Here is a 144,179-nt window from a genome sequence, read left to right as displayed (position 1 = left end):
AAGACCCCAGGTCTATGGTTTCTTTCAATCCTGGGGGAAGACGTGGGCTTTGGTTCACTTCGCAAATGGATCATTGGATATATAATCTGACTTGCTCGTTTAGTTCTGCAACGAAAATAAGGAAATAGAACAAGTACTATGATATCAGAAGCATGAGATGAAAGACAATGTACGGTAAATCACAGTCTATGGGTAAATACGTGCTCAGTTTGCGAGATAGGTGTTGCGGAGGTTAAGTTTCATTGCAAAGGACTGCCTCTCAGTGGTGTAGATTTTTTTTTGGGGGGGGGGAAGCCAGTTGGTGAAACATTACTGAAGTAGCCTGAGGTCTATGGGGAATTCTGTCTCTTGGTACACATGATAACACATCGCTTAAAAGTATGAAAATGTGAGGTTTGTAATTTAAAATATGCACACACACGCGGCGTCAACATGGGGGGGGGGGTGATTGTACGGAACACGCATCTTCCTCCATTTTAATTCCTATTAAATATTTAAAAATACTAGGAATCATGACGAACGGCCAGACAATTGATACGAAAATCTAATGGGGATGCGTGTATCCCAGACCCGTTTTATCTGGTTTGGTTCAATGTCATTTTATGAAGTGTTGTGTGCCCGAAGTAGACAAAAACACCTGTTGCTAATTTATGCATACTTTTAAGCGTCCCCTCCAGGCCTCTCCATATGACAGGGGATTCCCCGAGATGGTGTCTCACACTCTGTTCGGACCAATCAGATTATGAGTATCATGGTGGGTCATTAGCATATGTAATTGATTGGGTCTTTTTGTCCTGCGATTCAGATTGTAACGAGCTGAAAATAAATACTTTGCCGTAAGAATGTACGATTTGAACTTACTTTTTCGCAAACCCCAAGTATACAGTCCATCTATGTAAATGTAAAATATTGTATTGTGATTTAATTGTATAAAATATTACAATATTAACATTATTTATTATGGATCCTGGCAATTAACTTCTGGGACTGCATGTGTTGTCTTCTTCGTGCCATGACGCAAAATCCCTGAATGTCATGAAATTACATTTTTCACTTTTACGGATTTATTAGATGTTGAATATTCCAGATTGTTTGAGATATTAAATTGTAACTATGTCATACGTGACTTTTTTTTCGTAACAATGATCCCATAATATACTTGTTATTAATATTGCCCGATTAATTAACAATAATAAATAAATAGCCTAATAGGCCTAGACAGTAAAACCAACAACACATCAAATTAATGGATCGATCGTATCATGAAAATGATATAACATGTTGACATGTGATTGAATGAAATGATAAATCAGATGATATTTGACCATCAGGGAAAAAGATAGACATGTATCACAAAGTCATACTCGGATGATATTCACTTAGTTTTACAGATACCCGAGAACTTCGAGTTCCATTGCATCACGCAAAGCGTTTGCAAACTGTCGCGATGTCGGCCTGTTTTCCATGGGAGATCACTGGCCGGGGATAACGGTGATCATCGGGTCGGATGGCCCCGGGGATGGCCCGTCGCGGACGGTTCATTTTTTCCCCGGGAGCTGCATTCAGAATAAAAGGCCAAACATGCAAGGGGCCGGCTAAAGCAGTCACACTGGCTCTTATTATATTTTAAACTAACTTTGGCATTAAAACCCAATTAAAACTATATTTTAATGATGCATAGGCCTATCATTATTTTAAGTAACCGCTGAAGAAAACCGTAAATGAAATAGTGAAATTTACGAGACTGAACTTGCGTATGCCTATCACTATTTACCCATAAAGCCTAGAGAATTTCTACTTCCACTTAAAACATATAAAAATAAGCCAAAATTTTAACTTAATGTTCTGATAGGCTAAATGAATTAGCACTGCGTTTAGCCAACCTGTACCGCATGACATAACCTTATATTGAAAAGGAATTGCCCGGCGATGTCACTCAGATGATCAACATAATAAATACTGTGGGTGTAAATCATGATCAAAAACTCAATAATTCTCAAGTGTTTATTGACAAAGCACTTGACACTTGGTAATTTCATCAGCGATACATTATCATCAAGCGTGTTATACCGTGAGAGCGCGTGTTGTACCGTCAGATCGCGGTAGCTTTGAGTCATATACCAAACACCCAAGAAAACTCGGGACAGCTGATTTAGACCACTTAGGGGCCGTCCATAATTTTCGCCATTTTCACTTACGTACAAAGCGTACGTAACTTTTTACCCCCTCCCTCCCTCGAGTTACGTACAAATAAAATGGCGAAGGATTTCCATGACTACTAATAGCGAAATTGAGATGTTGGCTTGGGGTTGTGGTTAGAGTTTAGGTTAGGGTATTATTACGGTGTTCCAGGAGGACAGTTAGTTCTGGATTTAATAACACGATTAATATTTTTACAGATAAGTTGAGAAATGCTAAAAAAAACCGTCCTTTTTAAACCATATATTCATGAAAACGAAAGCCATCAATAAATTAAAACATAGCTTAAAATGCAGCCTGAATCTAAACTAAATGACTAATGCACTCTAAAATCTGCTGAACATCCTATACTCTCTTTTCCACTTAGAACTCCCGGGATCAACAGGGGGACATCCCTTTGACATGTTTGGTGTATGTTCTTGCAATTAAACTATGGGTTCCATGATAGGGTATGAAATAAATTGAGCATAATGTTAAATAGGACCACTGCTTCTGTATATTAGACTCAACATTAAAGCGAAAATCATTGTTTGCATGCATGTTAAAGAAATTGTTAAAACGAATTGAACAATTTTAGGTCAATTGGTTATATAAAATATTGGAAAATACCATAATAATTTTCACTTTCATTTTTTTATTGCTCAAACAAATCGCCATTTTTCTTACGTAGGCCTACACATGCCCAGGATTTTTACCCCCTCCCTCCCTCTTACGTACGCTTTGTACGTAAGTAAAAATGGCGAAAATTATGGACGGCCCCTTAAAGTCAACACGCGTGTTGTAATACGGATTTTCAACACGCAAATAACATGGCAAAAAATGCGTGGCACGCGGTCACTTACACGCGTCAGGTACTGGTGATATTGGCCCCTACAAGACAAACAAACATAAATGAAGGGAACTGAGAAAACAAAACAACAATAAATATATTTTGGATTTGTATTCATTACAAAATAAGGGGTGGTGCAACAATTATGTGTACCCGGGGTGGTGAATTCTCAAAATATGCTACCAAAATTGCCCCCCCCCCTTTGGCCTGCCAAAAAATCTTTGTCGCGTTTGCCCCCTATAATGCACCACCCCGGGGGTACACATAATAATTATTGCACCGCCCCTATAACAAACAAAATAATAATAATTAATAAATGATAGACCCTGGCCTTGATAGAACCTAGAATTAAAAAAAAAAAAAAAATACAGTAAACAAGAAATAAAAAATATGATATGAAAATTTGTTATGGTATTCTAAATTAAACATATAGTGGTATATGGATGGGTCAGTATATGGGTTTGGTATATCAATGGGTGGTATTTTTGTCTTTTCAACTGGTATAGGCCTAGTCATGGGTGTCTATTCTATGTTGGTATATGCATCGGTAGTAAAAATCAGGTTTGAAGTGGTATAGCATTAGCCATGGGTCCTAGAAGTTTCATAATTTTGTAGTTTCATAATTTTGTAAATTTCTGGTCCTAGGCCTATATATATTTTTTTTAAATGTCAAGACATCAAGGCATTAATAGCTGTTATCATTACGATAAAGCCAATGGGTTGGCACCTAGATAGCTATTAACCTTCTTTTTGAAGCTGGTCCGTTTCTCAATTCCAGGAATGTGCAGGCTGTAGATGGAATGAAAGAACCCTCAAAACATGTACAGTGTATTAAATCAACACAGCTCAAAGCTTTCTTCCATACAATGTGTGAATGTGATCTCTTAATTGGATTTACTAGTAGGCCCATTATCACTCACCCACAACTAGTGCCCCAACACTTGTTAATAGAGTGATACTTTATATTTATAGCCTCCTAAGTGTCTGTTATTACCAATGTCATGGTTGTTAACAATTTCAGTGTGATTACCAACATGTTGATTCTTTTCAGTAGATTTTCAGTGTGATTAGCCCTAGGTTAAACTTTTCTGTGATGTTTCAGTGCATTTTCAGTGTTCAAAGTTACCCTAGACAAATCTGGACCATTCTCCTCTTGCCAATTTCTGTATTGAATATTCATTACCCTCATTTGCATGGTGCATAAACAAGGATTCGTTTTCAGTGTGATTTTTCACACTGAAATTTTTTTCAGCATATTTTCAGTGGTGGTGAAAATTTCAGTGTGATTTTCATTGTCAAGATTTCATAGTGATAACAGGCTTAAATTTTTATTCTTTTATATTTTTAAGATAATAAAAGCCCAAAATTTTGACCCACCTGCTGAGAATTGAAGTAAATTCTGCAATATATGTAAATGCAACGTCAGGAAATTGTGCACTTTTTGCATGCTTTCCGAACGATCGCTGGCCTGGGGAAGTCCCGATTGATTTGTTTACAACCAAGCACATGCCGCTAACGTGCGGTTAATGTTTATTTAATTATTTATCACAACCTGACAATATTCAATTTTTAATATTTTAAGTCTATTTTCTCATAAATAATCTAGGTTTCCTTTATTAGTATTATTGTTACGATGAATAAAAGCAATTTTAAAGACAAAATCCAAATGATAACCCCTTTTTCGTATTATTTGTGGTAGCGCGTGTTTTAGTTTTTGTAGCATCAACAACACGTTAATTAATTTAAAAAAAGAAATGCGGAAGTGAAAGTACGAACGAAAATTGCTCAAGATTGACAGACTTTGCTCATGTTTTTGCACCTGTTTTTGACCACGTTTCGGACCAAAACTGACACAGAAATGAGAAAAATTATCATAGCTTAACGGAGATGGAATATCACGCGAAAATGCACTTTTATTTTTTTTAACAATCAACATTTGATGAGGTGTAGACCCGGTACGTGTGTATCGTCATAATCGTGAATTTCAGATGGACGCACAAAAATCTGTCTGAAAACGCATTTTCGCTTTTTGACTTGAATTTTAAGCGCTTTATAAAAAAACCGGCCGCGATTTTGCCGTTTTAAATCGCGCTAAACTCCGTGCCTACTCAAGACAAGTGGTTCAGTATAGGAAATGAGGTACATCCTAGCGGTACCTTATTTCTTATCATAAATAACGAACCGCTTGTCTTGGGTCACTGAAATTCCAGGGATAGTAATTGGATTCCTTGCCCCTATAATATACATAATTTTTGCGGCAGGTTCGTTTTGCATACCTGCATACTGCATATTTCTAGAGTTCCTTAGTGGCGAGTTGTAAGCATCAAATGTTGCATGATCGTAAACGAAATATAAACACATGATATAAACACTTTTGTTTGACCATTGGGCAGACATCTCAAAATTTGCGAGAGATGCTAATAAGATTGGATGACTGTACAATGCTCTGTGTCATGAGTGTGAATTAATTTTCTGGGTGTCTGTATATCAATTTGGAAAAACAATCAGTCTAAAATGATTCAGTCAGCATCACCTTAACATAAACTATTTCATTTCACACATGGCTGTCCTTGGCTCCTTGGCAAATATTCTCCAACACAAAACACACATTGTTTAAATGTCAATTTAATGAGTGTAGCTTAGTGACATCATATCCCATAATGCCTATCTTTGGATGGTCTATGCTTATACCAAGGGGTGACACTAAATTCACGGTTGTTCTATTAGCAACGCAAAATCTATGAAAAATTCAGCTGGTTTACTAGCTAGAAAGTGAGGCCAGTTATCGATCAGTTATAGCTCGTTATGAATAATTCATGTTCGACCCCTTGGATCATGTTAATTGAGTTTGGCAAATAACAACGTTGTTAGTTTTTTGCGAACTTTGCCTGTTCAAGGAGAGTATAGAGCGCCACCAATACATCTGGGCACAAAACAGGCGAAAACGATCCAGTTTAATGAAATGGCGGACGGGTATTCCCATCAGGCACTGTCAGTGATATGTTTTTCAAAGAAAGTCTACTAATTTGATATGAAATGACATTTTGCAATAGCAAAGTCAAAATTAGGACTTGCTGTCAATAATATGAAGGAAATATGTGACAGAGGCAAGGTGGGAAATACAAGTAGTATTTAAGTTATAATAACCTTTGATACCCGACCTGACCTTCCATCATGGCGCCTTATTCGTCTTTATGTATTTCTATTATGCTCTATAAAATACCAATCTGCACTGAGCAGACAATGTTACTTGGCTCCCAGCATGAATTATTGATTTTATACGGAATTAAAGAAATCCACAGTGTATGTGCATGATGTGCAAGCATACTCCAAATATTTACGGTAAATCTGAATAGTGGTCACATGTTGACATATCATGTGTTCGGGAAATCACGTGGCAACATTTTAAGATTTCAGGCTTGTTTACTAGTTAATTGCCATTTGTACTCTTTATTATTTATCTTTGTTAATTAACATATATTTTAAATGCTGATAAATCGTGGTTGGCTACCCATGATAACTGTTAAATTCAATGTTTTATGAATATAATTCTACCACGCAGAGGGGGTCACGTAGCAGAATTTCACATCACCTGACTTAGCTACATTTCGAAGCTCTGCTCTTCAAATTCATGTAAATTTCAAAGTTTATACATTTGATATATTTAATATGATACTAATTTTTTGTTATAACCAACTGGTACACGAAATATACTAGCTTATTACCTATACAGAAAGGTGATTATCAGCCTTCACTCAGCAAATTGACATGCCCGGCATATGCAGCCATTCTCCGTCTGGATAACATGACTGTCGCCCTCAATACGTATGGGCACAAATTTAAATAACAATACGCTATTTACATATCAATGCGGCCTCATGCTAATTAAAGCTTCCCCATCAAGGAGTTCATCTATGCTTATACCCTGTACTCAGGTATTATAGTTGGAAGGTCTCACTGAATGATGGGAATATTATGAACTCCAGATTTTTGAGCTTGGCTTGACACCATATATAGACCAGGGAGCGGCAATAAAACAGGCCAATATTTATAGAAATAGTTTATGTTCAAAAGATAGGAGTAATATTAATCCTGAACCCTAACATTTGGTGAAGGGGTAAAGGGGGGGGGGGGTATAATTAACCAGAGAAAAGCCGGGGAGAAAAGTTAGTATCTTAGGCCTAAAATTGTGCCATGCAATTCATAAAAGTAAACATTTGATAAAGGTGATCTCATATGGCTGCCTCTTTTTTCAAATCTAAAGGGACTCATCAGAAAAGTATACTTCCTGTTTTATTACATAGGTTGAGAACAAACGATAGCCTACAATAAATTGCTTGTTTATTCATTTTTAATACAAAAACAAAATGGTACTAAAAAACCATACACATGTGTTAAATCTTTGTATACATGTATAGGCACAGATAGGTATAGGAAAGTGTTTGTATAACCGGGGAGGGGCCAGTAGTTGAATTTAAAAATAAGAAAAATCTTCCCCATTTGTACATGTGCCCAATGTATCAATATTTTCCATCATCTTTGTCAATTTTTTTTAAATTTTAAGTATGGAATGTTAATTTTAACTGATATTTTTAAATACTTGTTCTTAAATGTGAAAGAAAAGCATTGATATGATTTAAAAACTTGGCCAAAATGACTACTGGGCTTATAACCGAGTGCACCCTTGTTCCCTGAATGGTTTAAAAAATAGGGGGTGGGCTTATAGCCGAAGGTGGGCTTATACCCGAGTGGTTACGGTAAGTAGGCCTATGCCTGGACCAGAGCTAAAAAGGTGCCTGGTTAATATAAGCCTTGCTCGTAATCATTGTTTGTACACAGTTCTATTGTCGTACATATTTTAATTAAGAGGCAGTCTCCCTTATTATGTACGGATTTGCGATAAAAAAAAAAATAGAATTGTCTCTAAAAAATAATTTTGGTACATATTAGCACCAACAACTCACATGTAAAATATGAGCGTGCACAGCGCCCTCATTCATCTTGAAAAAATTCTTGAAATTTCAGCCTCTCTGAGCCTTACTTGCAAATGGTAAACTTTGGAGGTGCATAACATTGTGCGCCATCATCATCCCAACCTGCATTTTGCATTTTTTTAAAGTACCAAATGGTTACATTACAAAAACCAAGAAAAAAAATTGGAATCTTGATGGCGCACAAAATCAGCAAATCCAATGATTTGATGAAAAGCGCCCTCGTGCAAACTTCAAAGCATCATAAAGGGCTGCGCCATCAAGATCCCAAGTCCGAACAAGTTTGAAATTAAAGACCTCCATGGCAAGTTTTATTTTTCAGCAAAAATTTTTTGGGATTTCATTGGCGCACCGAGTTAACAGAGGTCAAAGGTCAAAATTTCCTATTTTCGCACATATTTGCACGCCTGTATTATTGCGCGCCAGCGTCACCTGACTCTCCGAATAGCATTTCATCAAAGAAGAGTTAATTCTCTGCAAGAACTGAAAAAAATTAGCTTGGGATCTCTTGATCTTCATATTTTTCTGATTTTTTGAAAATGGACTTAGCCTCATTTTGGAGGTCAATTTGACCTCTTTTTCCCACTCGCTGCACAATGTGGGCTTTTTACTGCATCACAAAAAGATGCGCCAACAAGATCCCAATTTTATTTTTCATCGTCTAGCTTCTTTGGCGACCAGTAGACAAAAAACAAGCAACAGCTAATTGGGATCATGTGGGCGCACTAATATAAAAGAGGTCAAAGGTCAAGCTTTGTGCCAAAGTGATGCATATTTGCCTATGTGCAGCACGAAAGTGGAACTTTGACCCATAATAAAAATGTGCGCCAACAAGATCCCATCTTACTTTTTGGATGATTCCAAAAAGGGGCTTATGTATAACTGATAACAAGTAAAAAAAAAGTGGGATCATGTGGGCGCACTAATTCAATAGAGGTCAAAGTTAATACTTTGTGCCGAATTGGCATTACTTTGCCTATGTGCAGCACAAAAGTAGAACTTTGACCCGCAATAAAGATGTGCGCCAACAAGATCCCATCTTACTTTTTGGATGATTGGATATATGGGGCTTATGTATAACTGTTAACTAGTGATAAAAAAGTCGGATCGTGTGGGCGCACTAATTCAATAGAGGTTAAAGTTCATACTTCATACAAAATTAACCGATTTTTAGCCTAAAGTTGCCGAATTCAGCAACCTTTCACTCAAATTTTGCAAAATATGACAAAGTATTTTGACAAAAAATTTTTTTACTCTCACCAACTACCATGATGGAATCAGCACCATTTGAAATGCACTCACACAAGTTTCTATGAGACATGTCTGGTGATCCCCATTGAAAAAAAATTCGGCACAAAGTATGAACTTTGACCTCTATTGAATTAGTGCGCCCACATGATCCCACTTTTTTTTTACTTGTTATTAGTTATACATAAGCCCCTTTATCCAATCATCCAACAAGTAAGATGGGATCTTGTTGCCGCAATTTTTATTCTTGGGTCAAAGTTCCACTTTTGCACTTTTGTGCTGCACATAGGCAAAATAATGCCAATTCGGCACAAAGTATGAACTTTGACCTCTATTGAATTAGTGCGCCCACATGATCCCACTTTTTTTTACTTGTTATCAGTTATACATAAGCCCCTTTATCCAATCATCCAAAAAGTAAGATGGGATCTTGTTGACGCATTACATTTTTATTATGGGTCAAAGTTCCACTTTCGTGCTGCACATAGGCAAATATGCATCACTTTGGAACAAAGCTTGACCTTTGACCTCTTTTATATTAGTGCGCCCACGTGATCCCAATTAGCTGTTGCTTGTGTTTTATCTACTGGTCGCCAAAGAAGCTAGACGATGACAAATAAAATTGGGATCTTGTTGGCGCATCTTTTTGTGATGTAGTAAAAAGCCCACATTGTGCTGCGCGTCATTGTTCGAGTAGGAAAGAGGTCAAATTGACCTCCAAAATGAGGCTAAGTCCATTTTCAAAAAATCAGAAAAATATGAAGATCAAGAGATCCCAAGCTAATTTTTTTCAGTTCTTGCAGAGGATTACCTCTTCTTTGATGAAATGCTATTCGGAGAGTCAGGTGACGTTGGCGCGCGATAATACAGGCATGCAAATATGTGCGAAAATAGGACATTTTGACCTTTGACCTCTGTTAACTCGGTGCGCCAATGAAATCCCAAAAATTTTGCTGAAAAATGAAACTTGCCATGGAGGTCTTTAATTTCAAACTTGTTCGGACTTGGGATCTTGATGGCGCAGCCCGTTATGATGCTTTAAAGTTTGCACGAGGGCGCTTTTCATCAAATCATTGGATTTGCTGATTTTGTGCGCCATCAAGATCCCAATTTTTTTTCTTGGTTTTTGTAATGTAACCATTTGGTACTTGGTCGTGTGTCATATGGTGGGACACATTTGCGTTACAAGCACTAATTTTGATCATTTGTCTTCCTTTTCACTTAAAATTGATTATATCTAAAACTATACATCTCACACTAGCCAAACTATACATTTTTGGAAAGCTTATGTTCCAAGGAATCCAACTATGCAAAATTGAAGTTGGTATACAGGGTGTGTAAGAAAATATATAGGGTGATATCATGAAAAAATTTAATTTTGCTAGAAAATTTGTAATTTATTGCATTTGCTACTGATATGGAATACCTCAAATGAAATCTTAATTTTGTGACAGGCCACACTATGAGCTTTAATAAAATGTATACTTTTGCTATGTTATGACTGACCAAAGTGGTGATACAGGGTGCGAAAATATACGTAACTTCATGCACCAAATGTTGATTACATTTTCGAAAATATTTTCTTTAGAGTGTATCCTACATTTATTTTAACTGCATATTTAGATTCCTGGGGTAAAAATCTTTCCAAAAATGTATACTTTTCCTATCTTAGGGTGTATAGTTCTCAAGATACAACAATTGAAAGCCAAAACGCATGTTGTGACTGAAAATGTTGGCATTTGTGTGTAAGTGAATAGGAAAAAATTGCGGTTCTTGTGACTTGCGGTTCTCAGTGAATACTTGTAAACACAATTAGATAAAATTAATACCTGAATATGAATAATGAATGAACAAGCTTTCATTTGGGGTATGATTTGCATGTGGTCGCATGTCATAAGTTGGGTATGCAAAAAGGGTGGAGGGATTACACTTTTCTGAAAATTGTGATACAAATTTGATTGGCTTTCCGTAACCCCATATCCTACAGCAGTGGTTTATACCTCATTTTAAGCCTAATTTTATACTCTTTCAATCTACTGAAGCATATAATTATACATTATTCAGTAAAAAAATCACATCAGTTGAAATGAAAAATGCCAGGGGTGGAGGAGCAGGCGGATGTGGAGCAGGCGGATGCGGGAGTGTGCAATAGGACCTATGTGAAAATTCACATGTCAGCACTGGTTACTTTTTCAAATCTAGTGAGGGTATGATGCATTGACAGCTTTGAATGTTGAATTTGTACAACTAAAACAATTACTGACAACTTAAGGTGGTACTACACCCCCTGATAAATTTTGTGACTAATTTTGCATTTTTCTCAAAAAGTAACAACAAAATTACTACATTTTGTGTACACATTGGTAACAAAAGTTATGTATATTATTAGGGCAAGGAATCCAATATACTTCACCAAAATTTTAGTGATTCAAGACAAAGGGTTCATTATATCAGTTAAGAAATAAGGTACATTCTAGCCCGGTGGGTTCAGTCTTCACTGACAATGTGTACACATGATGGTTCCAATTAGGGATACTTTTCAGGAAATGTCCGCGGAATTTTCGAGGACAAAATTGTTCGGGATTGTCCAAATTAGGGGTGTTTTGGAGCAAAATTGTCCTTGAAATGAAAAATAGGGTGTATTTTCGTCCGCGTTTTACCGCCACAGTTTTTGTTTTTTGTACTTTTTCTGTCCGTTTTTTAGTAGTTCCACACAAAAATTGATAGGGTATTTTTTTTTTTTATATTGTCCTCATTTCTCCGTGAAATAGGGGGGGGAATTCAAAAGCGTCCTTGAAATGGTAAAAATAGGGGTATTTATTTCGGAAAAATGTCCTTGATTCCTCATGATAAGGGGGTGAAATGAAAATCGTCCTCAAAATGATAAAAATAGGGGAGGTATTTGGGGCAAATTTTCCTTGATTTAAGTGCAAAATAGGGGTAAAATTGCTGCAAATGTCCTCGATTCCCCGTGAAATAGGGGTCCTTTTCAAATCCTGGAACGGTCATATGTCCTAGCTACCTTTAAATACAAACTGAACCCACCGGGCATTCTAGCGGTACCTCTTATCATAAATAAAGTATACAGTTTGTCTTGAGTCACTGAAATTCCAGTGCAGTAACTTGATTCATAATACCCCTATAATTTACATCACTTTTGTTACCAATGTGTTATTATTTTTTGAGAAAAATGCAAAAAATAGTCACAAATTTATCAAGGGGTGTAGTACCACCTTAAATGGTTATATGTTCCTTTTTTTCATTTTTAATGAAATCCTAGTTGAATTTCAGTATTTTTAGCAACATGCTAATGTACATTTCTCTTCTTGATAATAATTTCCTTAATAATAGAATAACCGTCTTGCTAATTACTCGTAAAAAGGTCATTGACCTTCACAATGTAATTAACATACATACAATTATTTTAAATAGTTCATTTGAAGCATTAATGTATTGAGACCATATCCTCCAAATCTGATGACATTCTTGCATGAAATAAAAATTTTACAGTCATTTTTGTAATTGAGGTCCGATTTGAGAAAAATGCATTTGAAAATTGAGATTTACATAGACGCCTGTGTATTAATTAATTAGTAATTAAGCATTATCTTAAAAATTAAGCATGTGATAAGGTTAAAAATGGTGTTAATTATTAGAGGTTTTCAATATATACAACATATCAAAAAATAAATTTTTTGTCATTTTTGACCATGTAATGGAAATTGTACCCAACTTATGACATGCGACCATGTATATCACACAATTTGACAGTGATAAAATTTAAAATTCAAATAGATGTCGTGTCTTCAAAGCATTTGCCATAGAGATTGTGTATACTCCTCTACCACTTATCCTCTACCACTTATCCACCAGGTTTATCATCGTTACCATTTTAATTTTTTTCACTAATTAATCAAATTTGAATTCCAAATTGTGAAACATATTTGTAAATTAGAATAATCAAGCTGTATAATGAGCCCAAACTTGATGCAATTGGACCAAGAATAGCTTTGTGACAACAAGTTAAATCAGAGAGAGGAGAGAAAAATGTAACGCCACCAGGTATTTTGGGGTTCCACCATAAGACACATGACCACTTTAAAAAAATGCAAAATGCAGGTTGGGATGATGATGGCGCACAATGTTATGCACCTCCAAAGTTTACCATTTGCAAGTAAGGCTCAGAGAGGCTGAAATTTCAAGAATTTTTTTAAGCTGAACGAGGGCGCTGTGCACGCTCAAATTTTACATGCGAGTTGTTGGTGCTAATATGTACCAAAATTATTTTTTAGAGACAATCAGGGTTCGATTTAGAAAATAAAATTTACATGCACAACTCTGATTTTTTCCTCAAAATGGGCTGAATAACACAAAATTTTGCATGCACAGGCAAAATTCTACATGCACAGAGCCAAAGTTACATGCATTTGTGCATGTAAAACCCCTAAATCGAACACTGGAGACAATTCTATTTTTTTTTTTGTATCACAACCCCCCTTATTCATGTACATAATAAGGGAGACTGGCTCTTAACCAATCTGAACTGTGGCACTCTCAATAATCGAGGCTTTCGCATGTCCGTACGTTGGGGCATTGTTCTCACAGCAACCTGTGCCTCTACTCGCTTTATTTTGAACTGTGACTTTTAGAAGTGAAACCAACCTCAACGACAACCAGAAGCAAACATAATAAGTCCCACTCTCTTGTCAGCCTACTCGTGCCAACAAGACCGCCTGAAATGATACCAGCGAATTACAACACTTGCCAAACAATAGAATAGAACATCAACATTGATGTTGATTGTAACCTCCGAACTGTAGGCCTATCTATTGTTATGCAATTAATGCTTATTGCGTTGTGGGAAGGAATTTCGGCACAAATTGATTTCCGGTAGAGAAACCCTAAATCCGCGTATTGACGAACAATATTATTATCATATTTTGCCGAATTCCTTTTACAAATTAAGCATAGTGCTAGCCCTCCAGCAAGGTCCTGCACACGCTTTACGTCGCGCGCATATACGCGGTTGTAATGCATAAAAGGGCAATCCTGACTTTTAGACCACCTGCGCTATATAGGGCTCAAATATTACTATTTCATCAAGGTTTAATATTCTAACAAGCTTAAGGAGTCAAGCTTTAAACTATTAAGCAAAAATATCCAACAAGCTACAAACGATTTTTACCCATTTTTTAACAAGTTAAAACCAATTTTCAAAAAGAAGCTTAAAACATCCATTTTTTCATCGTAAAAATCATCTAAAAATCTTTAAAAATACAGTGACCTACAAATGTACCTAATATTACTAATCTATGTTTCGGATGATATCCAAGAAGCTAAAATATTGTGAAAGAGGGCAGGGCTTTGAGTAATGAGGGAAATTACGGGGTAAAATACATCACGTTTTTCGAGAAATTCGCCATCTTGTATAAATGCAGAATTGCGTCAGTCAGTAAAATGACGTCCAACGCGCTTGAAAATGCATGATACGCTAGCGACTAGCGTAAATTACCGTCAAAACGAGCGTACATCAAACGCTTGTGCTACCCGAAAACTTCGGAGCTGGCATTACCGGTTTTGTTACCAGTTCTTACGTCAAAAATAGCTATAAAAACGAGAATTTTGGAACAAAATAAAGCTTGTTTGATGGAATTTAAGGTATGTTTGTACAGTTGAAAACATGTTTTTACCTTGTTGCGAAAGTTTAATATATACGATAAATTTGCAATTTGTACCTTATTATAGCTCGGGTGGTCTAAAAGTCAGGATCGCCCATAAAAGGAACAGATATAATTAACATAAAGCATGAATGCAGACTGTACATGACATCATCATGCATGCATGATCATGCATGATGTGTAGAAAATACAATGTGCAAAAAACAATTCCCATTCAGTCAATTACAATTTACAAACGTACGAGAAAATTAAATCGCATGCATCAGTGACAGTGTGCATCAGAGATGCCAATGGGTTATGAAAAAAAAATCTGAAATTTGCGAACGTAGGGAGCGAAGCGACTGAAGTCTCGCCCCCACGGCCGGGGTCCAGGGGCCAGCTTAAGGGCCCTGGTGGGGTCCAGGGGTAAAGCCCTGTGGGGAAGGAGGGGCTGAAGCCCCAAAGCCAGAGGGTTTCTACACATTTTACACTGCAGGAGACACCATTTCTGAGGGTAAAATTACATTCAAATGGATTAAAAAATAAGGTTCTTTTGAGAAAACAAGCCTAGATAGCAGTATTGAAGACTATCTATTATACATGTAATATTCTTCAAGGCTTGTTTTCTCAAAATTATACCATAAAATATGCAAATTAGGTACCTAAGCCCAGGCAATTTTAGCAGAATTAGCACCCCAAAAGGCCATTTTTAACATAAAAACCAGTTTTAGACTTTTTTGAAAAAATGCTTCCTTCATCCCAAAAAAGTGGTTTTAAATGTTCAGTTTCCTATACTTTTGTACATGAGAGACATTTTCCAAAGTATTTTTTTGCCTAATAACATGGCCTACATGGCTGAAATGGATATGGTCATGTTTTTTGAGGTGGGACCCAATTGTGTCACATCTTGCAATTTGTCAAAAATCAACTCCTTTTTTGTATTTCTGATTATATTTCAAAAAGTTTTCACCCAAACTAGTAAAAGTATACATTTTTAGAAAGCATATACTATCATGATTGCTAATCTGTAAAGTTTGAGTGGGTATACAGGGTGTACCAAAAAATATACAGGGTGATTCCATTGAAAAATACTGAAAAAATTAAATTTCTTTACAACTCCAATATTTCTACATAGTATATTAAATTGGAAAATGAACTTGATATTTGGAATGTACACAGTTAGTCCTTTCATTAAATATATAGTTTGCACTATATTTGTTAAGCCCATTGTGTTATACAGGGTGTGAAAAAAAGTTGTAAATTAAATTTGTTAATTTATGTAAAATTTCCCTAAGTGCCATTAAATTTGGAAAATATATTCAAAATAGTTTACAGAATTGCTATAATATCAAATTTAAATATCCAATTCCTATATGGGGGGGGGGGGGGGGTATAGGGTGTTCCAAAAATCAATATACAGTGAATAATTAGTAACAAAGGTACATGTACATGTATGCATATACATGCACAATTAGCCTACATCAATAAACTATGTAACAATAACCAGAGATCAATATGTCATCAGATTAAATCCTTTGACTGTAATAATCTCCTTTGAGAAGATTTATTTTATATTTCAAAGATAAAACAATATTGAAATTTATTTCATATGCATGTATGCATGCAAAAAAGCCCATTGTATTGTATGACCCACATTCCACTGCATTAATTAAAAGCTTGTTAAATCCTTAATTACTAAGTATATTAAGATTAACTAGGTAATTATAGTTATAGAAAGTTAAAAAAATAAGATTAACATTATGCAAATGCATTTTTACTTCTACTAGGCAACAAAGTGCATAAATTTTATTAATGAACATCAACTTCCCATTGGAATTACACAGAGCTCCTCCGCTTCCGGCTCCTCCACTTCCGGCACCACCCCTGACTAATTAACTTAATTAAGCTGTTGTAATTAATTAATACATTTGTTTAATTGTGTTTGTTATTAATTCATTAGATTAATAATTTATCTTCAAAATAAGACCAAAACCATTTGTTCATGATGAATTTTAGCAAAAATATAGGAATAAGTAGACAAAATGATTTAGCAAAATGTGACAGCACCACCTTTTTTAGGGTCCCAGTATAAAAAACATGACCATATATATAATGCGTAATATAAAAGCGATGATTCATCAAATTTTGACCCCCTGTTTTTTTGTTAAATTTTCAAAAATATTTTTGGTTAAAAAAAAGTTATATGCTTCTAAATTACTTGTTATTTAATGTTGGAAACCATAGAAATACTGCTACTTCAAAAACAAAAAAATGCCAATTTTATTTTACAAAGTCGGATAAAGTTGTACATTTTAATTACTTTTACTTCTACTGAATATACTAATGTATATTAATTCAATGTGTTCCTGACTGTTCAATAGAAGCAAAAGTAATCAAAATGTACAACTTTATCCAACTTTGTAAAATAAAATTGGCAATTTTTGTTGTTGAAATAGCAGTATTTCCATGGTTTCCAACCTTGAATAACAAGTAATTTAGGGCCTATAACTTGCTTTTTTGGCCAAAAATATGTTTTGAAAATTTAAAAAAAAAAAAAAAAAAAAAAAATTGTTTTTTTTTTTTTTTTTAGAAAATCTGATTTTTTTTGGAAATATACAAAAAATCGGAATTCGATTTAAATCTGAAGATTGGCATCTCTGGTGCATGGTCACAGTCATGCTATGCCAAATGCGTATTGGTGCAACTGCGCTTTATCAATGTATGTGTCCCTGAGACGACTTTAACAGGCCTTGTCTTTTGTTGAGGCAAGTGAGAGCGATCACTAGTCTAAAATAATTAGCTGAAGTGAAGAGAGCTTTTTATCACCAGCTCGCCTAAATTTGTTTGGTGTAATATAATACAAGTGATTAAAATTCAGTTCACCTCATCCTCACAAGGTTTGAGGAGAGTGATTTGTCACTCCCCAGCAATTCTGAAAAGACAAGGCCTGCTTTAACCATAAAAACAATCACATTCTCAATTTGGTAAAAAAAACATGAGGTGCAAAATTATGCAGCCATGGCAGCTTGTCTTACCCAAAGCTTCCTCTTAATCTTTGCTATATTACGAAAACGTCACAAGATTCTAGAGTCACTGGAACTACCGTATATAATATGAATTTCATTTGATACAGAAAAGCAAAATTTTCTTCACAGGATTGGATGATATTTTAACGAAAATTGTACCACACAAACGTCAAAAAACGCAAAAATCAAAACAACCGCGACCGGAACTACTTTTCATTCACAAGTTACGTTACTATTCATAATATCGAAGGTAATGAATATTCATTAAAATACGTCATCACCCACGTCTCCTTGAGTTGACAGTTGGTGCTGATTAATTAAGGCAGAGCTCTGTGTACTCTAAACATTGTTTCTTTCGCAAAATCATTGAGTTTTTTTTACTTATGTTTGTTCTTTGTTATGTTTTTTATAAATACAAGGAATGAAAATCCAGATTTGTAAACTCCAACTGCAATATTTTAAGGATTTTATGTCACTATTCTACTCGTGTTTGAAATTGAAAAGGAAAGAAAATGTTGTACCAGCAGGTTACTCGCGAGCAACAACGCATGGCGTTGCGTATCGCGCAATTTGTTAACGCACAAATACGCTACGCATACGCGACGCTTAGCTGCATGCGCGGCGCATCTTATGGAAACACCACGGAAGCACAAAAACCTAGTGGTCAAATGGCTCCGTTTTAGCTGATAAAATGTGGGGTTTTTTTCAAGTTCTTTCCCCCGATTTAAATATCAAGTTATGAATGGATTTCGCTCAAACTTCTCAAGGGGCCGTGGATTTACCCGATGTTTATGTAATGTAAGGTAGAAAAATAAAAACTGCCGCATTCTCCTGCGAGATTCGATGAAAGTGCAAAATGTGACCACTTTAAACTTCAACGGCCATTATTTCAATGTTCATTTTCTCGGTAAAATGACGGTTAACGCGGTTTAGGTACACGATAACTCAATAAATACAGCATCTATAATAGGTAAGCAAATATGATCTTCGTAAAAAGCATGATCGACTCAAGAAACGGTTTTCTCATTTTTTATATTTTGGTCTATTTCCGATTTTAGGCATCATTTTGTGCAAATAGGCGTTTGTGAATTTTAAAAGTTCAATTTGATGCCTTATATGGTCAATATCTCAAAAATAAGCCCAATATCAAAACAACAAAAAACCCGTTTTTGGAATGGAGCCTCAAGATTGAGCTAAAAACAAAATAAAATATTTTGGAAAGAGTGTTTTTTTGTTATGATGTACAAATATTGCCAAAAACTCACTTTTTTGTCATTTTCTTCTGTTGTTTTTACCCCAAATCTGTATTTATATTAAGATTTATTGATGTCTTGTCTTCATAAAAATGTATACTTTTATATGTCTTGCGCGAATAATTACAAAGTTATTGCACTTTTACTACATGCATGTCTGAGAGTACACAGCCTCCTTAATACGCAGCCAGCTTTTTTGGTGGTGGTGGGGGAGGAAAACTAAGATTTCGGGGGCACAGACGAAAACAATTACAGTTGCATCATACAATACATAGAGACTGTCTTCAAGCTTCAAAAAAGGATTTATTGGGACGATGTAGGATTATAGCGCGCAGAACTTGGTATTTTACACTATTCGCCCAGGATGGAAATGGCTTTATCTTTACAATGTGCGCTAGCTCGCAATTGTATTTTATACTATTTTGGCCCATGATCGTGCTGAATTTTGGTAGAAAAGGGGCTCCTTGCACCTTTTCTTTTCTTTGCCCTCCTGATTTTTGGCTTTCATTTTTTGTCAGAGGGGCACTTTTTTTCTTTCATTTTCTGTCAGGGGGGCATACAAATTTCTTTGAAACTAAATCTGTCTAAATGGAGGAGAAACTTACTGATGAACAGAATACAAGACATTCCATACCTATGAATAAAATCATGATTTAGCCCGTAACACTGTTAGACGACACTGGAACAATAGGCCTATTAGTTTAAATACCAAAAATTCACTTAGTCTGATAAGCTTAAAAAATAAGTACAAGTCTGAGTTATTATCTCGTTATAAATAATCTCGTTAGTTTGTGTAATGTTTCATGTAATCTCAAAATTATTATTATTATTATTATTATGTAGGCCTATATTAGGTAATCTTAAACCATAGCCAACATTGTCTGTCTCACGTGTCCTGTCCAGGCTTTGTCTGCACATAATTATGTCCTATACGTCTTTTGATTGTGTTTCGTCCTGAATGTTAACTTAATATTGTAAAGATTGTAATAATGGTCGAGCTCTGCTCTGTTTGGTCTCCTACCGTATGATTTTGCTTTACATTGTAAAAATTATTTAAAGGTGACATAAACTGAACTGAACCAAATCATCGCGTATTTCAATAGGCCTACATTTGATTAATGGGTCATGTCATTTTTTATTTGTAGTTTTGAAAAAACTTAATAAGATTTTAACATATTTAGGCCTGCACGGGAATTTCTTTGAAAAATTACCGGTATTCATATGAAAGTATATGAATTTATTGAGATGGATGTTTTGATCAAAAAGGTCAATCAAAATATATAGTGATCTAAGCCTATAAAAAATGGTTGGTTTTTGACCTCTTGAAATTCATTAGAATGATAATGTTATTGGTCATTTTGGGCAAAAATTGACCCTTTTTCATTATTTTCAGCAATTTCTTGCATTGCAAAATTTTGTATTACATTTCATATTAGGCTTCTATAATTCAAAGAGAAGACAGTTCCATGACAACGCCATCTACACCAATTTTACACCCAAATGAGTATCAGTGAACAGTGACTAATACCAGTATCAGCAGTAGATAGCTACTTCGTCAATACCAGTATCAGACGTAGACAGCTACTTCATCAATACCAGTATCAGCAGTAGACAGCTACCGGTACTTCATCAATACCAGTATCAGCAGTAGATGACTACTTAATCAGCAGTAGATAGCTACTTCATCAATACCAGTATCAGCAGTAGATAGCTACTTCATCAATACCAATATCAGGAATAGATAGGTACTTCATCAATACCATGCAATGCAGTATCACCAGCAGATAGTTACTTCATCACCAGTATCAGCAGTAGATAGCTACTTCATTTGAATACCAATATCAGTAGTAGATAGCTACTACATCAATTCCAATATCAGCAGTAGATAGCTACTTCATCAATACCAATATCAGTAATATATAGGTACTTCATCAATACCATGCAATGCAGTATCACCAGCAGATAGTTACTTCATCACCAGTATCAGCAGTAGATAGCTACTTCATTTGAATACCAATATCAGTAGTAGATAGCTACTACATCAATTCCAATATCAGCAGTAGATAGCTACTTCATCAATACCAATATCAGTAATAGATAGGTACTTCATCAATACCATGCAATGCAGTATCACCAGCAGATAGTTACTTCATCACCAGTATCAGCAGTAGATAGCTACTTCATTTGAATACCAATATCAGTAGTAGATAGCTACTACATCAATTCCAATATCAGCAGTAGATAGCTACTTCATCAATACCAATATCAGTAATAGATAGGTACTTCATCAATACCATGCAATGCAGTATCACCAGCAGATAGTTACTTCATCACCAGTATCAGTAGTAGATAGCTACTACATCAATTCCAGTATCAGCAGTAGATAGCTACTTCATCAATACCAATAACAGTAGTAGACAGCTACTTCATGAATACCAGTATCAGTAGTATATAGCTACTACATCAATACCAGTATCAGCAGTAGATAGCTACTTCATCAATACCAGTATCAGCAGTAGACAGCTACTTCATCAATACCAGTATCAGCAGTAGTACTTCATCAATACCGGTATCAGTAGTAAATGACTACTTCATCACCAGTAGATAGGATAGCTATACTATACATCAATACCAATATCAGTAGTAGAGAGGTACTTCGTTAATACCAGTATCAGCAGTAGATAGTTACTTCGTCAATACCAGTATCAGCAGTAGATAGCTACTTTATCAATACCAGTATCAGTAGTAGATAGCTACTACATCAATACCAGTATCAGCAGTAGATAGCTACTTCATCAATACCAATATCAGAAGTAGGTAGCTATTTCACCAATACCAGCATCAGCAGTAGATAGCAACTTCATCAATACCGGTATCAGCAGTTACGCCTAAAATATTGTTTGATTGGTGTAACATAAAAAAAAAAAAATGGATAGGTCAGCCGGCAATTTTTTTTTTTAAATTTTTTTTACACATTTGAAGCTGTATGATAAAGGTTTTGGAACTTTAAAATTTTTTTGTTTTCACCAATACAAGTATCAGCAGTAAATAGCTACTTCATCAATACCGGTATCAGCAGTAGATGGCTACTTCATCAATACCAGTATCAGTAGTAGATAGCTACATCATCAATAACAGTATCAGTAGTAGATAGCTACTTCATCAATACCAGTATCAGCAGTAGATAGCTACTTCATCAATACCAGTACACCGCTGCTTCATCAATACCCGTATCAGCCGTAGATAGCTACTTCATCAGTACCAGTATCAGCAGTAGATGGCTACTTCATCAATACCAGTATCAGCAGTAGATAGCTACTTCATCAATGCCGTTATCAGTAGTGGATAGCTACTGTATCAATACCATTATCAGTAGAGGATAGCTACTTCATCAATACCAGTATCGTAGTAGATAGCTACTTCATCAATCCAGTATCAGCAGTAGATAGCTACTTCATCAATACCAGTATCAGCAGTAGATAACTTCTTCATCAATACCAGTATCGTAGTAGATAGCTACTTCATCAATCCAGTATCAGCAGTAGATAGCTACTTCGTCAATCCCCAGTATCAGCAGTAGATAGCTACCGTAAAATGGGGGTAACTTTGGGCACTTTTCAGAGGTTTTAAACCAATGCTTCCAAACAAAACCAATTATATTTCTAATTAACTCTTTTTTTTTTTTGACATTAGGGTTCCCTTCTACACCTTGAAGTTGAAAAAGATTTTTAAATAATTTTGTAAGGGTGTCCTAGGGGTTATCAGTAGTAGATAGCTACTTCATCAATACCAATATCAGTAGTAGATAGCTACTTCATCAATAACAGTATCAGCAGTAGATAGCTACTTCATCAATACCAATATCAGAAGTATGTAGCTATTTCACCAATACCAGCATCAGCAGTAGATAGCAACTTCATCAATACCGGTATCAGCAGTTAGGCCTAAAATATTGTTTGATTGGCGTAACATAAAAAATATAAAAAAATTTGGATAGGTCAGCCGGCATTTTTTTTTTTTTTTTTAATTTTTTTTTTACACATTTGAAGCTGTATGATAAAGGTTTTGGAACTTCAAAAATTTTTTTGTTTGTTTTCACCAATACAAGTATCAGCAGTAAATAGCTACTTCATCAATACCAATAGCTATTTCATCAATACCGGTATCAGCAGTAGATGGCTACTTCATCAATACCAGTATCAGTAGTAGATAGCTACTTCATCAATACCAATATCAGTAGTAGATAGCTACTTCATCAATAACAATATCAGCAGTAGATAGCTACTTCATCAATACCAATATCAGAAGTAGGTAGCTATTTCACCAATACCAGCATCAGCAGTAGATAGCAACTTCATCAATACCGGTATCAGCAGTTACGCCTAAAATATTGTTTGATTGGCGTAACATAAAAAAAAAAATGGATAGGTCAGCCGGCATTTTTTTTTTTTTTTAAATTTTTTTTTTTACACATTTGAAGCTGTATGATAAAGGTTTTGGAACTTAAAAAAATTTTTTGTTTTCACCAATACAAGTATCAGCAGTAAATAGCTACTTCATCAATACCGGTATCAGCAGTAGATGGCTACTTCATCAATATCAGTATCAGTAGTAGATAGCTACTTCATCAATACCAATATCAGTAGTAGATAGCTACATCATCAATAACAGTATCAGTAGTAGATAGCTACTTCAGCAATACCAGTATCAGCAGTAGATAGCTACCTCATCAATACCAGTACACCGCTGCTTCATCAATACCCGTATCAGCAGTAGATAGCTACTTCATCAGTACCAGTATCAGCAGTAGATGGCTACTTCATCAATACCCAGTATCAGCAGTAGATAGCTACTTCATCAATGCCGTTATCAGTAGTGGATAGCTACTGTATCAATACCATTATCAGTAGAGGATAGCTACTTCATCAATACCAGTATCGTAGTAGATAGCTACTTCATCAATCCAGTATCAGCAGTAGATAGCTACTTCATCAATACCAGTATCAGCAGTAGATAACTTCTTCATCAATACCAGTATCAGTAGTAGATAGCTACTTCATCAATACCAATATCAGCAGTAGATAGCTACTTCATCAATACCATTATCAGTAGTGGATAGCTACTTCATCAATACCAGTATCGTAGTAGATAGCTACTTCATCAATCCAGTATCAGCAGTAGATAGCTACTTCGTCAATCCCCAGTATCAGCAGTAGATAGCTACCGTAAAATGGGGTAACTTTGGGCACTTTTCAGAGGTTTTAAACCAATGCTTCCAAACAAAACCAATTATATTTCTAATTAACTCTTTTTTTTATGACATTAGGGTTCCCTTCTACACCTTGAAGTTGAAAAAGATTTTTTAATAATTTTGTAAGGGTGTCCTAGGGGTTAAAAATAGCCTGACCAAAGTTACCCCGCATTTGGGGCAACTTTGGTCAGAGTATTACATTGTGGGTAAGTTGTTGTTTTTTGTGACATTAGACCCCTTGCAAAATTTATCAAGCACACATCCTTGCTCACAAATGCTCATTTTTGGTCAAGAATCCCGTTTTTTTCGTAAATTTCGAGGAAATCGGACATGAGCGATTATTATTTCTTCCAAATATATTTCTTAACAAATTGACACCAAATATGACTAAAAACAATATTGCTGTACGAAAATATGATCATTTAAAAAAATATATTTGACCGACCAAAGTTACCTCGCTGACCGAAGTTACCCCATTTTACGGTACTTCATCAGTACCAGTATCAGGTGTAGATAGCTACTTCATCAATACCAGTATCAGCAGTAGAAAGCTACTTCATCAATACCAGTATCAGCAGTAGATAGCTACCGTAAAATGGGGTAACTTCGGTCAGCGGGGTAATATTGGTCGGTCAAATATATTTTTTTAAATATTCATATTTTCGTACAGCAATATTGTTTTTAGTCATATTTGGTGTCAATTTGTTAAGAAAAATATTTGGAAGAAATAATAGCGGCTTATGTCAAATTTCCTCTAAATTTACGAAAAAATCGTGATTTTTGACCAAAAATTAGCATTTTTTAAACATTTTTTCAGAAAAATAAAAATCGATATTTGTGAGCAAGAATGTGTGCTTGATTAATTTTGCAAGGGGTCAAATGTCACAAAAAACAACAACTTGCCCATATACAGCGAAGATCATTTAAAAAAAAAAATTTCTTCATGGAATGTCAGGCCTACTCTGACCAAAGTTGCCCCAAATGCGGGGTAACTTTGGTCAGGCTATTTTTAACCCCTAGGGCACCCTTACAAAATTATTAAAAAATCTTTTTCAACTTCAGAGGGAACCCTAATGTCATAAAAAAAGAGATAATTCGAAACATTTTGTGTTTTGGAACTATGCAATGGTTAAAATGCAATCGGACGCTGCATTTTTAAATAAAATACGTCATGTAATTAAATATTCATAAGTTATTATGAGTATAGTATTATAATCGATGCAGTTCACATATTCATACGTTTTTCCTCCGCGACTAAGTCTTTAAAAAAAACCACATAATTTACTTTTATATTATCGACAAAAAAAGCGCGTTTAAACACTATGTATTTTTAAAACGCTGTTAAACGTGTAAAATATTTATAATTATGATAATTACAGCCGAAAGAAACTAACAATTTACTGCACTATTTTCTCTTTCGGAGATGTTTCCTCATTAAATGCAGTGAATGTCGGTACACGAAATACACGGCAGATGACGTATGGAGGTAAGTAAGCTTAAAACCAGAGCCGCAAAATTAAGTTCTGTTAAAACCATGTTGTAACATTTCCTTAAAAAACAGATTAGTATTTTTCTTTTCCATCAAATATTAATTTTTACCATTTGTGTACAGTCCCCTTTTAATTTTGAGCCGAACAAACTGAGCATGTGAGGTAGGCCTGCCTGCGATAGCAACGACGGTACTTCAACTTAAACCTAGGGCCGGGGCCCGGGCGGGGGCTGGCATGTTCTTCGGAAGGGGGGGTCCAAAAATACAGGGGGGTCATAGAATTTTCAGACCAAAAATAGGGGGTTATGATTGTTTTAACACTTAAATTAGGGGGTTATAGGCTGGTGACTCCAAACTTTTGTGTGCTGCGCGCGCAATCTTTGACTTTACAATCAAAATGTTTGCACAATCTAACTGTCTATAATATGGGTATGCAAAATGTTACCCGCTCCGCGCACCTTCTTAAATACACTTACGATAAAAATTTTAGCGCGCTCCACGCACTTTCTTCTCTATTGAGTTTTGGCGCGCTCCGCGCCTTAGTTCCAGCAATGAATAATTTGTCTCGAGTCTGTGTAGGTGGGGGGGGCGGTTAAAAAAATGATCGACCCGGGAGGGGGGGGGCCATAAAAAAATTTTGCCCAAAATAGGGGGGTCAGAAAAAATTAACTCCGGTCACTGACAATGACATATTTGGGACCCCCCTCTTCCGAAGAAAATGCCAGCCCCCTAAATATAGCTGCCCTGGGCATGGGCCATGGCATGTAAATAAGGATAATTTACTGGGTTGGCAATTTAATTTATTTTTGCCCTCAAATTAGGTAAAATAATTTACTGGGTGGGCAGCGGTATAATTAATGGCATCCAGGATTCCCCAGGAAGGAAGGAAGGAAGGCGTTTGGATTTTGGGAAACGGACCTGTTTTTGCGTATAATTTGGCTTTGATGTAAAAAGTGGACTTATATACTCTTCCCTAAATGCATCTTATGCCGATTAGCATAGATGTAGCAACGTCCAAGCAAAATTGTATACCGTATTATATTTCACTTGGGACATTTTAAAAATCTTATACTGTATCACTCCAAGAATACCAGCAGTAGGGGCCTACGATAATATTAGATGGGAAGGGTAGGCCTACCCGCGGTAATATTTTTTTTGGTATAGTTAGTGAAATAATGTTTTGACTTTTACCAAAGATCCTGCTTTTTACTGTGTAACTTCTTGTCACAGGCACACATCACTCACAGATTAAAGAAATGTTAATTTGATTATACGGAATATACCTGTTTTGGATGAGTGGCATTTTCTAAAATGTATTGAAATTATTTGATAAGAAATTATGAAAATCTGTTTTAAACATGAACAAAACTATATTTCTAAAATATAAAGTATTGCCAAACCCGTATTACTAGTAATTTCAATGTTCACAAGTAAATCCCAGTAACCACTAACCAGTAATGTCACTTTTCCTTCTCATGCCTGAATTCCTTCTTTTGTAAAGTCCAAATGTCCGCACTAAGTTTTAATTATCTTCAGCCCATTTTGGGACTTTTTATCCAAATGTGTAGGCCTACATTATTTCAGGTGTTTTTCACGGAGCCATGGTTTTGAATGACATCTCTGTGGTATATGTTGGTATTCCCAGGTATTTTCCATCCAAGTCGGTAAATGAATTTACTAGAATTTGGCAATATATGGCCAGCCCTGAATTATATTGACCTATTTCCCAACTATAATTAAAATGTTTATTTTGCCAATTCTTATATAAAATTAAATAACATACCGTAGACCCCAATGTTGCACAAATAAAGACCCACGTAGAATCACAGTCGAAAAGGTGTAAAAAGTAATGAACAAAAAAGTATTCTTTCAACATTTACCGCTGAGTGCACCAAATCCCGCGTAACTTCGGGGGCTGGCATTTTCTTCGGAAGGGGGGGGGGTCACAAATATACTGGGGGGTCATAGAATTTTCAGACCAAAAATAGGGGGTTATAATTTTTTAACACCCAAAATAGGGGGGTTATAGAATTATTTAGGGCTGGTTGGTGACTGAAAATTTTCGCGCGCTGCGCACGCATTCTTTAACTTCACAGTCGAAATGTGCGTACAATCTATGCAAAATTTTTACACGCTCCGCGCGCCTTCTTTACACTTACAATAAAAATTTTACCGCGCTCCACACACTTTCTTCACTTTTTAAGTTTTGACGCGCCGCGCCTTAGTTCCGCAATGAATAATTTTTCTTGAGTCTGTGTAGTTGGAAGGGGGGGGGTCATAAAATTTTTTCGACCGCGATAGGGGGGGTCGTAAAAAATTTTTGCCCGCGATAGGGGGGGTCATAAAAAAATTGACTCCGGTCACCGACATATTTGTGACCCCCCCCTTCCGAAGAAAATGCCAGCCCCTTACTATAGTTTAGTCCGGGGGGGTACCCAAGTTTGGTTTTGGTAGGGACGTGCCGCTGAGATTTTGGAAGTAGACCCATAAATTATATACCAATTTTTGGGCTATTTCATTATAAATGACACGTTCACAAAAATGGCTTTTATCATATCTGGTTGATATAATTAGGGTGATAATGCAGTGTTATTAACTTAATTCTAAGTATGCCACAAACTACAAGCTACATGAGCATTTTTACAGAATTCTGTCTATTTTTTGTATAAAAAATTGCCAAAAGGTACATTTTAACCCAATTTTGGAGTCCCATTTCATTTTGCCCATGTATTCTGAATTAATTCTTTGAAAAATTAGGTACATTCTATGGCAATGTGCTTGTTGCAATGAAAATATGATATGTGTGGAACATCATGCAAGTTGAATGGTGAAAATTGGTGCAAAATGTTAAAATTCAGAGATTCTTGCAAAATTGGCATTTTGCGTTAAATAAAAAAATGAGTGTCCTCTCCAATTCATGCCTCCATTTTTGTTAACATTAAAGAGGAAATATAAACCCTTACCCTACCTGTATAATCTGTGTTATATTACCAATTGATGGGACAGGGCACTGATTGAGGAATTCATTTATTTTACATACAGTAGACCACTTGTTCTTGATACCACAGTTCGCGTTAAAATTTGTCCTCTCCAGAACTGAAGTTAATTACTAATTGTTGAAATAAGAAGGGTTATATCATAGAATGTGAAATTTGTAGAGGAAGAGTGGTCTTCCTTCTACCAAGGTGGCACATGATTTGGTATTTGTTGCATTTTTGCAAGCCTGTATCCACGGTTCTGTTTGCAATTTAACAAATGTCCTCTCCAGCACAATTATGTCATTTCCATGAATTGGTAAACAAACTAAAAAATAAAAATTTCAAAGAGCCAAACCTACAGGAAATTTTTGCATTTTATTGCAAATTATGCTTACAAACCACTTTAGTGTTCAAATTATTGTCCAGTTGTTGAGAACACATATGATATTATTCTGCATTGAACTTGGTTAGCTAAAAATTGCAATATTCCTAATTTAACCAGAATATTAACCCTGTTTGAAGTGGATTTTAAATGCTGGGGATCTTTTATGCAATAATATTGATAGTTTCTTGTTAATGCAGCTATTTCTAAAGTTAAAGTATGCTTTATTATGTGTTAAAAATGTGTCCTATCCAGAACAAATGACACAGGAGGGTCTTTTATTTTAGGTTTTCCATGACTAGTACAACAGATTGACGCAGAATACTAACTTATGCATCAGTGTAGCTATTGGGCAGGACAAAATGACTATTTCATGAATTTTTCATGTGAAGATAAAGTTTATCCTTAAAAATATGTAGTAATTTTGCACCATTTATCTGGATTAGTATCAATTTACTAATTGTTTTATATTGAAACTGGCATATTTAAGACACTGAAGTGTAAAGGAACATACAACAATTATTACAGACTAAATATGAATAAGTATGAACCCAATGTTGGTTACATATACTCTTTCAAAGTTGTGTATTAAATTGTTTAAAAAAATGTCTCCTCCAGACGGCAGCTATGTTTTACACAGCAAAAATTCAATTTAATTTTTTTAATGGTTCCTGAGGGTTTGACGCTCTAATATTTTGAGAATTATTGACACACCATCTGAAATTTGAAATGATAATGAATTTGCATGAAATAAATGAGTTTGAATTTTGACCGCTTTTGGGACTCAATGTTGTCATTTATAATGAAATAGCCCTTTTAAAGAAATCTGGACCCATTGATGTACCAAAAGTCAAAATTTTCGGCCAAATTTACCCAAAATTGTCTTAGTTTTTACGAATTTTCCCAAAATTTTGGGAAAATTTTGAAAATTTTAGCTAGATGAAGGAAAAATTGGGCTGTTTTCCGAAAAAATTGAGAAAATTTGAAAAAATGACCCATTCATATACCAAAATAGGCTTTGAAAAAGGGGTCATTTATATACCAGAAGGCTGAAAATGCTACCCATGTTTGCGGCACGTCCCCGTATGGTCATTTGTACTGAGTACCCCCCCGGGAGTTTAGTACCATAGCTTACTTCTTTAGTACCGTAACTACTCCGCAACTGCCGCGTATCTTAAACTAGTATTTTTCGGACTTGTTCTGAAGCGCAACTGGCGAGTAACTACTTCTTTAGTATCTTCGTTAATGGAGCAGTAAATCCCAATCAGCACCTTTAATATCACGTTTTTAACCACGCGGCCAATTGTTATTCAATACCCCGGTGCTAAATACCCCGGTACAAACAAAATACCCTATTAGTGTATTTAGCATGCTTTGTACATGTAGTAGGCCTATAGGTTTATAATGATAATTATGATATATATTTTGTCACACCATGACAGAAGGGGTAACCCGCTGGGGGTGTCAGCCGTGTAGTTTTTGTAAAAATCCTTTCGGTTAAAAGTAGTTTACATGTTCAGTCGCGTATCAGGGTCAGTTGTAGGAGGGGGAAAAGACAAAAACAAAATTTGGTGGGCATCATAAATTTTTAGGGGGTTGGTTTTAGGGTGTTGACATTTTTTTGTGAGATTGGAATTGTCTTTTTGGGGGAGCAACCCCCCCCCCCAGACCACCTTGGTACTCAGTTCAAATGACCAGTGTTGTTAATTTACCGGTAAATTAAAAATGGTGGTAAATTACCGGTAAAAAATGGTAAAATAAGTAAATTAAGTAAATTATAAAAGCGCTTTAAAATGACAAATAAAAATTAAATTCTTTTCAAATTAAGAGCTACATAGATACTTGTACACAGTCCTGTTTTGTAGAATTCACCTCTCCAGATGAAAATCAGCTTCATAAACAAAGCTGAAGTTAAAAGAAGTGAATCAAAAGTCATGTTAGTATTTACGCACATTTTAGAAAGTGTTTTCATGTTTTCTCTCATAAACAGAGACACACACAGAGCCTGTCTATTCCAGAAAAATACAGCACTAATTTTTTGGAATTAAACAAAATATTAATTATCTTGTTTTGATGAATGAAACATAGCTAAATCCTAATCCTTTACTTTGTTCTAACTCCCAATAAGAGTCAAAATTTTACTAGATAATTTGGTCAATTGTTGGAAATAAGGGCCAATGTGTTTTTAGGGTGTTTTTTGTGACAACCAAGCCCAAAGACTAAATTCAAGTTATGCATTCTAATTTTTGGAAGACAGGTTTTCTAATCTTCTTCATAACCAATCATCAAAAATGACTTAAAATATTCAAATTATGAACTATTTCTTAGCCTTTACTCAAGATTTTGAATGCTTAGACTTGTGCCAAGTCTTAGAATTTTGTGGCTACAATTGCAAGAAAACATGCATTTTTTTGCCCATTTCCCATCAAATTGGCCAAATATTTAAATTGCCAGTTAGAACTAACTAAAAGATTAGGATTAAACTGTTTCATTTCGCAAAACAAGATAACATTTTTTAATTCCAAAACATTATATTAGTTCTGTATATTTTCTGGGATAGCTAGGAGGGAGTAGATATATATTATAGCATTTGAGAAAACTACATTCAGTTTTTATGCAATCACATACTTATTTTCATTTTCATGGTAGACACACTTAGGCCGTATCTCATGATTGATGGTAATGAACCTGACAATTCATATTAGGATCTGAAAAATCTAAGATTTTCAAGGATGCTTACTATACCATTCATCATCACCATTAAAGAGTGTTAAAACTTAATGTAGAATGAACAATGATGTTTTACAGCATATACTCAAAATACACAGGGAACATTTTGGTAAATGCAGAGACAAATAGCATTTATTTTCTGAATGATATGAATCAAAAGGGTAGTTCACTCACATTTGTGACAAAAAATCTGGGAAATTTTACCAGAGTTTTCTACAGTTCGTTAATGCATTACTTCCATATGGTTAATGTTTATAAGTTTCATTTAGAAAGCTCACAAGATAGGCAAGCCATGATCAAAGGAGTCAGGACTGAATGGAAATTTAATATTGGTATGGGTTGGGGGTGCTGCTTTCATAATTTCATTAGCCTGGTTTAATATAAGATTTAAAAATTTAGTGAAATTTTGAGGTGTTATTGTTTTATTTCTTGAGTTATATGAGTGTTAAATTTACTTGCAAGTTGCAATGCAAGTCACAAGAACATGCTGGTCGGCTGAATGCACAATCACTGAAACTGCGACTTAAGTATTATATAGCAGATAGTAAAGTATGGGTAATTATGTATTGTAGGTAGCTACAAAATCATTATTCCAAGCTAAGTTGTGCAAATATGGCAAATAAAATTGTCATCTAATGTAAAACAAACAAACAAAAACAATATTATAAAATATTAGAAGTTTTAATAAAAATAAATCCTTTTATTTTATATTTTACTTATTTTACCATATTTTACCACGGTAAATTAAGATGGCGGTAAATTACCGGTAATTTACCATGTAAATTAACCGGTAATTTACCGACTCACAACACTGCAAATGACCATACGTCATAATAAGCCGCAAATATGGGTGTCACTGTGGGGCCTCTTGTATAATAATGGTCCCCATTCATGTACAATTTTAGGTTTGTATTTTTCTAAAACATCACAAAAAGCGCTTTGTATTTTTAATGATATTTGACTACAATGTCGCAAAATTGTTTTCAATTTGGGCCAAATATCTGACAATCATGGGCATATTCTATTCAAACATTAACCGGATGGTTTCAAGTCTATTAAAACGCGCCTCATTCAAGAATCCAAATTCATGAGCTAAATATGAATTATTTCTGGTTTTGTGTGGAAATTGCTCAAAATAATATTAATTTTTGGCTTCTATACCATTGTGTACTGTGTGATATTTATTCCTACTCCAAAGTTGTAAAGTAAGTGAATAAATTGGCATGTGTTAGAAAAGATACATCACTTTTATTATTCAAAATCACTTTTAAAATGATTTCAGGAGATGCACGATGGTACTAGTTTTACGATAATTATTATATGGTGCCAAATTTTTTGTGGGCAAAATAATTTACTGGGTGGGCACTTTTGGGCAATGGGCAAGTGAAATTTACTGGGTGGGCAAAATATTTTACTGGGTGGGCATTTGCCCACCTAGTTAACATGTTATTTACCTCCCTGCCATGCAGCCAAAAGTGCTCTATCATCATATGTCATGATTTAACTGTTTCGTAGGACAGATGTTTCAAATGGACAAATCATATCAAATCGGTTATTTGGAGGGGATTGTGAAAAATCTAAACATTTTGCCTTTGGAACTGAGGAATATCCCGAGGACCAAATCAAAATGTTTAGATTTTTCACAATGCCCGGCATATTACGGATGCAAAGTTATTAACCGCATTCATAACCGTCACTTTGATCTCTTCACTGTACAAAACAGCACAAAATTTTGCTCAAAAGTCTTTTTACATCTTCCCTTTCAAAAAATCGATCAGGCTAAAACAGGAAAACCAATAAGAAATGTGCGTATCACAATCTGTGCAAATATGGTAGCGCGCAATCCAAATACTGCAGCCAGCATGCACGTGCAGTTTGTTTGACGCACAACACGGCGGTCGCGGAGATTACTAATATTTGCTTTCGAACATTTTGCGATCAATTAATATGAGATATTAATGACCTCAATTTGCGTTCGTGTTTTCACAAAAAACTAAATGTGATTGGATCGCATGCATCGCGTTTATTAATGAGGTTATGAATATCATTTATAAAGACAATGCAAACACTTTCTTCAAGCTAAGGGTGGGGCTTTGGGGAAATAACAAAAATATTAGGGGGCCTTGGACTCCCCGATTTTATAATGTGTTGACAAACACTTTGTAAAATCAATTTTACACAGAAATGAATGGTAAAAAAAATAATGTTCATACAAATAATTAGGACCTCCCTCACCAATTTTTGAAAAAGTGTGGATGATAATACATGTATGTTATTTTCTTACTTGGCCTTACAATATTTGTTTACATGCAGGTCCCTGAATAGAAAAAACAACCAAGTGTGCTGCAACCTGTGAACTGAAGTCAAGATAGGAGTTTGGAATAAACAGTTCAACACTTCAGATACTTGGCAGTCAACATGCATTCTGATGAAACAGGTTCTCATAGTGGATCAACGATCTCAAGGAAAGATGCAGATCTAGACAGAGCTGCAGATGATATTCATCTCCTATTTCAGGTAGGCCTATGCCAATCAAGTAAAGAGTGCATGCAAAAATCTCGCAGAATAAATTTGCGGGAATCATTGATTCCTGCAAATCAACTTCTGTGTAAAGTACAACAGTTTGCGAGAATCAACTAGGATTCACACAAATCTGTTAAATACAAGAATCGTTGGGAGAATCGATTCTTGCCGAAATTCTGACCTTCAAAATAGGTGGGGGAGGGGGGAAGGCACTATTCTGCAGTCATAGAAGGTGCACCATGAAATTATTGTCAATTCTAATAAAAGTAAGCTCTCCCAAAGTGTGAAAAGTTGTTGTTGGCATTGTTGTTTTTTGTTTTGTTTTTTTGATGGGGTGCCCTTTCAAATGGAAATATATTATGGCCGTTTGTAGGCAACCATTAAAAAAATTTTTGCAAAGGGCAGGGCCGGGGGGTGATGATTTTTTATTGCTGCCCTCTGCCAGTGGTTATGCCACTTTGCACTGCAGTTCTACTTTTCTCTATTTTCATCTTCCCTAGAGTTACAATGATCTTGTGAAACAAAACAGTCACAAGGAAACCACAATTACAGATCTGACAAAGCAGCTCCAAAGAAGCCAAGAACAAGAAAGAGAAGCACAACATTGTAAGTATACCACTTTTAATGTTCCTCACCTACAGACCTGTAAACAGGATCAAATATGACTACAAACTGAGTAAAATTTCACCATTTGTGACACGATGTGGTCCATGGAGGCCAAAGGAAGCATTTCTGAAAATTGAGTTGCTATAATCATTAACATTATTAGGGTATCATAATTATACTGAAAACACCAAAGGTCTGAATCACTAAAGTTATGAAGTTTTGTGATGTCTATTTTCTTATGTATTTGATTTTTTTTACTTTATATTTTTGCCTTTTATCACAATTTCAAATTTGTCGCCTTTGGCGATGGACCAGATTGTGTCACATTTTATTTCAACAGGTCTCTCATTTCCTTTGTTTTCTTGTAATATAGTACTTTTTATTCTTTAAAAAAACAAACAAAAACAAAACAAAAGCAACAAAACAAGCAAGGTAAATACTTCATTTGCCAGCATGTAGCTATGTTCTTGGTCTTGGTTCCCTATTCTGGGGAAATGAGGCATGGTACGATCTGCACCAAAAATGGGACACTATGCTGCTGATTTGAAGACCCACATTTTGTAATTATTCTGTTGAACACTTGTAGTTCAAGCCACCACATAACAGCTTGGGACTTTTGTCATAAGATCATGAAAAGAATACTTATTTTGTCTTCCTTATCATGTTTATTATTAGCAACAGCAAACCTGGTGAGAAATTATTATATCCTTAAAAGAAACAAAATATTAAATTTAAAAGCAACATTTTACTTAAAAGATAAAATTATGCATATTTCAGCCCACATTTTGATTTTGCTGTCAATGAGTGTGATTTGAAGAACTGAAGGTCTATTTCTTGTCATGTCAATGATATTTCAATTCTCAAATATTGTTTATAAATATAATGTTGTTTATTATTTACAACAGAACATCTCTAACAAAGTAAAACAGACTATACATTTGCCTTCTTTCATTCCCAATTAGGGTTAATTGGAAGAACATTGTCTAATCATAATGTAAACTTGCAGCCTTCATGGATGGTCATGAAGATTTTTCTATTAATCTCTTTCAGCCATACAGCAACTCCATGACATGCGAGACAGGCTCCAATCAATGTTGAGTAAGCGTTGTGACTTGGAGGGTAAGTTGACTATGCATGTACCCAGCAAACACAAAAACATTTTCGGCATCATTCGCAAAGGTTGTCAGGTTAATATAAGGGTATATAAAACATTTTCATAACATTCAAAAACATTTTTTGATAACCTAAGTACGGTACTGCAAATATTTTAACGCAATGTTATTTAAATGTTGACAAAATATTTAGCAAAAAATGTTGGCAAAAAATAAGTTTACAATTATTTTGAAAACATTTAAAAATATTGTTGTAGTGTGTTTTCATACAAAACGTTTTAAAACGTTTTTATGACATTTATATAACGCGATATTTAATGTTATTACAACGTTTTTAACTAAACCAAAACCCAAAATATAACTTGTTTAAAATGTTTTTAAAACATTGCTATGTTTGCTGGGTAGTAGTTAAAATGTGATGGATCTACTATCATCTACATAGGGTATACCGTATTTCGTCAAATAGTTGCCCCCCCCCTCAAATAAACGCCCCCCCCACCACTTTTTTCAACCAAGATGTTTCAAAAATGCCGATATTTCCATGCTATCTTGTGTAGTAAGCTTACTAAGTTGCGCACATGGTCGATAATAGCGTCAATAATTGGCGAAAATCTGGATCAGAAACCCGGAAGTGAGCCAGAAGTCAGTGTTTCTAGTTCATAGTTAGTCATTTTAGCGTGTGTTTTAGTTTACCTAATGATTTTACGGGAATTATCGTTCTAAAATTGACCTTGAATAAATGCCCCCCCCCTTGGGAAAATGTAACGCCCCCGGGGGCGTTTATTTGACGAAATACGGTATGCCCTTCATCCTCACTGCCTCAATTTTGTAACAAAGAGGGATGGGAAGAAAGTTAGCGATTAAGTTTAAGACAGAGTGTATCTCGCTTGGATTTATGATTGTCTATTCATAAACCTATTTGTAGGTTTAATATTTACAGAGGTCAAACTTTTTTTTTTACGTGGTCATGGGCATAACTGTGCTATGGTATGCAATTTTCTATGCTATCTGCACTTCTTTAAATTTACAATATGATTTAGGCATATTGTCATTATGGTCCATATTATGTGACAGTTTGTCAATTTTACTTATTATGGCAGGCTCAGAAGATTACTCTTCATCATGATTATACAAATTAAATTTTATATTGCATGAACAGTGACAGCACTAGATTGGTACACATGGGCAGGGCATTTATCCCTTCCCAAATGGGGGTGGGGGTCGAATTTTGAGGTTGAATTCCGAATTTTTATACAAACTGATGGCTGATTAGTAATTATGGTATTTTTTTCTTATTTAGATGAAAACAAATTATTACAAAGTGCATTGGGTGAAAAGGAAAAAGCTCTGGAAGATGAAAGACAGGTATGTACAAGAACTTTTAGCTCTTTTTGCATTCCCAAATGTGTCAAGTTATATCAGATAAAAGAAAGAAATTAAATACAGGGATTTATAACTTGTGGCTTATCAACTATGTGAATCTCCTGGTACTATCAAACAACAATCACTAATGTCATTGTGGGGAATCAACATCTGATTGGCATTGGTGAGAGGTGAGTGCATCAACCACTACACCAACCCCTCCCAATACGAGAGTTAACCCTCAGAATTTTGAGGTGGTGGGTCTATGGGAGCTGACGGCATACCGGTACCAGAAAACGCCGGGGGTCTTTTTGAGCTGCGAAAGGTCAAAATCAAGTGTCTTCGTAATAGCTAATGATTGAAAATTGCCTGGAAAAACAGGAATGTGAGGAGTGAGCAATTTAGGGGTCTATTAAAGCTGAAATTATCAAAATCAAGGGGTTTTCAGCACTCTGTTTTGGGTAAAATTCAGGGGGTTTGGGAGTTGCACTCTCCAAACACAGTGGTCTTTCCGGAGGAGTATACTCGTATGATCATTTGTGTTAAGTGCCCCCGGGTCTATTTCATTCTAATTTTTAACAGAAATATGAAACACAACTGGAAGAAGCACAGAAGAAATTAGAAATGGTGGAGGGAGAGCATGCTGATGAAATAGGAAAGTTGCAAAGCCAGGCTGAAACACAAAGTGAGTCAGACCACCGGAGGCGAGTAACCATCAGATGCTTAGAAATGGTCAAGTTCAAGTTCAATTTTATTACATTCAGGCCTTTGGCCCATAGTATTACACAATATTTTGCAGTAATGCTGATGAAATTGCAAACCTGCAAAGTCAGGCTGAATCTCAAAGTGAGTCAGACCACTGGAGGCGACTCCAGATGAGTAACCATAAGATGGTTAAAAATGTTCAAGTTCAATTTTATTGAATACATTCAGGCCTTTGGCCCATAGTATTACCCAGTATTTTGTACATTAAAACATCACAAACAACACAATACAAGTTATTTTAAGATATAATGAGAAAACTGGCATTGTAAAGTATCATTACCATTAAGTTTCAACCATACTATTTCTTAGAATGAATGCATGAAAAACAAATTCAGCTAAGCCTGACAAAGTGTTTGAGTCTTCCGTAAAAGAATAAAACTTTTGACGAGTTAGATGAGTCAAAACACATACTGACAGGAATCCTGAATGTAAGCTGGTAAAAAAATTGCAGATGAGGACAAAATGAAATTTGTTTTCGATATCCCATGTTTTGCAAAGGACGTAAGTGCGACATTCTCTATATCTATGTTTGTATCTCTATACATATTTTAAGGGGGTACTACACCCCTGCCCAATTTTGCGCCTATTTTTGAATTTTTCTCAAAAATTATAGTGCAGTGGTGACAAGTAAGATATGTATATTATAGGGGCAAGGACTACAACTACTGCACTGGAAATGTTATTTCAACACAGACAACAGTTGTGGAGTTATAGTCAAAAATGAGGGAAAACCAATATTTGATCAATAAATTGATAAAAACTACTTGCCTTGAGTTCCTGAATTTTCAGTGCAGCAGTTGTAGTCCTTGCCCCTATAACATACATATCTTACTTGTCACCAGTGCGCTATAATTTTTGAGAAAAATGAAAAATAGCCACAAAATTGGCCAGGGGTGTAGTACACCCTTAAATGACCAGTTACCTGTGAAGAAGGGTGTATTTACTAGTCTTTTACTGTCATTAAGATTAAGATCCTGTGAGTCCCTTGGACTCTGCCCACTTAGTCTCCTTTTACAAAATTCTGGACTTCCACTGATGACAAATATCATGGAAGTTCTCACAATTTTAGTCAAATTTGTGTGTAAATTATTGTGTTGCAGGAAACAAAGAGGTCAAACTGCTTGAAAGAACATTGCATGATAAAGCTATGGAAGTAAAGCAATTGCAGAAACAGTTAGCTGATGCAGAAAGAGACAGACATACAGAAATTGTTAAACTCAGATTGGAGGTAAGCAAGACAAAAGTATCATGGTCTGCCAGTGGTGTAGCCAAGGGGGAGGCCTCCTGTGAGAAGTCTTGCTCTATGCCGGGCGCCCTGATATTTTAGATTTTAATGCCTTTTTTGTACTTTTTAGCCTATTTTCGTCAAATTTTTTCCCTGTTGAAAGTATGCCACTGCTGAGAGGTGGTCAGGAAAGTGATGACTTGAAAACTATCCCCCTTTTTCCCTGTGCAGTGAATAAAAATGTGTATGCTCAGTTTATGTGAATAATTTTCTCTAGATCAGTGGTTTTCAAACCTGAGTCTCCTCTAACAACATCGATCTTAAAGAGCATGTGCAAAAATTGCTTTTCTGTAAAAGCAAAAATGTTGTGTAAATTCCAGATTTCTGTACATTTGAGGGGACAACAAAATGTACCGTATTCATAATACAAATTTCAGCATACATTTAAATTTTGTGTGATTGCTAATATCAAATAGCTTCCTCTGGGCCTTAACAATGCCCAATCTAAGAGTTTAGAAGACTGCTTCCATCTAAGGGGCTGTGCAATAATTATGAGCCACAAGGGTGTAAAATTTCTAAACGTGTGCCAAAAAATACTTGCGCCCCCTCTTGGCATTCCAAAAATTGTTTGCCCCCTCTCAGCCTACCAAAAAATCTTTACACATGCCAAGTGGTGTAATAAGTGGTCTTGATATATATTGCGAGCACAGCGAATAGGAATATTTGCATATTTAAGCATTCCGTACTGTTTTGCTAAGCCTTTTTAGAGTGTTTTACTTAAAGAGCTCATAACTATTGCACAGCCCCTACTGGGATGAAGTCTCTTGACAAGACTGGGTCGTCCAGAAGAACCGCCAGATAACATCTTGATATTGGCATGATGGCATTTTTGAATCATGATGTTGCTGTAGTAAACAATCCCTTTACCAATGCTTGACAATATTACACATTCTTTTGACAGTATGATGCAAAGTTGATGAAGTTGCAGAAAGAAAATCACACTAAAGCCCAGATGCAGCAACAAAGCATGTCTTCTACTGCTACTAGCAGCGCAATGCTAAGACAGGTAAGTGAAAGGGGTACTGTGGTGCTCATGGTGTAGTAGTGATGTCCTATAAAAATATGCTCTGTGGGAAATGGCAAAGTATAGACTTTAGTTCCTACTGGACCTCCAGGCCAGTGAGATGGCAAATCTACTGACCCATCAATAAATTTACTGGTCCCAGCTTTTTCTGATTGGCACCCTATAGGGATAACACAGGCTGACACACTGCCATTCGGATAGAGCATGAAAGAGCTTGGGAAGTATTACTATCGCCGTAAAAAGCAGCCGTATATTTCCAACTTGCTTGCAACGCAAGAATAAGAATAAATAGACGAAAAATGAAAAATAAAAATTACCAATTATGTCAATCACTGATTATATCTTGTCTCAAAAAGGGTCATCAGGTAGAAAATTTGCCAAATTTACAATAAAAATTTGTTGAAATAAGAGAAATTGAAAGTTTCGACATTATTTTATGGCATTTTGATGATCATCTGCAATCATGATCATCATTGGCTGGACTAATCTAAAAAAGGGTGTTGTTGCCATCAGGTATATTAGCTTATATTCAACTTTAATGGCACATTACCTGTCACTTCCAGTCAGAATGCCCCTCTGGGTGAGTGAGTGGCTCTTCAATGAACATTTCTGATTTTCACACTTGCAAAGTATGTGATTTGACTGAGTGATATCACATTTTCAAGTAGCATTTAACACCAAATTTCCTAGTTGCAGTCAAATGCAAGTCCTGTTCATACTTATCATGGAGTGAAGCTCCCATGTCATTTGATATTTATATGGAAAGAAAGAAACCAAAGTGCCTTTTGGCTGTAATGAATGTTAAAAATGTTGCCAAAGGTTACAAGTGTGTTTACCGAACATTTAATCATTTGTTTCTTATTGTAGAAAATGTTAAATCAAAAGGCTGCCTCTACACAAGAAGTCAACATCCTCAAGCGGACCATTGCTGATCTTCAAAGGGAATTACGTGCCACACAGCATCATGAAAATACCGGGAACAAGAAAAGAAGATATTGAGGAAATTTACTCATCAACTTGGTCAAGAAAATCCTCCAGTTGGCCCAACATGAGTTCAGACCTGACACCATCCAAGCTGGGAACTTGCTTGGTTCTAGAAGGCACTTTTTGGAAAGACAATCACTTCACTGGATATAGCTGATTATGGACAAAATTAAGCTTTGTTAAGTGTGGTCAGTGAAATGAACAACAGTTTTAGGCACTCCCAAAATAATACAATGAATAAAGAGGGCTCGGTGGTTACGGCCTGGGACTCATAATCTGAGAGCTTGCTCGACGTGCGTGGGTTCGACACGCCGTCCCACCACCGTGTTGCGCCCTTGGGCAAGGCGCTTTGCCTCGCTTGCCTCACCCCACCCAGGTGCAATGGGAAGCTGTTAGGGGTAGTCACAGTCGTTGTACTGATGGACCCTGCGCCACTTATAGGCTGCAAACGTGGTTCCGACATATTCTAATGACGGCGGAATAAATGTAAAGCGCTTAGAGGCTGTTTACGGCATAAAGCGCTATAATAATGTCTACATTTTATTATTTAATAACTGTCTAGGGGCATAACAGGACCAACAAGCCAAGGGAGGCAAAATTTAAAAATTGTTCCGCTGACCCGCTGCTAAAATGACTTTATCAGGAAAAAAGTGTGCATAAAGCATGCATAAACTAGCAATTTCAATGCTAAATTGAGTCAAAATTAGGGCGATTGTGTGCTAAAACCGGGCCAAAGGAAGAGGCACATTCGGGGGCACATTACAACTTTTGCTCAATTTTGTCCCGGTATTGCCAGCTGGATGAGGGGGCAACTTGCTACCACCGGTCGGTACGCATCAAAGATCTATATTTATGGCAATGCCTACCATCGATTTTTGAATGGTCACATCTTACACCAGTATCGAAATTAAATACAGATCAGAAAATAATGTCTTGATTTCAAGTTCCATTATAATACAATCACTTTTTAACCAAAAGTGAGATTCAAATAACTTTCAGAGAAATCTGTGCTTCGATATTATACCTGCAAATTTTGATAGTGTTCTTTTATCTTTCCATACACAACTCAATTGTAGAGTTTCATTTATTGAATCCAAAGTAAAACTAAGTTGGCAAAATTCTCTAAGATGAAAATTACACAATCTGCCCTGCAAGTCCATGAGAGTTATTAATGTGAAGACCCCCCGTCCCAGAACTGCATGTTGGGCATCATAGAAACCTGCCAGATCACTTCAACTCAAGATCATGTAAATATGCTGAACATTATAATTTATTCACAATACTGAAATAAACTTGGATTGATTGATTGATTGAGCTCATATTTATTGGTAGTGCTACAAGTTTAAAAATATAGGGCGAGACATAGTCAAGCCTTTTAAAATGGATAGCAAGACCAATAAATATTGGGCATAATGCATCCAATTTTATCATTATTATGTTATGGATCCAATATTTTCACACACTTGGATTCACCAAAACATAATGGCTGACATGTATGTATTCATGAGTTTTTGAATTGTATGTTAAACTGTATTTAAGTGTTACTTGTAATAAATAATTTATGTGTAATATATAGTTATATACTACAAATTCAGCTTACACTGCTTGTTGATTCACAAAATGTTGTTTTTATAGGGACAATGCCTTTATTACATGTCTTGCATACGGGTGTCAGTAATTGGTTTCCATTGTAATAGCGCATTTGCAAACAGGGATGGGCTTAATACTTCTGCCGACTATCGACAGTGTGGGCGCCAATGGCAACTGCTAGTGCTTGATTATTCAAATCCAAAATGGTTCCACCTCTTAAACTAACTTTGGACTTCATGTGAGAAAACCCTAGTGCACACAAGTCCATGTAACTTACACCACACAGATAAGCATGGTGCCTCATTGACATCACTAACTACACTGGGTCAAAAAAGACTACAAATATTTTTAACACAAAAAACTTGTGCACAACTTTTATTTGGGTACAATGTACAGTATATAATTCTTCAATTGACACGAAAAGCAAATTGGTCACATGGGGGTATCATAACAAATACAGCACCTACTACAGTGTATTGCCACATATCACTCTTGTCATAGAATACACTCCCAAGCTACACATAATTATATGGTTTTTGATCATTATCATTTACCTACAGAAATAGGTTTGCACTATCCATAAATTCACACACATATTATATACATACCAGTATCATAAGAATGGTGGGCTTACATTTTGTTGTTGGTCTACTTCTCCGGCAGAGTGCAACATTATCGTAAGTGCAGTAGAATGCAATAGCTGCCATTTGCAACATTTCAATAAATGTACTTATTTAACCCTAACACTGGACCCTGCTTTTTGGGATCGGAAGTCAAAGAAGATCCGAAAAGTCAAGGAGAAGAAGAATTTTTTGACTTGGCACCCCCAGGATTCGAACCTTTGACCCCCCACATGCCAACCACACGATCATGGACCGGTAGCTACACGGGTTATTGCTGCCCGGCCAGCAATTCCGTGCGCATATAACACTTAGGGTGATTGCGTCATCGCAGACCCTGGGATTCATGCATGCGCAGAATTTTTCATCGCAAGATTTTTGGGTGTTAGGGTTAAACCAATAACACTATTAAAACACCCAACTACATGTAAAGGTGATATCTTGGGGTTAGCTTAGTGGCCATCAGGAAAGGGTACAGAACATCCACACTTTATAATGAGCATGATGAAGGGATTGTGCTGCAAACAATATGATTGTGTTTTACAAAAGGCAGCTATTACATTCTACTGCACTTACGATAGTGTTGCACTCTGTCGACGATTTGTCTTTTGGACAAATTTATACAGGTACTACAGTAATTTGCTTCATTAAATAACATTTTTCATAAATTATTCTTCTTTCCATTAAAGGGCTATCATTAAAATGGGCTATAATTCCTGTTAAAAATCCATACATCTACTATGGAAGACACAACCTTTCTCTTTCTCACAGGGAGTGTGTATTTCAAATGGGGTTACCTGAAAGGATAACTCCATTTGAAATCTACACCCTCTGTGTGGGAGCTTAAGACCATGTCTTCCACAGGGGGTGTATGGATTATAACTGGTATAGCCAACTGGCTAGAAACCAATCGCTCGGTGCTCAGCAATGGAGTGTAAATTCGGCTTCATTCTGAATTTCACATCAGTAGTTAAAAATTCAAAATTGATGTTTTACACATGGGATAAAAGTAAAGTTTGTTCGGCTTATATAAGGCGGATAACACTGTGTATTGATATAGAATGGCGTGCACGCTGTTGGGCGCAATGCTTACGCTACGGTGTGCGTTGCGTAATGCTTGACTAGTGCACGCTTATGTAAATTTATGCGCGCGTGAGTTGGGACTTTATTGACGCGCTCAGTAACAAAAGCCGAATAATTTCCAACTTATATAAACCGAACAAACTTTAGCTGTTGACAATAAAAAATATGCTCTTTTGATGAAACATTATCATCCAATTCCGGAAAATCCAGATTCCGGATCCAGAAAAAAACCTGGATATTGGTAAAAAAAAAACCCGGAAAATTAGGCCTATAGAAGACCTGTACATCCTCTATCATGCAATCCATGAGTGATGGCGCTTTATAATGCTGGTGTATCAAATACATGGTTTTTTTTATCTAGTATTAAAGACCTGTACATCCTCTACAATATTGTACATGTACATTGTATTATATATGTAATCATACATTGAGCATCCAATTTTTAATACATACATTGTAGATCTGCACCATCCAGTTGAAATCCATACACCCCTATTATGGAAGACATCTTCCACACAGAAAGTGTGAATTTCAAATGGAGTTATCTAAATGGGTTGGGTGACTCCATTTGAAATGTACACAACAGTGTGGGAGATTAAGGTCATGTCTTCCATACTGGGGTGTATGGTTTTCAACTGAAATGGCCCAAATTGAAAGGGTGGATTAAAAATATATTTGGCTAAAATGATAATTTGTATTGACACAATATATTCACATATTCATAAGTTAACAATAGTTTTAATGCCACCTTTTTATCTCAACAACTAAATATCAAATCATTCTAACTTCAAGGCCTCTGTATATTTAAATAAAATAAGTATAATCTATCTTCAATTTCACAAAAATGGGTATGGAAATACATGTAAAAATATCATTTCAAAAGCACTATATTTATCCCGAGGTTGGCAACTATATTATGCACCAGCGAACATAGCAATATGGCATCAGCCATTTCATGTCAATTTTCATCTAATAAGCAAGGCTCTTCAATCTGGGACAAGGCTCAAAGAATAAAGGGCGGTGGGGGTGAATCACCTCCCCTCCCCATAAAATAGCCCTGTAAAATGGGCGACACTCACTGGACAGGGTGATTTTTCTAAAGAAACTTGGTCCAGGCAGGTAAATAATACTCGAGATCTTTTCAACTGTGTGGGCAACCTAGATGAAAAGAATTTAACTTGTTATTTACCTCCCTGACTTGGTCAAATAACCCACATAAAAATATAAATTCTTTAAGTCCAAATTTTGATTCTGCAGAAATATCAAACAATACATAAACAAAATGTGCAAAATCTGTCTAAAATGATCTTGATATATATCAAAACTTCCTTGTACAGGAAAATGGGAAAATTGGCTTTTCCAGTTAAAATCCATACACCCTATGGAAGATGTGACCTTAATCTCCCACACAGGGAGTGTGATTTTCAAATGGGGTTACCTGAATGGGTGACTATATTTGAAATCTACACTCCCTGTGTGGAAGATTAAGGTCATGTTTTCCATTGGGGGGTGTATGGATTTTAACTGGAATAACCCAATAAAGAGTTCACAAGTTCAAAACTTTTTATTACAAATCAATAAGTTTCCTAATGACATAAAAATATTATTCAACCAAATGATAGCATATTTTGTTACACACACCTGGTCCAATAGTTGACAATTTCACATATCGGCGTGTTCGGTCACAATGGCTAATTAAGTTAGGCCATTTTGACATTGTAAAACCAAATAGGCTACCAATAAGTTTTGTATATTGTTTAAAATGTTGTCAATAACTTTGAACTTGTGAACCCTTTATAAGACACATCGTTGCTGGGCAGGAAAATCCTCCAATGTAAATTTCCACTGAACACTACTTATTTCCACTGAACACTACTCATTTGGCAAAACAGAGTACAACATTTCAAATTTGAAGACATTTTTATTTTGCATGGCAATTCAAACTGAGTGAACTAATAAAAAATAACAGTAACACAGTTTTTGTGTCTGCTGCAAAATGACAATACCTTCAAATTTGACATTTTGTACTGTTCCCTGGTGTGCCAAATGAGTAACAGTGAAAATGTACATTCACAGTTTTTCCAACCCAGTGACGACATGCACAATCTGATCCAACTAAGTAAAACGGAGGCAAGTATTGAAAATTGAGTTATTATAAATATCAACTTGCACAGTAATCAAGTGTACTACTGCTGAATGCTGACATCATAAACTAATAAATATATACAGACTGATCACCAACAGGTAAAATCCATATGCGTTGTACAAAAAAGAGTACTGTGTGTCTTCGTGTAAGACCACAAAAATATGTGCTATATGCATAGAAGTTTTGTTTAGCGCACTTCATGGATTGATTGGCCCTCAGGTTTAACAGGTAATGCTAGGACTTTAACTGTTAGTGAATAGTCTATATTAGTTTATGGCTGACACATGTGTATTTTATCTATTTCTTGCTCCATATTTTTGCCTGTAAATTAATTTCACAATTACCATCTTTGGTCTGGTTGGATCAGATAAATTTATCACATAAATTCCGAGATTATTTTCCCATTCAATATGTTTCCGGTTTTTATACATAATTAACAAAACAATGTGTAAGTGCTAACTAAAATATTAAAATATAAAATTTGTGAACAGTAAAATTATACAAGAAACATTGACACAACAACCGAGTACAAATGTAGATCATACATAAGTTACATATTACACAAGCAATCAACACAAGAAAGATATCAAATAGTTTTCTATTTCAAATATATCTTGCAGCCCAGTCACAAGTCCTATGGATGCATTCTCTTTAAGGAACAGCTCCAATGACTAATAAGTATTTTCTCAGGGGGACAGTCTGGCCCTTCTTCCACCCCTGTTTACACCCCCTGTTCTGATGCGATGAAGGTGCTTTGAATTATCACACTTATAGTTTCAGTTATTCTATTCATGTGTACATCCATATCAAAATGATGCACTTTTCGGCTGCTACATGTGTCTCTTTTTACATAATAGCTAGGAATAAAATACCAGACTCACCTCAAGTGAAGGTCACTTCAAATCAACCCCAAGTCACATGGTTTAGGCCCAGGGGGGCCACTCATATATAAAAGTTGTAAGCATGTGTGTGAATGCACTTCAGAAAAGCACCCTTAACAAGGACAACCATTGTGTCTTCAAAATGACCCTTAACAAGGATAATGGTTTGTTAACCATACCCTTAACAAGGACACAAGTTACAAGTGGATTAAATCCAACCCTTAGCAAGGATGCATGATCAATTTTGAAGAAAAAAGTAAAAGACATCAACTTTCAGGTTTCTTATTTCCTTTATTATTATACTCTAATTGGATACTTCCTAACTGGATTTGGTAGGCTTAGGCCTACTCAGTTATCATTATTCAACATAATTATCGCCTGCATTATTAGGGCAGTATATTTTATTATGAAGATTGTAGGGGTAGGAATGTGATTAGATTTAACTACCCTTTTAGCATGGACACATGGTGTCAAAAATGACACCCTTATTTGCTATAATCAATGATTTTGAGACCCTTAACACGGGCCCGTGTTGCAGTAGAAAAAACCACCCATATTCCGCGTTTTTGTTCACACGCATGCTTACAACTTTTTATATGAGTGGCCCCCCTGGGGGTTTAGGAATACATCTAGAACATTCCTTAAGTGTATCGTTTTGATATGGGATGTACACATTTATGGATGAAGAGGGTGTATTCACACTACATGAGCTGCTGATCAAAATTAATTTTCAACCAATCAAACTTGGTTCACTTAATGGCATCACATGATTTCTTGTGCTGATAGTTAGAGAATAAAGGTATTGGTTTTAGCCACTGGAGTGCATCTATCGTCTCATATAACACGGGTGACATCATTATTTTAAGTAAAACAACGAGGCGAAGCCGAGTTGTTTTACGCCAAAAATAATGATGTCGCCCGTGTTATATGAGACGATAGATGCACGACAGCGGCTAAACACAATACCTTTATTCTCATTCTTAAACACTTCAATTCAAATAGAAATATCATAAGTATTACAAATTTTAATCAAATTAAATCCTACATTTGGGAAGGAACTACCTAGGGCTTAAAATCGATCAGTCCCATTGTTGCTATGCGTCTCCGATTGGTTCAAACAGCGAGTACGTGTATCGCGTTGATGCATAGCGCTGACCCGTGTGATATCGTGTCATATCACACGGGTAAGAACCAATAAGATTGCAGGAACGTTCTCAAGAGTTTAAGAATCTACCGTAAACGTTCGCCTAATGGCGCTATGGGCTCCCATGACATAACTGGAATTTTAGACACAAATTAAAAGTGCCCACCCATAAAAATCCCACAAGTAAATACGGGCACATACCCTTAATTCTTGTTGGGATTTTTAGAGGAGGGAGCTCTCTATTTGTACATGAAATTTACCCCAAGGTAAAGGAGCCCAGGTGCGCCATTCGCGAACGTTTACGGTAGTTCATAGCCCCTTTTGGAAATTCATATCAACTCATCTCACATACAGCGTTTTTCTATTGGAGTAAAAAGCCAGCTTTTATCCAGTTTTGGGATGAAAATTTACCAGTAGAAAATGCTGTCTTCCGGTATTTGGACGCGAATGCCGGCTAAATTTTCTCCGCTATTTCGCCGGCATTTATCCTTCTAAAACTAGGATTTTTTCGGCTTTTAGGCTTTCGTCAATAGAAAGCCTCCTTATTCCTGTTCCCCACAGAGGAGTACTAAAGCTTTGAAAGGTTTAATCGCGATGTGGGGGATGACAACCGGCAAATATGCAAATGACATCAGTGGCATCGGGTATTTACCCGATATTTATCGCAGTAGAAAATCACAGTGAGCAGGAATATTCCGGTTTAATATCTAACCGGAATGATTCTTTATTATACTGTATGTTAATAGAAAAAAGCTGAATGATTGCAAGTTCAGAACGAGAACCGCTCCCATACGAAACTGTGATGCCCGAGAAAAAAGGGTCTACTGACTTCGGATAATACAATGACCTATGGAGTCTTTACTGCATGGCTACGATGCTACGATGCTGATATTTGCTTCATGAACATTCATCTCAGATTGGAGATGAAAGGGGTTGAGTGTTAAGATATGGTCATAATCCAAGTCAAAAGACACCTATTTTTTCAGGGCAGAATGGTCCGACACTGGGGATGTGTTGTGATTTATAGAATGGCATAGCTGGTGTAAATTGTTGATCAAAAAGGGAATGCAAAGCAGTCTAATGTGCTGTATATACTTTACTTAATTGCAACTGTAACCAAAAACCTATAAAACATGCATCAAAAAGGGAATGCAATGCAGTCTAATGAGCTGCATGCTTTACTTAATTGCAACTGTAACCAATTAAAAAAAAACTTATAAAACATGCATAAACTTACACTGGAATAAAAACAATATTGTCTGACAAATTCTTTTACAATCATAAAGCACTGGTTTTTTGCACACAACATGTAAATATGCATAATGGTCACTCTCAAAAACAATATCAGCGAGAAACAGCGACATACATAAACAATTTCACAACTTAACATTTTTGCTCCTTAATATTTTGCTCCTATGATTTCAAACATAATACTTCAAAAACACTGTGAAAATGTGACACAGCAGTACATGCATTTTTAACAGGACCCAAGCCTTGCCATTTGAGGTGAGCGATCGCTCTCGCTGGCTACCATATTTGGATTGCACGCTACCATATTTGCACAGATTGTGATATGCACTTTTGTTATTGGTTGTCCTCAGTGTTTTAGCCTGTTGGATTGTTGGAAAGGGAAAATGTAAAAATTGGTTACTTTTACATCTTTGTAAATTTTGTGTTATTTTGTAAGTGAAGAGATCAAAGTGATGGTAATGAATGAGGTTTATAACTTTGCATCGATAGTATGTCGGGCATTGTGAAAAAGTCTAAACATTTTGCTTTGGACCTCGGAATATCCCTCAGTCTCAGGGCTAACGCCCCTCGGGATATTCCTCGGTTCCAAAGGCAAAATGTTTAGATTTTTCACAATGCCCTCCAAATAACCGATGTGCAGTTATTAACTTCTAAATAATCCTAGACTGATAATTCATATATGTGACACGATCAAGGGAAATGAGTCGGATGTCGCTAATATTGATTTTGAGATATTGGCAAAGAAAGTGTTAAATTTCTTTTGTTTTATTTTTGTTTTCAACGGTTGATAAATTGATGTAACTTTGTAAAGAAAAGTTGTATCAACATAGGGTTTTCAGTTTCTGAAAGCTCTAAATGTCCTCTATAGAGAAATATGTCAAACTCATTTTCGACCAGGGTCGACATGCGACTCGTTCCCCTTGTCATGTCACATATATTCACCCATTTTGTGTCACATATATTCACCCATTTTGTGACAACTAGTGCATCAGCCAAAATTAAGAAAAGTGCACTAAGGGTATAATTCACTCCCAGATTCATTTACTTTTGGTCTTAAAATTGCAACAGAAACCCATGACACATATATCTAAAAGACCATGGCAATTTTTTCACAGTAAAAAATGTGCATTCGCAGATCAAAGTGTAAGTTACAGTCAACAGCAAACCCACACTTGTTTCAAAATTTCACACATTCCAAGAAAATTATGCGAAGTAAGTAACTTTTTATGAAGTTTAGTAGAAACACATCAACTGGCTGGTGATGTTTAGCATTAAACCCATGGGCACTACCCGCCAAATTATCGGGCTCTAAGAACTATTTTGATTGGTCACAAAGAGGTCCATATCATGCATTGAGCCAATCAGAGATATGGTAAGAAAAGTCAGTTGAGCTGAAGGGGATTAAGCTTATAAGTATTAAGAGATCCAAAAAGCTTTATTTTGATTGGTTACTTGGATGATTATACCATGTAATTGACCAATTATAGGCACTGTAAGAAAGGCAGTATTGCCCATGGGGTTAAACATCACTCACGATCAAATACACTTGCTAAAATATATCCAATTTTGCAAAATTTATATAAATACTGGCAATAATATACCATACCTCACATATATATTCGGGTCAGTGCAGTTTGTGACCCACCCGAAATAAGTCGGGTGGGTAGAGTCGATATGTCAGGACGTGGGATCACAAATTGCACCAACCCCACATAACCACCGATTTTCCAATGGGTTCCTCATTCTCCTTTCACCCGATTTCTCACTGTATCGCCATTTTCCTCTTTGACCGGTTTGTGCAATTGTATCGTCTTTATAGCCCCTCTGAGAATTTTCCTGAACCACCATACGTTGAGTACATCTAACACGACGCTGCCCCCGACCCACACAAGAAGATACAACCAGTTTAACTGAAGCGTGGATCTGTTGGCCAGTACATAGTATACTTCGCGGTAGTATGGAGGTATGACAGCTATTCGCGTCACGAAGAAAACGATGGTTAGTAGGACGCCATTTATAACATAGCCTAATGTTGATTTCTTGCCTAGTACGTCTAAGAAATACCTGTAGAAAGATGCAAAGAATTCGAAAAATGTAATTGTGCGAATTCAGAAGAATACAAAAAGTACATCATATCGTTGCGATTTAAGCATACTGATGAACACCAGATTTCTATAAACCGTCCCTACCGTATCTCCTTGAATAGTCGTCCCCTTCAATTAAACGACCCCACCACTTTTTTCAACCAAGATGTTTCAAAAATGCTGATATTATCTTGTGTATTAAGCTTACCAAGGTGCACACATTGTCGCTAATGGCATCGGTAATTGGCGAAATTCTAGTTGTAAACCTGGAAGTGAACTGGATGTCATCGTTCCTAAGCTCATAGTTTCAGCATCAGTTTAAAGCTTTCCTAATGATTTGAACGGGAGTTATCGTTCTAAAAATGACCTCTAATAAATGCCCCCTTTTGGAAAATGCAACACCCTTGGGGGCGGCTATTCAAGAAAATGCGGTATGCGGAAAAAAGTGACAGACTTTGCAACAGGATTCTTGTTGCATAGAGACTGCACAGTTGTGTCCAAATTGACCTTGTTTTGACCAAGTTTGTTGTTTTTCGAGTTTCAGCCCGTGATTTGTCACACCAGTGCAGTACACATGGGCGCCGCTAGAGAGTCGTGTAGGTTATCCAGTCATCCCTACAAAGCATAACACAAGTACATGAGCAGTGTAGACGACTGATGGAGTTTGCTGATTGACCACCATACTTTTGACTGGTACCCATTTTTTTCTTCACAATAGACCAATGGCAGTACATTTTCAAAAATGGAGGCATATGACATTGGGAATCATCTCGACTTCTTAGTTTAGACTCTTACCTTTGATTTACAAATGGTGTAGAAAATTCAGCAAGTAACCTGAATACAGCAAAATATGTCAATGGACCAAAGGTCTGAAAGGAAACAGAAATTGGAGAAACAAATACTTCAGACACCTGTTTTTATACCACAGTCTCAAAATCAATATATGAAGACTAAGAGCTTGTTTCCAAACCATGTTAAGTCCACAACCACATGTTTCTCATTTTCTTGTGTGATACAATCACAATTACTTTGACAAGTTTGACATTAGCAACAATGAGTTGTACCATCAACAAGCCATTATTTACCACAACAATGCTGCTTAACAATATGCAGACTATTGTTCTCATTTGGGAACCAAAGGCCTCATACAGTATTGTTACTGTGCATCCATCCACTCTTTTGTAATGGTGTATCCAACTGAAAAATTACTATACCTATAGCATCACAATATCACACAGGTAAATCAGAAACATGTATTTGTGGACTTAACATGGTTTGGAACCAATCTCTTCATATGTTGTATCTTATTGCCATTAAAGAGGCATGGTCCGATTTTTCATGTTCTGTTTGCTATCTTAAATTGAGGCCTACCATTAAAACAATGTTTTCAAATTTTGACCTGCATTGCTCTAGCAGTATTTTGATATAAGCATCAAAAAACATGTATAACAATGGCCCATATGATAAAGTTAACATTTTATTACTTCAGTGGTCCAGGTACATGCTGGTGATCAGCAATCGCGTAAAAGTGGCGAGTTCTACTCCCCTTTTACACGCCGACGACCAACAGGTCACAGTCTTGTTGTCATGACCGTTCATCATATTTTTGTGAAACATCTTTCGGGCGGTAAATTGTACTGGGGTAATGAGAAAAATATGAGCTTTTTTTTATACCAAAATCTCAGTTTTTATGAAGAAAAATGGGGATGAGAGACTGCAGATCAGGTTACACTCCTTCAACATTGTGCAAGTTACTTACTATATTGAACCAGTAAGGTATTATCAAAGACCGAATTAAAAAGACTAGTTTGCGTCTGACGTCAGAGCAAAGGCGCGATGTGATTGGTTACCGACCTGCGAAGTACGGCACTTTCGGTGTAGTTGACATGACGTCATACGCAAACTTGTCTTTTTAATTCGGTCCGAAATTATAGTGCAGTGCAGAAATGATGATTTAGGCAGGCTAGCTAAGGAAGAGGAGATCCATTGCAGATGATGAGAAATATACTTACAATATTGAACCAGTATGGTACAGCTGTGCAGAAATGATGAGCTAGGAACGGCCGTGCGTCCTTGAATTTAAATTTATGTAACATCACAATGGAATCTGCAAAAAACAAGAAAAGTACATTGCATTGTTTCAATATCTCACAACTCTATCACTTTTTGTGTTTACCATGAATTACATAAATCTAAAACTTAATTAGAGTGCCTATGATTTTCAAGGACTTTCAGAGAATATTGAAAATTTCCAGGAATTTTTATGATGTTTTAAAATACCAGGACTTTCAAAGTGCATCGGCCAGAGCTTAGTCTTAAGGTTGCAACTGTTTCAAAACTAATTGCAGTACAAACAGTATAATATGAGCAGTCATCGATCCAGACAAAATCATTATTCGATCATCTTGTGCATGCAATGTTAGGATAGTACAACCTATAATGATCATGGCACCCTGCATCATGAACTTGGACGCTTAACAAAGTCATTTTGGTGGGCGCTTATTTTTTACATTGTTTAGGCCTACAATATATAAAAAAGGCTCAAAATATTCATCCATCATCAGTGTGTTGTATGTTACAGACCATGATTAAGATTTGCATGAGCAGTTAATAATAAACTAATATCACAGTTTGCTTGTTGTAAAGTAACTGGGTGGGCGCTTATAGGGCATGGGCGGTTAATGGTACAAATTACAGTAATAGTAAATACACATCTTGTCCTGGGGATTAATACAAAGTAGAATTAAACCAAATTCATAGATACCATTTAGTGTTGTCAGAATTTCCTGAAAAATAAGAAAAAATCCTGAAAATGCACTTTTCCAGAAAATTTCCAGAAAAGTGGCATCTCTGCAAAGTGTACAAAATTGATTGACATCGGGTGACAGGGTCAAAGCACCAAGACAGAATCAAATACTGGTCCATAAAATGACCAGAATATACCTTAGCCAGAAAAGGGTTTACTGAAAAGCCCAGCTTACCTGCAACTATGTATCCCAGAGTGATAGCAAGTGGGAGCTGAGAAATGAAAGATCTACCCCTAGAAGAAGAAATGGAAAAGAAACATAATAATTCATGAGAAAGATGTTAAAGAGGAGAAATTACACCGAAAAGTACCATGCACATTGATTTTGGAAATCGGACATACTATGGATATCACCGCATTTGGGTATAAAAGTTGTGAACTACCAATACCGGATTATTATAAACAATTGAGGCATATAGAAGTGTGTCATGCAAAGATTTATATACCATCCAAAATGAGCAAGTTATCAATTAGCTGGTAATATCAGGGGGGTTGGGACCCATCAATATACCAATTTCTGACCCATTCATAAACCAAATTCCCAATTTTAGGCCAAATTTAACGTAAGTTGTCATTCCAAATTTTTTTTAAATTTGACACACAAATTTGGTGACAATGAAGCGAAATTGGGCTATTTTTAAAAAGAAAATTTTTGAAAAAAAGACCCACCCATATACCAAACTTTGTCTAGAAAATGGGGTCCTTAATATACCAAAAGGCCGAAAATGCTACCCAATTTATCGCCATATGCCACCCAGAGGTGTCACTTTCACTATCGATTGCAACTTGGCCATTGTTCCAATTGAGAATTGTCAATGCATCAGACAAGTTGTAATACTAGTGTTATTGCCATGATGTCAAAGTACTCTAATCACACAGGGCTTATAACCGTTGGAAGGGCTAGTGGACCCTTCTTTCTATAGTCCGTCAACTCAGAAGTGATTGTTGAAATGTGCTGATACTTAGGTCATGCTTAGGTGAAGCGCACATTAATTAAATCACCAACATTTATTTTTTTAATCAGTGATGTTGTGTGTTTACTTACCATGCTACATCTTTAGATATAGCTTCATCAGTTAATAACACATAGATAGATAATGTGCAAACCACTGCTACATGTACATTGGATATGGTCCTACAGAAGAGAAAATAGTCATCAACAAGTAGTTAGCTACATTAATTAAATGACTAATTCTTTACATTTCAACATCTCTGACCCATATGGCAGCAGTTCAAAACTTTTTTGGCAAGTGACTGACGACTCGCATCAAAAATAAACTAGACAACTACAATGTAGAAACGTGGTCAAAGCTAGATTGGGAAAAGCAGTGTAGTAGCTGCAAAGTACCAGTGCAATAGAGGTACACTGTCGCCAGTAATCCTGTAGTGTAGTCAGCTACATGACTAATTGTTTACATTTCAACAACTCCGACCCATATGCCAGCAGTTCCAAACATGACCAAAGACTTTTCATCAAAAATATGGTGTGCATTTCTATAAGGCCAAAAAAATTGTTTGGTTGCCCTTCCAAGAAAAACATTAGAAGGTCGGTAGGTTGATCCTTTTTTCCTCATGGGATCTTCCTCCATTTTTCGTCCATTTTGAAAAGGCTTTTGACAGATGCTAGAACATTGTAAAACATTGTGCATTTTTGTACTGAATTTCTTGTTTTTAAAGAAATGATGCATTTTAAAGAAATAAAATTAGTGAATAACATAATAAAATGTCTTTGATACTGTCAATATTTAAAAGCTTTCTTAAAAAGTGATTAAAAAAGAACGACCCAAAATTTCTAATTATTTTGGTCTGTGTCGCAAAGGGCAACCAGATATATTATTTTTGTGCCTAAACTAGACAACTTGACCTTCTCCATGCGTGATTTTAAAATTTTTAATTTTACATTTTCGTGACCATATTTGTAATCGGTATGCATTAGAATGAGTACAATCAGGCCTAGTATTGGTTCAGTGGTTTTTGAGAAAATATCTCAGAACTTGGGACTTTCTATGTAGAAGCCTATGGCCGGTGCAAAGAGCATTAAAACTTGGTCAAAGCTATGGTCTGCTGAATTGGAAACCTCACTTATGTGGTGTCTTAACTTCCTGTAATTACATTTAAAATGCATATTTATTAAAATCACAAAGTGTGACAACTCCCATTATAACATCGCATGTTGGCTGTCCGGGGTTCAAGCCTAGAAGTTCATACTTCAAACCCCATAAGGCGTGTCAGAATAATCATGGTCGTTCCAACTCAAAATGAAAAGTTACACCTTGAAGATTTGAATGGGTACAGAATGCAAAACATGCACTTTCAAAAATTGCTTAATGTACAATGTATTGTGGTTCTTTATGAAGATGTTTTGTTTGACCATCTTTGCATCATAACTGAAGAACCACAAGACCTGTAACTGTGTCTGTGTAACTGTGATATTTGAATTCTTTGTCAAGCCCACTCCACTTCAAAATAACCAAAATAACTACCAATAAGTTATACACATTTATTAAGGGTCGAAATCAAAACTCCACCGCCGGTTCAAGGTGGTTTCGCACGGTTGCTTTTGTTCTAAACAATGGAAACCGGACGGAACCGCCGATGATGATCTGTCGAGTTTTGATTTCATCTAAACTGTATACAACTTAAGGGTCTATCACCCAAAGTTGCATGACAACCCAAACCAACACTTACATTGTATGCCACATAATCTTTTTTTCCTCAGTAATAGCCATGTATCCATCCACAAGTATTTGACTGAGTATTGGACTAATGAAATAATAAAATATTAGGCAAAAAAGCATGGATCCAAAGAACCACTGGTAATGGTCAAAGCTGATGTCCATAGTGTCCTGTAAAAAAAAAGGGGAAAAAATATTTTTAAAATTTAAAAACTGCAATTTTGAACTTTCTTTTTTTTTTTTTTTTTGGGGGATGCACGCATTTCGGGAATATTATGGACAAATCGTGCAAATTATGTGCATTTTACCAGTGCTTAATTTACAGGAACAATGAAAGATGCAGAGATTATGTACGTCCACATGGAGAGCTTATCAATGCAGTTCTCAAGAAAATCTGCCATGTGAACCCTCTCAAGGATTTCAATCCCTAAGTTTTCTCCCAAATTTATCCCGAAGAAATTAAGGGATTTCACTATATCCCCGAGTGATGCTTGAGTGGTCCTTGAGTGCTACTGCAGTGTGAACAGCATACATTTTGTGATTCTCGCGTGCTGAGCATAACCTATGACCTTGTATTCATTAAATACGGCTCAATTCGGCGCACCACTAGATGGGTCCCAGTAGGCCGTTGCAATTCAAAAGCTTTTGTCATCAGACATTGCAAACCTCGAGTATTCCCGGCTGCAATTGAGTCTTGTGGACACACACTCGCAATTCTAGAGCATGCCGATCCTCAATAATTCTTTGACTGTACGTCTGAACACGACTACATGTGCACAACATACAGATTAGTTTCCTAAATAATCTGGAAATTGATTAACGAGCATGAAAACATCAATTTGATTACAATACAGTATCTCAAGAAGATACAGGATATAGTATTTTGGAAACCAAGGTTCCCCCTAAATAGGAAATTGGGAACTAAACTTGGCTTGTAAACTGCTACTTTGGTATAGCAGTGGATAATGGCTTTCTGTGTAGATAAAAGAGTTTTCCAATGTGACTAAACTTAAAATTGGATGATATTAAGAACCAGGAAGTGGAAATTGTAACAAACAAAGCCCAGACAATCATTTTAGTTTCAAACTTGAACAGAAAATATGTTCATAATAATGATAATTTTTGATCAAAAACAAATCCTTTACCTGTACACAAAAATGTACTACATACCCAATTCAAATTCTCAGTATCCATGACTGTTCAGGCACATATGCATACGCATCAACCTGATTATGGGTTGAAGTTTAGGCCAATCAGAAAAAGGTGCACATGTATTTACATGTAGAGGCTGTCGACAAATGGTTGACGACGGAGCACAGGCCGGTTAGGACCAGACTAGTATTTCCCCTGCGAATGAGTGCATGTGCATCACACATACATGTACAAAGTAATACTGTGCCTGGCTCAGTCTCAAAAGGGTCATAATATAATTGTGCCAGGTAAGTGTTGCCAGGGAAGGTACACTGAATTTAGGGATTGTGGAGCACCATGTAGGAATAGTCATACATGTACACATCATGACCAATTATGGTACAATTATTTTATGGCAATCTCCCAATGATATGTCAAGAATTAAGTGACATAAAACACCAGATTCCATGTCTATACATACCTGATGATGAATCAATAAGCGCAAAACACAAAATCCTGAGATAATCAGTCAGAATTGAAGTACGCAGGTGTTTGGCACACAGCTCTCTATCAGTTCGAGTGCAATCTGTGCAGAAGTCCTAGGTTCAATAAACTGTTGATAAAAACAATAGATAAGACTAAAGAGCAGGTCAAATATAGTTTACAAAGCATGTTTATTTTGTTTTAATTTTGTTATAATCAAATTTCAAATTTAAGCAAGCACATGCATGTATGTCACAAGCCGACTTGACTTGGTGTGAGAAGAAATAGTGGCGGCACCAGGAATTTTTTTCGGGGGCATTGGGGGGCAGAGTGAATTTGGGGGATCGACAAATTTATTCAGAGTACAAATGTGACACGATCTGGTCCATAGAGGCTAAAGGCGGCAAATTTCAAAACTGAGATAAAGGCAAAATATATATGGAGTAAAAAACAATTAAATACATAAGAAAATAGATACCATGTCACCTATCGTAATAATTATAGTAACTCAATTTTCAAAAATGCCACCTTCGGCCTCCATATACCCAATCGTGTCACAATTGTACTGTAGTAGCGAGAAATGAGGTGTTAATTTTCGCTGCTTTTCACAGTTAATTTTAGGAATTTGGAAGCCCAGTAGCCCATAAAAATATTTTTGACGTAGGTGAGAACTTCGCTGGCTGCAGTATCAATCACTCACGGAAAGTTAAAAGCGTACACACAGGAATACAAAGCAAAGGTGGTTTGTACATGTAGGCACGCTTGCAACACAACTGTGAAAATGCATTGACGTCACTACCAAACTTAAAGCTATAATGTACGATCTTATATTATAAAATTTTGTTCAAACCTGATTTTTTGGCATATTTGTAATGTTTACACAATTCAAGAATTATGATATTATGTCCTCCTATAGAACTGCGTGTTAAACAGCCAAAATTACCAGCAGGGTTTTTTCCACTTTACCTCGTTATTTCAGCTCAAAATGGACAGAAACTCTTCCCGATAATTATTACTAGCATTATTTCAGCATTTTGAGTATACAATAACAAATTAGAAATTTGAAGAAAAATGTACATTAAAGCTTGAAGGTGAACCAAAGAATTTGCTGTAACATGCTTTTAAGCTTTGGTAATTAAAATTACCAAAGCCGGGAATGTCTTTTGAGGAGAGCGAGAGCAATCACTCTCTACTACTCTCCTTATAGATACATAGAAGAGTGATTTTTAGCTCGCCTTAGCTGACCATTCTCTCCTTACACTCTATTGTAAATGCTGTAAACAGCTCTCCTTGAAGACAGTCCATGCCATAGATGAATACAATTTTTGAATGCTTTGCGGTTGCCCTGCACTACAAACTTAGCTGCACTCATCACCTGAAGTGGGGGATTTGCCCCCCAATATTTTTCTTGCCTCCCAGTTCCCCCCACTTTTGAGTTTTGTCGATTATGCCCCCCCTGAAATTCACTTGGGGAATTTGCCCCCATACACTTTTCTTTCCCTCACTTTTGAGTTTTGTCAATTTTGCCCCCCCCCCAAAAAAACAAACAAAATTCCTGGTGCCGCAACTGATCACCTGTCATGTGCAATCATAGATTAAACACAATATTTTACCGCTTTTTCCTTAAAGGATGACTCGGGCAATCACAACATTATACCTTATAAGTACGCACATGGTTTTATTTAAGGTGGTTATGGAGGCATTATAAACAGATTAATTGAGTAGAGCAAAAGTACACTGATCAATATGCCTTTTGTTTGGAGTCATTCGGACATACGGTTTTCAAAATATATCAATTTATATTTTCTTTGTATCTTATTGTTTTTATCAATAATCAATAAAGTTAATGAGCTGAAATGACTGGAAGCTCATTAACATATAATTTTATAATATTTTGCTAAAATCCATGCATAAATGTTCAGGGTACTTTTATTTTGCATAATTTTGCCCTGAAACTTGGTCAAAGTGTTTCTAATATGTTCTTATGTATTATATAGTGAAGCCGCCCCAAATTTGCATATTTGCATAATTAATTAGCATTTATGCAAATTAGCTCATTAATTATGCAAAAGTATGCAAAATAAAAGTAACTTCTGAACATTTATGCATTGATTTTAGCAAAATATTGGTAGCAAAAATTACATATTAATGAGCCTTTCCAGTTCTTTTAGCTCATTAACTATATTGATTATTGACAAAAACAATAGGATACAAAGAAAATATAAATTGATGTATTATGGAAACCGTTTGTCCGATTTGCTCCAAACAAAAGGCATATTGATCAGTGTACTTTACCCTACTCAATTAATCTGTTTAAAACATGCTCAAAAAATGCATCCAATACCACCTTAAAACAAACTCATATTGACCATAAAAATGATTAAAAGCATCCGGCTCTCAACACGCGATATTCAAAATCCCCACGTCGAAATTATCCAGTGCAATGACGTCATGGTTACTAATTGTTCTCACTTGTTGTCAGCCTTCATTTTATTACTGTGACGTCATTGCGCTCGACAATCTCTGCGCCCGGGAATTTTGAATATCATGTGTTGAGAGACGACTGTTTTAATTCATTTTTACGGTCAATATGAGTTTGTTTAAGATAAAACCACTTGATTCATGCTTTATAATTAATTTTCTAACATTACAAGGCATAATGTTGTGATTGCCGGAGACATCCTTTAATGCAAACAGCTTCCTGACATGAGAATGGAAATGTTTATCACTGTCATAATAATAAAATATGGCGATGTTAAAGAGTACTTACCTATCTTGTCAGTGACTCAGTCAACCTTGAAGTACCCGGTAAATTAACATTACATTAAGATGTCACCATAAGACATAATATGTGATACAAATATGCAACAGTTTCCTTTCTGAACAGCTGACGTAGCTCCAGTCATAAAAGCCTTCACATGATCATAGTGGTCATCACACATGCAGACAAAACGCTGATGGGATCAATTCACATGCAACAGATAGCCAATATAGACTGGTCACTGAAATTAAACCAAAGTAATGTACTTAAGATAAGTCTACTCTACAATGTACTAGTGACTGTTGTTATCAGTAAAAAGAACACACAATGTAAACAAACTACTGATATGTATTGCTGGAATGTTGTCTGTACATTTATTTTTCACCGCCCCATGCATACAGTGGGTTTCACAAACTGAAAGCAAACCTACAGCTTGAAGCTGCATTTGTTTGATGCAAAAGCTTCACATGGACAATGTGATAAGTTTATGTTATTATGTACCGGTACATGTGTATTGGATGTACTACCGTATTCGTTCCAATAAGAGCCCACCCCCCCCCCCTTGCACATGCCAAATTTTTTGGATCCCAATATGCAAACCTTAAGGGGGTACTACACCCATGTGGTAAATTTGTGACTATTTTTGCATTTTTCTCACAAAATAATTACACACTGGTAACAAAAGTTATGTATATTATTGGGGCAAGGAATCCAATTACTACACTGAAATTTCAGTGACTCAAGACAAGCGGTTCAGTATATATGATAGGAAATGAGGTACATCCTAGCGGTACCTTATTTCTGATCATAAATAACAAACCACTTGTCTTGGGTCACTGAAATTCCAGTATCCAAGAGACGCCTTTTTTCAACAGCTTGTAATTTTTTTTATGGATCCTTATAGAAATTCATGTGACCTGTTTTCCAAAATGGTGCAGTAAACCAATCAAAAAAAACAGAAAGAGGCATTATGAATTATAAGTTAACAGATCAAAAAAGGATTTAAAAGTTTGCCTTTATGTATGTTACTATTGTCTGTCAAACTTTTGATTGATTTTGAAGTCCCTCAGTTTTTTATAAACAAAGACTTGAAGCATAAACTAAAGGGTAAATCTATTGTAAATAACTTCATTTCTCCATATTATAATCAATTTGTAAGTGGCTGCCATCTTTTTTGAACATATAACAATTTTAAAATTTTTCTTGAAATGTCTGTCAAATAGTAACATACGCAAGACGGTGCTGTAATTCCTGCTAAACTAGGGTGATACAGCTAATTATGCTACATGACATAGCATTTAGCTCCACCTAGCTTTGTGGCACTATCACTTTGTGAGGAGAAGCTTTTTGATGACACAATCCATTGTTAAGTGTTGTCTGTCAAACATTTGTACATAAGTAACATACGCTAGATTTGTATGTGTCTGTCAAAAGTAACATACATAATACGTTTAAAAAATTAAAAATCACTTGATGTTCACATTATGATGATAGTTTAGAGTTTATAAAAGTGTTTTAAAACATGTGATTTATAAACTGCATGTGATCTTTATTCAATTTCCCATCTTGAACTACTGTTTTTGCCAAATTATTATTCTGTATGTTACATTTGACAGACATCTTGCGTATGTTATGGCTTGACAGACACACATATTTTATTTATAACAATTTATCCTCCTTATTGTAATATTTTGACACATTTTTTTCCACAATCAGTTGCTGTAGGTCCTACACCTAAATAACCACAAAATACCTTATGTAATACTTTATAAATTTTTATTTGATTGCAGAAAATCATCAAAATTGTGTCTGTCAAATATAACGTACGCAAGGGCTAGAAAATTAAATTTGTGAAGTAAATGGTCTATAACTTATCTTTCTTTTAGTGTATTATGAACGATGTGCATACTATAATTTAAACCTGGTTGGAGACCAAAAGAAAAGAGCTGGAAAAATAATTGTGTGTTACACTTTTATGACACCTTAGCTTATTTTGAGCCATACACATGTTGGTAGCACAGTGAGCAGGAAAACTTGCATATTTAAGCGTTTCCGTACGGTTTTCCTAAGCCTTTTTAGAGCGTTTTATTGAAAAGGCACCCCAAGAATGTGTGCCAAAAATCACTTCCCCCCCTCGGCTTGCCAAAAATTGCTTGCCCTCCCCTTTCGGCTCGCCTAACTGCGGATGCCGCCCATTCCTCCATTAATGGTTTGATTAGCTCAAACTTGCTTGTGGGCTCAGATATGTACCCAGAGATAATGTATCTGTGACATTTGAGTCATATGATCACATATTTTTGGCACCGCAAAACAAGATATTGCTATGAATAAATTTCCTGAGTTGTGTGATTTGCAGGAGAAGAATGGAGTCGATATGGGTGACAATTTTAGGAATGACAAAAGTTGTAGACAATTTGTGGATTCTATTGCGGCTGCAGCAAGATATGAAATATCGGAAGAAGTAAAAGATACACAATTTTTATGTGTTATGACCGATGGTACAACCGATGCCGGCGTCATTGAACAAGAAAACGTGTACGGTACCTTAGATATGTTTGCACAGATGGGTCTGTGAAAACTCGCATGGTGGACATTGTGGATGTAAAATCCGATGATGCTAGTGGAGTTTTAAAAGGAATTGATTCTGGACTTCAATCTTTCGGAGTTAGGGAGGAAATTCAAGAAGAATTTAAGCTAATTGCTTGTAACTTTGATGGGGCTGCTGTTAACATGGGCAAGGAAAAAGGTGTGGCCAAAAAGTTTGGGGAGATCGCATGGTGAAAGTACACTGTGTAGCCCACAATTTGGAATTAGATATGGCGAAGGGGCAAGATGTTTTGGATACAATCGAGTCCACCATGCGTGGCACATATAAGATATACCATCAAAGCCCTAAACAACGGAGCCCTGGACCAAATAAAGCACATTAGAAATGTACTTTATCTGTACTTTATGAGTACTTTAACTGTACTTTCTGTTAATTAGTACATATAAAGTGTACTTTAAATGTGCTTATTTTTCATATCCTGGAAAAACTGTGTACTTTAAAGGTACTTTAAATGTGCTTTATATGACTTTAATTATACTTTATGAATATTTTGATAAATATGGGAAATTTTTTGTGCTTTAACTATACTTTATTTGGACTTAGTTTTTTCCCAGTGTCAGTGAGTATACTTTAATTGTGCTTATTTTGGACTTAACCAAATTTTAAACATCAGTGTGTACTTTAAATATTTTATCAGTACTTTATGTATACTTTACCTGGATTGGTTTTCCCCGGTATTGTCAGCAATGTAAGAGTACTTAAAATGTGCTTTTCAGTGTACTTTAAATGTACTTTAATGTGGTCATCATGGTCATGTGATGTTTACATTTACAAGTCACATGACTACATTCTTCTAGATTTGAAAAATACCAACGGCCATCTTGTGCTAATGTTGCATATTGCAATGGATGTATAAAACTGTTCATATTTATATAAAACAAAGGACTTAATGGACTTACAAATACAGGCTTGATTACAGGAGATAGTTACTGGTAATGTATGCTTGCATGTGAACATACTTGTGTTACCAATACTTTGATAAGCTCCATATGTGGTAAGCTTATAATTATAAGCTTACTGGTGTATGGTATGGAACCTCGTTAAGCACAGTACTTTAAATATGCTTTGTTCAGTATGCTTTAAATGTACTTTTCTAGTCATTGTGCTTTATTTGTACTTTAAAGGTACTTTATTGTCGTTCCAAATGTCGCACATTGAAATGTTGTTTAGAAAGCATATTTAAAGCACAGTGCTTTAAATATACTTGTTTTGGTATAAAGTATAATTAAAGCACAACATATGCTTGTTTAGTATAAAGTACAATTAAAGTACAGTACTTTAAATGTGCTCATCAGTATGCTTTAAATGTACTTTTCTGGTCATTGTGCTTTATTTGTACTTTAAAGGTACTTTATCGTCGTTCCAAATGTCGCACATTGGAATGTTGTTTAGAAAGCATATAAGCACAGTGCTTTAAATATACTTGTTTTGGTATCTATATAATAATACGCATCGTCTATCTGTCTATCTGTCTGTCTGTGTGTCTGTCTGTCCGCCTATTTTCTCGGAGACTAGGGGTCGCACGTTCCTCAAACTTGGTGGGTGGGTGCAGCTTGGTATGAGGAAGAACGAGTTTATATTTTTTAAGGTCAAAGGTCAAGGCCGGGGTCAAGTTCAATTGAAGTCTAATTTCAAACACTTTAAATGGCAAATCTAGCCATGCCAATGTGTTGACCTTGGACTCTCAAACAAAAGTTTCCACGGTGACCTTTTTCCTCAGACCCACGGTTAAGAGGTTATAGGTCAAAAAAGGTAGAGATTTCAAATTGCCCCTATGGAGCTCAAACTTGGTGGGGGTGTTGACCTTGGACAAACAAATAAAAGTTTCCACGGTGACCTTTTCGTCAGACCTACAGTTAAGAGGTCATAGGTCAAAAAATGTAAAAATTTCAAATTGCTCCTATGAAGCTCAAACTTGGTGGGTGGGTGGACCTTGCACTAACAAATAAAAGTTTCCACAGTGACCTTTTCGACAGACCTACGGTTAAGAGGTCATAGGTCAAGATAGGTAAAAACTTCAAATTGCCCCTATAGAGCTCAAACTTGGTGGGTGGGTGGACCTTGGACTAACGAGCAAAAGTTTCCACGGTGACCTTTTCTTTAGACCCACGGTGAAGAGGTCATAGGTCAAAAAGGTAAAAATTTCAAATTGCCCCTATGGAGCTCAAATGTGGTGGGTGGGTGGACCTTGGACTAACAAACAAAAGTTTCCACGGTGACCTTTTCGACAGACCTACGGTTAAGAGGTCATAGGTCAAGATAGGTAAAAACTTCAAATTGCCCCTATAGAGCTCAAACTTGGTGGGTGGGTGGACCTTGGACTAACAAACAAAAGTTTCCACGGCGACCTTTTTGTCAGACCTACAGTTCAGAGGTCATAGGTCAAAAAACAAAAATTTCAAATTGCTCATGAAACTTGGTGGGTGGGTGTAACTTTGGCAAAGGAAGCTCAGATTTGAGAGCGAAAGTCAGGTCAAATTGCAAAAAGCTGCAATTGAGCTCATCTGTGAGGACAGTGATCCCAGCCAAAGGACATACCCTAATTTTAAGATCTGCAAAAGCCAATAACCATGACAGCCGAGAACCGCGAAATACGGGTACCGCCTAGTCTATATAATAATACGCTATTCTCTGTCTCTCTGTCTGTCTGTTTGTCTGTCTGTGACTGCTAATGTGAGGCCGTCGTAGGGCTTACGGGGCCCAAACTCGGTGGGTGGGTGCTGTTCTGTCCTGGCAAGAAGAAGTTTATGTTTGTTAAGTCATCTGACCCGGGGTCCCCTCCCAGGGGTCATTTGAGGTCAAATTACTAAAAACTGTTGTGTGAGGCTGTAGTACGTCGTACGGGGCCCAAACTCGGTGGGTGGGTGTAGTTCTGTCCTGGCAAGAAGAAGTTTATGTTTGTTAAGTCATCTGACCCCGGGGCCCCCTCCCAGGGGTCAACTGAGGTCAAATTACTAAAAACTGTCGTATGGGCATGATACTTGGTAGGTACAGTCAACATTTAGAGCCAAAATTTTGGACGGTCATTTAGGGGTCACCAAGGTCACCCAGGGGTCATCTGAGGTCAAATTACTTAAAACTGTCATACGGGCATGAAACTTGGTGGGTACAGACAACATTTAGAGCCAAAATTATGAAAGGTCATTTTGGGGTCATTTAGGGGTCACCAAGGTCACCCAGGGGTCATCTGAGGTCAAATTACTTAAAACTGTCATACGGGCATGAAACTTGGTGGGTACAGACAACATTTAGAGCCAAAATTATGAAAGGTCATTTTGGGGTCATCCAAGGTCACCCACAGGTCATTTGAGGTCAAATTAGTAAAAACTGTTGTATGGGCATGAAACTTGATGGGTACAGACAACATTGAGAGCCAATTTTTTGGAAGGTCATTTTGGGGTCATCCGAGGTCACCCACGGGTCATCTGAGGTCAAATTAGTAAAAACTGCTGTATGGGCATGAAACTTGGTGGGGACAGTCAACATTTAGAGCCAAATTTTTGGAAGGTCATTTTGGGGTCATCAGGGTCATCTGAGGTCAAATTAGTAAAAACTGTCATATGGGCATGAAACTTGGTGGGTACAGTCACCATCAGCCAGGTAATCGCACCCAGCCGAGAACCGCCAAAAATGGGTAACCGCCTAGTAAAGTATAATTAAAGCACAGTACTTTAAATATGCTTGTTTGGTATAAAGTACAATTAAAGTACAGTACTTTAAATGTGCTTTTTTCAGTATACTTTAAATGTACTTTTCTGGTCATTGTGCTTTATTTGTACTTTAAAGGTACTTTATCGTCGTTCCAAATGTCGCACATTGCAATGTTGTTTAGAAAGCATATTTAAAGTACAGTGCTTTAAATATGCTTGTTTTGGTCCAGGGAGAGGGCTTAACAAGAGGAACATGCACCGTACTACAGCGGAGTTAAACAAGTCCGTTGGTTAGCCAGTCATTTTAAAGCTCTGGATGAAATAGAACGTAATTTACGCGTAACAATTGGACATTGCAGCTTCAAAACAGCATCTATCGGCAACTGCAACAGGCCTACTCCATAAACTGAAAGATCCTAAATTTATCAGAAGTATATGTACTTCTTATTGGATTTTATGGAAATCGTTAGCACACTTTCAAAGCGTTTGCAAGCTGACGACCTTCTAGTGATGGATGTTGTTCATGAGTGTGATGATGCGGCACTTATACTAACACAATTAAAACTGGAGTCTGGGTCTAAAGAAACTACATAATTTGTTAAAAATTATGATCCAGTTACTCGCAAGTTCAAGCATGGGAGTGGACATGTACAATTGAGAAAACCAACTACTGCATCCAGAACATGCAGTGAAGCGCATGACACTGCTGATATGAATGATCAAGATGAAGCTGCAGAACCACCCGACATTACCAACTGCAAGTGTAGTATAATTGACTCAACAGTGGAATACATTGACGAGAGATTCTGCGCTGCTTTCAAGAACCCCCCCGCTTAGCTGCTTCTCGGCTTTTGACTTTTGAGAATGGCCCTCCAAACGGGAGGAGTTGACCGCCTATGGAAAGGAAGACATCAATACACTTGTGACACATTTTGAGACATGTCTATCAGAATCTGAAATTAGTGGCATAAAGAATGGGTGGGTGTCACTGAAAAGTAGACTAAGCACCAAGGGTGAAAATAAGAAATGATGAACCAGGGGCTCCTTTTTACACAAAATGGCCCCTGGTACACTTCTAATCAACAGGGGGCCAATATTTGTTCTGGATAAGTTCATCATGCATTAATGGCTATAGAATTTTATTTTTGGGTGTAGTGACCAGGGGCCAGTATCTGAAGAAAAGTGTCCCTTTGGTCAGCTTAAATTTAGATGGAACCAGGGGCCATTTCAGGGTTTCTGGGGGCTAAACGGCTCCCGTCTCCAACTTATTTTCACCCTTGCTAAGCACACGGAAAGCGCGAACAGGTGCAGATGTTCTTACAGCTTACAAAGAGATTATTCGCCTGATGAGCCCCTAACTTAGCTAACATTTGTGCACTCATCAAAATCATGATGACAATTAGTGTCAGCACGGCTTGTGTCGAGCGTGGGTTTAGTGCCCTGAACTGAGTCAAAACTTCTCAAAGATGCCACATGTCGCAAGAGTGCCTACGGAACCATATGTTGGTAAGCATCAACACACCATCTGTAAAACAATATACTCAAGAAATGGCTGACGCTGCCATCGACAAATATCTCAATGCTGGTCCCGGTACAAGGCACATTCATGGACATAAAAAGCCAACAAGAACATCTACATCCACTGCGCCTAGTAGACCGAATAATCAGTCCCAATACAAAATTTACTTGCTGACATTACTCTGTATTTGGGACTGAATGGGTTACCACGGTAAAGCTTAATATGGCAACAGTTATGTCACTTTTGAGTTGCACTTGTACTCACTTGGATATAACACACTCCAAATTGTTGCTTGTATAACACAGAAGTTTGGGTGTACAATCGATGTCAAAAACCGTTCTGCATTCCAACAAAATAGCTATTTTCAAGTTACGTTTTTAGCACAGTTTCTCTCGCCACACACTCGTATTTATTTATCTACATGCTAATGCCGATTGGTATAGTCTCCTCACCAGCTAGTTTGGTTCTGCTCCTGCCACACAGACACCAAACTGTCTGCGAAGGAGACTATACGGTTACTTCCGTTGTCCAACTTGTCCATGCAAACAAGTGACCCAAGTGATTCACTTCTGAATCACTTTGTCATAGGAAGTGTTAAACGACATAACTGATGGTACAATACATGTATAATCTACATGTTAAACATTGTTTATAATATTGTCGAACCAGGCACGAGTCGCACAAATCCGTCAACACAGCATCATAAAATCACTACGAGTGTCGGCTGTACAGTATATATTTAGACCACGCCACGGCGGTACCGGGTACCCCTCGAATTAACCCACGGCAACGACGGCATATTGCCGTGGGTGCCCACCCCCATTGCCGTAATGCCCTCAAAATATGTCCTTTACCGACGGCAGTCACTTGCCGTGCCCTTAAATGAAGTTGCCGTGGGTGCCCTAGCCAGCCAGCCCTGCCCCTACATTATAAAATCATTAACAAGTACTGGTTAAAACCCCGAAAAATTGTGGAAAATTAAAATCGAAAATCTTGAACACGATCGCTATTTTGAGCATCATAACCCAGCTATCAATCAATAGTTTGTTGTGAATTAATATTCATTACATGTACCCCTACGTAAGCTTACATATTCAGCCAATATCACATCGGCTTTTATACATTATCTGGTTGCTAGAAATCTGACTTCATTTTCTCGATTGGTCGGAGAAATACCTTCAGCTTACTATCGACCAATCAGAAATGCTGTTTAATATTAACTACATGTAAGCTTCCTCGTGTGGTGAACAAAATCAGAGTGCTGGGCAAATCAATTGATCTCTCGATTAGCAAACATTGACTTCCCATTGCAAACCGATGGGGATACCCTTCCGGTATCGTCTTATCTTGTACATGTGAACCCATCTCTAGATATGTTTTGCACGAAATAGTTTTTATCCCAGCGAATTTGATCAATATTTGTGATGTGTCATGTCAAAAGGAGACACTTTTGGGCAGGTTATCAATTTTGAGATTTTTACATATGTTAAATATAGAGATATTTTGCTCTACAACGCGTTTTCCCGAAGAAATCCGACATTCCTAAGTAGCGATATTGAGTTGAGTTCGTAAGTTATGGTATTATAAAATTGGAAATTGAGATATCAGCCTTTAAAAATATTATTGACAATGTTGAGAGTTGGAATTACCTTGAAAAATATCTCAAAAAATACAAGATGCCAGTTATATTCCGGTCTGAAACTATCCGACAATATTTTAAACATTAATAACATCACAAATTTGCAACAAACCCAAATTGTAGAAAAATCACCCCGGGGCAGATTTTTGGCTATTTCTCCATTTATGATCCTGCCCAAAAGTGTCTCCTTTTGACATGACACGTCACATTTATCCCGGCGAATTTGATCAATATTATTACCAAAGTTACAGCTGTTTCACCGCTGTTTCAAGTCAGTTTTGCAGCTCAGAACTAGGGATCGCAAAATTTAAGTAAATTAAACTGTTGATTTTGACTGATTTGTATTATTTAAGCAGGTTTTTTGAGCAATCAGGTTAGTTTTAGTGTAAAGTTGAGAGTCAAATTTTACTTTGGTGTCAAATTCAGCTGACAGCAATTCATCTATTCGCTTTTGAAAAATTGCCTTGGTGCCCTTCTCAAATGTTCAACAGTTGCCGTGATGCCCTTTTGAAATATTACAAATTGCCGTGCTGCCTTGCCTTTTCAGTGAAAATCCGAGTTATGTAAGCTATCCACCAGTGGAGCTTCTGCGACCCCTACGCATAACTTCCGATAGTGGATTATCTGCGCACGGTGGGCGCAAGGAATCCACAGTCGGATTTTTCTGCGCACGTGCACTGAAAATCCCCTCCGTATATAGTTACGGTGGAGTAATTCTGCGCACGATGTCGCAGGGAATCCACTGACGGATTTTCGGCGCGCGCGCTGAAAATCCCTCCGTATATAATTACGGTGGAGTAATTCTGCGCACGGTCGCAGGGAATCCACTGACGGATTTTTCGGCACGCGTTTTAATCATTAACTTTAATCTATTAAACATTATTAAATGGTAGAAAGTAAAAATATTATTTTAGGGCCTATATGTTTAGAGTCAGTTCTGCGCATCAAGTTTCATGTTTAAAAACCATGCGCAGAAACTCCCTTCCGTATGAAATCACCCCGGGGCAGATTTTTGGCTATTTCTCCATTTATGATCCTGCCCAAAAGTGTCTCCTTTTGACATGACACGTCACATTTATCCCGGCGAATTTGATCAATATTATTACCAAAGTTACAGCTGTTTCACCGCTGTTTCAAGTCAGTTTTGCAGCTCAGAACTAGAGATCGCAAAATTTAAGTAAATTAAACTGTTGATTTTTGACTGATTTGTATTATTTAAGCAGGTTTTTTGAGCAATCAGGTTAGTTTTAGTGTAAAGTTGAGAGTCAAATTTTACTTTGGTGTCAAATTCAGCTGACAGCAATTCATCTATTCGCTTTTGAAAAATTGCCTTGGTGCCCTTCTCAAATGTTCAACAGTTGCCGTGATGCCCTTTTGAAATATTACAAATTGCCGTGCTGCCTTGCCTTTTCAGTGAAAATCCGAGTTATGTAAGCTATCCACCAGTGGAGCTTCTGCGACCCCTACGCAGAACTTCCGATAGTGGATTATCTGCGCACGGTGGACGCAAGGAATCCACAGTCGGATTTTCTGCGCACGTGCACTGAAAATCCCCTCCGTATATAGTTACGGTGGAGTAATTCTGCGCGACGGTCGCAGGGAATCCACTGACGGATTTTTTGGCGCGCGTGCGCTGAAAATCCCTCCGTATATAATTACGGTGGAGTAATTCTGCGCGACGGTCGCAGGGAATCCACTGACGGATTTTGGTACGCGTTTTAATCATTAACTTTAATCTATTAAACATTATTAAATGGTAGAAAGTAAAAATATTATTTTAGGGCCTATATGTTTAGAGTCAGTTCTGCGCATCAAGTTTCATGTTTAAAAAACATGCGCAGAAACTCCCTTCCGTATGATAGAGCTCCGGTGGAGTAATTCTGCGACGGTCGCAGGGAATCCACTGACGGATTTTCTGCGACGTTAACTGAAAATCCCTCCGTATATAGTTCGGTGGAGTAATTCTGCGCATGGGCGCAGGGAATCCACTGACGGATTTTCGGGCGACATGCTCTGAAACTCCCCTCCGTATATAGTTCAGGTGGAGTAATTCTGCGACGGTCGCAGGGAATCCACTGACGGATTTTCAAGCACGCTTTTTAATCATCTCATGAAATGAATTGTTATGATTTAATATTATTAAATGGTAGAAAGTATGAAATATTATTTAGGGCCTATATGTTTAGAGTCAGTTCATTTTAAAAACCTTGTTTAAAAAAAAAAATATATATTTTAGAGTCAGAACGATGGAGTATTTCTGCGCGTAATTCGCAGGGAATCCTGATCGGACTTTTCGGTATGCGTCATAGAAACTCCCCTCCGTATATAGCTCGGTGGAGTAATTCTGCGACGATGTGCAGAGAATCCACTGACGGATTTTCAGCACGATTTAATCATCTCATGAATTGTTATGATTTAACATTATTAAATGGTAGAAAGTAAAAATATTATTTTAGGGCCTATATATGTTTTATCACTTATTAAACATTCTAGGGTAGGCAAATATTAAATCATATTAAGAATTCAAGAAAAACGTGAGCGAAAATCCGTCAGTGGATTCCCTGCATCGGCGCAGAAATACTCCACCGGGCGCCTATATACGGAAGGAGTTTCAGCGCACGCGGCGCCGAAAAAATCCGTCAGTGGATTCCCTGCGACCATGCGCAGAAATACTCCACCGGCGCTATATACGGAGGGGAGTTTCTGCACGTGCGCCGAAAATCCGTCAGTGGATTCCCTGCGACGCGGCGCAGAAATACTCCACCGGCGCCTATATACAGAGGGGAGTTTCAGCGCGTCGCGCCGAAAATCCGACTGTGAATTCCCTGCGTCCACCGTGCGCAGTTAATCCACTAACGGAAGTTCTGCGTAGGGGTCGCAGAAGCTCCACTGGTGGATCATGTACATACATGAAAATCCAAGGCAATTATCAACTTGCCCTAAAAAGGTTGCTGTGCCCCTTCAGATCCTTAATTCGAGGGCTGCCCCTGTAATGTTTTTAGCCAATTTTAGCTATATTACAATATTACAATACTGCAACTTGTTGACGGTTTTATTTCACAAATATTCGGGCATAATCGGGCAAGCAAAAGTTGACCTAAGCTTGCCCGATTGGGCAATTAAAAAAATTAATTTATCGGAGCCATAGTCTATGCAGTGCACGTAGTACATGTAGGTCTACCCAGTTAACACAAAATGTTTTACACATTTAAATGTTGGTTATAAACTTTAAACACGTTGTAATGACGATCAAAAACATTGAGCACTTGCTGCAAAACTTCTGTTGCCAAAATAATTAGTGTTGGCCGATCCAACCCAAGATCGGATCTGCCGATCTCCGATCTGAAAATTAGCAGATCGGGCGATCCGATCGATTCAGATTCCTTAAATGTTATTCTACAACCAGTACAAGTTCATTCAAGTCGGGCCCCAGTAATGTTAACGGTCAAAGCTTAATTCCCCAAACCTGTAACTATGTAATATGATGACCGTTTTTAGAGGTTTTTCATGTCAATATCAACCCAAATAAAATACCATTTTACACCCCAAGTCTAGACCCCGGTAAAACCCGTGATTTTTTAAGGCAAAATCCGTGAGGTCATTTGACAAAAAACGTGATTTCCGTGATGTCACAAATTCCAACCAAAACCGTGAAAACACGTGTGAAAATACCGAATGCGTGGCGATCCCGTGCCTAAAATAAACATGACTAATTTTCAAAGCGGATTATTAAGTTGTTTTGCCGACAAGTTTAGATCACCACGTATTTAAAAAAAAAAAGCTTACATTCTTGCCTCATCATCATGCTTTAAAAGCGGTTCCATCTGAAGCTGGTAGATAAAGCGTAACATTCTGTCTATTTCCAGAAACCCATCTCAAAATAATCCAGTTGAAAGCTTGACATTTGCGTTTTCCAATAAAAAATTAATTCCAAAAACTTTCCGTGTCTGTTGATTTTCTGTGTGAATTTATATTTCTTTTAAATGCGAAGTAGCGTGCATCATGCTTTTTTTTCCGTCAAGCTAGCTGTTGCGCATGTGCATGAACTTGTTGGATGCGGTCGAAGCAGGATGAGCACGTGGTCCGGTCGCAATCATGAGCTCAACTTTGGCACCGACCGCCCAAACACGCGACATGAGTGCAGACAGCGGCAAATCATAAACACAAGGCGGTTCTCGAACCACGAGTCTCGCCTGCTTTTGCGACCACCTGCTTTTTCAATTACTTTTGGTAGAGGTAAATGAATTTGGCGGTTATCGGCTGGGCACGATTATCTGGCTGATGGTGACTGTACCCACCAAGTGTCATGCCCATGCAACAGTTTTTACTAATTTGACCTCAGATGACCCCTGGTGACCTGGAAATGACCTTCCAAAAATTAGGCTTAAAATGTTCACTGTACCCACCAAGTTTCATGCCCATACGACTGTTTTTACTAATTTGACCTCAAATGACCCTGGTGACCTCAAAATGACCTTCCAAAAATTTGGCTTAAAATGTTGACTGTACCCACCAAGTTTCATGCCCATACGATTGTTTTTACTACTTTGACCTCAAATGACCCCTGGTGACCTCGAAATGACCTTCCAAAAATTTGGCTTTAAAAGTTGACTGTACCCACCAAGTGTCATGCCCATCCAACAGTTTTTACTAATTTGACCTCAGATGACCCCTGGTGACCTTGAAATGACCTTCCAAAAATGTGGCTTTAAATGTTGACTGTACCCACCAATTTTCATGCCCATCCAACACTTATTACTAATTTGACCTCAGATGACCCCTGGTGACCTCGAAATGACCTTCCAAAAATTTGGCTTTAAATGTTGACTGTACCCACCAAGTTTCATGCCCATACGACAGTTTTTACTAATTTGACCTCAGATGACCTCTGGTGACCTCGAAATGACCTTCCAAAAATTGGGCTTTAAATGTTGAATGGACCCACCAAGTGTCATGGACATATAACAGTTTTTACTAATTTGACCTCAGATGACCCCTAGATGACCTCAGTGACCTTGACCCACTAACCAATACAAACCGGTTCTGTCTCGGGTCAAGATGCACCCACCCACCAAGTTTGAGGAACGTGTGACTCATAGTCTCCGAGAAAATAGGCGGACAGCAAACTTTAACCAAAACTTTAACCAATTTGTCACATACACACACACATACACACATACACACATCTGCACGGAAAAGTGATTATATAGTCTCCTGCCTTATCAGGCGAGAGAAAAAGGGGGCACAACTTGGACCGTAATTAACCTGAGAATTGGGTCACGATTGTAAACAAACACTCTACACAGAAGACAGCGAATCATAAACAAAAGGGGACACAACTTGGACCGTAGTTGACCTGGGAATTGGGTCATGATAAAATGTTGTGGTTATTGTAAACAAAACATTCTATACAGAAGCGTGTTATCTTTATTTTCATTTTCATTTTTTAATGTGTTCAAACTTCAATATTTATTTTACTTTGTTTGAATTCAGAATATTAAGATAGTACATTCATTCACGATTAAATGAATTGTTAATTGAATTTCTAACAACATTTTTTTACTGATGCTGATCAAATCAAATATACAGTCCCAGCGTTACTCACTCAGTGCCTCCGATTGTCGGAAGTTTAATCATTAATCCATTTCTCTTGATTGTTTTATTCTTCTTTCTTCTCCATGAATCAACTTTGATTTGCGTGTTTATAAGTTAGGCGAATCACTGCGCGAATTGATTCGATGACCCTGCAGCTAAATCAGCTCCATCGATATTATAATAATTTATGCATCAGAATTCCCATCCTGATTGGTTGTGCAGAGTTGTTTACAGAAAGAATTCACGTGTTCGGAGATTAAGAGATGAAATCGTCCGTGTGAGGAGGAATAGCGAGAATGTGCGCGATTCTAAAAATAACATGCCTTCAAATTCACCTTGGGAAACCCGACATTGAAGGGCGCAGGGACTTCACGTGTCGACTGTTAAAGTGTTTACAAATTTTTCCCAGGGACGCACTGTACAGTCGGGAGTGTTGTCACTGAGTGGATAATATTTTGTGGTTTTATTATACAATGGACAATGGAATGTAGAGGCGAACCACTTATGAACTGCTTTTGGGGAGTCCCTGCACACGTCATTACATCATCGCTGCATGCTTTCACTGTTGAATAAATTTGACCTTGATTGTTTGTTTACATTTTAATTCGGTCTATCAAAGGGTGGATACATACATAAAATACAGTATGAAACGACATGATTCTTGCGGTGGTAACAACGTTTTTTGGAAATATATTGGCATTAAATAGTAGTAATGTTACATAAGAAAGTAATGGTAAGCTTAAAGAATTGTTGTGTACTTTTATTACTGTCAAGTTCAGAGATCGGTAAGCTAGATCGGCAGCTGATAGCTCATCTGCCGATTCAGATTCAAGGCCGATGCAGTCCATATCGACACCGATCTCCGATTCACAGATCGGTATCGGCCAACACTAAAAATAATATACAATATAATGGTTTTTTTAATGTTGTTGTTTTAGGCCAAATAAAAAAAGAAACATGTTACACATCCCCTCCCGCTTCCTTTTTTGAGGTTTCTTCAATTATTTTTGAAATTCAGTTATAACTTTTCAAAAAATATGTCTAGGAAGTAGAGATGCTTTCTATAGCCTTTATATGTATACAAGAAACACTTTTGGATGGTTTTGTGATAATTAGAGGGGCCTACCTCTCAAAACAACAAATAAAAAGAGGCCTCCTGCTTTTTCCAGGCATTATTGTGTACGCTAAAACAGCTTTAATTACGGTGTGGGTATTTACACCGATTTTGCGATAAAAAATAAAAAGCCCCCTCCTCCTCCTTTTTTTCAAAAATCCGGACGTGAAACATGTTTTTTATTTTACTTGGCCTTAAAATGTAGTGCATTTCAAATGACATGTTTTAGAAACATTTTCTTAACCTTTAAGCTGAATTTATACTTGATCGCTTTTGCAGGAAAGCAATTCTCGCGCATGCTCAGTGTTTACTTACATTTCCAGAGCGTCGAGCTGATTAATCGATTCAAGTTGAAGAAATCTCAACTTCCGAGCGATATCGCTTGACACGTGAATGCGTCAACCAATCATATACAACCAACCAACAGGATTTATTATTTTGCTAATTAATTTATCTTTCTCGATTATTAACTTTTGGTGATGAATTAATTCAAAACAATAATTATTGACAGCAACTGATGTTTGAAAAATGTATTTTGTGGCATTTTGAATACTTTAATTATTGTCTGCAATCGCTATCGTCGTGATAAGTATAAATGCAAAAGCGACGAGCGATACATCGCAAAATTTGGCGATTGCACATCGCTTTTCAAAAGCGTTTTAATCGCAATCGCTTGGCGATCGAGTATAAATTCAGCTTTACATGCAGTGTTCGAAATAAGCACTTATCCTCTTGTCCTCTTGTCCAAAAATCACTGGGGACAACCATATTGAGATATGTACTTATCCTCTGGACAACCACTATATTTTACCTCTTAAATATGACACATTTTGGGGACAACCAAAATGTTTTGAGGACAAGCAGAATTTATGTTTTAGTTGTCCTCGGGACAACCTCCATATTTTCCTTATTTCGGACACTGTTTACATGCCTATGGTAACATGACCTGACATTTACACATGAATACCTAAATGTCTAAAAGGCCTAAATGTTATTAATTAAAATGAACTAATAACCACTTGTTAAAGGAGGATTTCGTGATCCTAGCATCCTCTTTTTATTATATTTTTCAGTACATATCCATGAAAAAGCTTATTCCCAAAATTTCAGTTGATTCCGATTTTGCGTTTTGCGAGTTATGCATGATTTATGTGTATTACACTGCTCCATAGACAATGCGTTGTAATTTCGTTCTGGTGCACCAGAGCGAAATTCAAATTTCACGATATCTTTGCAAAGCGAATTAATCTGCAAGAAATATTTTGTACATAAACATTATGTAGCCAGAGGTTTCCAGTGATATAAAAATCTCAACTTTTTTTTGAGAAAAGTGGGGGGATGAGGCTGTGTGGATCACGAAATACCCCTTTTTAAACGTTTTACAAAAAAAACCCGATTTTGTGAAATTTGCTGGGTAGGCCTATAGGTATAACTTCATCTATCTGGCAAGTTTTGGTTTTATATAAAAGCGGCCACTTTTTGCGGTCAGCAAACATTCCCATTGTTTTATTTATTTTGTGGCCCTCGCCGGCCGGTGCGCAAAAATAACATTGACACGCACAAAACGCATCGTTCGCTGCAATGTCTGCAACGCAACAAACACCGAGCACGATGCGGAGTACGCACACATTGAAAGCAGGCGCTTAGTCAAGTCGAATCAGCTGACGATCGACATAAAAACCTTAAATTTTAAGCTTACCTCTTCATTCATGTCATTCAGCATGAACAGTAGTTTTAGTTTTGATTCTTCAGTGGCAGTGCTGAATTAAAAAATAAAGAATAGCACGGCACTCTGCAAAAAAATAAAATGAAACAGATTAAACTCGCTTTTACATTTAATTTACCGGTGAACTCGATCCTGAAGCTGCAGAAACATCACACCACTTTTGACCCCCGTTTTGCTTTTTGATCACGAACAGCAGAAGTGACAGCTGTCATAACCTTTGACCTTCTATCATTTTATTTCTTGAAAATTCATATTATCAATACATTATTTTGACTTTATGCACAAGATTTATTTATCAAAAGAATTATAAATAGAAATGTCTCCTTTTAGTAGAAAATACAGCTGATTATTTATGTTTTTAGAAATATAAAAGTAAACTATTTTGACCCGCACTCAAGATGGCGGCGCCCACAGAACTGATTTATGTATTTTTGGCCCTCGGAATAATCGTATTTTTGGCAGTTTCACGATTATTTTATGTATTCTTTAGTCTAGGGAAAAATGGATCTTTTAAAGATCCACATAAGAAAATTAAAACACTCGTCATTGCAGGATCGGGTGAGTAAATTCGAAATTATAATGAGGCTATGTAATTTTTTTGTAAGTAAGCTTACGTACAGTAGGCTGAGCAGCGTACGCAGGAATTTTTCAAGGGGGGAGTGATCCCAGACAAACAAGTACCTAGACCTATGACTTTGGTTCGCGTAGTGAAGCCGACACTGCTTAGCAACGACTTTGACAAAGACGCATACCCGGACGCAAGCAAGCAGATTTGTTAGCGTCTATGGAACAAGTTGCATTTGACGCGAGCGATAATGGCACAACAATCACGCAAACGCGCGAGTCTTTCTCTCCAGACATGAACGCTTATTTCTCCGCGTCCGACCACCCGACCAAAATCACCTTGGTCGATACAACAAGGCTTCACCTACTGCCATGGTTAGGGATGGGCAGTCATAGGTCTAGGTGGTATGTCTCCGGGGCACTTCAATTTGAAATGGATATAGGTGTAGGGCTGGCGCTTTCGCACTAAGGGGCATTCGGTGAGAGCAACATGTAAAAAATATGGGGTCATTGGGTGAGAGCATGATTTTTGGCATTCGGTGAGAGCAAAATGTAAAAAATATGGGGTCATTGGGTGAGAACATGACCTTTTTTAAATGGAATCTTTGGGTGAGAACCAAAACAGCGCCACAAAAACCTAAATGGCTTCAAATTTCTTTATTTTTTCAAAATAAGTATCAAAATCAGTGATAAATGAAAGTTGCTGTTCAAATTGAACTTGTAAGGGTCTTTGGGTGACAGATCAAATGGAAAAATAGGGGTCTTGGTGACAGAAGCGCTTGGAGCGAAGCATGTGTTCGTAAAAAAATATGGGGTCTTTGGGTGACAGCGATGCTGAAAAAGGGGTCTTAACAGCCCTACATACGCGTCACCTCCAAAGTTGGAGTGCCCCGGGTATGTCTATGGTGTGATGATAAAAAAAAATTAAAAATGGCCGCAAAATTGTAAAATAATTAAATGCATGCTCCTTGTCAAAACGGGTTGATGTATCATGTAGGTTCAATTGCGACCACTTGTTTTAAAATAAAGAAAATAATAGATATAATTAAATAATAATTAAAAGTCACCTCATATACTCATCCCTTAATTTGTTTTCAACCATTCATTCATTCATTCATATTTATTTGGCAAAAAGCGACATAAAATTGTACAATGAAACATACAAAAAATTAACACACTGAAAAGTTGCACACCAAAAAGACACCAAAATGCCGAATTGCCATGATGTCCCATAAAGTCTAGCTTCCTGTGTAGACTTAATTCCAATGGGGTCCCACAAAAAGAACAAAAAGATGCCTGGGAGTGTGCAAAACATAAGATAAAACAAAGGCAGGGACCTAAAGGAGTAAGCTACACAAATTCAGCAGACTCATGGGTCATAGCAACTCTAGCCAGGTATTTTTTCATAGCATGTTTATAAGTACATTTGTCCAGAATGGATTTGATATGTGAAGGTAGTGCCGTACTATTACACTGACTTTCGTATTCGGCGAGGAGGACGATTTCGACCTCCTGGTTTGTTTACAAACAGAGAGGTAGACAAAAGACCGTTCCGCTTGTCCAAACACTCAAGTATCAGAAGGATGGTCCACAATAGCGTGATTCACGTAACATGAATAGGGATTTTAAAAAGCTGTCAAGTAGAACCATGTGCTTCTTTTGTCCTATTTGCCATCAAGATTTCATATATGGAAACAGTTCAGACCCAGTACAGGATCATGTCAGAAATTAATATTTTGTTCTGGGTCTGATTATTCGGACTAATGTGAAGGTAGGTTATTCCAATCAATTGCATGGTAGAAAAAAGATTTTTTGGTATTTGAACCAACTCTTGGGACATGGAAATTCCAAGAGCTTGACCTAGTGGCATGAGAAAGAATATCAGAAATGTTGGTAAAAAACTGGGTAAGATAAGAAGGGCCCTGTGAATGGAAAATATTGTACATGTGGTTGAGTCTCAGATGCCTAGTCCTGTTTTATAGGTATCAAGAAGTTTGACTAAGTCAAATTCAACCTGACCAACATGATCTCTGGGAGCTAGGTTCAAAATAAAACGAATCATCTTTCAACTTGAAGTTTGTGCTGATAAATTTTGGACAAACCAGTATACCATGAGGTGCAACAATAATCAAGATGACACCATGAAACAGGAAACTAAGAATCAATTGTGAAGGGCCTTAAGGGGGTACTACACCCCTGTGGTAAATTAGTGACTATTTTTGCATTTTACTCAAAAAATAATAACACACTGGTAACAAAAGTTATGTACAGGGTGTCCCAGAATGATTTGTACCGTGTTTGAACAAATTATCAAAAATATATAGTCAACAGTGTATCTAATTTTAAGAAGTGCAATACAATGCCACACATGTCTCCTACTTATTCTGTGACTTTCATGGAAATAGCTTGATTCGTTTTGACGTGACATTGCTATTACTGAAAATGGACGAAAACTGCATGTGTGTAATTTACAGTGCAAAGGCATCACAACACATGGATCCTTAATTATCACCATCGTCCAGCCGCACTGTGCAATATATTGGAGAAATCCTACATTCTTTGATAGGAAATACACCAAATTTAGCACAGACGTAGAGCTTACATGTACAATGCTAAATAATTCTTGATATGGGATTAAGTGAAACATTTCAATATGACATCAGATATAACTTTTTATGTGATTTTTCCCACAATTTTTACCCAAAAATGTCATTATTACAGAGGATATACCTTCCTCAAGGATCCTAAGCAGTAAATTTTAATCTTATTCGTTGCATAGCTGTGGGTTTGCCCATATACTGTGGACATAAATGCATGCTGTGACACTAAGGACGAACCTTCTCTACACCTTTATGAAAAATCCATCCCTGCCGGCATTTCAAATGATGAAAAACTCACACACCTCAATAATTGTCTTCAAAACTGCCACCAAAGAAAGATTAGTTTAAGGTCATTCAAGCATAGCAAATCCTTTATTTCATACAATGATTGCTTAGTAACATCATAAATAAAGCGATTAAAAATCGACTATTTAGTAGAAGTAAGAACAGGACACAGCAATATACTGCATAACATTACTTTGTGCTGAGCGGTTAGTAATTTTACAGATTTTCAAAATAGGTTGCTTTGTCAAAACTTGGAATTCACTATTTTTACGCAATCCTCTCTAAATTCTACTAGAAACGTCCAATTTTTAAAATCTAAAAAATCTGAGAAAGCTAAATATATGTAGAACTTAAAATGCAAAACAATATGACCATGCCGTTCATACCTAAAAAATTCTTTCTTTCTCGGTATAAATCATTCTGGGACACCCTGTATATTATTGGGGCAAAAGGATCCAATTACTACACTGAAATTTCAGTAACTCAAGACAAGCAGTTCAGTATATAGGAAATGAGGTACATCCTAGCAGTACCTTATTTCTTATCATAAATAACGAACCGCTTGTCTTGGGTCACTGAAATTCCAGTGTAGTAATTGATTCCTTGCCCCTATAATATACATAACTTTGTTACCAGTGTGTTATTAGTTTTTGAGAAAAATGCAAAAATAGACACAAATTTATCGAGGGGTGTAGTACCCCCTTAATACTAGCTAAAACCGTTGGGGTTCAATAATGAACCCCACAAAACTTACCTTCAAATTAATTAAATACAGTAAAATTTTATTATTACTGGGTGAAAGTCACCGAAATTCGCCGTGTTGGATAGGCTCCGATCACTCAGTGTGTAAATTGAACGGCGCTTACCAGTGATCACGGCAGTTGCGAAATTCAGACACGATTTACTTCCGTGTTCTGATTGTATGGAAAGTACCATACGGTTGAGCAGTTTTGCCATTTCTCTCTATCATATCATCCGCCGCCCGCCTGGTCGCAACTTTTTGAGTTGAACGTCGCCCTCTATAATAAGCAATGTGGACATGCCTATCATAGTCCATGTCGGTTTCAAGAAATGGCCCCTTGACGTTTGGCCCGGACCCTTGGCATTCGCAAGTGTCATTGGTGATTTTTACCAACTTTGGTAGCTCATAACTTCTTGTTCTAAACAGACAGCTGTAAAGTTGCATTCTAGCTAACTTTACTTGTATGTCATATTTTCAGAATCTGGCCCTAATCTAAATTTCAGATATATCTGCTTTCCTTTTTTTATGAGCACCCAAAGTTGGTAATTTATTCAACCGTAAGTGTGATTTTGTCATTTTGGGGGTCCCCTGGTGCTGAAAATATGTGATCATATGACTCAAATGTCACATAATACATTGTCTATCCATAGGTACATCTGAGCCCAAAAGCTAGTTTGAGCTAATCAAACCATTAATGGAGGAATGGGCGGCATCGCCGGCATCTGAAGTTGGATTCGGGTGAAAATTTGCTGGAGCCCCCCTCTTTCTGACCAATGGTTGACCTTGTTGACATGATTTTCCTTCATTCATACACGCCAATATATACGGTAGTGAGTTCATAAAATTATATTGAATTAAACTTTTTTAAAGCATTCACCATAAACTGTTTTTGTTTTCATCTTTTCATGCAGGTGGTCACACATCTGAAATGCTACGTTTGCTTGGTGCCATGTCTGATACCTACTCACCAAGACATTATGTTATTGCAAATACAGACAAAATGAGTGAAGATAAGATCAAGACAATGGAAGCAGAAAGACACAAGCATTCCAAGGTGTTGCAGGTAAGCAAGGAGATGCATATTGACACAGTTAAGGGGGGTACTACCACCCTGGCCAATTTTGAGCCTATTTTTGCATTTTTCTCAACAATTATAGCGCATTGGTGATAAGTAAGATATGTACATTATAGGGGCAAGGACTACAACTACTGCACTGAAAATTCAGCAACTCGAGGCAAGTAGTTATTGATTTATTGATCAAATATTGGTTTCCCTCATTTTTGACTGTAACTCCACAACTGTTGTCTGTGCTGAAATAAAATTTCCAGTGCAGTAGTTGTAGTTCTTGCCCCTATAATATACATATCTTACTTGTCACCAATGCGCTATAATTTTTGAAAAATATGCAAAAATAGGCACAAAATTGGACAGGGGTGTAGTACCTCCTTAACCCCATGAGAACTACCTGCCTATTGGCCAAAAAGAAGTTTTCATTATCAATTGGACCAATCAGCAACATTGCTAGAATAATTTCACCACACACAAAAATTTGTAAGGCAGTGACTCAAGCCCGGATATTCGGGTACCCGCCCGTTTTTTCCCTACCCGGATACAAATTCCATTTACGGATTACCCGAATTAAAAAAAAAAAAAAAAAAGAAAAAAAACTTTTTTTTTTTTTTTTTTTTTAATTTTTTTCAAAGTTTTTTTCGGTTTTGCAGGGTCTCTGGACCTAGACCTAAATGCTAGGATCATGGTTGACCTAAAAAAAAAATGAATTTTGCACATTGTTTTGTAATTTTAATATGAAAATTGATACATAGTTTTCATGTCATACTCTATTAATGATATCAAAATGCATTCAAATTCAATGCATTTTGATATCATTAATAGAGTATGACATGAAAAACTATGTATCAATTTTCATATTAAAATTACAAAACAATGTGCAAAAATTCAATTAAAAAAAAAATTTTTTAGGTCAACCATGATCCTAGCATTTAGGTCTAGGTCCAGAAACACTACAAAACCGAAAAAAACTTTGAAAAAAAATTTAAAAAAAAAAAAAAAAAAAAATTATTATTTTTTTTTTTTTTGTTTTTGCAATTTCGGGTACCCGGTTACCTGCCCGAAATTTACCTCAGGTACCTGAATACGTCATTACCCGATAGGTCACAGCCTTAAAAATTTGGGTGAATTATTTGCATCTAGCTCCATTCTGATTGGTGATTAAAGTGAAGATATCTTGTAATTGACCAATCAGAGGCAATGTTAGATTGACAGTGCTCATGGGGTTAAATCTCACAGAATCCTTAAAAGATATCTTATTGCATGTTTTTGTGAAATGTAATTGCAATCGCAGGCCAAGGCATTTATTGTTTCCGTGCGCAGTGTTCACTTGTGAATGCGTATTGCGGTAATATTTCTCTTATTTAATTTTCGCATAATGCATATTGCATGGCTTTTTTGCTTTTTTGTTCTCGAAATTACTGTTGCATTTATGTTGCGCAATATGTATTGTGTGCATTGTTTGCTATTTTTCGTTTATTTTATTGTATATTTCACAGTCAATTGCATTATGTTCGATCTTGCCTTTTTAGGCTCATGCTGTGCAATATCTTGCTTGTCTTTTTTACACTGGTTTTTAATATATTGGTTTGCTTGCTTATATCGAGGAGTTTCCTCGAACTTTTTGTATGTTTTAAAATTGTAAATTCAAATATTGTTCTCATATTTTTACAAATGTATGTGCTTTTAATACCATGTTTAGTAAAGCGCCTTGAGTTCTTTTTATGTAATTGCGCTATATAAGAAATAAATATTATTATTATTATTATTATTATTATATGGCATTTTGATTTTGATTCTGGAAACTCTTGAGGAGGATAAAATTGAGGGGGGGGCACCAGCCCCCCTGGCCCCCCCACTGGCTACGCCACTGGACTATATAAACCGTTACATATTTGATGTTAAAGGCTTTGAGCAAAGCTTTTTGAATGACTTTTGTGTACTCTTGTATTTTTCAGTTTCAAATCATAAGAATCCCCAGAAGTCGAGAAGTGAGACAATCATACATGACCAGCATAGTGTCAACATTATATGCAACATTCTATGCATTCCCAATAGTTTTAAAGCTGCACCAGATTTAGTAAGTATACCGTCATTTCATATATGTGATGCGATCAAGCAAAATAAGTCGGAACCCGGAAATATTAAATTTTCAGTTTCTTTTAGGATAGTAAAAAACATTTACAAAGCCGCATTTTGCAGAAAACCCCATCGAAATTGAACAACCAGTCCCAAAGATTTGAGCAACTAAAGAGTTTCCAATACAAAAGAACACAAAAGGAAATATTTCCATTGTTTGGCTATATCTCAAAATCAATATTTCCAAGTTTGAACTGATTTTGCTTGATCGCATCACATATGACACATCATAGTAACTCAAGTGTGTCTTGTCTCAAGTTGAGAGTTATAGCATGTTGGATTTTGCAGTGGCAAATTCGATTTGCGCACAGTAGAAGGGCAATTTGTCTGTATATTGGTAGCACAAATACACTGCATGATTTGAATCTGCCACTGCAAAATCCAACATGGTGTTACTCTTAGCTTGTGACGAGACAGACTATACTCAGTTTTAAATTGTGATAAATTAAATCATGTCAACCAGAAAAAAACTCACTTTTGGTTAGATGTTATCACCGATGTTGCGGCCAAAACCTTTGGCCTTCAGCTGGGTGGATGATTTTGGGTCATCCGAGGTCAATTGATGAGGACCAGTACTTATTCTTTCCATATACCATCAAGTTATGGAATGATCTTCCTCCATCCCTCGTTGCAGCTCCGTTCGTAAAAGCATTTCGGCACGGACTTGCTAGCATCCAGCTTCCATAAGTGCTGATGCTATTTTTACTCTCACGAAGCACTGTATATAATAAACTTTCTTCACGTTCATCACTAGCACTTTTGTTCGCCTCGCCATGTTAATATTCAAGGTGCAGCAATACTCAATTCTGAGGAATGCACTGTATCTAATGAAGATGAAGATGAAGGAAGTTGCTTGATGACCCGTTCCCAACCATGTGACAGATTCACTCTAATGCCTCACTCCTGTTGAGGGACGGTTGTTCGGCTAAGGGCTGCATTAGTGATGTAGTTTATGGTGTCATGTGCACTGAAGATAAGGAGTGCCAAGAACTTTACATTGGCAAAACGGGCAAACCCCTGCAGAGTCGCATGTCCCAACATACATGTAGATGCACCAGTTCAAGAGGCAACAATTCAGTGGTCTACCAACATCTTGAGGGCAGCGGTCACAGTTTTGATATTGACGACGTTGTCATCTTGGACTGTGAACCTGGGTGGATTGAATGGGGAATCAAAGAAGCAAGGTGGGTACGAGCCGAACAACAGTCCCTCAACAGGAGCGGGTGTGTTAGAGTGAACCTGTCATTTGGTTGGGTTTGGGTCATCAAGCAACTTCCTCATTGATTGACCTCGGATGACCCTAAATCAACCACCCAGCTGAAAGCCAAAGGTTTTGGCCGCAACATCGGTGATAACATCTAACCAAAAGTGAGTATTTTCTGGTTGACATGATTAAATTTGTCACAATTTGGAACTTTTCCCAGACTGAAAGTATACACAGTGACACAGTGTTATACTTAGTTTTGTTAGCCGCCATTGTTCATAAGCCATTCAATAAAACAAAAATACTTTTTGTAATGTATTGGAAGATGGCTTCTTCAATTTTGTAGGCTATATTCATCCAAATTAAAAGTGACACTTGATGAGATCAGGGTTGCCAAAATATTTCAGCACAAATCGGGGTCAAATAATTGAAGTCGCACAATTTTTTCTCTTAACCATTGGTTTCTATGGGACAGAAAATTGTCAAAAGTCGCGGGGAAAATCTTCAAAAGTCATCGTCAAAAAGATCTGTGCATGTATGAACTCACACTTTCTGTTTTTCTGTGCTGTACATCACCCCCCCCCCCCTCCCCATGGACCTGCATGGCTGGAAAGTAAATAATTACATGATTATGCATAAACTACCAGCAATTGTTTTCAAATTAACTGTCACTATGATTGATTCCATAATACATTGGTGGACCTTGATCATTGTCCAAAATGGGTAACGGAATTAAGTATCATTGATCTCTTCCTAACTGCATATTATGGAATCAGTGAGCCAGTCAGTTGAAAAATAATACCTGCATAAAAATAAAGGTATAGGCCTACTCCAAACAGTTGTGGAGCATATTTAGCTATGTCATTCCTGACCCATTGGGCCTATTCCAATTGAAATCCATACGCACTTTGTGGAAGACATAACCTTAATCTCTCACACAGGGAGTACATGTATAGATTGCAAATGAAGTCACCCATTCAAGCAACCCAAATTGAAAGTCATACTCCTGGTGCACACCACTCTTCGCCATACATACATTCTCCCAGCCACATTTCCCTAACATATTAAATATGAAATTTAAAAAAAGAAGGAAATTTAATTAGGCAGAGGCGGGGCTCGAACCCACGCTGCATTGCGCCGCTATCACGTATACCATGCATATGACCAGCGCCTTAGACCGCTCGACCACGAAGGACTTGATAGTGTCATCGTGAAAATTTAAACATATAATATTAATAAATCGCAACTTCATTACTACATCATATTTTGGAATTTCATCTGCATAAAACATTAATGTGTATTATAATAAAGTTACCATTATTTATATTGTTGAATTCTCAAGCGCATAGAGACAATTAATACGAGGGAGGGTCCTATGAATAGGCCTATATACACAATACATAAAATCGATCTTGATATCGCCGTGCTCTGCTGTGCATGTGGTTTCCCATGATGGCGGAAGTTGTATTACTGAAGTGCTCGAACTCCATTTTGAGGCAAATGCTTTTGACAAGGCATTGGATTGTTCCAGTTTGCATCCTAAATCCACATTAGACCCCTAATTTTATTTACGAAATCAAAAGATTAGATTATCATAACAACATATAGGCCAATCGTGAAGGTAGTCTAAAACCATATGACCTATGGTGTACCATGCTTGACTAACACACAGCGAGGACAGTAACCGGGCTAATCGGGGCTATTGTCAGTAGCCTTAGTCAGATGTCCTTCGGCTCTTATGCGACACAAAACAATTAAACAGGTCGATATAAAATGGCTATGCGTGGCGGTGAATTTAACCTACCATGGCGATTTCTGCCATGAAGATATCGGGGCGATGTCACTGTGTGTGACTCTTTGTTTCATTTTCCTTGCAGGTGTTATGCAACGGTCCTGGTACATGTATACCACTGTGTGCTGCAGCATTTATAATGAGGGTAAGTTTGTTTGTCGTACTCAGGTTTTTTTAGTAGTATAAACAGCTATACTCTTTTTCTTCTTGACGTCAACATATTGTAGCAGCTGCGTCGTATGCACATCTATTCCATGTCATTAAACATGTACTGCATAAATTATCTCATTTTTAGCCTTCAGGTGTAAGGATGACCCCTTTTTGTGTGTGAAAATTGGCACATAGATGTTATTTACAAGGTTCTAAAACAAATCCGATAAAATACATGATGTTGACATACCTCATGACATTTCGTGCTGTAACACAAAAAAACACTCAAATTGAATGACCAGCAGGGTTTTCTTTAAGCATTTTGCTGAAGGGGTATTTTCAAATTTGTTGGACCCTTTCAATCGTGAATTTTTACTCTGAAGGGGTCTAAAACATTGCCCAAGGGGTATTTTTTATTTTGGAAAACCGTTTTTAACAATATTGGGTGTTTCTATATTCAAATCTTGTAATATTTGAACTCGTACGTTTTCAAGATTTTGTACACATTGGACTTTGAACTCCGGGATCTGCAAAGTGTGTGAACGTGTAAATACGCGTGTTTTGTGCGTTAAAGTAAAACTTGATGACCAGCTTTGACCTTTCTCATCTGTTGCTTCCTATTGGTAGCTGACTATTGGTAACCGAAGAGAAAGACAGAGAACTTGAGGAAATTAGGTTACACTGAGTGGGCGTTCAAATCTGTTCTGAAACCCAGCGAGCCAAAAGCTAAAGATCAATCACAAACCAAAAGCCAGGGCTTTGTGTGTCTCCCGTATATTATTAAAGCAGGGCTTCTTGGAAAAGACCAAGAAGTATTAAAGAAGCACAGCTATCAGGCTAATTTGAAACCACACAAAACGCTCAGAAATCAAGTTGTTCACCCCAATGATACACGGGATGTCAAAACTACTGCAGATTGTGTGTCCAAAATCCCCTGCTTAGGCTGCCCAAAATCGTCAACAACCTTTTGGCGGCGTAGTCACCTTGAAGTTGACCGACTGGGCACCGAGCAGGCGATGCATGGGGGCACTGGCTACGGAAGTCACTTTGATGTGACTACAAGTTGTGGACCACTGTCGGAATCTAGTCAGTGGTGTACATCATGAGTCGCCGATGCGGCATCGAGCAGGTAACACATCGGAGGCCAGCAGTTGTAGTCACTGCGTGATGACACTGCTGCACAGTACGCTACTGCCTTGTTTCCGATGTAGTCACTCTCCTGTAGTGACTCCGTCGGCCACCATAATGTAAGTTATTATGGCGTGACGACGGTGTTGACTGCAGAGATCCAGTGCGATGTAGTCACTCTGCCGCCAGGAATTTTGCAGTGTAGGTCAGCTACCAATAGGAAGCAACAGACGAGAAAGGTCAAAGCTGATCATTCAATTTGAGAAAGTGCTGTACTGTGTTACAGCACGAAATGTCATTGAGGTCTGTCAACAGCACCTATTTTATCGGATTTGTTTTAGAACCTTGTAAATGATTTCAATCTGACAATCCTGATGAATCTATTTGCGGATTTGGTATATAGATGCTTTTTCAAAATGTTGTCAAATTTGTTGTAAATTAGCTCAATTTTGTGAATCTTGAGTCAAAATGTCCAAAACCATATAAAGAATTTGAATGCATTTTACAAATTTGTGTAAAATTTGGCCCAAAATTACAATATTTGCTCAATTTTATGCCAGTCAGAAGGAAGCTTATTTTGATTGCGTGCTGGTCATGCAGCAAATACTAGTGGCGGTGACAGCTAACTGGCGTAACTACGACCTCCACATCTATTCTTTACAGTAGCTGGCAACTCGACGACATTCATGGGTATCACTGCAGCTAACAAATTCATTTCAAATTTGAACTTTTTAAATTAAAAAATTCTCATGTTTTGATAATAAGAAATTGCTCTAATACACTATACAGCATCACTCATAAGTTACTATTGATAAACTCAACTCATACTAACAATATATTTTTTTCTTTCCTTATACTTTTATTCATTTCAGTTTTTAGGCATCAAACCTGTGATACAAGTCTACGTTGAGAGTATATGCAGAGTGGAGAACCTCTCGGTGTCTGGTCTTATTATGTACTACTTTGCTGACCATTTACTCGTTCAGTGGCCGCAACTCAAGGACAAATATCCCAAGTCTTTATATCTAGGAAGAGTTGTTTGACCTCTTTTGTTCCTCTAGATAGTTGAGTGATACAATCCCAGGGGGGATATGCTGCTGAAATGAGTCTTTCTGGTATCAGGAAGAACCCTTATTTGTGTCAAAATTGGTATAGATGGGTCATTTTTGTTCAAAATGTGCTCAAATTTGTCGAGAAATTAGCACTGTGCTTTCATTGATTACAATATAATAGTGCAACTTTTGATTTGTTCCTTCCATTCAGCAAATGAGGTCTTTAAAATCAGAGCTAAAGAGTACAGGTATTGGCTGCTTGTTTTAATTTTGATATACAGTAAGCAAAAGAATTAAGGTACCAGTTATGTTCACCCCCTGTATATTTTTAAACAAAGACAGATATGTCATAATTGGAACCAGCAGCCAATAACTGCATCTTTTGGCTCAAATTTAAGACCTCATTTGTTGAAATTGTTCAAGAAATAAAGACACAAATTGATCGAAAAACCCAAGGTAGATGCAAATTTAAAGTTGCAGCTAGCGCCATCGCATGCCCAATTGATTTGTACACAATGCATTCTCGAACAAGAAAACTAGCGTCATGCTTCCATTGATTAGCATGTTAAAGCTAGCGTTATGCTTTCATGATTAGAACACAAAAGTGCAACTTTTAATTTCATTTCCTCCTTAGGTTTTAGATGACAGTTTCTTTAATTCTCAACCAATTTCAATAAATCAGAGCTTAAGAGTACAGGTATTGGATGCTTGTTTAAATTTTGACATATTTGTCTTTATGTAGGCTATACAGGGGTGAACACAACTGGTACCTTAATTTTTTGGCTTACTGTATTTGTCTTTGTTTAGGATATACAGGGGTGAACATATAACTGGTACCTTAATTCTTTGCGCACTATAGTTCTCACCTTGGGGAGTCAGTGCCACCTGACATCATACCAATTTATCTCTGCAGTTTAATAAATAAGAAACTTTGTTGTGGTGAGCTGAGCGAGTTTTTGAAGAGTGGTTCACAAATTTGCAGACGATGGTGGCCGATATCCATTTAATGTGGCAACAGCCAATAGCGTAAACAAAATAGACAATATGACGGCAACACTGACTGGACGTTACCCCAAGCCAATGTGCATTTTTAGCTCTATTGGCCCAATTACAGAAAAAAATGCATAAAATATATTTCCCAGTGCAATGTATACATTTTCACATGAAAATAAATAATTTTGGATTCAAAATGAATGTGAAGAAAAATTTTTATTTGCCGGTAGTGGGGATTGAACCCAGACCTCTTGCGTGGGAGGTACCGATAGTCCGATACCAACCACTACACCACGTATACATTGTTTCACAACAGGGAAATTTTAGTATATGTCATAACATATTGTGCGTTATTCATACAAAAAATTCAAAAAACAGTACTTACAATGAGGTTCATTGTCGAACCTCAACAGATTTAGACTGATAAAATATTGCTTGATAATATACATACACTCTTGGAATTATTTGAGACATTTTTGTGTTTACGTGATAAACCAATGACGACGTCAAAATTCAGTCAATCTTGGCCCCCCTGCAAATTTGCTTTGTGTAAAACATTTGATAAAATCTATTTCTTCATATTTTTAATGTTTTTTATTCAGGGGATCACACTGTAACTTATATCACATATGTAACCAGCTCCAACGAAATCCGGAACAAGTCGCCAGACATGTTTTTGAGTATAGGCCTTTAAAGTTGACATTCCCATAAAAAAAATTCAAATTTTGGAATTCTTAATTTCATGGTATTTGACTGTGGGACTAAGTGGCCTTTCAAATTCTTGAAAGTACTTATTAAAAGAGGTTTATTTAATCAATAATTAACAGTTAAACTATGATAATCCCTATTCAATCCTGTGTAAGCCAGGAAACTAATTGGCCAATTACTTAGAATAGCAATTTGGCAACAATACCAAGGTATCATTTACAAAATTATCCATATCTTGAAAAGTATTGATGCTATTTATATAATTTTGGTATCATTTTATTTAAGCTTTTTTTTATTCAAATCATGAAATGTCAAAAATCTGACTTGTTCCTGGTTTTGTCAGAATGGGTCACATATTTTGTTACAGTGGAAACTCATTATAACGAAGTTGTCAGGGACAGAGAAATTAGTTCTTTATATCCAAATTTCGTTATATCAGGGTTGTAAAAACAATAAATAACAAAAGAATTTTGTATCATATGGTTCTGGAAAAATACTTCTTTATAACAGGGTTTTTCTTGTATCCGATTTCGTTATAATGAGGTTTTACTGTAGATGTAATTTATACTAATTGGTGCTAATTTATGGTAAAAAATATTTTTATAGTTTTGCCTTTTTATTAATTCAGAGCTAAGAAGATATTATAATATAATGTAATATGTAATGTTTTGTACATTGTTTTAAAGACACCTTTCCAATAATAATTCACATGATAATTCAAAGGTAAGAAGATAATAAACAATAATCTATGAGTACTACCTGCTGATTGGTTAGAAGAAGACTATTATGATTTTTTGAGCCAATTAGCAGCATGGTAAGAACAATGGTAGGGCTGAATTGAATTGAGCTTAAATATCTAGAAGCTGTATTTTGATTGGTCACTCAGTTGAATATACCGAGGAGTTAACCATTGGCTGTGGAGAGCCCAGCAAACACACAACGTTTTACATAAAATGTTTAAATGTTGGGTTAAACTGGTCATGCCTGTATTGGGCTGTTTTGAAGCATGTTGATAATGCGATGGTATAATACTTTTATTATTTAGCATGGTTAATTGATTCTGCTGCATGCTTTTCAATAAGGGTTAACCGAGTTGGTTAACCATCATGTATACCATTAGTATTAGAGATTGCGTTTTTCAAGCGTAGCATCAAGCGTGACGTGGAATCTATTCAAAATCCGTCACAGGAGAGTGATTTTGAATAGATTCCACATGTATACCTTCGATGCTACGTTTGGAAATTCGCAATCTCTCTAATATGCTTATACCATTACTTTCCCCTTGCTCGTATAGATTGTCCTTAATACCGTAAAAACTCGATAGTTATCATATGTGCTTACTATCGAGCGCTTTTGAAAACATGAAATTATACCAAAGTCTGGCGCTTTACGAACTTAGCTAATGGGGTTGAGACACATATTTGCAGGTTTACTTGTTCGTATATAACTATGTGTACCTTTTGTACACTTTTGTGGATGGGGCTCTTCATGTTTGCATGTTTTATTAAAAGTGCTCAATAGTAAGCACATATGCTAACCATCAAGTTTTTACGTTAATTCAGTGGTTGAATTCTCGTCGTCGAGAGATCACAAGTTGAGACTCGCTGCTGCCCTGCATTTTTTACCACTATATTTTTCCAATGTGTGCTTTTGAATGATATTAAACTTGAAAAAAGTATTACATCTAAAATATTGTTTTTAATATGATTAATTTATCAATGTGCTCATGCAGGCATGCGTACAAGTAGGCCTAACTGTACTCTCCTATAAGGTTGATTTATACCATTTTTATGCAAATTAATGCTGGTTTCATACTTTCTGCCGCTTGCCGCTGAGCGACATGACGCTTCATCATGCCGCTTGTACTTCTCTGCAAGTGAAGCGGCATGACTATATGAAAGGCAATGTTGGCCTCAGCACTGCTCCAAAATTGTATATTGTTCTCATATCGTCAGAGGGGCACTGCTCCGAGTTGACATGAATTAAACTCCCAGCGATGCTGCCGCTTGGGAAAAGCAGTGAATTGATCGATATATCGGCTTGCCGCTGGTCAATGCTAGCGTTTCTGGTGCGACTGAGCAGTAAAACAAAATCATCTTCAGCACAGCAAGTGGCAGGAAAGTATAAAACCAGCATAACACGTCTTTCCCTGAATAAATGGATTTCTCGAAGCTTGGTAGTATATAGTCAAGCTTCCTAAGCCAGACTGAGTAGGCTAGTCCTACCAATGTGGATCCATTTTATTGATTTATCTTTTTAAGTGACTGATATATGATGTGGAATTGTAAGAACTGGTAAAGGACTAATTGGGCTTAAACCTGATGGCTTAGGAAGCCCAATCACTAGCCATGCTTCAAGAAACTGGCCCTTATTGTTTTGAACTGAGCCATGAACACAAGAAAACTACATCCAGTGCTTCATTGAATAGATTTCAATCAATTTATTTTTGTCAATTTCAGGACTGGATGTCAAATTATAAATTTACATCAATATTGCAGATCTTTTTATATATATACAATGTAAAAAATATATATCAGAAAAATATCAGAACATTATTATTATTTATGGTACATTATATGAGGAATACAGCCAATTTTAATTACGAAAATATATTTTCCTTTCTTGCACCACACAAGATACATCATTGCTACATACTATATACTGTAAAAGTGGAAATTTTTGTGGTACATTAATTTTCGCGCTGCTGCATGCAATACAGCTACCAAGAAAATAAAAACATGCTGAATATGCTCTTTTAATGTATTATAGGCTATGTAAGAAAAATCAAATTAAAAATTAAAAACAAGCAATGTAGTTCAAAATCTGCAGAGTGCAAAAAATTACACACACAAAAATTACTACTTTTACAATATTACAAAATAATGAACTTCAATGGTGTATTGATACTGGCCTGCATGTATGTATAAACAACAATAACATTATAACAACAACAATTTATATAGCGCATAATGCCCAAAGTTTCTAAGCTCCTTCAGAGAGAAAAAGAAAAATATTGCAAAAACAAATGAAACAATTAAATATAAAGTGCATATTGGATGGATAAGTCTTCAAATTCTATGGGAAACTAGTGGAATATAGGAACTTCCCGGCAAACACAAACATTTTCAAAAAAATATTCGCAAAAGGTCAAAAAAGCTTACAATGTATAAGAAAATGTTTAAATGTCATGTTCTATAAAGGGTGTCAAATGTTTTAATAACATTCAAAACAGTTTTGAAAACTTGCTGCAAAATATTCTAATATGCTATTAAAGTATTGACAAAATATTTTGCACAAATGTTTTTTAAATAGGCTTTTGTAGTGTTCTTTCCTACAAAATATTTTAAAATGTCTTTTAGTTTCCTGTAGCAGGTCATAAAAGTCAAATGCAAAATATGTTTTTTTTTTTTTGTTTTGTTTAGTTAGATCCATGTCTTCAAATGACAAAATTTTTTTGCTGCAAATTGGAATGGGAATTTACAGTGGGTCTCTCCGACACACACAAAAATCATATTTCTTCATATTCAAGGATATCAGCTATGATCCCCTTTCAACCTGCAGATTTAAAAAGGTATTAAAAAAATGTGTGATGTTTTCCCCAGTAGTTTTTCACTACGCCCATTTGTTGTGTAATGTGTAAATGTTTACTCCAGTAGTGTTTAATATTACTTTTGTGATTTTTCCATTTTTGGGTGTTTTTTTTCTAATGTGCAAAATAAATCGTCAAAAACGTAATGCAGGCGCTACAGGAAACAATTTTTTTGTTGGCCTAACCTGACATTTTATAAGGATAAGGATGTTTTACCCCCCAGTTTTTGTGTTTGCTGGGTTAGATTCATTTTTAGACAATTTGTATATTCTATGTTTCACATTTATCTCCAATGGGCTATTCCAGTTGAAATCCACACACACTTTATGGAAGTCACAACCTTAATCTTCCATACAGGGAGTGTGAATTTCAAACGAGGTCACTTGAATGAATGACTCCATAATTATGAAGTCTACATCCACTTTGTGGGAGATTTAATAAGGTCATGTCTTCCATAGGGGGTGTATGGATTTCAACTGGACTAGCCACATTTACTTATTAGTTGTTTAAGGAATCGGATAGCAATGTGGGACATGAAAGCACATCAGACAACAAATTGCATTCTGAATACAAGGAAAGTCCCTGATATCAAATAATTTTTTGAAATTTGCCATAGTATAATACAAATGTTATGGCAAATTATTCAAATATGATATTCAAAATGCAATTCGATATGTCTGATGTGCTCTCAGGTCCCACAAAAAATATGTGAAAATGTCGCTATCTGAGCCCTTAAATTTTACAAAATATTCATAACTGTGATCACAATATTTGTGAAGACTAGGGTCAAGTGATTTTTGGAACACAAAAACTTCCTCAAAGGCACTTGCAGAGGCTTGAGCACACCCTTTTTTTCCATGCCCCTTCAAATGGAGGTATTTTATTCACTGTGCTCATTATCCAGGGGGAAGGGGTCTTCAAAAAAATTTGTACAGGGATGTGGATTGCTGACTTTCTCTATACCTACTTTTTGCTGTTTTTTCCACTCATCAGTAGACCAATTTTTCACAAAAAAAACCACAGAAAAAGCATTTGGGTGCTTTTAGGGGTACAATTGGGCACATGGTCTCCACTGAAAACCCACCCATTGATATACCAAAATCGCTTAAAAGGTACTCCAAAACCATGGCACATCCCCGTATACCTTCAACCAGGAAGAACCCCCGTTCATTATCAACAAGGGATTTTACCATAAAATAAAATAAAATACCAAAAATACAATTTATAAGAATTTTACCAATTGTTAAATGCATGTTGTCGGTTTCCTATATAGTAGTGGCATAAGGTGGGACACCACAAATAAACAACATTTTGAGAAAATCACTGAGGTTTGAAGAAATGCCAATATAAAATTGAGTTGTGTAAATCAGAAATGGCCTCGAACTGAAATGGGCTATTCTGGTTGAAATCCATACCCCCTGTGGAAGACATATCCTTACTCTCCCACACAAGGTGTAGATTGCAAATGGAGTCACCCACTCGGGTAACCGGGGACCGTAACCCCACCTGAAATTCACACTCCCTGTGTGGTAGATTAAGGTCATGTCTTCCATAGGCATGATAGGGGTGTATGGATTTCAACTGGAATAGCACAAAAAACTTAGTCTTTGATTTACTAATGTTTATTTTGATAATAAGGATACAAAGGTTCAAGAAAATATCAGAAAATTATTGTCAACACTGAACCTAATAGTTTTGAGATTCAGAGTACTGAACCTAATAGTTTTTAGATTCAGAGAACAATCTTATCTTTCATTATTTACTTCCTACCAAACTGGCCAAATATAAACAGATAAAACTAGTTACATTGCATAGTGTAAGACCACACACTATAGAGAGTCACTGGTCAAGTGGCCCAAATCATTTCATAAATCATTTTGGTGGCTCTCAAAAGATTGGTGTAGCTATAAACAATTATAGATTAGATGGATGGTGCAGATAGTAAATATAGTTAACTCTAATACCCTATGTGCATTTTGGCACTGGGGTAGGAAAGAAGGGAGAAAGAAATAACTTAGGGGGGCTGGATATTTTCTTCGGAGAGGTGGGGGGGCATGAATATACTGGGGAGGTTCATAGAATTTTTAGATCAAAAATAGGGGGGTCATAATTTTTTAACAACAAAAATAGAGGGGATTATGAAATTATTAAAGGCTGGTGACTTAAAATTCTTTTAACTTATGATCTAAATGTGCGCACAATCTTTAGTTAAAAAATAAATGACATCCCCCTAAGAAGAGAAAACTTTTTTTCCTGGGTGCGGATTTGAACCACAGACCCCTCAGGACTTGACCCATGTGTACTACTTAGCATATTTTGTCTTATTTTTATCTCTTAATTTATGCATCACTGAATGGACTTCGTCGAAATCAGGGTTCAGCTTCTGTCTCACTCGTTCAACCCACGCTCCTATAAGAGGATGTGCTTCTGTAATATCATGGCCTGTTGCCGTAACATGCTCCACCTGAAGACAAAGAAAAGTACAAAACACTAGGCTCTCTGAGTATTCAATTTATCAAAATAAGGCTATATTTTCTCATTTGAGTTTTTTTGCAAAATCTTTCACAGCCCAACACTACTCCATACTACAAAATACTGTGTGATGTATGCATCCCACATGATGTAATAATGCAATCACCCTAAGTGACATATACACACGGTTTTGTTGGCTGTGCCAGCGAAACTCGAATGTAAGTACATGATACATGTACGTGCTTGTGACCAGGCCCGTATCCAGGATTTATTGTGGGGGTGCTGATTTTGAAACTGGACTTTTTTCAAGGGGGACGAGGTAAATTTTGTGAAAAGTGGACTTTCTTCTCCAAACTTTGGCCATCTTTTTTACCAATAAAAGCTTTAAAAATCTCATTTCGCAAATTCTGAAATTTGGGGACTTTTTGTATACTTTTGCAAATTGGGGGGGGGGGGGTAATCACACCCCCTGGCTACGGCTCTGCTGGTGACAAACAGTGTAAACCAACTTTCAGCACAAAAATTCAACTAACCTTGAATTTTTGTGTGACACAAATCTTCATCAGAAGAAATCGTATGATGTTGTGATGTATTTGCCCATTTGTTGACCATTGGCGACTTTTGGTTGAATGAGGCGTTGTATAAGTTTGGCAATTCCAGTCCTTGATCACGATTTAGTTCTGGCGATTTCTTCTTGATCTGGAGGGCCTCCTGCACCGCCCTCATTCGACCAAAAGTTGCCAATGGTCAACAAAAGGGCAAGTCCATCACAACATCATTGGACCTCTTTTGATGAAGGTGTGTGTCACACATCGAAAATTCAAGGTTAGTTGAATTTTTGTGCTGAAAGTTAGTTTAAACTTTCAGAAATTTCGTCCAAGTATGAGAGAGAGTTAACAACATTGAAAAGTATGAGAGAGAGTTAACAACATTGAAATTGATATGAACATGCAGAGAATTTTATTTGCTGTAGTTTCATACCAGTATTAATATTCTATATCCTCCAGATGAGTATATACTATTTTTGTGTGCATAGAATTTAACCATGCAACTGTGCATGTTATATGTTACATACGATAGACATGCATTTGCGGTCGTTTGCAGACCTCCTCAAACACTTTCGCACACTTGTGAGTACCCGCAAACACAAGTGCATACCCATATAAACACTTGTGCATACATGTGTGTCATACCCATAAACAGATTTTAAAACACTTGCGAACAAAAGTTTAAAAAATTTAAAAACATTCTGACTTTTATTGCTTTTTACATTGCTTTATACATTTTGTGTGTCCAAGTGCGTTTCTCTTACCTCGCATACTCCAAATAAATCAGCAATACTGACATCACTGCCACATAGGTAGAGTTTGTCTTTCAGGAAAATCTGTTCTAGATTTGTCAATGTTTTTTCCACCTCAACAACAGCTGAAGATACCTTTCCTTGGTCTGTCTTTGATCCCGTAACACTGGGTAAAATAACCTGAAATGACATGAGTAAGCATGTTGAAAATGTGCTATGATTCTGCTAAACTGTGGGAGCAGCGTGGCACACTGGTTAAAGGTCTTTGTATTTGGTGTGACAGGTCCTGGGTTCAAGAGGTTACCCGCAGGCTACCCGCAGGGAAAAAAATCCACTCTCCCTGTAGCTCATCTGGTAAAGGCGGGAAGAAGAGCCCATAGTAACAGTCATTTCTGATCCATTCAATAAGCACTAATAAGCACTAATTGTTGGCTACACTTGCCTGTCCTGTAAAAATGCTATAAGGACCAACTATCTACAGCGACCCCCTTCACCAGGTCACTTGTGCCTGGCTGAAGTTTTGTCTCCTAGAAGCTCCTAGATTTCAACTGTTAATGACTAGATATGCTTGACATTTTTTAAACCTAAATAAAAATCAAGGACCATCAGACCTCGTAACATGCCTGTTCCCACCAATGTCTTGGGGGCACTTGTATTTCAAGTTGTATATCATATCACCTGATAAACAAAACAAAAAAAGCAAGTAAAAAGGGTCTTTTTGTCAACTTTCTAGCTTAGGGTATCAAAAAAGCAAAAATGGGTTAAAAAGGTACCTTAATCACACAGTTACTCAAAAAGGGTAGCTTAAAATTTGGCTCAAAGATGCTGACAAAAATCAGTTCAAATGAAGGTAAAATTCTGGGAGAAATTGTACTTTGACAAAAACTCCTCCAAATGTGTGATTTTTTGTTTGTTTTTCATTTCTCTACCTCTTGACTGATCGCTACTGGCCAGGGGTAGCGCTAGGCTGCATTTTGGGGTCCCGGACTCACCAAAATACAGTTCGGACCCCCTAAATGTATTTTTAAAATTTCTGCGAGTTCAGGGGTCCCTGCAGACCCCCAGCTTTTCAATCTAGCGCTACTGCAGACATACTATTTCTGCTGCATTTGTGCAACTCTAACTCGCCAAACTCTACTACGGACCCCCTACTTTCAGATTTCCTGTAAGTTTGGGGGTCCCTGTGGACTCTGAAGCGCTTTGTTCTAGCGCTACCCCTGCTACCGGCAGTTCATAACAGTAATAAACTTGCCTGGGGTAGGAGGAGAACAAACATGTAGTTTTTGCTTTGGGTTTATTTTACACTAATGAAAAATACTTAATTTGGGTACTTTTGTAAAGTCCTTGTATGTGAGTGATATACAACTTGAAATACAAGTGACCCCATGAGTCAATATTTATAATTGATCTAGCACCATACATAAAGTGATAAGCGGCTTATAGAGCTCTGTTTAGTTTGCTTTTAGGTCATTGGTCAATATGTCATGCCAAATTTACTGATAAGAAATCGGTGGCTTAAGGGTAGACGAGGTATTGTTGGTCAAGGCAGCCAACAAAAATTGATTTTCATTATCCAATTCAATGTATTATTGAAAAATAACACTTTGATGTTTTGGAAAAGTTCATTCTACAAATCATATATTTGATTTATTGTTGTTAATGAGTTATGTACGGTTTACAAAAGTGTCGTTGTTTCAGCCCGCTTTACAACATAACTCAAGAACCACAGGACCTACGAAAAGTATATGATATTTTAATTCTTCTACACCCTCATTATGAAATGTTAAATGCAATTTTTGCCAAAGCTTGCTACCATTCGCAAGATGCTGGGACTTACCAAATCGCAACAGTTTAAAATAGTTGCTAACCTTAAGTTATGAGAATTGACTCTGAAATACACTACGCAAAAAAAGTTTCTTTATGGTTAGGAAATTTACCCACTATTAAAATCTAGCGACTAATTTTTGTACGTTTGCTAAATAATCGCATGCAGTGATTGTCCCTGCGCATTTTGACACCTCAATCACTACCCTACGACACTCCTGAGAAAAGATATGAATGTTTAAGTAACACGAGGTGAAAAATAAAATTGCAAACAGGCCTATTTAAGTTTTCAGCATAAAAGAACACACAAAAAAAAACATGCAGATAACATTTTTTTGTTTACTTGCTGAGCACATTTCAGGCATCATATTGCCGCGGCTTCCAACTTCACTTGAGATTAATCTCTTTTTCTTGCAGTACTTTGTGTGTCCACCGTTGGCTTCCCTTACTGCAGCAGCCACGCGGCGTCTCATGCTCCTAATGAGGAGTCGAATGTTACCTTGCTCAATCCGTTCCATTCATTAATAACGATATGACTTAATCCCACCAGAGTTGTATCTGCCTTTATCTTCTTTTTGACTCGTCTCTTGAGCTGATCCCAAAGGTTCTCCAAGGAGTTAAGATCAGGGCTTCTGGAGGGCCACTCTAGTGTCTCAATTCCTTCTGTTTTGGGAAAATATTGAACATACAGTATTTTCCAAACTGCTGTAATCATGACCTGTTTTCAATCCCTTTTCCAAACCCATCTCTCAAAACGTAAATGTCTTAGTACCCACACGCCTTTGTTTTTGATCATTCATCTGCACAATATTAAAGCAACGAATTATCCAACATGCATCAGGGAACATGCTTTAAATTTAAATTGAAAAGGCGGGAATAATGAAACCGTCTTTGATCAGTGAATCAGCTCTAAAACCATTGAATAGGCTTCTTTGCAATTTTAATTTTCGACCTCGTGTTACTTAAACATTCATATCTTTCCTCAGGAGTGTCGTAGGGTAGTGATTGAGGTGTCAAAATGCGCAGGACAATCACCCGCATGCGATTATTTAGCAAACGTACAAAAGTAGTTGCTAGATTTTAACAGTGGGCAAGTTTCCTAACCATAAAGAAACTTTTTTTGCGTAGTTTAGATCTTTAACATTATAACAACATTTACTTTATCTACAGTGGTGGACCCAAGCCTCAAAATAAGCAGATCTGGACCAGGAGCCACACATTTGGAAAAAGCAGCTCCTGGTTAGATAACCACAGGAACTATTTTTAAAGGGCTAAGATTCATTTAAATTTCATTTGTACACATTAAGGGCCCGTTCACGAACACTTGTTTGTTGTCAACTTCTATATGCTCACCTCATAATTAAAAAGTTTGGTAAAGTTGAAATGTGCGATATGTTGCCAACTCATGAACTCATCTACTTTAGCTCTCCTATCAAGGTCCTTGAGATACCAGTGACCAGGGACGTTGTATTTGTCAGACAAATACATCAATATTGCCACACTGGTTGAAAAAAGAGAAAGAGAGAAATTGATATGTTCATTGATTTTACATGCAATTAATGTATCAAAATATTTAACAAGGTGTAGAGCAGTTGCCTGATTATGGGGCTATCATTTTTTTTTCGGAAGGGGGTCCCATAAAAAAGTCTGCATCAATAAAATTGCGATCCCCCTATTTCGGCAACAATAATTTTATGACCCCTGCCACCGATACACCTTACCCCCTAAAGAGGCTAAAATTGTATTGAAATCAGTCTTTTTAAATATAATAAACACACTATCTGTGGTCATCTTGTGACTCCCTACATTTTGGTCATCAAAAATGTTATGACCCCATATTTTTCTTTACAAAAATTTATGACCCCCCCTTCTGAAAAAATGATAGCCCGCATACTTTGAACAGCCAAATTCTTCACTAAAATGTTAGTCATCAAGGTCAGTAGGGTCAAAGGTTACTTAAAGGTATTGAGTTACACAGACACATATTTTCAGATCAATGCCTATATAATATCTCTTTTTTTTTTATTTGATTTGTTCGGGTTTTGACAACCCTGGATAACCCAAGAAAGCCTCTATTGAAGCTTATTTCCATTGGGGTCCATTTGAACACCGGGGACGGGTTGGGAACAGTCAGGGGTTAACACCCTACTCTTTTGAAACTGGCTGCGAGATACATGTACAGGTATGGCTCTCTGTACACGGGACCGACGGGACCGACGCCTCCGAAGGACGGAGTACTTTCATGATTCATTTACCCAATTCTAAATGAACCATGGGGAGAGCGGAAGCCTGAATTTAATCTACACAAGTTGCCAAATAATTTCAGACTTTTTTTTTTTTTTTTATATCACAGCAAATCGCCACCGCCGTGAATCGAACCCGGGACCCCATGCACTAAAGGCAAGTACCCTAACCATTGCGCCACGCTCTCCCCCTGTCATCATGTGACCGGCAATCATCCCAGAAATCGGTCAATGTCACCATCAGTACATCACGATATGCAAATTAGGGTCAGGGGTTACGGGGATTAGGGTTAGTAAGCCCTGACCTTAATTATCGTGATGGTCTGTCTTCCAAATGAGATGTTTATCAGAAAATCCAAATATTTATGATTTCTGGTCAAACCAAAATATTATGGCTTTGAATATAATTTTGGGCAAATAAAGCCTACCACTATAAATTAATTTTGGTTACTAGAAGGTGAATATCGGTCTTAAAATGTTCTTTCAATTGATTCTGTGCTGAAATGCGTGCGAATTGTACGAAAATTTTGACTTTCATCGCTTGGAGGGGTGCAGAATCGATGTTGAATTGGTCAATTTGGCACCCCTAAGGGTGGCGCCTGGGTCACGTTTCCCCCTGCCCCCCAGCAAGATCATTCAAAATAGCAACTTGTATATTTGACATAGCAAACCCATCTGGGGTGTGAGAGGCTTCAGACAAAAAAAGAGGAAAATTACTCAAAAAGCTGAAAAACAGCGTAGAATCGGGGTAAAACGCCAATGGGCTGAAAATAAAACAGAATACGTAAATTTTGGCAATAAAAAGCTGAACTCTCACATTCCTGCAAACCTTATTTTCACCATGTAACAAACCTTCAAAAAGGGGGCTGTAACCTTTTTTATTACTATAGATAGACTTACCTTTCACTAAGTTTAAAGTTGCCATCAACAATAGCTGGCACTTTCTTCATAGGATTGATCTGGGCATATTCTTCACTTTTATTTTCAACTGTAAAAAAAGAGTTGTAAAATACATGTAGCTCAGTAGCTGCTATATTAATAACATAAATTTATATCGGTACTGGTACATGTTTTTTAATGATGTTTTATAAAACGTATTTGACTTTAAATATTTTCAAAATTTTTCTGGACAAAATATTTTACTTTTAAAGGGCATTTTGTGATCCACAGCATCATCCCCCCACTTTTCTCAAAAAAAGTTGAGATTTTTATATTACTGGAAACCTCTGGCTACATATGTTTATGTACAAAAAAATTATCTTGCAGATTAATTCGTTTTAAGGGGGTACTACACCCCTGGCCAATTTTGTGCCTATTTTTGCATTTTTTTTCTCAAAAATTACAGCACATTGGTGACAAGTAAGATATGTATATTATAGGGGCAAGGACTACAACTACTGTACTAAAAATTCAGCAATTCAAAGCAATTAGTTATTGATTTATTGATCAAATATTGGTTTTCCCTCATTTTTGACTGTAACTCCACAACTGTTGTCTGTGCTGAAATAAAATTTTCAGTGCAGTAGTTGTAGTCCTTGCCCCTATAATATACATATCTTACTTGTCATCAATGCACTATAATTTTGAGGAAAATGCAAAAATAGGCACAAAATTGGGCAGGAAATAATCTATAAACAAAGATATATCATGAAATTTGAATTTTGTTCTGGTATCTTGTTCTTTATATAAAATTATAAAACATATTTGACTTTAAATATTTTCAAAAATTTTCTGTACGTGATCCACAGCATCATCCCCCCACTTTTCTCACAAAAAGTTGAGATTTTTATCCCGATTTTTATATCACTGGACAGTGGAAACCTCTGGCTACATAATGTTTATGTACAAAAAATTTCTTGCAGGTTAATTCGTTTAGCAAAGATATCATAAAATTTTAATTTTAAATTACAACACTTTGTCTATGGAGCAGTGCAATACACATAAATCATGCATAACTCGCTTGTAAACGCAAAATCGGAATCAACTGAAATTTTGCGTATTAGCTTTTTTCGTGGATATCTACTGAAAAATGTCGTAAAAAGAGAATGCTTGGATCACGAAATCCTCCTTTAACTTAAAAGGGCATTTCGTGATCCACAGCCTCATCCCCCCATCCACTTTCTCAAAAAAAGTTGAGATTTTTATAATTATATCAATGGAAACCCCTGCCTACATAATGTTTATGTACAAAATATTTCTTGCAGATTAATTCGTTTAGCGAAGATATCGTTAAATTTGAATTTCGTTCTGGTATACCAGAACGAAATTACAATGTACTATTGTCTATGGAGGAAAGGATAATGGAGCAGTGTATACACAGAATCACTACATGTTTATACATGCATGCCGTGCAAGTATGCAGAATTCGACACTTTCAAAGTTACAGCTAGTACACCATACTTACATTTTCTTAGAGCTATTGGTTTTGGCGTGAATGGTATAAACTTTTTATTTGCTCGACAAAATAGTAGAACAGCTCTAGATGGCTGTGACAAAATGTCATAATATACTTTGACGCTCATTTTTGCTACACACAGTTTCCAAGTGTTTTCCGACGACACAGCCTTCGCATCAGGTCATCGAGAATCCTTGCCATGCCTTGATGTTTACATGACGGTTGCCACAACTGTTGCCACATCTTGCGCCCAAATCAAGCCCAATATTCGCGCATTATTTTTGTGAGGAAATCCTGAGACAGGAAAAACTACGTTGCTACCAGACTTGCTTTTAAATCCAATTCACAGTTTTGTGTCTTCGGATGTGTCTGTATGTCTATTCTTATTTCTCATTGATTACCAATTTTTGTGAAGTAAAACCCAGAAGACCACATAATGGTCAAAAGTAGAAACTCTCTGGTCTTTATCAGTCTATGCAAATAAATGATCATCACAACCTTGAAATTTGGTATCACAATCATTTATTTTGTAAATATTGAAGTAGATTTTCTAAGGGACCTTTCACAAACACTTGTTAGGGGGACCTGATGCAAAAAAAAAAAAAAAAAAAAGGGGGGCTGAAAAGTTTTGACCCGCCTCCTAAGGGCCCCTGAAAAAATGACCACAAATTTTCCGAGGAAAATTGAGTTTATATCTTTTTCTATGGGGTTGACCCATCAGCCCCCTAACAAGTGTTTGTGGACGGTCCCTAAATGGATTTCATTAAGAATTGATTTGTGACAAAAAAGATTTTTTTATGCTGTCAAAATTACCTCACTTGGGATTCGTTTTCATTACACAGGCACGAAAAAGTTTGCCATTTATTTTGTAAATATTGAAGTAGATTTTCTAAGGGACCTTTCACAAACACTTGTTAGGGGGACCTGATGCAAAAAAAAAAAAAAAAAAAAAGGGGGGGGCTGAAAAGTTTTGACCCGCCTCCTAAGGGGCCCCTGAAAAAAATGACCACAAATTTTCCGAGGAAAATTGAGTTTATATGCTTTTTCTATGGGGTTGACCCATCAGCCCCCCTAACAAGTGTTTGTGGACGGTCCCTAAATGGATTTCATTAAGAATTGATTTGTGACAAAAAAGATTTTTTTATGCTGTCAAAATTACCTCACTTGGGATTCGTTTTCATTACACAGGCACGAAAAAGTTTGCCACTATGTGAAAGATGGTGCAAAAGTGGAACAACTTCGCGCAAAGAGAGTGTTTTAGGCTAAAATGTATGCAAGTAGGCCTATGGGATTAATTTGGTATAGAAACCCATGTTCAGGCGTCATGCAACATGGGGGGGGTGCATTGAATTTGCCGGAGATGATTGTATGGACCATGCATCCCCCTAATAACAAAATATGGTGGGGTTATCAAATCACATAGGAACAATCGATATTTACTTACATTACTCATAGCATGCTCATAGTAATCTATAGAGGGCAGGTGTTTGAATACTATATCCAACGAGCCAAGTCATTGTCAGGATTTGGTCGGCCATTACTGGGTCCCCGCAACACCAAACTGGTGTTGTGACTGCCCCGGGTGGATTAAAGCCGCTTAAAAATCGATGTTAGAGTTCTTTTGTGTTCTAAACTGTCATGATTCTTTTGTCTACGTGTAACACGGGTGATAGAATGCAGTTTAAAATACCCTCCAAGGCCGCATCATTTCACATTTTAAGTGAGATATGAGCCGACGGGGACCCAGCTATGTCTGCCATTGAGGTGTAGGAATGCGTGAAATTGGATTCGTCTATACCTGGTATGTATCCACCTGTTTTTATCGTCACAAATATGGGCTATGCTACAGGCCTGCTATGCTACAAAGTTTACATGTCGCCCTCTTTTTTCAATATTATTTTTAAAATCATTTTTCATTTGATTTTTAATGCAATTTATTGCTAATATGATAGGCTTGACCTTTGGGTTTATTTTTATATTTTGCTTTACAGTTTATTTCATTTCTGGGTAGTTTATTTCTGTATGAGTAATATGCATTTGATCTTACAGTAGAAGAAATGAGTCAAGGAAGCAACTGGTCATATTTTATATTTTATATTGGCGCAGAATTTTTAGAGCAAAATTGGTTGATTTTGATGGACCATATTAGCTCATATTGATGAATATATAAACTGGTTGTTTCTCAAAATGCAGAACAAACAAAATGAACCATTAACTATAACAATTCGACAATAAAACAAACAAAACTGAAATAATTATGACGCATTAAGTAACCTTGAGCAAATTTTTATTTGCGATATTATCGATAATAATTTTCAATAATCATTGAACGTCACTGCACTCTTCCAATAGTATTTTTATTTGATAATATTGTTATAGATATCAGTGAGTGCCACAGAATGATGCTTTGCTCACTATGCCATATTCCACAAAAATACAGCACTTTTTTCCCCTCTTTTTTAATATTATCAACTTTTGCCAAATGAAACATAGCTAAACCCTAAAGCCTTTTAATAGGTTGTTCTAACTGGCAATGAAAGTCAAATTTTAATAATTGGTCAGTTTTTCCGCCATGGCTGCAAACCCTGAATTTACACTTAATTTAGGTGTAATTTGTCTTTGGTCCAATATCTTTACCATGGAAAGCTATATCTTTATAAATGATGATTGTTTGTTCTAGATTTGGGTTTCTGCGTCTCATATTTCAACAAATATAGAACCAATTGAAATATTTCGAAACCACAATGATGTACGAGATTGGGTTACCGATTATACATTTTACCAAGTTGGCAATAGGAATTTGCTTCATTTTGCATATGCATGACTTTCTTGTGATGACCTTCAAGATGTGTATTCAGAAAAAGATATGAGATTGTTTATTTTAGGTCGACTAAGTATAGGTGGAGGGGCTATATTGTTGGATTGTCAGAATGTTCAAAGTCGTGTAAAGGTTTTGATGTCAACTGACCATTGATTGTTGGACTGTCATAAAACGTGGTGCATGTAATCACAATTAAGCGTCGAAACCATCAAGGTCATCAGTTACTGATAATAAGTAACAGTTACTGATAATAAGATAGTTGGATTATCATGAAACTGGGTTGATATGATCACCCTTGAGCATCAAACATTCTTAAGGTCGTCTGAATATAGATTATTGGATTGTCGTGAAACTTGGATGTGATTTACATTGAGCCCTTTGTTACAAATATGAATTAAATATAGACCTATTTAGCACACATTTTTCTGGGTTGATATGATCACCCTTGAGCATCAAACATTCTTAAGATCGTCTGAATAGATTATCGGATTGTCGTAAAACTTAAATGTGAGATATCCATTGGGAGTCCTTTGTTACAAGTATGAATTAAATGTAGACCTATTCAGCACACATTTTTCAATTCAGCTTTCAACATGAGTATTTCCTGGTATGTCATTGGTGGCATTTACAAATAAATACTGATATTTCCTAATATTTTCTGATATGGATGAAAAGCCGACCATCATATGAAACGTTTGACCTTTTGTATTGTATTGAAGATATACATCATCTTTTTATTTTTATTTTTTATTTTTATAGAAAAGGGTGGGGTGGTGGGGGTGGGGTGGGGGTGGTGGTGAAGCCGTGGATCACAAAATGTCCCTTTAACTAAAGCTTAAGTACTCTACCGAAATATTTATTAATTTTTAGCAGTCTACTTTTTGTAACTAATTTGAATTGCTTGTTATTACAAAAATATATATAAAAATCATCACACATTTGGCAAATAGATTTATTGGAGTATTATAGAATACAACAAATGTTAGTACAAAATTAAAAACATTATTGTTTTGCACTTTGTATTATTGATAAATTCCACTAATCCGAAAATATAACACTAATAACCACCTGTTAACACTTTGTTCAACTAATCCTTTAATCAATTATACAATATTATTATAGTAAACATGGGCTGTAAAATGGTAGAATTTTGAAATTTATGAAAATCACTTAAAAGAAATTTATTTTGAAAAATACTAATTGTGCCAATATGTGTTTTCTGTTTAACTTGATATATGAACGCTAAAGTCATTTTGTTAACACATTTAGCGTATTTATATCCGCTAAATGTGTTATTATTTATCGAGTTATCATAGTAAATTTCACAAATGTCTGACACTTACGATTATACAGTGTAAATGGGATATCGCATCTGTTTCATTGTCATCGATCTGATAGGAAAAGGGGAAATACCTTGAAAAAATATTGATCATTTGAATCAAATGTGTCAACAAAAATCACGTAGGTAGACTATAATCATGATATTCACTTAAGGGCTCGGATAGCGACGTTTTCATGTATTTTATTCTGTTGTTGGACCTGAGAGCACATCAGACATATCGAATTGCAGTTGAATACGAGGAATGTCCTTCTGATATCAAATAATTTTGATTTTTTTAAATTCGCGATATAATACACCTTTTATGGCAAATGATTAATAAAAAATTAATTTTTGAAATTTAACAGTCCTCGAAGTAAATTGTATAAATATAATGGTATGTACTATTGTACTTACTTAAAGTGTGTGAAGCTGGGATGAAAAGCCGACCACCATATGAAAATTTTGACCTTTCGTTTTGAAGATATAGATTTTCTCCCCAAAATACCAAAAATATTTAAGTCTTTTTTGGGGAAAAATATGTGTCTTCAATATAAATGGTCAAAAATGTCAATTGATCGTCGGCTTTTCATCAAGATACATACACCTTTAACGCGGCTGTGTACTCTAGACATGGTTTCTTTCGTAAAATTGAGTTTTTTTGATGCGTTGTACTTTGTTATGTTTTTTATAAATACAAGGAATGAAAATCCAGATTTGTAAACTCCAACTGCAATATTTTAAGGATTTTATTTCACTATTCCACTCGTATTTGAAATTGAAAAGGAAAGAAAATCTTTGTTGTACCAGCAGGGTACACGCGCGCAACCGCGAATCGCGTTGCGTATCGCGCAATTTGTTAACGCACAAATACGCTACGCATACGCAACGCGTATCTACATGCGCGGCGCATCTTATGGAAGCACCACGGAAGCACTGATTTCACAAAAACCTAGCGGTCAAATGGCTCCGTTTTAGCTGATAAAATGTGGATTTTTTTCAAGTTCTTTCCCCGATTTAAATATCAAGTTATGAATGGATTTCGCTCAAACTTCTCAAGGGGCTGTGGATTTACCCGATGTTCACGTTATATAAGGTAGAAAAACGAAAACTGCCGCATTCTCCTGTAAGATTCGATGAAAGTGCATAATGTGACCACTTTAAACTTCAACGGCCATTCTTTCAATGTTCATTTTCTCGGTAAAATGACGATTTAGGTACACGATAACTCAATAATAATACAGCATCTATAGGTAAGCAAATATGATCATCGTAAAAAGCATGATCGACTCAAGAAACGGTTTTCTCATTTTTTTTTTATTTTGGTCTATTTATGATTTTAGGCATCATTTTGTGCAAATAGGCGTTTGTGAATTTTAAAAAGTTCAATTTGATGCCTTATATGGTCAATATCTCAAAAAATAAGGCCAATATCAAAAAATAAAAAACCGTTTTTGGAATGGAGCCTCAAGATTGAGCTAAAAACAAAATAAAATATTTTGGAAAGAGTGTTTTTTTGTTATGATGTACCTAACAAATATTGCCAAAAACTCACTTTTTTGTGATTTTCTTCATAATTGTTGTTTTTACCCCAAATCTGTATTTATATTAAGATTTATTGATGTCTTGCCTTCATAAAAATGTATACTTTTATATATCTTGCGAGAATAATTACAAAGTTATTGCACTTTTACTACATGCATATCTGAGAGTACACAGCCACCTTAAGCACACATCATTAGATTTATAAAATAAACTTCGAGGACTGTTAAATATCAAAAATTTTAAAAATATCAAATTTTAATAATTTGTCATAAACTTTGTATTATATAGCGAATTAAAAAAAAAATTAAAATGATTTGGTATCTGAAGGACATTCCTCGTATTCAGAATGCAATTCGATATATCTGATGTGCTCTCATGTCCCACAAAAACAAACCGTGCAAACGTTGCTATCCGATTCCTTAAATGGGGCATTAATAATTTGCCGCAAAATATCGTCCTTGCATAGCGTGCATATAATTGTTATTGTTAATAAACGCATCCCATTACATTTATGATCATAAATTGTAATTTTTCAGTACATCGACTGTACATTATTTTTTACTCAAAACGAATTTGTGCAATTTTCTGTATTTTTGCCTTTCAAAATCGCCGCCATTTGACCAGGACCGGCGTATATATTTTTTGCAACCATATAATGGGCCGCAATATGACATAACCCTAACCCTAAAGCTTAACTCTAACCCTAACCATAAGGGGTATTGCAACCCAAATATGGTTGCAAAACGAAATCAAACATACAGGACCAGATCCCTCTTCACAGACCCTGATGTCAATTTAATTAAATTAAGGTACCTGTTATGTTCACCTCTGTATATTCTAAATAAAGACAGATGTGTCGTAATTAGAACCAGCAGCAAATAGCTCGAATTTGAAATATAGACACGACGATCAAAAAAAAAAAAAGTTGCAGTTTGCTCCATTGCATCCCCTATTGATTTGTACACAAAACGTCCTTGAACAAGAGAACTAGCGTCATGCTTTCTAGCACGTTAGCGCCGTGATTTCACTTGTAGAACACGAAAGTTTGATTTTGTTTCTTCTTTAGGTTTTAGATATCAGTTTCTTTAATTCTCAACCAATTTCAACAAATGAGGTCTTTAATAATTATTTCTGCCGCACCTTCTTTTTCTGCACCACTTCCACCGTCCCTTTCTTCCGGGGGGCTCACACCCGAAGGCCCCCACCTATATACTCGCATGATGATGTAATTCGATTTCTGTGACACTTGCATGCATATTAGATAACTATACCTTCAAATTCAATACTTTTCATCCGAGCTTCAACAATCACAATTTTTAAAGTACAAATATCACATAATATCACCAAAATATCGATTTTCAATATCTAAATCAATATATTATTGAAAAACAACACTTTGCTGTTTTGCAAAAGTTCATTCTACTAATCATATACTTGCTTGATTTATTGTTGTTAATGAGTTATGTACGTTTTACAAAAGTGTTGTTGTTTCAGCCCTCTATACAACATAACTCAAGAACCACAAGACCTACAAATGTATATCTGTGATATTTGAATTCTTCTACACACTCGCTATGAAATGATCAATGCAATTTTTGCCAAAGCTTACTACCATTTCATGCGCGTTTTTTTTTGGGGGCGCCAGCCCCGGGGTCAAAGCAGGGGCGGCCAAAACGAAGGGGTAGCGGGAAGAAGAAGAGGCGGCAAAAAGAGGGGCGGCGGAAGAAGAAGGGGCGGCAAAAAGAATTTGAGATTTAATTTCCTTGTCTAATAGGCAAACTGCTACCAGTTATATTTAATAAGCATTAATGTCGAAATCACACATGCAGGGTGTCCCAAAAGTTCCTTTACCGATTGAAAATGCTACAAATTTTCTCTTATATGAACAATATAAATAGATTTCCGTAAAGTTGAAACTTGTGACTTGACCAGTTTTCCTGCCAATGGAAGATGAAAAATATTTCAAGAAAAGCATACATTGTACACAAGGCCGTATAAAATTAACGTTTTGGTTCACGTCCCCTCCCTCCTCAATTTCTGGGATTTTTCTGATTTTTTTTTAAATTTTAGATTTTTCAATTTTTTTCCGAATGATTTATGAAAAACTCCCTCTTTCATCAATTCATGAAAAACATTAATTTTATACGGCCTAAAACAAATTATAGCATGACACGTGTAATTTTTTTACTGGTTCGCTCAAAAATATCTACTCTTAGCCTACACACAACTCTCACTAGCCTACAGGATCCACAACATGCGCATCTATCAGCACACAGTTCTTTAACCCCAATACATTTGCACATTCATATTGAATGACCTTTGAAACTTTGGGTACAAAAACTCATACTCTGCAACTTGAGGTCAAATTTTGCATTATGATTTTTAATTGGGGTAATTGGACTGTGCCATTGAGATGAGGCTATTGTGTCTTGTGTCATAGGGCGAGTTTCCCGACAGGAGTCTTATTAAGCCGTAGTCTTAAGGTGACCTTGAGGCTACTAAGCCTAGCCCGCTCTCGAAGCCCGAGTCTTAACTCTAGCCGGATTTCTTCAACGCAAATTCAACCTAGTCTTAGTGGCCTTGCAGGCTTAACGCTTGACAACCTCGTCCCTTTCAACCAGCGACTTAATTGTATAGGCTGTTGGAGGTAGATGTACATAAGCTGTGGTCCTCACGGTTTACCGTACTAACAAGGTTGCCGTCTCATTATCGCAATGTTCCCGGCGCAAAGACTAGCCTGGACCCGCGGTCTTGTGCTTGGGCTTATACCATGCACAACTTGATGCAAGAATATTTTGTCTGTTTTTGTGTCTTTTATGTATTATTTTATTTCCACTTGACTTTTTATGAGTCCAACTTGTATGAATGATACGTCTATGCTTTATACTCGTGATTTTTTCTTGACTCTAAACTGTAAGCCTAATGGAAAGGAATCTGTGATTCCCCTAAAAAGGAAAGCAACCAACGTGCTATCTACTGCTGATATCAGTAGTCTTCTCAGATCCCACCTGAAGTTATCTGTTGGTACAATATTTATAATTATTTAAGTAGAAGATAGCAATATTATATGCATCTTATCCGTAAATTCAGTTTTAATACTGCATGCATTATTGTTTCGTGTCAAATATTTACTATATCTTTACCAATTTTGTCCTTCTTCTATTGTATTAAATTGATGTCCAACCTGGTATAATATAGACACTCCAAAATAATATTGTAATAGGCCTATGAAAAGTACGAGTATCAAACTATTAAGGCTTGGATAGGGACAGGTGGTATCATATAGGTCTTCATGATGATGATGATGATGATGATGATGATGATGATGATGATGATGATGATGATGATGATGATGATGATCATGATGATCATGATGATCATGATGATCATGATCATGATGATGATGATCATGATGATGATCATGATGATGATGAAAGAATTTAAAAAAAATTATATTCGTTGTTAAAAAAATCATCATTCAAAATGAGTAGGTCTTATGATAGCAACAGCTACTTCAACTAACTCAAATGAACACTAAAATAAAATGCTGAAATGTTCAACTAAATCGAACAATTACTTACCCACAGTGGCGTAACTAGACATTTTCATTTGGGGGTGGGGTGGGGAAAGCGGGGGCAAACATAATAAATGAGGGGCAGGCATCGTTGTTTCATGCTGTTTGGGTTTGTAAGGGGTGGAGTGGGTCTGAGGAGTTATGGGATCTGCTTGGAATGTGTCCCCGGAACATTGGCGTAGATTTCTTTTGACATGGGGGAGGTGGGATTGAAAAAAAAATTATGGTAGAAATGCCATATTTAAGCTATTAAAGCTGGTGACATATAGGCCAATGGTACAAAAGTGGGATAAATGCAATTTATTTAACCTTAAAAATTGAGTTTTTAAGGTTAAAATGACCAAATATGAGGTTAATTAATAACTCTCAGAAGTAGGCCTAATTTACCTTTTTCATGGTGGGGGAAGAGCTCCTCCGCTTCCCCCAGTTACGCGACTGCTTACTCATGTTATGAAAGACCGTCAAAAATATGAAAGATAAACTTTGCATTACAATTTAAATAATTTGTAAATTGAAATAGACCAAGGCTTACGACCTAAGACCTGCTCTGAGGCAGGGCCAAGAAAAGCCGCTGTAAGCCAGCTCTTACAGGCTTGCGTAGACTACGGCTACAGAAGACTGATTTCGAGAAATGCAAATTTTACTGAAGCCTAGGGCTAATCCTACAAGCCTGGCCCACGGGCTAACGAAGCCTCGAGGCTATGGTAGCCGTGCTTCGGGAAATACGTTTTCAGTTAAGCCTGGTCTTACGACCTCTTAAGCCTTGAGGCTAGACAAGCCAATTGCTAAGCCACCCGTCGAGAAATTCGCCCATAGTGTCTTGTCACAAAACAATGCATGTACAATGTTTGTGATATAGGCCTATTATGACCAAATAAAAAAAAAAAAACCGGTACGAAATTGGCATCATATTATTATTAAACATTTTCTTATTTTTATGTTGAGGTGTCTATTAATGCCATTATTATAACATTTTCATACAAAATAGACTAGACAATTTCGGCGCGGAAATTTGAATATCGCGTGTTGAGAGATGTCTTTTTTATGGTTAATATGAGTTTGTTTTAAATAAAACCATGTGATCCGTCTTTGATGATTATTTTTCTAACATTAGAAGACATAATGTTGTGATTGCCGTTCACTTCATTTAAGATATATCACCGTTTACCTCGGACTTCACTTAATTGATCAATGAAAACAATGTTATCAAAATACCTATTATCCTTCAAATATGGAAAATAGTTATTATGATCTGATTTTAAACAACAATTAGATCAGCTCGATAAATCCATATCGAAAAGCCTGGTCTAAATGGGTTTCACAATCGATGATACCAATTTTGTCATAAAACGTGATTGTTGACTTACTTAGATTTTTATTTAAAAAACAGAATTTGATTTCAAATGTCAGTAAGTGATGATGCATATATTCTGCACTGTAAAGATACCTAGTCTACTACCTGGTAATAAAGAAATATAATATATTAAGGCCCCTACAGACTTTTTAGTGGATGTAGAATGTTTGATGTAACTTAATCTTAGGGTTGTTTGATTTAAATCATGCCGATTTAAATTGACTGTTTTACTTCATTCTTAATGCTTCTACAACTTTTGGATACAATTAAAATACCTCTATGAATAGTATGATATCACTTTATCTATTGCTAAAAATTCATCTTTAAGGTGCAGAATTCAACAGGTTTGTTCCATATGATTTTACCAAATTTTTTCTTTGAAATTTTCACCGTGTAAAAAAACATGTTTTGATTTTTGTAAATACCTGGTACAGTGGTAGGATTGTGCACATGACTATCATTCCACTGGTACTCTTTTGACTTTATCATAGGGTACAGCAGTTCTTGGAATAAAAAAAAATTGAAAAAAAAAATCGATTTAAATAAAAACAAATCCGATTTTTTTTATTTAGAAAAAAAAAATCAACAACCCTGCTTAATATATTCCATTCTATTTCCAGTAATTAATTAATTTAGTAATTAACTTCTAATTATATTAGTATGAAGTAAGCAAATAAATGCGAATTTTTTGTCCCTCTCATTGAACATGTTAAAAGGAGAAATAAGATTTTATGCTGTGATTTTTTTTATATTAATGCTCTGCTTGCTAGCCATAGGGTTCGACATAAAAAGTCCAAGTTTTGAGATCTCAAGATATCTCAAGAACCACTGAACCAATACTAGGCTTGTTTGTACTCATTTTGGTGAATTTTTCATGCTGATTCCAAATATGGGGCTGAAAAGGTACACTTCTTAAATTTTAGAATTTTTAGAATTTTGTCATCTGTACTTGACACCCGCCCTGGAAAGATTTCATGTGGGTATAGTATACGAGAAGCACTTTCTTTTGGTTCCAATATCGCCACAGATAAAGGCATTAGTTAAGAGTAGGAACTGAAATCGACTTTAATATATAGCACAAAAACCATAAAGTATAGCCCATAAAGATGTCCCTAGAGTCCAAATTGTTCCTGCGACTTCATATTAACAGTAATTATCTCTGGCCGTAATTTATTTTAATTATATTATATATTCCCAACTGTTATATTTACAAGAAACTGACAATGAAACAGATTAATTTAATTAGCTAATTAACGGGGTCCCCATAATGGTATCATCGGGGATACAATGCAATGACAGTCACACTAGTGTATTTGCTGCATCCGAGGTGAGAAATATTCTTTGCATAGTAGTAGTCAGATATTGAAATTCAAGTTAAAGTTTCAAGTATTACAAAATGTTGTTTATCACCTTTGTTACCATGGTTGCAAAGCGGACATTTTAGAATTAACTATACTCTTAAGGTGGTACTACACCCTCTGATAAATTTTGTGATTAATTTTGCATTTGTCTCAAAAAATAACTACACACTGGTAACAAAAGTTATGTATATGGGCAGGGCCGGATATATCTTTTTGGGGGCCCTGGGCCAGGCCAAAATTTGGAGGCCTCACACAACATATGCATTACTCGTTGATGGTCGATAAACGTCCCAATAAATCGGACTTAGTCACCGGTCAGTTCTACAGCATAGATATCCATGGCTAACGATGGTTAACTATGGAAACATGTTAAAGGACATCAAGAAAATGTTCTAAGTTATTTATTTTGAGCTCTTTCGAGACGAGTAATGGATATAATTCTGTAGATTTAGGTTTTGTCTGCTAATGTGAGGCCGTCGTAGGTCGTACGGGGCTCAAACTCGGTGGGTGGGTGTAGTTCTGTCCTGGCAAGAAGAAGTTTATGTTCGTTAAGTCATCCGACCCAGGGCCCCCTCCAAGGGGTCATTTGAGGTCAAATGACTAAAAACTGTCATATGGGTATGAAACTAGGTACTACGGGACTCAAACTCGGTGGGTGGGTGTAGTTCTGTCCTGGCAAGAAGATGTTCATGTTTGTTAAGTCATCCGACCCCAGGGCCCCCTCCCAGGGGTCATTTGAGGTAAAATGACTAAAAACTGTCATATGGGCATGAAACTAGGTCGTACGGGGCTCAAACTCGGTGGGTGGGTGTAGTTCTGTCCTGTCAAGAAGATGTTTATGTTCGTTTTAAAGTCATCTGACACCGGGGTCCGCTCCCAGGGGTCATCTGAGGTCAAATTACTAAAGTGTCGTATGGGCATGAAACTTGGTAGGTACAGTCAACATTTAAAACAACATTTTTGAAGGTAATTTTGGGGTCATCCAAGGTCACCACGGGTCATCTGAGGTCAAATTAGTTAAAACTCATGTATGGGCATTAAACTTGGTGGGTACAGTCAACATTTAGAGTTATAAGTTTAGATCATTTTGGAGTCATCCAAGGTCATCCAGGGGTCATCTGAGGTCAAATTACTAAGAACTGTCGCATGGGCATGAAACTTGGTGGGTACAGTTAACATTTAGAGCCAAATTTTGGAAGGTCATTTTGGGGTCGCCAGAGGTCATCTGAGGTCAAATTAGTAAAAACTGTCATATGGGCATGTCACCATCAGCCTGGTAATCGCGCCCAAGCGAGAACCGCCAAATATGGTAACCGCCTAGTCTATTTTAAAACTGATGCATCAATGACTATGTTCATCATGTCATTACTGTATCATTCTCACATACATTAGGAAATGAATTTGGAGAATAGAGGCCTTGCATGTGACATATCATCCCGTAAATATGGCGGACTACTCAAATGCATTCAACAAAAGCATGATTGCAATCAAATAGGTTGATGACAACATTTGATTGAATGGACTGCACTCCGCCATAACTACGGTGAAGGACACCGGCTCAAATCCTTTGTTTGGAGCCAATCGATAATTTCATGCAGGGTCTCTATACCAGGAGGGTGAAAGTGCATATAGGAACAATGCCAAAAACTACGTCACGCCGGTCACGCTATTGTTCGACTTAAACTACATCATTCGCCATTTTGTAAATATTAACGCATGATCGTTGCTTTGAAGTTTCCACCGGATAGTCTGTGGATAGCGCAAGAGCATGCTTTGACCATGCGCAAAAAATGAATATCATGAAGATGTTTAAGATTGATTCTTAGATGTTTCAAAATTACCGTCATATTGCATAGATTCATCAAAGAATGGTTTGAAGTACTAACCTTATTTAGTAATTTTAAAAAATCGGGAGAATTTTACAAAATCAATGTTTTTACCTGTCGGTATTACAACTCGTGAAGCACATTAGTGATGTGCCTGGGTGACCTAATCTACTAACCTTTAACGTTTCCTCTATGAACTCTAACCCTCCTGCAATATGGCGCCTATTGTCTAGAGTTAAACTACATCTTTCGGTGTGTTACGTAATACTACGATGCCTATCCCATTATATCGATCCCTGTCTATACTTTCTGTTAATAAAATACTATTCTGACCTCACACTCCAGTAATTTCAGATCATTGAGCTCAGTAACACATCAAAGAATGTCTTCCAATTCATGAAAACAAATAGATAATCTGCATATCGGATTAAAAGCTTGAGGCATTTCAATTGCAAGGCCCATTACTTATACACCAACAACAACATAGGCCTACAAGTGTATATAATGTAGCAAGTGCACACATTATCATGTTGTGGATGGTGAATCAAGCTGCAGTGCCTACCCATTCCCAAATAAATGCAGTGACCAACCGGTGTTCACTCATGATTGACGTACTGATCATTATGTATCATTTAAACTCATAGGTTTTGGCAATTTGGGAGGGGTGGGTTCAAAATTACCCATAGGATTATACGGGGTAAAAATTTCAAATTGCTCAAATACCCCTTTCAAATATATCAAATTATTTAAATAAATAAATAAATAAATAAATAAATAAATAAATGGAACAAATGGAACAAATTGTAGCGTAGCATTAAAATCATAATAACCATTGCTGGCAGGCGGATTCGAACCAACGATATTGACATTACCAGTCTGATGCTCTAACACTGAGCTATGCCATCATCTAGTAATGAGAGTCGAGTTTTTAGCGTATACAGTGTTTGTCTGTGTAATGCCGCCTTGTGAAATAAATAAATATAAAGTCTCAATTTTTAATTTAAATTTATTTGATAATTTTCTAACCTATATTTTCTTTAGATTTTATTTCTGATTTAATTCCGCGATTTGTTCCATTCAGCAATATCAAAGATTAATGTCAAGCATCTCACGACAGATATTTAGTTGGCTTAGTGGTTTGCACAGTGCTTTTTAACCGGGAGGTACCGAGATCGATTCCCACCTCTGCCTGCAATTTTTTTTCAAGACTAGGAAATAATAACATTCGTACTGCAGAAGCGGAGTTGTAACTTGTTAAACTTTGCTCCTTCCGTAAAAGGGTACATTATTTTAGCATTACATTATTTTTTTTCCACATTGCTGGTATTAAATATCAAATGGTCATAATTGGCGGTCACTTCAAATCATCGCCAAATGAACGAGGTTCAGGAATGTCCTCTCATTGTTAATTGTTGTTTAACCCACCACTTGAACAGGATTTAACCAAAGCAAACAAAGACTTAAGCTTTTTTACGAATGCTATACATAAGTACATAAGCTTATTATCCTCTTCAACAATAGGATTAAAGATTGGTGCTTGACTGGAATTACGTGCTAGTGTCATTGGTTATTGTTAAAAGGCAATAAGGTGTGTAATTACAAAATTTCCTCTGAATAGGAAAGAATAATCTCTACATCGAACCATGGATGCTGGTGGTTCGCATTAAGCCCGATCCTGACTCCACTTCGCAGCAGTATGCGATGCTGCGATGCTTTTCAAACATCTCAGCATCCCGCGAGGAAATTAAAATGTACAGGTGGAGTCAGTATCGGGCTTTAGGAATAAAAACCCAATTCGAAATGATGCGCTTGAGAATTCAACAATATAAATAATGGTAGCTCTATTATAATACACATTAATGATAAAATTCCAAAATATAATACGTTTTCTGTCTTTGCTTGTCACGTGGTAGGCCTATGTTGAAGTTGCGATTATATTTTTAAATATTACTTTCAAATGAATAACAACAAGACAAGTGGCCGAGTGGTCTAAGGCGCTAGGCTCATAGAGTACTAAGCGTTGCGCCGTGAGTTCGAACCCCGCCTCTGCCAAACTTTAAAAGAAGTAAATTAAAATTTGACTTTTTTTAATTTCATATTTTTGGAAATGTGACTGGGAGAATTTATGTATGGTGTGGAGTGGTGTGATAGGGCATGTACTTTAACTGGCCGGCGCGGTCCGGTGACTAAGTCTTTATTGGGCGTTTTATCGGCAGTCAACGAGTAATGGGGAATAATGCCTTCTGCAATTCTGTGCCAGCTCTCTGGAACAAATTATACCTGTAAAACTTCGTACTTCACATAGTCTGGCCACTTTTAAATTTTTGTTTCCAAACTAAGTTTTTATTTTTATTTTTAATTAAGTTGTACATTTTACTGTAGCCTAAGATGTAGTGTAAGTTGTACTTTTAAGATCATTGTAAAGCGCTTTGTTCATACTTATGCTAAGGCGCTATATAAATTCCGTTTATTGTATTGTAAAATGGAACCAAACTCTAAAAGCATTTTTCTATAGCGTTTAAGGGACCTGGAATGAGCGTTTTGAGCGTTTCGACAGTATTTTTTATGGAACATGAGAGCACCTCAGACGTATCGAATTGCATTCTGAATACGAAGCATGTCTTTCTGATATCAAATAATTTTCATTTTTGAAAATCACGATATAATACAAATTTTATGACAAATTATATAAATTTGATATTTTTCAAATTTTTGATATATAACAGTCCTCAAAGTAAATTTTATAAATCTAATGATATATTCTTAAAGTATATGTAGCTGGGAGGAAAAGCCGACGATCAATTGAACATTTTGACCTTTCATATTGAAGATATGGATTTTTTTCCCCAAAAAGACCTAATTTTTGTTGGTGTTTTGGGAAAAAAATCCATATCTTCAATACGAAAGGTCCAAATTTTCAATTGATCGTCGGCTTTTCATCCCACCTACATACGTTAAGTATAAATCATCAGATTTATAAAGTTTACTTCGAGTACTGTTAAATATCAAAAATATCAATTTTAATGATTTGCCATAAAATGTGTATTACATTGCGAATTTCAAAAATCAAAATTATTTGATATAAGAATGACATTCTTCGTATTCAGAATGCAATTCGATATGTCTGATGTGCTCTAATGTCCCACAATAAATACTGTCCAAACGTTCATACCCCAGCCCTTTTATGCATCTTATAGTAAAACCCGGAGTAACACTGATATCTAATTTTATAGCAACCTGATTACCTGAATCTTAAGGGGGGTACTACACCCCTTGATAAATTTTGTGACTAATTTAGCATTTTTCTCAAACAATAACTACACACTGGTAACCAGTGGCGGCTGGTGGTGGTTTTTTTACTCTTGGTGCAAATCGGCGCGAAGCGCCGCCCGGAGCACTTGTGCGACGCAGGGGGGTGTCTGAGGGGGGATGTGGCCCCCTCAGAAATCAGTGATGTATCGTTCGAGTCCGGACTCGGACTCGAGTCAGACTCGAGTCCACTTTTGTTGGACTCGGACTTGGCTCAGACTCGGACACAAAAAGACTCGGCTCGGCTCGGACTCGGACACAAAAGGACTCGGACTCGAAGCCGAGTCCGGTCCGAGTCCAGTCAATTTATAAATCCTTGTAAAATGTGAAATGCTTATCTAAAATGTCAAAATAGATCTCTAATTTGTTGACTTTACTTATTTGGCCATTTTCCTAATTAATTGGGGCTGACATTTAGTAGTGATATAGCATTCAAGTTGTTATTTATTTCAAAACATGAAACATCAATTGGATCTCAAATTTGATCTAAAATTTTTAGACTTTTAATTAATTGTCAATTTTCCAAATAAGTGGAGCCTTTCATGCACATCCACACATCCCTGGCACACACCAGATTATCCATTAGCTTAATATAATTATTATCATTAATTATGCACATCAGGATAATTATATCCAAGATTTGTTAATACTTTGCCTATAAGTTCCTCTCAGTGTTTACAGGTGTGGTAAAGGAACTCTCTATTCATGTGACTATACATGTGCATGGCGGAAAGTGTTCACTGCTCACACCAGTCACATTATAGTTCTTCATGTGTGCACTTTATTAGGGTGGGGAATATTAAAATGATGAACAAAAGCTATGAACATGATAACTTGAAATTCACCTCAAAAGACAATTTCTTGAAATGTTTTTCCAGTTTGCTGACTTATTTTCTGTATCAGTCAGAGTGTGAGCATGGTGAATGCAACATGTAGTATTGTAATAGGCCTACATGCATCAAGTCAAGTGTGTACATGTAGGGCCTACATCAGGCTGGAGGCTGTCACAGTGTAAGCTTATGTAGGTAACACTGTACATAGCATACACATTTTGTGTAGCCAGGGCCATATTTACCTTTTTCATGGCCCTGGGCCAGGCTAAAATTTAGGGCACTTGCTATCTGGCTCAATGTGCTACTTTCCACCCATCCCCATCCCATGTAACATAGATTTGCTTTGATTATGATCATAGGACTCACAGTGCAGTGGGATTCATGAGTGGGAAGTGAGAGTAGATCTACTCTAGCTCTTACTTTCCTGCATGCATTTAGCCATGTACTGTATCATCAGGTACCCGTACCCATGGGTACAGGTATGGGTCCTAGGGCCATGAGTACAGGTACGGGTCCATGGGTACAGGTATGGGTCCCAGTCCATGAGTACGAGTACGGGTCCGAAGTCAAAATAAGGCATGAGTACGGGTACGGGTATGGAGCCATGGGTACGGGTACGGAAATTGGGACTCGAGTACGGGTACGGGTACTACAAGTCTGCACTATAGGCCTACTCACTGCACATTGTGTGGGACAATTTTGAAAAGATGTTTAGAATTAAAGAATTTCTGTTAGTATTATTATTATGATGATGATGACAACGATGATGATGATGATGATAATGATGATGATGTTATTTTTCTATAATGTATTTGAATACATTGCAATTCATTTACATGCTGTACACAGCCTAGTGACACTTCTCTAGTCCCTTGGTGCAAGTTCCCTGTGAGTTTACATACATGTAGTGTGCCACACACACACACAAAATACCATCACATGGCTGCTGTCTGATACAGGTGGTCTGATACATGTAGTTTTTACCTTCAGGAGTTACCATGGTTACCTGTTCATGGGTACATGTATGGGTTTTTGAAGGGGTGTGTGTACAGTTGGTTGGTTGAGTTGGGTTGAATCTTTGAAATGTTAACTTTGTGGATGGGGTGGGGTTTGGTAGGGTGGGTGGGTGTGTATAGGGAGAGTGGTGTGTGGTGTAGTGTAGTGAGTGTCCTTTGGCCAATGACCTTCTTTTTCTACAATTTTATCATCATTATGCAGAAACTTTGAAATATTCTTTTTTTTTCAGCAAATTTGAATTGTAAATTTTCAAATTAGAAACAAAATATATAATTTTGCTCCACTTTTTGAAAATAATGACCCATTTTTTCAAAATGTTATACCAAATGACCCCCTTCTTTCAAAATTTTATACCCAATTATCCCTTTTTCATTTTGTTATACCAAATGACCCATTTTTATACAAATAGGCTCCTACTATGCAATGCCAGTAGGCAGATACCAGTGTCACATTAAAGTTGAATGACCTCCCCCCACCACCTCCGGGCATGGACTTCGCCGAGTCCGGACTCAAGCCGGACTTGGGTCTTATTTTGTTGGACTCGGACTTGGCTCGGACTCGGCACCCCCGGACTTGGACTCGAGTCCGTACTCGGACACAAAAAGACTCGGACTTGGCTCGGACTCGGCTCGGACTCGGATACAAATGGACTCGGCTCGGCTCGGACTCGGACAAGCTGGACTCGGGTACAAGTCTGTCAGAAATTGAGAAATTTTGAAAAGTAAAGTTAAAATGGTGCGATTTGGTGCATACTTTTAGGGTAAATTAAAAAAAAAAACCTGAACATAAATAGGTTAAAAACAAGATCCTTGATTCTTCAAATAAAACTTACCTATATTGTCATCATGTGTAGAAAAGCGATTTTGAAACAAATACTCGACAGAAGTCATCTTGAAATTGAATAAATTTGGCTTGCAGAATACTAGTATATCTTGAGCTACACACTAGTCATGCTAGCTGGTATATTTATACTAGTTTCAATAGCATTTTTGGTGTATGATGCATGCATTAGGCTGAGTTCACATAGAAGTATACGGTATACGGTATTCGCTATACGAAATACGCTTCATTCGATCAGGCTGAGTTCATATAGCAATATACTATGTGAACTCAGCCTGGTCAAATGAGCGTATTTCGTATAGCTAATAGCGAGTATACATTTGTAGGTCAGTTTACCAATTTTCTTCGTCTAATCAAATGCTTGTAACTTTACTTCTGGAGGTCACATTGCATTGAATGAGGTGTCATAATGTGCAGAATTAGATAGTGCATCTATTACAAAAAATGAATTTACCCACATATGGTTTAGTTTTAAAATTAGGACGGTATACGCTGCACTAAAATCGAGCACGCACGATTCCCACTATACTATACTATACGCAGGTATACATGGTATACGGCCTTTTCGAATAGTGCCTTATGTGACCCGGTACTATGAAATTACATTGCCCGATTTAAGCTATACGCGTGCACCTGCAAAACGTGCACCGTATACCCGAATAGTATACTTCTATCTGATCGTAGCCTTATGTGACCCGGTGCTATGGAATTGCATTGCTCGATTTAAGCTATACGCGTGCACCTGCAAAACGTGCACCGTATACCCGAATAGTATACTTCTATGTGAACGCAGCCTTAGCACACCAAAAATATATAGGGTGCAATAAGTTCTTGCTTAGTGCTTAGTAGGTCTGCATGAGGTTACATTATTATACAGGTTTAGTTTGAACAATATTTTGACATACGGTAATTGTGGCACTGACTCACCCTGAATGATCACACACCATGACACTTCCATTAAACTTAATCCAAAAACCTTGAAACCACAATAACTTTCTTACAATAAACCACAGATATTCCGATATCTGTGGATAAACAAGCTGCAGATGTCTAGACTCCACAGAAACCTCAACTTTTTGACTATTGAGTAAGGAAATTCTTCTTGACTCTGTGGGCCACATAAGATGTTGAACTGTGTTGAAGATTATGAAAAAGTGGAGCGAACCTATTTTCTGCACCACGGTGTAGTGTAGGGGTCGCATAGAAGCTAATGGAAAAGCTTTTATAGTCATTGCATAGTGGGTTTATGTGGGAGAGATAGCAACTAGTGGAGCGAAACTGGAATGTGTACCATTTTGAGGTTGCCAGTTTACTTCTAATTATGCACTGGACAAAAACTTAAAAATCCCTATGATACATGGTTAAGACTCACAGAATAAGCCAGAATAGCCATTTTTAATGGAATTTGTAGGGTTTTATTGATTTTTAAGTAACATGATAATTACATATTTGATCACACTATTTTTTGGAATTCTAGGGTGGTGCGCTGCACCACCATAACCATATCAAGATCCGCCCCTGCTGGTAACAAAAGTTATGTAGGCCTATATTATAGGGGCAAAGAATCCAATTACTAAACTGGAATGTCGGTGACTCAAGACAAGCGGTACGTTATTTATGATAAGAAATGAGGTACATTCTAACGGTACCTCTTTTCTTATCATAAATAACGCACCGCTTGTCTTGAGTCACTGAAATTCCCACAGTATAGTAACTGGATTCCTTGCCCCTATAATATACATAACTTTTGTTACCAGTGTGTTATTATTTTTTGAGAAAAATGCAAAAAATAGTCACAAATTTATCAAGTGGTGTAGTACCCCCTTAAGCTATAGATATGCTATGACCTGGAATTGATTTATAAAGTCTAAATACATCTTTCTTGTTAGAATGCAATCATATATTGGTTAATTTCTAGCTATATCTGCTTGTAAAGTAGGTCAAGCGATTTCTTGGGCGGTGGGGGTCATTGACCTTGAATATCTGGGCCAAATGGCAAAGGTCACTTTTCCTTTTACTTATCAATAAGAAGTTTTGTTTTTTTGCTGAACCATGAAATGGTATCAGCCTACATTAGTGTATCTTACTTACTTGACAGACTGACCAACCTTTTGGTCTGAAATGGATATATCTTTAAATGCTACGAAGGTATGAACCCCCGAGTGGTGTGAAATGAAAGAGGAAGAAGTAAAGAATATAATACAAAAACACAAGGGGTTCTACTCATAATAGTTTTAAAGTTGTGGTCCATTTTGTCTTCAAAATCATCAGAAGTTGCCCAATTGGGCTTCTATAACGGGTTTGGCAACTTCTTCAAAAACATACAGAAATCATTAAGAACAATAAATTAAGCTAGTTTTCAAAGTACATGATTTGTAGAATGAACTTTTGCAAAACATCAAAGTGTTATTTTTCAATAATATATTGATTTAGATAATGAAAATCGATATTTTTTTGGATGCTTCGACCAACAATACCTAGTCTATACCCTTAGAAAGAAAAAGTGTCATCCAACCCTTTCCAGAACCATTTTTGACCTTTGTATAATCTTTTTAGATCGTTAGAGAATCGTTAAGAGTTCCATACATAGGGGACATAATTATTTTAGAACTTTTTTCACAGCATGCTAAGAGAGTGTATTTTTGTAATATGGGCTGAAAATTATAGAGTGATAACTATTACATTTTAGTGTTTTTGGAGTTAATGGTATTGATGAAATCTTCATTTTCCCAACATTAAAATGATAACTTTTATAGGTTTCTTAAATATTTAACTTGTTTAAAAACCTACCTTACTTACGATTACATTTCGTTTATTTTCTATTGTTTTTCTGACTCTGTGAACTTAAAATAGTTGTATTTCAAACACAACAATGTCAGTCAGAATCTTGTAATTCTCACACCACAAAATGTTTTAATGATTACGATTAAGGTGGCACTACACCCCCTGATAACTTTTGTGACTAATTTTGCATTTTTCTCAGAAAATAACTACACACTGGTAACAAAAGTTATGTATACCATAGGGGCAAGGAATCCAATTACTTCACTGAAATTTCAGTGATTCAAGACAAGTGGTTCATTATAGGCCTATATGTTAAGAAATGAGGTAGGCCTATACATAATTTCTAGCGGTACCTCTTTTCTTATCATAGGCCTAAATAACGTACCGCTTGTCGTGAGTCACTGAAATTCCAGTGTGGTAACTGGATTCCTTGCCCCTATAATATACATAACTCTTGTTACTTTTTTGTTAACTATTGTTGTTTTTTGAGAAAAGTGCAAAAATAGTCACAAATTTATCAAAATAAGTGACAAAACCAGTGATAAATGAAAGTTGCTGTTAAAATTGAACAAGTAAGGGTCTTTGGGTGACAGATCAAATGAAAAAATAGAGGGTCTTCGGGTGACAGAGCATGTGTTCGTAAAAAAATATTGGGTCTTTGGGTGACAGCGACGCTGAAAAAGGGGGTCATAACAGCCATACATACGCGTCACCTCCAAAGTTGGAGTGCCCCCCGGGAGTACCACCTCATGCGCTTTAACTGCTTAATAACTGACAATAATATTTCCAATATTACTGACAAATTTCCTTACTTCGAATAATTTCCGAAAAACGACGAAATCTATTATATTGAGTATTTTAACCTGTTCCCAGGCCAGTAACCAAGATTTATTTGATTTTGGAAAAGTGGACTTCGGGGCGGATTTTGATAAAGTGGACTTTCTTTTCAAAATTTGGACCTTTTAATACAAAGGTTTTATTCACAAAAGATCAATTCGATAGCACGTGTAAATTTTGTCCTTTTCAATCGGTTTCTCCGATAATCAAATCAGATTTTCTTATACGCGGAAAATAAGTAGCCTTGCCTGATTGTATTTGTCACTTGGTACCAGATTTTCCGATAATTAAATATGACTGTTTGAAAGCCACAAATTACTTTAATTTGGGTGCGAGAAAATGTGGGCCACAAATGAAAATTGGAATGGCAAGGACGTCTTGTCAAAGTACTTGTCTCCGCTCCTATTTGATACCAATACACTAGGATCCACAACATGCTCATCTATCAAGGCACAGTTCTTTAACCCCAATATATTTGTACATTCCTTGAATGACCATTGAAAATCTGGGGACAAAAACTCATACTCTATAACTTGAGGTCAAATTTTGCACTATGGTTGTTTGAGGTTATTGAACTATGCCATTGGGGTGAGGCCATTGTGGTCCATAATAGTGAATAATTATTGTGATAGTTATATCAATTGCTTTCATGAGCATCAATACCGGGCATCAATAATGTAGTTTTATACCATTTACCGCAATAGCTGTGACATTTAAGATTGAATTAAGGGCTCGGATAGCAACGTTTTACAGTATTTTTTCTGGGATAAAAAATATCAAATTTTAATAATTTGCCCTAAAATTTGTATTTTGCCTATATCGCGAATTAAAAAAAAATCAAAATTATTTGATATCAGAAGGACATTCCTCGTATTCAAAATTGAATTCGATACCGTACTGTATGTCTTCTCTAAATGAACACCGAGTGGAAAGAGTGGAAAAAGGACGAGAAAGTGGAATGGAGAACAACCCCTTTTTGGAACACACTGTACAATGATGATTGCCCACTCACAACGTCATATTACATTCGTGAAACAATAAAAACAAAAAAGAAGTTTAAAAGAAATTAATACAAAAGTTTTATTCGCATTTTTACAAACAAAAGATCAATTCGATAGCGCGTGTAAATTTTGTCCTTTTCAATCGGTTTCTCCGATAATCAAATCAGATTTTCTTATACGCGGAAAATAAATAGCCTTGCCTGATTGTATTGTCACTTGGTACTAGATTTTCCGATAATTAAAAATGACTTTTTGAAAGCCACAAATTACTTTAATTTGGGTGCGAGAAAATGTGGGTCACCAAATGAAAATGAAAATATCAAGGACGCGTCTTGTCAAAGTACTTGTTTCCATTCCTATTTGATGCCGATAATTATATTTATTTCATGAGCATCAATAATGTAGTTTTATATCATTTACCGCAATAGCTGTGACATTTAAGATTTAATTAAGGGCTCGGATAGCAACGTTTGCACATTATTTTTTCTGGGACATCAAAAATAAAAAATATTAAAATTTAATAATTTGCCATAAAATTTGTATTATATCACGAATTTCAAAATATCAAAATTATTTGATATCAGAAGGACATTCCTCGTATTAAGAATTCAATGCGATATGTCTGACGTGCTCTCATGTCCCAGAAAAAACACTGTGTAAACGTTACTATTCGAGCCCTTTTAAAAGAATTATGAAATTTGAGCCTTACATTTAAAGGAGGATTTCGTGATCATAACATCCTCTTTTTATGACAATTTTCGGTAGATATCCACGAAAAAAGCTTATTCCCAAAATTTCAGTTGATTCCGATTTTGCGCTAGCGAGTTATGCATGATTTAGTGTATTACACTGCTCCATAGGCCACTGTTGTAATTTCGTTCTGGTATACCAGAACGAAATTCAAATTTGGCGATATTTTTACTAAACGAATTAATCTACAAGAAAGTTTTGGTACATGTAGCCAGAGGTATCCAGTGGTATAAAAATCTCAACTTTAAAAAAAAGAAAAGTGGGGGATGAGGCTGTGGATCACTAAATGCCCTTTCAATAGTAGCCATTTTGGGTAATGTAGGCAAATTACCATTCCCCCTATTTCTTTTTTCTCCTTTTTGGATATGTTGTTCAGGAGAGTGGTCCATTTCTGTCTAGCTCATACGTAAATTGACTCGTCTATTTTGTAGCCAGAGTATTCCAATAAAAATTTCAACCTTTTTTTTTATTAAAAAAGTGGGGAGATGAGGCTGTGGATCATGAAATGCTCTTTAAACACAGAATGAGTAAACTGTTTGTTATTTGGAAATATTGAACCACATAATGCACTAGTTTTCTTTATTGAAAACAAATTCAAATTTCCTGAAATATTATGACAATGACAACACACAAAAGCAATAGATAAATTGTAATTTTACCACAAAATCTATATATCCTGTGATGCTTGTTCCGTTTCCTTGGACAATATCCCGGGCAAATAATACGTTTTGACATAATGTTACACTTGATTTGTTTCACGTAGCTTCACAAATTATTCATGATGATGGACCGGACTTGATCAACTGGGGCTAAATAAAAAGGCAATAGCGAAATCCGTTACAGCAATACAAATATTACTATAATTATTAGTATCCAACCCAGGGTTTTTATGAGAAATACCTACCGATTGGCCAAAATGACTATTGTGTCCAATTTTGAACCAATCAAGGAGGATGTTAATAAGATCATCTGCAAATGCAAGTTTGACCATAAATAGTTTAATAAAGCCTTTAAATAAATGGCAATTGAAATGAGCATTTCAAGTTATCAAACAATCAGAAATGATTTTAGATGACCAGTAGTGTCCAGGGGGTTAAAGCACTTACGGATGATGTCAACGAAATCAATTCTGTATATTCAATTAAACTTTTGATTAAAAATATAAAATGATTTCGGAACAAAAACGAACGATATACACATCTGTAAAAGAAAAGTATAAGTAATATTATATTAAAATTCTTTACTCTTCAAAGACGTACCGTTCGATTTCGTCCCGAAGTCATTTATCCCGGACAAAAATAAACTAAATGTGGAGCACAATGTCAGCCAACACCTGCTATATGATAAATATACAGTTAATGAAACAAATGCCGTAAAAATGTGATTTTTGGACTGTATATCGTCTATTTATATACATACATCTTGAATAGCACTATATTATAGTTTAACCCTAACCCCCTCAGGGCTTTTTCGAGACGGGAAGAAGAAGTTGTTTGCTCTGGGTGGAATTCGAACCCGACTGAGACCCCTCGCATGCCAAGCACTGGGTCGGCGACACCTTGCCAAGGGTCTTGGGCTTCACGGGCCAGCAAAACCGTGCCCATATATCACTTTGGGCGATTGCGTCATCACACCACGTGGGATGCACGCACGAACAGCGCATATATCAAGTAGTATTTTGTAGTACTTGGTCCTGTTAGGGTTAAGCCTGTTGAAGATACAGATCTCTGTGGTGCAATGGTTAGGGCATCTGACACAGGCGCAGGTGCCCGGGTTCGAGCCCCTGAATATATTTATATTTCTTTTTCTTTTCTTTATTATTATCATTTTACAATATCCTTCATCATATTATATTTGTCATTCTATTAATCTTTGCCAATGTTCGTCTTTTTTCTCTATTTCTACCTTTATTTTACGGCACTGTACAAATATCACCATAATTGCCGCATTGATGGTGTGTTTTTTTTTATAAATATAGACGTACATGGTCGAATCCAACCAAAATTGTCCACGGGCCAAAAATAAAAGTCCGAAATAAAGATGTCTCCACAATTTTTTCCTTTTGCCCATTGATTGATGACATATTGGCCTTATAGGAACCAAAAGTGCCATTACTAATCTTGAAAAATAAATCCAGGACGTGTGATAGTAAATGTGATATCAAAACCCAATGTTACCTACGAATACCACTAGGATGCTTTCACTATCGCAATACTAATCAGCCTAAAACAAATGGAATATTCCCATTAACGCTTTTTTCGTGTAATGTAGATCACAGGGTGTCAGGAAAATGCTAGCTCAACCAGAAAATATTTGTTTTTATTTTTATAACGCGATCAATATGATCTTAGTCAATTTATGCTAGTTTATATTTGAAAATGAAGTTTAGGTCAGTTTCTGTATTTTATTTACCAAATGAGTATGAATCAATTTACACATTGTATAAGAACGAGTATGATATATGTTTTCAAGAATATTAGGAATTATACGCATACACCTAACGCTTTATACAATGAAAAGTTGAAGAAACCCGGGTATTCGTAGGTAACATGAGCGATTTAACAATATCTATATTGAGTTTATAGGTTTAAATTTTGCTATTCTGGTAATGAATTAATAAAATGGTAGTTTTTAGATCTCTTTCAGATGGTACGTCCAAATGAATAAATGCTATTACCTTAGATCAAAAACATTTTGATGCTTTTAGCAAGATTTTGACCACTTCATTTTGATATACAAGTAGTTAATCAGCAATTTTACATAATAAATAATTGTTGAATGAAACCGTATATGGGTAATAATAGTGTCCTGCGGTACCGCTTAAAGTTTTTGACAATTAATTTCCATTTGTAGGGACACTTCATTACACATGTCATGTATTATGCTGTATTCGTAAGTAACATTTCAGTATTTGTAGGTAAGAATTAGACTTTTGGTGGATATCGCAATCAAAACTTCATTTTATAAAGCACTTTGAATGTATTATTTTCTTTATGTGCGTTTATTGATACTTTAGACCCTATCATGTATTAATAATGTCGGTTCACAGCGGTTGAAAGAGGATTGAAGTAAGAAACAAAGGCACTAAAGTGACTTTAATTTGCTTAATTGCACACAAATCGCTTAAAACCGTTATTGCAGACTTGTGAAGTCCATCTTGGAGTCAGTTACGTCTTGTGGCCTTTCGTTTGAGGGCAACTACTATGACCTTTATACCAGGGTCCATCAATGTGTTGTCTAGATCATGAGACAATGAGAACAGTCGTTTTTCCATGGTATTCGTAGGTAACCTTAGCGAAAACATCAAAAGTTACCTTCGAATAAATCAATTTGGACACAAATTACTCAGAAACCAGAAGGTCGGTAAACATTTAAAATGAAGCACACATGACAGTTGACAAATCCAAGTATATCCCCTTCTAATCTTCTTTGAATCTGATTTTTCTTTCAAATGAGCAGACCGTCGTCTATTTCAGTACATATTTTTCACCAATTAAGCCGTATTCAGTTTTGCATGGTGGGCATGTATGTGAATTCGCAACTTTCATTGACATATGATTTGAGAGCAAACATACAGGCCTTCGTTATGTACCAATATGGGCATTGGCATGAATGGCGGTGTTTCACAATACTGTCATGATGTCAAAGTGTATTCGTAGGTAACATTCGGTTACCGAAATTTACCTACGAATACTTGCTTTTATTGTTGACATCTCAGAAATATTTAAACGCAGGTTATTGAAACTTGGTAGAAATAAAGAGTGTATTACCCTGCACCTATTGCTTAACTATTGCTTACTATTCTCTCACTTTGTGGAAATGGCACAGCTTTTAACATGTATTCGGAGGTAATGCATATTTTTTACCAAACCTACCTTTGTGCCATTTAGAATTTCTGGCAGCTAAACACAATAATAAAGATGTCCGAATGCAATGCATTTCAATATTGGACATATCAAAGCTTGTATCAATTGCGCATTTATTAGTGATTTCCATTTTTAAAGATATATCTAGTGCTATGAAAAATTGTATTCGTAGGTAATGTAAAAAATACCACTCAAAAAATTATCACAAAAAATTCATAATTATGTACAAATATGTGAAAAATTGAACAGGCAATCTTTGAATACACACCTTTCAGGAAATCAATTTAGATTCAATCCAATGACTTCTTTTCATAACTGATTTAGATGTTTTTAAAAGTACTTTAAGAAATATTTTGAAAAAATGGGTAAAAATAGCATGTTTTGGGGTCTCTGTGTCTACGTTTTTCACAGAAGGGGGTCTTATTATATATGGCGCGAAGCGTATGATCAAGGCGAATAAACACGATACAAAAACGAATGCCAATTGATTAATACTTTTAAGTTATGACCCTGAACATGCCGTGTACACTTTTCGTTGGATTCGACCACATACGTAACATTGCCCTATCTATGATACGGGTGCAATTACATTAATTTGAAGTAATAATAGCGGGTTGAAAATTGTTCATTCAGTTCTTTTTACTTATCATTTGCATTAGAAGCAATTTGATGTAATACTGCATTTAAAACCATTCTTTCTTTTTTGAAAAAAAGTTCTCACCTAATTTCAGACCCAAGCCATGACGCAAAACCAGGCATTAGCGATGTTTTTAATGACCACACCCTAAAGAAACAAATAAATTTTTCTATTTTTTTACTTATCGTAAAGCCCTATCATTTACATGTTTTTGTGTGAAATATAAAGTTAATACAACATTCCGTTCTAGAGTTATTTAGTAAAAACGGAAAACAGATGCAATATTTAGGATTTGACTCAGACAATCCAGGAAAAGGCCCGGGAAAAGGTTGGCACACTTTGCCTGTCTTTTGGTATATTTATTTATCTATTTTAATCATATTTATCCAGGGTAGCCCAATTCAGCCAAATAGCTGGTCTAACATGGGACCCTGCTACACATATATACAATAATTTAAAAGCAACAATTATCAACATACAATTTATATAGTATATACAACTCTTAGATACAAATTTAAAATACAAAAATACATACAATTTTCAAAGTAAATAAAAACACATCATTTACAAGTATATGCACAACATTTTAGGACTTGAATCTTTGCTTGAAAGTCGGCATATTTGTTGAGTTTCTTAATTCATTACTCAGCTTGTTCCAAACTTCAACCCCACTGTACGAAAAAGACGATTTAAAATATTCAGTATCATAACCATTCATGCAAGGCGGTAGAGCCAATAAATTTGTCGCAGCTTGTCTGGTGTTAACATTATGCTTTTCGTGTATATAAGAAAACCTGTTGATTAGGTACTGTGGAGCCATATCGTTTAGACATTTAGGCTAAACATTAACAGAGATTTGAAATACATTGCACGATTCGGAAGTGATTCCCATCCTAATATAGGAAACATTATATCAGAAGACGTAAGGTAATTGGCACGTAATATTATTCTTGCACATCGCTTCTGTAACACACTTAATTTACGCACATTGAAGCGACCAAACCACACTACACTACAATAGTCGAACTGCGGTTGAATAAGAGCTTTGTATAAAATATTAAGAGCGCGTACGTCAAGAAATATTTTAAGACGTCTTAAGAGTCCTATTTTACAAAAAAGCTTCTGTATAACAGAGTTAACATGATTGTGCCAGAGTAATTTAGAATCAATCGTTACACCAAGACATTTGGCACTATGAACTCTTTCAAGTTGACAATCATCAATGGAAACTGAAACTGAACATTTATCATTACGTAACTTAGGCTCACTATCAATGAGCATAACGTTTGTCTTTTCAGTATTAAGAAACAAATTGTTAACATTTAACCATACCTTAATCGCAGAAAGATCTTCAGTGAGCTTTTTAGAAATAATATCAGTATCAGTACCATTTACAGACAGCGTGGTATCATCTGCGTACATGGATATTTTCCCATGTGATACTACATTTGGCATATCATTGATAAAAATGAGAAATAATAATGGGCCCAGTATACTGCCTTGGGGAACACCAACTTTCATTTCTAGTGAATCAGAAACAATACCCTTAAAAGTAACTCTTTGCTTTCTACATGACAAATACGAAGCAAACCATTTAACTGTATCTTCAGATGCTCCAATGTCGTGGAGCTTTCGTAGTCAACATATCATGATATATATATATACATATCATTATATTTCTTCCCCGCTCCCCCAATTCAATGTTGGACCAAGCCATGTTGTCAACAGGTCCGTGAGACCCTCCAACATTGAAAGATGGGGAGTGGGGAAGGGTGAGATATAGGGGGGGGGTCTGTACTTCACATAATTATATTGCATAGCCTCTCCAAGTTTGATAGGGCACGCATTTCCATTGTTTAGTGCAAGTGTGCCAACTATGTTTTTCCTGGATTGTAGGTTGAAATCAGGTCAGGTTGAAACTTCGACGTTGTATCAACGTTGATTCAACGTCGAAATCCTAACCTGTGCCCACTGGGGTTGCCGACGTTGGGACATTTTGCTCAGAATGGGAGGTCAATGTTGATTCGCCACGCCGTTTGCTTTTCACTGCTTAAGGTATCGGCAACACTGACTGAGCGAGATGGGTTTAAATCAGAGCTAGGTTCAAATGAGGTTTTTCTGCGGGATCAAATACCGTAAAACCTTGTCTACAAGCATATATATGCCTCTAAACGGTGTTTTTTAAAATTTTAATGCAAGAGACGAGAAGCAGAAACTCTCCACAAAAACATTATTTGAAGTTTGAACAACTATATTACTGATATAGGCGACTGTACAAACACGTATTATTGTAAGACCAATCTATTGTAATGTGTTTGTGGAGGGTATTTGCCTTTCGTCTCTTTCGTCAAAAAATACCTCGTTTAGAGGCATATACGTCGTATATGCTTGTAGACGGAATTCTACGGTAGATGTGATACGTGCGCCCACCTCACGTGCCCACACAGTCCGACACGGAGGACACGGAGAGACAGTTGTTTTTGGAATCAGTAATTATTAAATTCTATTTATCTTCTTCTACTTCTCCTGCTTCTTCTTCGTCTTCTTCTCCAGGAGAATGGACACACTGAGAGGTTCTCTACGTTCTTCTGTTTCTTTGACGCCTTTCACATGTTCCACTTTTCTCCCTTTCCTCTTTTCTCAGTTCCTCAGTGTTAATTGATAGTCATTTTCAGGTGCGGTGCCGGGGTGCGGTGCTCCCCGCTCTCCCACGTTCTGCATCCTTGAGACCACTCCACATGTTACAGAAAGCAGGAATTATAGATAAAAACCTTATAGGGCCTATATTTTGTCATTGTTGTTTTAACCACCCTGTATAATGATCCACCAATATATTTCCAAACACCTGTAGTATTATAGGTGACCAATATCAATAATTTACATCCCACGGCAACCCATATAGGCTAGCCTCGGTCCCAGCCGGTTTGTGTTCCTTCGTAGCTAAACAAACCAGTTTGTTAGTGACGAAGGGGCACAAACCGACTGGGACTGCGACTAACGGCAACCTTGTTTGTTTTACTACTGAAAAACAATAATATTCTGATAACTAACATAATTGAACAATATTTTGCTGATAACATCCAGTATCGAAGCGATAACTGTTGAATTACGCTAGTTTTCGTTCATAATTTTCTACCATGAACGCTAGACTGTGTGTGGTAGGCCTACTTTTGGTAACAACTCTTATTATTTTGACCAGCGCACAAAATGAGCCAACTTCAGCAGAACAAGAACCAGTTCCAGGTAAGAGATAGGCCTATCATAGCCTACTGTATGACTATCTATTTAATTATAGTATTTGTTTTTAAAATTTAATGACTAATTTTGCTTTATTAAATTTGACCCCATTTGGACCAGTTTAATTCATTTCAATCAATTCCACTATTTACAAACACCCGTTTTCATATAATTCTAAACATTGGCGTATGAAATCGAAACCTCTTATAGGGAACAAACCAAAAGTTCGATGACACCCTATAAACGAAAGTGCTTTCGTTATGGACCTCGGGCCTTTTACGAGCCTTTTAAACTCATTTTCGCTTTTACTCGGGACCCCTGAACCTGAAAAAGTCCGATTACAATAACTATCATGACTATACAGTTAAAATATCGGTCAAGGTTTCGGGTTGGAGTTTTCAACTCTCCTTACGAAAGCACATTTGGTTTGTTCCCTGTTCATTTGAACGACATTTTATTTATTGTTTACAGATCTTACGCCCGAAGATCGACTCGCTCTCCATGACAAGACTGTTGTGATAGTTGGAAAAGATAATGAAATGTAAGTCAAATTAACCCCATGAGATATGAAATGTAAGTCAAATTAACCCCATGAGAACTACCTGCCGATTGGCCAAAAAGAAGTTTTCATTATCAATTGGACCAATCAGCAACATTGTTAGAATAATTTCACTACACAAAAAAATTGGGGTGAATTATTTACAAAGCTTCATTCTGATTGGTGATTAAAGTGAAGATATCATGTAATTGACCAATCAGAGGCAATGTTAGATCGACAGGTAGTGCTAAGGGGGTTAACGAGAAACAATGGCTGCAAAATGAAATGGGGGGGGGGCAATTTGGCATCTATTGACCAACATATAGTATACGGTGTTTTGTGTATTCTGATGGGGATGCAATGCCCATGTTTAGGGAGGACAACTGCATCAACCATCAGTGGCGAAGCCAATGGGCAAAGGGTGTGAAGTCTTCCCTTCTTGTCGCCCGGATGCTAGCCGCTTTGATATTTTTGTATGCCTTTTTTTGTACTTTTTAGTCCATTTTTGATTACCTTTTCTTCACATTTGCCCCTGATGGCCCTGAAAGTTGTCTTTTTCCCCTCGTAGCATCTGAAAAAGTCCCCGGGGGGGGCACTCAACTTTGGAGGTGACGCGTATGTAGGGCTGTTAAGCGTCGCTGTCACCCAAAGACCCCATATTTTTGTAAGAACACATGCTCTGTCACCCGAAGACCCCTTATTTTTCCATTTGATCTGTCACCCAAAGACCCTTATTTTTTATTTTATTTGAACAGCAACTTTCATTTATCACTGATTTTGTTACTTATTTTGAAAAAACAAAGAAATTTGAAGCCATTTAGAACTCAAAATTCGTGTTTGATGTTTCTGTGGTGCTGTTTCGGCTCTCACCCAAAGGTTCCATTTCCAAAAAAGGTATTGTTCTCACCCAATGACCCCATATTCTTTACATTTTGCTCTCACCGAATGCCAAAAATCACGCTCTCACCCATTGACCCCATATTTTTTACATTTTGCTCTCACCGAATGCCCCTTAGTGCGAAAGTGCCAGCCCTACACCTATATCCATTTCATATTGAAGTGCCCCCCGGAAAAAGTCCTGGCTGCACCCACCATGCTCACCCTCTTAGACCGGGTCAATATTTGACAAAGTAGCGATAAATGTGAAAAATCATGAATTAAATGTTGTTAAATAATGTTAGACCCAACAAGTTTTCAAGTTCTACTTGACAAACCGGATGATAAACACTTAATTCTTTGCAAACTTGGTATTTCCCGTGATTTTTTAAATTAAAATCTATAGAACATCGGGTACCATAAACTTTTCTGAATCAATCAATTTATTGCAATAATCGTAATAAATCGTAGTATCAATACTGTCAATAATTCTTTACAGGACCTTTCATGTATGTACGTCATCCACCAGTGGAGCTCCTGCGCCCCTCCGCAGAACTTCCGGTAGTGGATGTTCTGCGCTCGGGGGCGCAGAGAATCCACTGTCGGAGTTGCTGCGCTCGGAAGTAAAATAATAGATTTTCGTATTATAATAACGGTGGATCATTGCTGCGCTCGGGCGCAGAACATCCACTGTCGGAGTTGATGCGCCCGGGCGCAGTCCCTTATACGTAACGGTGGATCATTGCTGCGCTCGGGCGCAGAACATCCACTGTCGGAGTTGATGCGCCCGGGCGCAGTCCCTTATACGTAACGGTGGATCATTGCTGCGCTCGGGCGCAGAGAATCCACTGTCGGAGTTGCTGCGCTCGGAAGTAAAATAATAGATTTTCGTATTATAATAACGGTGGATCATTTTTGCGCTCGGGCGCAGAACATCCACGGTCGGAGTTCATGCGCCCGGGCGCAGTCCCTTATATGTAACGGTGGATCATTGCTGCGCTCGGGCGCAGAACATCCACTGTTGGAGTAACTGCGCTCGGAAGCAATATAATACATTTTCTTATTATAGGGCCTAATACTGGTGGATCATTTCTGCGCTCGGGGGCGCAGAACATCCACGGTCGGAGTAAATTATTTTCTTATTTTATTAATAAAAGTTCTGCGGAGGGGCGCAGGAGCTCCACTGGTGGATGACGTACATAACTCGACCTTTGGACTAGGCCTATGCTTTGCTTGAAAATAGGTACATTTGCTTGGATCATATCATATTGGACACGTTATGTACAGACCTCAAAAGCATTAACAACATTATGCCTTATATGATAGAAAATTCAACTAGAGCTAGTGTGGCTCACGAGCCACGAATATCAGGCGGTGACCTTTAATTTACCTCATTTAACCTTTGA

The 144,179-nt window shown here is 36.6% G+C and overlaps 5 protein-coding genes and 4 long non-coding RNA genes across 9 annotated transcripts in view; 4 read left to right on the top strand and 5 right to left on the bottom strand.

Annotated features, from left to right (window-relative positions):
• Window positions 1–25,721: 25,721 nt before the first annotated feature.
• On the top strand, window positions 25,722–39,526 carry LOC140141597 (uncharacterized). Its single transcript, XM_072163509.1, has 7 exons — window positions 25,722–25,940; window positions 34,347–34,550; window positions 35,057–35,162; window positions 36,213–36,281; window positions 37,575–37,639; window positions 38,219–38,340; window positions 39,502–39,526. Exons 2-7 carry the CDS (start codon window positions 34,452–34,454, stop codon window positions 39,524–39,526), a joined length of 486 nt encoding a protein of 161 aa, XP_072019610.1. The 5' UTR covers window positions 25,722–25,940; window positions 34,347–34,451.
• Window positions 39,510–41,834, top strand: LOC140140290 (uncharacterized). The gene is made up of 3 exons (XM_072162073.1): window positions 39,510–39,629; window positions 40,588–40,692; window positions 41,578–41,834. The coding sequence occupies exons 1-3, from the start codon at window positions 39,549–39,551 to the stop codon at window positions 41,707–41,709; spliced, it is 318 nt and encodes a 105-aa protein (XP_072018174.1). The 5' UTR covers window positions 39,510–39,548; the 3' UTR covers window positions 41,710–41,834.
• Window positions 41,835–43,627: 1,793 nt separating this feature from the next.
• Window positions 43,628–47,716, bottom strand: LOC140141033 (uncharacterized). Its single transcript, XR_011857341.1, has 2 exons — window positions 44,302–47,716; window positions 43,628–44,024 (listed from the first exon to the last, which is right to left on the bottom strand). It is a non-coding gene; the product is annotated as an uncharacterized lncRNA (long non-coding RNA).
• Window positions 47,717–51,646: 3,930 nt separating this feature from the next.
• On the bottom strand, window positions 51,647–56,046 carry LOC140141596 (TLC domain-containing protein 4-B-like). Its single transcript, XM_072163508.1, has 5 exons — window positions 56,012–56,046; window positions 55,475–55,533; window positions 54,506–54,600; window positions 53,289–53,362; window positions 51,647–52,473 (listed from the first exon to the last, which is right to left on the bottom strand). Exons 1-5 carry the CDS (start codon window positions 56,044–56,046, stop codon window positions 52,149–52,151), a joined length of 588 nt encoding a protein of 195 aa, XP_072019609.1. The 3' UTR covers window positions 51,647–52,148.
• A 297-nt stretch (window positions 56,047–56,343) lies between these two features.
• On the bottom strand, window positions 56,344–62,617 carry LOC140140289 (uncharacterized). Its single transcript, XR_011857239.1, has 4 exons — window positions 62,359–62,617; window positions 59,587–59,718; window positions 57,988–58,145; window positions 56,344–56,434 (listed from the first exon to the last, which is right to left on the bottom strand). It is a non-coding gene; the product is annotated as an uncharacterized lncRNA (long non-coding RNA).
• Window positions 62,618–66,549: 3,932 nt separating this feature from the next.
• On the bottom strand, window positions 66,550–67,330 carry LOC140140288 (uncharacterized). Its single transcript, XR_011857238.1, has 2 exons — window positions 66,923–67,330; window positions 66,550–66,665 (listed from the first exon to the last, which is right to left on the bottom strand). It is a non-coding gene; the product is annotated as an uncharacterized lncRNA (long non-coding RNA).
• A 13,268-nt stretch (window positions 67,331–80,598) lies between these two features.
• Window positions 80,599–92,955, top strand: LOC140141032 (UDP-N-acetylglucosamine transferase subunit ALG14-like). Its single transcript, XM_072162810.1, is given in 6 exon segments — window positions 80,599–80,758; window positions 85,303–85,454; window positions 87,419–87,515; window positions 87,518–87,540; window positions 90,681–90,740; window positions 92,746–92,955. Coding segments are annotated over 6 exon segments (663 nt in total). The 3' UTR covers window positions 92,917–92,955.
• Window positions 92,956–98,499: 5,544 nt separating this feature from the next.
• LOC140141031 (glutathione S-transferase theta-1-like) lies at window positions 98,500–108,640 on the bottom strand. The gene is made up of 5 exons (XM_072162809.1): window positions 108,459–108,640; window positions 106,955–107,042; window positions 105,165–105,312; window positions 102,000–102,167; window positions 98,500–100,679 (listed from the first exon to the last, which is right to left on the bottom strand). The coding sequence occupies exons 1-5, from the start codon at window positions 108,574–108,576 to the stop codon at window positions 100,518–100,520; spliced, it is 684 nt and encodes a 227-aa protein (XP_072018910.1). The 5' UTR covers window positions 108,577–108,640; the 3' UTR covers window positions 98,500–100,517.
• Window positions 108,641–141,161: 32,521 nt separating this feature from the next.
• LOC140140287 (uncharacterized) overlaps window positions 141,162–144,179 on the top strand; it is a 9,048-nt gene continuing 6,030 nt past the window's right edge. Inside the window, exons 1-2 of the long non-coding RNA XR_011857237.1 lie at window positions 141,162–141,365; window positions 141,831–141,900. This is a non-coding gene — a long non-coding RNA (uncharacterized lncRNA). The remainder of the gene's footprint in view (window positions 141,366–141,830; window positions 141,901–144,179) is intronic.

The sequence above is a fragment of the Amphiura filiformis genome, chromosome 19 (genome assembly GCF_039555335.1).
Source record: "Amphiura filiformis chromosome 19, Afil_fr2py, whole genome shotgun sequence".
Lineage (NCBI taxonomy): Eukaryota > Metazoa > Echinodermata > Ophiuroidea > Amphilepidida > Amphiuridae > Amphiura > Amphiura filiformis.
Note: the sequence above shows the minus strand (reverse complement) of the source record. Positions and strands in the feature narration are given on the sequence as shown.

Coding starts and splice junctions, on each gene's coding strand:
- LOC140141597 (XM_072163509.1), top strand. CDS start 34,452: ATGCATTCTGATGAAACAGGTTCTCATAGTGGATCAACGATCTCAAGG. Junction 34,551..35,056: donor ATATTCATCTCCTATTTCAG/GTAGGCCTATGC, acceptor CATCTTCCCTAG/AGTTACAATGATCTTGTGAA. Junction 38,341..39,501: donor AGTGAGTCAGACCACCGGAG/GCGAGTAACCAT, acceptor ATTGTGTTGCAG/GAAACAAAGAGGTCAAACTG.
- LOC140140290 (XM_072162073.1), top strand. CDS start 39,549: ATGGAAGTAAAGCAATTGCAGAAACAGTTAGCTGATGCAGAAAGAGAC. Junction 39,630..40,587: donor TTGTTAAACTCAGATTGGAG/GTAAGCAAGACA, acceptor TTCTTTTGACAG/TATGATGCAAAGTTGATGAA. Junction 40,693..41,577: donor GCAGCGCAATGCTAAGACAG/GTAAGTGAAAGG, acceptor TTCTTATTGTAG/AAAATGTTAAATCAAAAGGC.
- LOC140141596 (XM_072163508.1), bottom strand. CDS start 56,046: ATGGCGATAAATTGGGTAGCATTTTCGGCCTTTTG. Junction 55,534..56,011: donor GTAGCATTTTCGGCCTTTTG/GTATATTAAGGA, acceptor TTCTTCTTCTAG/GGGTAGATCTTTCATTTCTC. Junction 52,474..53,288: donor ACACCATTTGTAAATCAAAG/GTAAGAGTCTAA, acceptor ATCTTTCTACAG/GTATTTCTTAGACGTACTAG.
- LOC140141031 (XM_072162809.1), bottom strand. CDS start 108,576: ATGAGCGTCAAAGTATATTATGACATTTTGTCACAGCCATCTAGAGCT. Junction 107,043..108,458: donor ACCAATAGCTCTAAGAAAAT/GTAAGTATGGTG, acceptor CTTTTTTTACAG/TTGAAAATAAAAGTGAAGAA. Junction 100,680..101,999: donor ATTTATTTGGAGTATGCGAG/GTAAGAGAAACG, acceptor CTTTGTCTTCAG/GTGGAGCATGTTACGGCAAC.